This window comes from Oncorhynchus masou, chromosome 28, assembly GCF_036934945.1.
Source record: "Oncorhynchus masou masou isolate Uvic2021 chromosome 28, UVic_Omas_1.1, whole genome shotgun sequence".
NCBI lineage: Eukaryota > Metazoa > Chordata > Actinopteri > Salmoniformes > Salmonidae > Oncorhynchus > Oncorhynchus masou.
The window spans coordinates 77,671,201-77,815,379 of NC_088239.1; the positions used below are offsets into that span (position 1 = coordinate 77,671,201).

The following is a 144,179-nucleotide window of genomic DNA, read 5'->3' on the forward strand; positions in this document are numbered from 1 at the left end:
CTTCATGTGAACTGTCCTAATTGAACTAGACAGGCGATAATTCTTTCACATGTCCTGTCCCCTCAGGTTAGTACAGATGAAGGTTAGGAGACAAGGAGAAGAAGACACTTAGACTATTGAGAGGCACCCCATTGAAATGAACCCAATAGCAATAGCATATCATTCCGCATTCCAATCAACTGATGTCAGTCACTGTTTCATCACTGTTTACTGTAAGGTTTCATTGTACTATGGAATCCATGAAAGGCTTGTGTATCATCCCATATCCTGAATTACAAACAACAACAAAAAGACATGCAGGAATGATCCCTCTAGTCATTCAGAAAGGCGTCCAAAGTGAATGTGTCTTGGCAGTTGGCGGAAGAGAGTGACTTATTGTAACTGCATCGGTCCAAAACTGAAGCAGGAAGTATTGGAACACTAGTGTAGCTATGCCAGATATAATTTGACACAGTTTATGATAAACTTATCTTGATCCACAATCCTTTCCTTGACCTTTCTGATCCAGAGATATCGGCATGCATGTACAGCACTGAATGCTCTTCTAATGTATCCAAGTACACCCACATAGCAGTCAAAAGAAAAGCATAGCATAGCAAATGTCTATTCAAACACAAAACAATTATACGATGATAAAGGACTAAACACAAACAATAGCATACAGTAGGCTATTCAGTCTGATGTAATGGGGCTATGGAGTATGGTGTCCATATTAGGACAGCCTCGGCATTGACACCGTAACGGAGGGCCTAATGGGACATCATTGAGAGACAGTTCACAGGCCAGGGTCACTCTGAAAGTTGAAGGATAGTCAGAATAGAGAGATGCATTGCTATGTACAGTACACTCAGGCGTGAGTTATAACATAATAGTCAGACTTGGTTGCCGAGTCCGTCCGTCCGTCCGTCCGTCTATATGGATTTTAGGACATAGGGGTAGACTCCATGATGCTTGCTGTTTGTATATAGGATATGATAGAAGATTATGGCCTTGGCTGGCAGATGGACATGTTTTGTAAGATTGTGTGAGTCATGGACTTCAGATGGTGTTCGCTCCTTTGTGATGGCAGGGAATTGGGAAGTTATATATCTTATAACTTGTCCTTGTGGTAAAAATGATGTGGTTAAAAAGAAGCGCGAATGAAAAGTGTGAATCTCGTAGCGCCATTCGGTGTAAAAACTCACCGTGCCCAGTTGCGGCCCACTTTTTGGAAGCAAAGCACTCGATTTCGTCTCTACGTTATATCGGCATCGAACATGTCACCCTCCCTAGCTCCCTTCAGTCTCAACGTAAACTTTGATCTGAAGCCATTCTTGTGATTGTTGTGATTTTCCTATTCATTGTAAATGTTTGTAGGCTTATGTAGCCACACTGTATCTATGATGGCATGCTCTCATTCATGTTTTTTGTATGTTCTATTTATATCTGAAAATTAACCAATGATATCAGGCCACACCCGGCCATGATTACAGACACATGTGTGTGTCCTTTGACACTATATAAACTAGTGACCCGCAGTGTTTGTCATTGTACCCTGATGAAGACTACTTTTCTGTCAGAACGTTGGTTATTAGGTTATTCAATTATTGCATCTGCGCTCCTAGAGTGTGCAGCTCTCCTTTTCTTTTTCAAGGGAATTGGAATGAATCCATATCCTCTGGACCCATCTCTTTCTGATTCTCAATTTTTTTCTCTCATTTACATAAGAGTTGGCACACTTGGATGGATTGCCATTTTGGGCTCATCTGTGGAAAGCTGAGACTCTCACAAGACTCATCTGAAGATCCCAGCTACCAGTTTTTTTTTAATTAATGGAAGTACTAGAGATGGAGATAAAGTAGTTTAGTGTCTAAAATAATAGGATAAATACACGTTAAAAACAACAATCTTTCCTATATCTCTCAGATATAGGACAGACACTTCAGAACAAACGTCCTTCAGTTTTTTATTTGGACCGTTGTTCCATGTAATGAATCTGTTCTTCAATGTGTTTCTTTTGAATAATAGCAGTAATGCCAAATTCAATGTTTCATTAAATAAGTTATGTATATATATTTTTTTTATATACCTTAAGAGGTCTTAAAAATCAAATAGCTAAATGCTTCTTGGTATGACCATCTTAAAGCAATTTCAATTGTTAGCTTAAAAGGTCCTCCCCTAGAGGATTACGGCTTGATACAAACAAATGTATTGTACAGAGATAACACTGTAACTGCCGCATATCTGACATTTCGCTAAAACACTCACATAATTGTCTCATGAAAGTGACTTCAAAGCGTGAACTCCTTGTGGACTAACACTTCCTTGGACTCCAGGGAGAGTAGATGCTGCTTTTGCAAAAGCTAATGGAGATCTAAATAAATAAACAAATAAATAAACACGTTCAGTAGGCCTACATCTTCTTCAACCACCCAGGTTCAGTAGGCCTACATCTTCTTCAACCACCCAGGTTCAGTAGGCCTACATCTTCTTCAACCACCCAGGTTCAGTAGGCCTGCATCTTCTTCAACCACCCAGGGTCAGTAGGCCTACATCTTCTTCAACCACCCAGGGTCAGTAGGCCTACATCTTCTTCAACCACCCAGGTTCAGTAGGCCTACATCTTCTTCAACCACCCAGGTTCAGTATGCCTAAATCTTCTTCAACCGCCCAGGTTCAGTAGGCCTACATCTTCTTCAACCACCCAGGTTCAGTAGGCCTACATCTTCTTCAACCACCCAGGTTCAGTAGGCCTACATCTTCTTCAACCACCCAGGTTCAGTAGGCCTACATCTTCTTCAACCACCCAGGTTCAGTATGCCTAAATCTTCTTCAACCGCCCAGGTTCAGTAGGCCTACATCTTCTTCAACCACCCAGGTTCAGTAGGCCTACATCTTCTTCAACCACCCAGGTTCAGTAGACCTACATCTTCTTCAACCACCCAGGGTCAGTAGGCCTACATCTTCTTCAACCACCCAGGTTCAGTAGACCTACATCTTCTTCAACCACCCAGGTTCAGTAGGCCTACATCTTCTTCAACCACCCAGGTTCAGTAGACCTACATCTTCTTCAACCACCCAGGTTCAGTAGGCCTACATCTTCTTCAACCACCCAGGTTCAGTAGGCCTACATCTTCTTCAACCACCCAGGTTCAGTAGGCCTACATCTTCTTCAACCACCCAGGTTCAGTAGGCCTACATCTTCTTCAACCACCCAGGTTCAGTAGGCCTACATCTTCTTCAACCACCCAGGTTCAGTAGACCTACATCTTCTTCAACCACCCAGGGTCAGTAGGCCTACATCTTCTTCAACCACCCAGGTTCAGTAGACCTACATCTTCTTCAACCACCCAGGTAATGACAGCTATTCAATAAGGTAGAGGTTGTTCCATGTATCAGGCATTGCAGGCTGTTCTTCTGTCAGTTTCTCTGAGGTCTTCCATGGCCCTTGGGCTTCAATCTGCTGCTCCCATGTCAAAAGTAGAGACTGATTTCTAGGAGCAGCACACTACTCTGAAAAAATGGAGACCCTTATCTGAAGTGATGAAATGGCTCATACTAAGAACAGGTAATGATCGACAGATCAGAAGACAAGGTAAGACCAGACAAGGGAAGAAAGTTTTTTAGTTGACCAATGGGATCAAGGTTCATCAAATTGAATAACTACTGGGTGTTAGCCAATTGTGATGCCTGGAAGCAGCTCTAGTCAAGACAACACCACTAATATAATGCATTTGACAGAATGGTGTGATACAACGGAAATGTTTGTCTGCACAAAAATGTTTACACAACCATTGTTTAACTCTTTTTGTCAGAAAAGGTCTCTGCTCTAAATCAGTTGTACAACTTCAGTGTGTATGGGCTCAATTGTGGATTTATAAATGTGCTTCATCGCTCGTGCCTCATCTTCACTCACTGTAGTAGGAGAAAACAAGTATGGCATGAACTGTTAATGACAAAAAGTGATTGAAAGCATCTTGAAAAAACGATGGCATCACACTGGAAGGAGATAGAGATACATGCCATGACCTACACAGAGCAGGCAAAGCAGAACAGAGTATTATCTCAGAAAGCACCCTATCAAAATGTAATTCCCTGACTATTATTCTGCAGAGATGCACACAGAGGGCCAACAACATGAAACAGTAAATATCACTTATTTTGTTAATTCATTCTAATTAGATCATCTGGATCCTTAGTCATTTTGGACAAAGTGGCCTGGATTTCACACAAACAGACAAGATGGATTGGAGACTCCTGTCGTCCCTTCTGTTCGACCACACAGCCTCCTGGCCTCAGTGTTTTCTTCCCGGGAACATCTCCATCAAAACCAAGTGAAGAATTGCCAACTGAAATTGCTTTTCGAAAGAGAAACATGTTCTCAAGGAGAGAAAAAAAGTTCAGTTGACATGGAACCAACTGACATAATTTCCCTCGCAAATTCCATTACTTGTCTTGTTGCTCTGGTTTACTTTCACGCTCATGTAATGTCCTTTTGTATACCAACGAAGGTTTAGCCGTACGTTCAGCTCTGGCAGGCCTCAGAGTTATGTAACCATCGTTGGTACAGTCTCTGCAGCAAGAGCCTTTTCTTCAATTCCACTTAATATCCCTCCATAACAGTCCTTCACAGTGGAGGACTCTACTCCATAAATCTCTCTTTGTATAGTGTGAAGGCTTCCAATGGCAAACAGAACTCTGTACTTGTCAAACTGTACATCTAACCTGGTGACAGTAGGTTGCACAACTCGACACCACTCTGCCATCGAAGCAACCAACTATAACAACTTTGTTTTAGCCAAAGTTTTGTTTTATCCAACGGTCTATTGTCACAGAAGTGACATTATGTATCTCTTTTAACACCATGCTTCCAATTATCAACCTTCACTCTATAACATCTCTGTTTCATCCAACGGTCTGTATATTGACACATGCGCCGTTTCATTATGTCTTGTAGTTTGCGTTTAGTTAAATGGGTTGGTGGGAACAGCAACCAAACCTGGTCTTCACACCCTCTGCTCTGAGTGAAGACAGGATATCCTCTGACACTTAGTGCACCGCTGTTTCCTTTCAGCAATTTCACTCGGTATGTATGCTATGGCGGAGCCTGTCCAAGCTAAATGATTAATGGGGTTGAAACGGCTAACGATGGTGCAGCGGCTGCGGAATCCAGGTCTCAAGAAAAATAATTGAGCTGAAAAGACATCCAGGGTTTCTTTTCTAAAAGACTTCTACAATGACACGTCTCTCATGAGAAATGCTATTATTGCTGCTCGGCAACACATTGGTCCAACATGTCAAACAAAAGCACTTACCTTGCTAACAGTGCTTAACGTCGGCCATTTGAGTTTGATGTACAAAACCAGAAACACATTGGTAAAGAGAATCATGAATTTTGGATTTCATTTGACTTCATAACCTTTTCAAGTTGCCAGTGAAAAACAGAGTTGTGTTTCTAATAATAAAATCCCCCTTGAAGCAAGTCAAGAAGCCTTGCTGATACTTTGTCTTTAAAAAAAGAACAGAGAATTTAACTTCAAGGCAGTGTGGATAAGTCCCCGTGGATTGAGTATGTGTGCTAAGTGGAGAACGGCTGGTTGGAAATAGCTAAATAAATGCAAGTGTAGAACCACATACTGCAGAAAGCTTTATATACTGGTATATTGTGAGCAATAGCTACTGAGGTTGAATGCATTGTACAGCTAGCTAATGTGTGTAGGCTATATGGAGAGAGTAAGACATATATATCTCAAGGTCCTGACAGAAAATATGAATCATGAGTGGATGTTTGACTAGTAGGCCTAACCCAGTCAAGTCATAGGCATGTGATCATTTAATTGGTCTGGATATAGAGTAGTCATAAAAACATACTATGTAAAAATATATATTTTTTTAGATGACCTGACACTATTGAAGTTTGCCATTTTCTGCTATTGAGTTCTGTATGGAGGCTGCACATCCAAATTGGGTTTAGACTAGCTTAATGAACACATGCTTGCATATAATTAAATGGGACTACAAACAATAACTAATTCCCTTGGTTGGTAACCACAATATTTTATATGGACATACTCTAAATTGTTAAATCATAGAGGACTGAGGGAGAGTAAAGACAGAACTATGAGCGCAACATCATTATGATTTAATGAAAATCATGACATTTAAAACAGCAGTCACAAAATATATACAAAGAGGGTTTGTTTATTAAATAAATACTGCACCATGTAATAAATTAATCTAGTCATGTACACTATGTGAAATGGCATTGGTCCAGAAGGTCCTCTGGCTTTCTCTACCTTTGATGTCACAGTAGGGCATAGTTGTAGCCACGCCATTGGCTTAGCAAAAGACTACCTGGCTAGAAGCCAACTCCCCACCTAGTGTTGTGGAATGTTTTCACAGTAACACGTTTCCTCCTCTGCCCTGCAGAGAGCTACTCAATTCAACCCCACCCTGTTGAAGCCTCGCCTTAACCAAAACACCTAACTCCGCAACCACACAAAAAGATTGTCCTTTAAAAAAAACATTAGCGTTTCAGTTCCTTTTTGCAATGTATCGTCTGGATCCAGCCCAGCATTGTCCATCTCCTCTTACCAGCCTTTTCTCTTTGCTTTCCATGAAGGGATGCGTTCTTTGTACCTCCATTCCATCCATGCTGCCACAGACTTCCCACCACAACAGAGCCACGTCAATTAACAAGTTCTCCCGTTAAACCTTGACCTCTCACGCAAACACCAAAGCCCCCAAAATGGCTGCAGCCTTGGTTCTTCAGTTGCACCTCTGCAGCAGCATGTTGAGTGCGTACTCCATGCGACTGCACAGGTCAGCGCTGCAGCCGGCCGTTAGGAGGGTGCTCAGGCGCATGTTGGTGGAGATGCGCTCCTCGTTGATGTAGGTGAGCAGGTACTCATCATTCTGTCTGCATAGGAGGATCTTGGTGTGGTCATGGTAGAAGTTCACCTGCAAGGGAGGGGAGGGAGGTTAGGAGAAGTACCAACTAAGCAAGGATTGTCACATGGGAGTGAGAATATGTAGACGGTCTGTGGTGAGACGTGTGCCTAGCAGTCTAGTCAGATTAGAGATTTGTTTTGAGAGGTGTGCGCGCTTGCACTTGTGAAAGCGAGGAGTTTGCGTGTGAGAAAGTGTGGCTGGATATGTTTCAATATATTCTCATTTGGTTTTTCCATATCAGGGAGTTTGTCCCCCACTTTCAAGAAGCACAGTCAAATGGGTTAATCTAAAATGTCTCCCTACTCATTTTAGAGAACAGTCATCTAGAAATAAGACCATAAGCGATATAGCTGTGCAGCTGTACCTGGAAGGTGCCGTCGTTAAAGAGCATCATGAGGGCCCGGTCTGACTTCAGCCACTGCAGCAGGTAGAGCCTGGGGGCCCTGGGGTCTGTCACATTGGGCAAGTCTCCACCATCCATAAGGTTCTCCTCCATGTAATGGGCAAAGTATTTCAAAATGGTGACCTGGCCTATGAATGGCTCTGGAGCCTCGCAGGTGGAGAAGACAGAACAATGGCCCAGCTCGGCATAGTAGTGAACGGTCCTGGAGAAAACACCATTTGGGAAAACAGTTAGTGAGGGATACCAATGGCATGATAACACCTTATGTGAGAATGGAATGGCTAAATAATAGCAAAGCCTAGGGATCGACCAGGCCAAACATGTCCTTTTTTTCTACCTAATGGAATTGGCCATCCTATTCTCCAATGCATTAGTAAGATCTGGAGCCAAACTTCACAGACAGGGTGGCACTACTCACCTCTTATCTGCCAGCAGACTCATGTGTGTGCCATTGTTGAAGAGGACTCCCACGGTGTGGTCCGACAGCTGGTAGCCAAAGCCATACTTGTTGGAGTAGTCCACCCATTTGGTCACCCACTGGAAGCTGCTGCCCAGATTCTCTTTGGGAAGGTCAGCCGCTAGGGGGAGGGGAAACATTAACTCAATACTATACCACAGAATTGAGAAAATCTCTTAATTTCTTGTATGGTTTCATTTTAATTACATGTTTAGGTTGCCACGGTGATAGAAATGTATTTGATTTATATCTTCATTCAGTTCATTGTTGTGTTTATTAAATACCTTCCGGCATATTCTCCAGACACCCTTTCAGCACCCGGGCCACGGTGTCTGCTACACTGCCCATGGTACTGTCCTCAAGACCTGCAGACCAATCAAAAAATATCAAAGACCATTCTCTATGTTTACATTTGGTTTCAAAAACATCCTACTGAACTAGGAATCCTATCTCCGTTTTCTAAAAAGAAGACTGCACAATGATTGTCTCAAATGTAACTGGCACACTTTAAAATCCACTCATACTTAAAAAAAGATAAATCTAACTTTACACAAAGCCAAGTCTAGCTCTGCACTTACATTCACTACTGCAGCTGCCCAGGGTGCCTCTGACAATCAAACGGATTGTGTCCCTCAGCTGCTGCTTGTTGGTGCCGTTGACCCCTTCCTTGACAGAGGCTGCTGGCCTGGCCACGGTGGGGGCCACAGGGGGCTTGCTGCTGTTCTCAGATGCCGATCTGGAGAGAGGCTGGCTGATAGACGTCTTCCTCAGGTCATTCCGCAGCCTGGTGAGCTCCTCTTCCTCTTTGGCCATTCTATCTGTGTGCAGAAGAAAAAATGGCGGTTAGAAAATGGTTTCAAATTTAACTAAGATGGCCACTACGTAGGTAAGATCAGTATTGTTTTTAACCAACTTTTTATTTTTTGGCATTTGTAAGGTTACTTTGATACATGTATGCAGATGTATTGGAGCAAGTAGACCCAAGTTCCATTGCAATTTATTGAGAATGTGAAAGTTATATCATCCCCCTTCTTACTACTCAAATACCCTTTCAATACTTAACATTTCACTAGGATAATAAGCACACACAGACAGGGAGTACCTTTAAAGTACTACTTACTCAAAGTCCCCAAGTACTTGGCTTTGTCCTTCTTGCCCCCTCCGAACAGGGCGGCCGCAGCCTTCTTGAAGAAGCTCTTGGCAGGGCTGGTGTGGTGGAGGTCTGGAGCCGTGTGGCAGCAGCTGGCCGACAGCTTGTCTGGAGTGAACCCCTGGGAGACACAAAGAAAGGGAATGGAAGTTAGCCTGATGTCGAGGTAGCCCAGGGACCAAGTATGGATTGATCTCTACCTAAATATGGGTAGAAAGGAGGTGTGCTTCTGGGGATAAGTGTTGAGTATGCATGAACAGCCTCCCACAGAGACCGACAGCCTCCCACAGAGACCGACAGCCTCCCACAGAGACCGACAGCCTCCCACAGAGACCGACAGCCTCCCCCTTCCAAACATGAAACACACCTGGGTGAAGAAGTCGTGTCTGAGGATGTCTTCCAGGTGTGGTCTGTCTGCAGGGCTCTTGGCCAGCATCCTGCTGATCAGCTGTTTGGCCTGGGTCGTCAGGGAGGAGGGCAGCGTGTAGCGTGCCTTGTGTTCACACAATCACAACCAATAAATTGTAGCTGCCTGCACTCACTCAAGATGGTCCAAAGAAACATGAGTTGAATAGCTAAACTCAAACTTCAACAGCTGAATCCTAACATGAGAAGAATGTGCATAACCTAAACTTATAGTACAATTCTGAAATCTGACTGACAAATGCCAGGATTAACCCAAGTAGCCTCCAACATATCTAGTTAAATAAAGGTGAAATACACTAACATTTCAGGTTAGGACTCAAACACTTAGGGAATTCAGACATGAATCTGAATGAAGCAAGAGGCTCTATTGAGGTGACTGTGAACATGGAAGTATCCAAAGCAAACGTACATGACGCATCCCAGGGCCCAGATGTCCGACTCACAGCCGTGGCCCTGCTTGTTGAGCACCTCAGGGGACAGGTAGTTGGGCGTGCCACATATCGTCCTCCTTCGGTTCTCAACGGGCTCCAGCTTGGCAGCCAGGCCAAAGTCCCCTACCTTCAGGTCCATAGACTCATTGATGAAGAAATTGCCTACGGGGAGGGGGGGGGGGTTAGTGACTTTGGTCATGACAATGAAGACATAACCTCAGAGGGGGAAATATACAAGAGGCAGTCTGTCTAATGAACTTGGCAACACACATCTTATAAAAAGAGCAACATTCAGCAAGATAGAAGGATTATTCATTTAAAGCTGTGTTAAGTCAGAAGTCAATGAGTACAAATGTTCTATCAATGACCTGAAGGATGTGCCATTGTCCTAAAACACTACAGAAATGGTGAGCATCCATTTGTTTGCTTAATGGTGAAACAAAAACAATATTTCACCCAATGATCCAACAGAGACTGGTGTGAGTAGCCAACCTACCCAGTTTCAGGTCTCTGTGCAGGATCTCCTGTTCGTGGAGGTACCTCAACCCGGAGACGATCTGTCGGAGGTAGTATCTCACCTCAGGCTCTGTCAGTACTTTCCGAGCCTTCAGGATGTGGGCCAGTGACTGCAAGGTAAACAAAGGAAGTGGTTAAAAAGATGTCACCTCTGTTGAAACCAAGGAAGAAGGCAGCAAAGTCAACAAAATCTTATTAATTAAAGGCACAACATTTTGCAACAGAAAATGAAAATTAGCATTTGTTAATTGACCACTTCAGTAAAGGTTAGGGGAGGGTTTAACTCACTCGTCGACTGCAGTATTCCAAGAGAATGTAGATGTTGTCTTTGTCCTCAAAGTGGTGGTAGAAGTGCACAATGTGCTTATGGTGGAGAATTCTGTGCAGCTCAATCTCTCTGTCAATCTGTTGAGGAATTCAAATTGCCTATGGTCAAATTACAAGCGCACACACACGACATGCGCCACAATCAATAAAATAAAGCATTGCGCATACCTTTTCCCTTTGGTGCGGCTTGGAGACCCGCGTGTGTGGAATGATCTTTGCAGCATACACTTTGCCTGATGCCAAATCTGTGAATTCATAACATTTGGCAAATCCTCCCTATGGACAGAGAAGTGTCAGATCGGTAAATCAACAAACATGTACTGAAAATGGACCAGCGGATCAATGTAGCCTGACGCTCAATATCTCACAGCCATTGGTGTAATTGCATGGACCCACATCGAAACAGTTTCTACACCAATAATGTGATAAATATAATATTATCAATCAAAATGGCTTGCAATAGGCTACTGCAAATGATAACATGCACAATGTACAACTTTTTTTCCCTGGACAATATTGGAACTGTATATTTTTTTTAAAGACTCAGCCAGGTAGAATTCCTAACCAATCTGTTGAAATGAATTTACCTTGCCCAGAACTTTTCCTCGGCAATAGCATTTCCCCTTTGTTGGATCCGTAATAATCCGTGACAACTCTTGTGTGGCTTGAATTTGCTCCTCTGACTTCTTCCTCTTGATCTCGGAGGGCTTGTTCACCGAGTGTTCACACATGGTGGGTTGGTGAGCGATACTCCTGAGTATATCCATGTCTACTCTATAGTGAGAGAGACTTGCTGTATTTGATGTGGAACGCTGAACAGTCGCTCCGAGCTTTATAAAGGAGTGTCCGCCCCTAACAATCGACGTCACACAGTATGGCTCTCCGCCGAGGGGGTGAAGTGTGATATGACCATGTTCAACAAATCGGTGTTGAAGAACGCACGCAACAACACCTCTGCCTAGCAAACTCGTAGGTATAATATCCATACTGTGAGACAAGCTGCTCCATATGAAAATACACATATGCGCTTTCCTTACTTACAACAACAAAAAATAAAGCAAATCATAGCGTTCCTAATATAATGTTCGTTAAATATGTAAAAAAATAAATATATATATATATATAATATCAGAACATCTTGGGTACAATCCTATCTCTAGTTAACAAACTGAAACGTTTATAAATTCAATTCAAGGGGCTTTATTGGCATGGGAAACATGTGTTAACATTGCCAAAGCAAGTGAGGTAGATAATATATACAAAAGTGAAATAAACATTTAAAAAAATATCACCACCTTCAGATGATGATAAATGATGGTGCCAAATAAGAGACCGAGATGTTCGGCTACTATAGTCCCTAATAAATAAAACACTTATACGGATTACAACAAAACCCCACCTTTTCGTTAGCATATGTGTATTCAATAGGAACCCTTCTGATTGTTTGGAGGGGTGAGGACGCCACCCAGTGGAACTCAACGGGTCTTCCATACATATTGTGAGCCTCGTTATGATGATGATCAGTGTGAAAAGAAGACAGATAGAGGCCTAGACAATATTTATTTTTTAATTATTGCTCAGCCAAATTACAATATGACAATCAGTTGTATATCAGGTTTACATAATTTCACACAAATAAAATATTCTACTGTTTGATCACAAAACATTAATAAATACCATGTTTTTCTATTATTTAAAACGTACTGTCTTAATATAATAATATATCTTATGTCTTTCTACTACAACCCACCTCCCACCTGCATTGGTCAGTGTGTGAAGATAAATACACTGTATAATAGCTAGTGGCATGACACCACGTGACAAACCTATATGCAGGAGGTGTGTGACAGTTTCACACTTTTTCTTTTTCATACCAAATCCAGAGGTGGTTGGTTGAAAGGGAAGTAGCTATATAAGACAATTAGAAACTCCAGTCGTCTCGCTTTACTGTCGAAGTAATCTACTGCAAGGTAAGACGCATTTAACTGTTCTATAATCTTGTTACTATTGTAGTAGTACCATACTATCACTGTATTGTTACAGTGGGTTAACATGATCCACTTTGCTACGGTAGCTTTTACGTTTGTGCGTTGAAATCTATATATTTAAGACCTGATCACTGGAAGGGAGTGGCAGGTAACCTAGAGGTTAAAAGCTTTGGGCCAGTAACTGAAAGGTTGCTGGTTCAAATCCCTGAGCTGTCTAGATTAAAAACATGCCGATGTGCCCACCCTAACTGCTCTGGATAAGAGTGATTGGTAAAATGTAGATGTATCCTTATCGAAGTCCTGAAAATATAAATATATGACATTTAGCAGACACTTTTATCCAAAGCAAATTACAGTCATGTGTGCATACACTCTTTTTATGTATGGGTGGCCCTGGGAATCAAACCCACAACCCTGACGGTGCCAGCGCCATGCTCTACCAACTGAGCCATACAGGACCACCCCAATTTAAATCCTGAGAACTAGAAACATACATATTTTATGTCCTGATAACTAGAAACATCCTTATTTATATCCTGATAGCTAGAAACATCCCTATCTTTGTGATGATAACTAGAAACATCCCTATTTTATGTCCTGATGCTAATTTGCATGCATTAGGCGCTGTAATGTAACAGTGAACAATGAAAGAAAGTATAGTAAGTAGTATGTTTTTGTGAAGGTCGGTATAAAGGTTCTGGTAATCCATTACCCCTAAACATGCTAGTTTTATTTGGTAAGTAGACCCAATTATTGATGTATTGCATATTGCACTGACACAGAAAATACTTATTCAGTCAGTGGACGTGCACCGGACGTGATGACTATTTCTGACCGTCTAGACTTCAGTCAGTTACCTGGCTGATTTCAACATGGATTTGAAGTACTACTCCTTGTGATAAAAGTAGTATGAGTCTAACATAAACTGTTCTTAAAGGAGGAACAGAAAAGGTTAAGAACCACTACTTTAGGCTACCTGAATACATACCACTACTTTAGGCTACCTGAATACATACCACTACTTTAGGCTACCTGAATACATACCACTACTTTAGGCTACCTGAATACATACCACTATTTTAGGTTACCTGAATACATACCACTACTTTAGGCTACCTGAATACATACCACTACTTTAGGCTACCTGAATACATACCACTATTTTAGGCTACCTGAATACATACCACTACTTTAGGCTACCTGACTACATTCTGTCTAGAAGTTTCAATTCACCTGTATTCTATTTCCATCTCTACATTTCTGCTTCTACCTTCCTCTGCAGCTCCCTATCCTGATCCTCCTGTACCAACCATGTCGAACTGCACCTCCACAACCCCCTGTGGGGACAACTGCTGCCCACACACCAGCAGGGGTCAAATCCTGGGTCCGGTCACGTTTGTTCTCATCATGCTTGGTGTGTGTGGAGGCCTAGCTTATTGGTGGCGTCGCCAGACCAGGCAGGACCAGCCCACCTCCCAAGTTTCGCCCAAGCTAACACAGATCAACAAATCTCAATCGAAATCCTCTAGAGTCTCTGAGAACAGTGAACCAAGTCCTGTGATGGAAAGACCACCACTCCCATTTCCCACAGATGACGTGTCAATGTCTATGGCGGCTGGCTACCATATGGGAAGCCACAGTGGTAGAGCTGGGTGCTATGAGAGTGACTATGAAAATGTGCGACTGGCAAGACCAGAGGAGCCAAAGGCAGCTGCTGGCAACTGTTCAGCAAGCGTGGGTAGTGAGGGGGGCTATATGATGTATAATGCCCCAGAAGAAGAGGGTAGTGAGGGGGACTACATGATGTATAATGCCCCAGAACAAGAGGGTAGTGAGGGGGACTACATGATGTATAATGCCCCAGAACAAGAGGGTAGTGAGGGGAACTGTATTATGAGTGATGCCCCAGAAGAAAAGGAGGACGGCATTTATGCCAACTACCAAAGGGACATCAAAAATAGTGATGCATCTGCTGCAGCTGGACCTAGTGGCTTAGCTGTGCATAGATCCTAATAATTATCTGCAGGATAAATTCTGACCACAACCACAGTCTTCAATAGAACACTTTTCTTGTTTGTGGCTTCAAATTGACTTGAGACATTTGAAAAGCAATAATGATAATAATAATAATGTTACACAAGAGAACTGATAAAAAAAATGACTTCAAGCATGCAAACCTTTAGTCTGGCTGCATATCCAACAAAGTAAATGTGCATCAAAGTTATAGTAAACACTGTAAACAAGCATATGTATTTTATTCCCTTCTATTTTACATTCTGCAGGCAGCAATAGCCAGCATGGTCTTTTGTAATTCAACTTGCACATTGTACAAAACATTATGTGGGGCCAATGAAATGACATGGAACATTTGTTAAGATGTTTTCTTGCACACCATTGCTTACCATGCAGAGGGGCAATGAGCATATTGCCATTTGCTCTAAGGAAAAGTATTTATGTAACCGAATGAAATGTATATGACTGTAACCTATTGAGACACCGAAGGATAGGGCTTGCGGACAGTGCTGACATCATAGGCCCACACCTGGTCTAACCCCGCCCCCTTGGAGCAGGTGTGTGGCCAATGAGGGAAGGGGAAGCGACACACCACCACCATGGCATCCTCAGAAAGCTCCTTCAGCAGCTTCTCCTCTAGAACTTCCATCTGTCAGATAGAAATGGCACAGATATAAAGAAAGGCAATGAGATACTGTGTTCGGTGCGTTGAGAGGTAATACCGGCCCAAAAGTAAGACTTGACTTCAGTGAACAGGGTTGAACAGGTTTGAGTCTTGTGGTCCACCAGGTTTTTTTTTTTTAAAGTGAAACTTACCACTGAGGGGGCCAAAAATACAGTCACGCTGTTGTATCGTGATGATCCGTCTGCAAAAGACAAGAAAAGAACATAGCATAGAAGCAAATGAAGCAGCGCTTCTCGAACAACAGCAGTGGAACTTTTTATTTACATCTCTGACGATATTGGTCATGATTACTGGTAGAGAATCTCTTAATAATTTCCTATATTGTGTGTCATTATTGTGACTGTAAAAGAGGTTACGGTAAAATGAAAATGTTTTGCATACTGTTCCAGTGACCTACTGCACATACTGGAAATTAAAATAAATTAGAAGCGTGTTCAGTCTGTAACGGTTGTCTTCGGTGGAAGGAGAGGAGGACCAAAGCGCAGCGTGGTAAGTGTTCATGATCATATTTATTTAAACTCAGAACACTAAACAAAATAACAAAGAGAATGAAACAAAACCGAAACAGTTCTATAAGGTGATGAAAAACACTAAACAGAAAATAAAACACCCACAAATCACAGGTGGGAAAAGGCTACCTAAGTATGATTCTCAATCAGAGACAACAAACAACACCTGCCTCTGATTGAGAACCATACCAGGCCAAACACATACACACAACATAGAAAACATAGAAACATAGAAAAAAGAACATAGACTCACCCCAACTCACGCCCTGACCATACTAAAACAAAGACATAACAAAGGAACTAAGGTCAGAACGTGACAGTACCCCCCCCAAAGGTGTGGACTCTGGCCGCAAAACCTGAACCTATAGGGAAGGGTCTGGGTGGGCGTCTGTCCGCGGTGGCGGCTCTGGCACGGGACGTAGTCTTAGTCTTTGCCCGCTTCTTTACCCGCCTCCGTGGCGCCTTTAGAGCGGCGACCCTCGCCGCCGACCTCGGACTGGGGACCCTAGCAGCGGGCCTCAAATGGATGGGAGATTCCGGCAGCACCGGACAGGCGGGTGACTCCGGCAGCGCCGGCATGAAGGGCGACTCCGGCAGCGCCGGGTGGCTCTGGCAGCTCCCGACTGACGGGCGGCTCTGGCAGCTCCCGACTGACGGGCGGCTCTGGCAGCTCCCGACTGACGGGCGGCTCTGGCAGCTCCCGACTGACGGGAGGCTCTGGCAGCTCCCGACTGACGGGCGGCTCTGGCAGCTCCCGACTGACGGGCGGCTCTGGCAGCTCCCGACTGACGGGCGGCTCTGGCAGCTCCCGACTGACGGGCGGCTCTGGCAGCTCCCGACTGACGGGCGGCTCTGGCAGCTCCCGACTGACGGGCGGCTCTGGCAGCTCCCGACTGACGGGCGGCTCTGGCAGCTCCCGACTGACGGGCGGCTCTGGCAGCTCCCGACTGACGGGCGGCTCGGGCAGCTCCCGACTGACGGGCGGCTCGGCAGCTCCCGACTGACGGGCGGCTCTGGCAGCTCCCGACTGACGGGCGGCTCTGGCAGCTCCCGACTGACGGGCGGCTCGGGCAGCTCCCGACTGACGGGCGGCTCGGCAGCTCCCGACTGACGGGCGGCTCGGCAGCTCCCGACTGACGGGCGGCTCGGCAGCTCCCGACTGACGGGCAGCTCTGGCAGCTCAGGACAGACGGGCGGACCTGGAGGGAGGAGACGGAGAGACAGCCTGGTGCGTGGGGCTGCCACAGGACCCACCAGGCTGGGAAGACCTACAGGAGGCCTGGTGCGTGGAGGAGGCACCGGATGGACCGGGCTGTGGGGGAGCACTGGAGCTCTGGTGCGCAGCCTTGGCACTAATCCTCCAGGCTGGATGACCCCTTTAGCCCGGACCCTCCAGAGTGCAGGCACAGGTTGAACCGGGCTGTGGGTGAGCACTGGAGATCTGGTGCATACCACTCGCACCTCTCCTTCAGGCTCAATACCCACATTCGCCCGGCACGGGCCGAAACGGCGTACTGGAGACCAAACACGCTGGGCTGGCACAACACGCCGTGGCTGGATGCCTACTCTCGCTTGGTACTTACGGGGGGCTGGCCTATAGCCCACCGGGCTGTGAGCGCGTACTGGCGACACCATGCGCTTGACCGCATAACACGGTGCCTGACCAGTACTGCGCTTCTTTCGGTAAGCACGAGGAGTGGGCTCAGGTCTCCAACCTGACTCTGCCACACTCTCTGTGTGCCCCCCCCCAAAAAAATTGGAGGGCTGCCTCTTCTACCTGTCACGCCTCCTCATATCGCCGCCGCTCAACTTTCGCTGCCTCCAGCTCTGCCTTGGGGCGGCGATATTCCCCAGCCTGTGCCCAGGGTCCATTTCTGTCCAAAATCTCCTCCCATGTCCATGAGTCCGGAGATCGCTGCTGCCCGATACCATGGTGCTTAGTCCTTGGTTGGTGGGTGATTCTGTAACTGTTGTCTTCGGTGGAAGGAGAGGAGGACCAAAGCACAGCGTGGTAAGTGTTCATGATCATATTTATTTAAACTCAGAACACTAACCAAAATAACAAAGAGAATGAAACAAAACCGAAACAGTTCTGTAAGGTGATGAAAAACACTAAACAGAAAAAAATCACCCACAAATCACAGGTGGGAAAAGGCTACCTAAGTATGATTCTCAATCAGAGACAACGAACGACACCTGCCTCTGATTGAGAACCATACCAGGCCAAACACATAAACACAACATAGAAAAAAGAACATAGACTACCCACCCCAACTCACGCCCAGACCATACTGAAACAAAGACATAACAAAGGAACTAAGGTCAGAACGTGACACAGATATTTCTGTCATTTATATCAGTTTTTATTGGACAGGTAGCCTACATGGTAAATCAATAAACATGGGATTCATACTGTACCTTCCAGAAATCCTTGCTTACATAATTGGCCATAGTATATGTTATTCCCCTCCACCAGGCTCTACCTCGTGGGTAGGTCTGCAGCATTGAGTTGATCTCAAACCCAGGGCATTGGAACCCAACTGACGGTTGTTGGGCAGACTTGTCTCATTCATGCAGTGAGTATAAAATGACATTCACATCACAACTAGTCATGTGGTGACAGATAATAGTTATATTGTTCTTTCATGTCAATGCTCAAAATACTATTGGACATAACTGAGTGAATGTCCCTGTCCTTTGGCCTAAGTGAATGAATAGACCTTGTTTGTTTCATTCATATTTTCCCATCTTGAAGACAACAGGTATGGATACAGGTTTTAGTGTGAGAGATTTCCCTTGTACAGTATGTTTGTAGTTGTATGAGCTAGTCAATATCTGTCTGAGCATCTGGTTAAAAAATATCACTGGACTAAGGCCTGGTTGGTCCATCAGTTAGTGTCGCCGTCTACAGCATACAGCATGAATCCAACCCACTGGCTTTGTGAGGACACTCTCTGTCCATCTTCCATACCATCTCTCCTCTGTCCAATAAAACACACAAAATACAAAAAGTTGTATTTCAAACAAGTATAATATGACTAACAATACCTTGAGCTTAAAGGGCACATTCAGGCCTGGCATCACAAACACGACCCACAGCCCCAGTCAAGATGGCCGACATCCACAAGGTAACAGAGCTGTTGTTTTGGTAGCTGTAGAGAAGTCTTGTGTTGTCCTCCATGGTGACATCCCACTGCTGTGACCATGCAGAGAGGCCATATAAGAGTGCACAGTGTTTGATAATAAGTAGTGTCTGGAGTTTTACCTGGTTAGGTACAATGAACCTCGGTATTATTTCAGCAGTGTTGAGGAAGCGACTCTGAAATCATAGTTTATCAAACTACCAGTTACTGCACATTGGAAAAGGTTGAGCTACACTAAAGCTACCCTTAAGAGAAAAAAATGTTTACTTAACTAAAGTATTTCACCACATCCAAGATACATTATCATATCTAAATCTGACTTTGGGGTCAGATGTTAACAGAATGTGTAATTTAGCCTATTAACCCCCCCCCCCCACCCCCCACACACACACACCAAAAAACAAACAAACAATTAAAGTGAGAATTAAGAAGGTCTGATTCCAACAATGTATTTATTTTATTTAAAAAGTAGTGTAGGTTCATTAGTTAGCTTCACCGCAAAAAAAAAGTAATTAACTGAAGACCAAGATTTGAATTTACTTCAACGACCACCAAGCTACTGCAAAAATGTAGTTTCATTACTAGTTGAACTACATGCAGTTCACTACTCCCAAACGCTGTATTTCAGTACTAACTAAAGTTTATAATTGAGACCATGAACCCAAACTATATCACTCTTATATTCTCACAATAATTATGACTATCTGCCGTGTCATTTCTACATACAGGATTCATACTACACTGAACAAAAATATAAACGCAACATGTAAAGCGTTGGTCCCATGTTTCATGATCTGATATAAAATACTCCAGAAACGTTCCATACGCACAAAAATCAAATTTGTTTACACCTCTGTTTGTGAGCATTTATCCTATGGTATCGACAGGCATTAGCTACGGACAACGAACACAATTAATTGCATTTCATCAATGGCAATTTGAATGCACAGAGATAACGTAACCAGATCCTGAGGCCCATTGTTGTGCCATTCATCCACCGCCATCACCTCATGTTTCAGCATGATAATGCACAGCCCCATGATGTCGCAAGGATCTGTACATAATTCCTGGAAGCTGAAAATATCCCAGTTCTTCCATGGCCTGCATACTCACCAGACACTTCACCCATTGATTATTTTTCGGGAAGCTCTGGGTCAACGTGCAGGACAGAATGTTCCAGGTCCGCCAATTGAAGAGGAGTGGGACAACATTCCACAGGCCATCAACAACGTGATCAACTCTATGCGAAGGAGATGTCGCAATGCATGAAGCAAATGGTTGCTAGATCCTGACATTTTTTTAAAAGTATCTGTGACCAACAGATGCATATCTGTATTCCCAGTCATGTGAAATCCAGAGTTTAGGGACAGATTCATTTATTTCAGTTGACTAATTTCCCTGTAAACTATACGCAGTAATTATTTGAAATTGTTGCATGTTGGGTTATATTTTTGTTCAGTATAGAAAGAGACTCATTCAGTTAGTGAAATCCACGGGGCAATGAAAGAGGACGATAAATTGCTAAATAGGCTCCCTCGTAGGTGGAATATCAGCTCTTGTCTGCACATTTGACTTTCTTTTCCTTTTGCCATGAACACTAGAGGTCGCCACAGTAACATTCTAAATGAACATTCTAAAGTGTCATCGTCCAGAAACTGGTACTGTACTAGTGCTGCTGTTCACCTAGCGTCCAAGATCTAGCAGTTTAACCTAATATAGATAACAGGGAAATGTAATTACATTACTGGCGACAACGTGATCACTGCTCACAAATTCAGTCATGTTCCACGTATATTACCATTTAAAACTCCTATTTTCAATATTAACCAGCGACATTATAGCAATAATCTAGTCATTTTTGCTAAATTTCCAGACAGAGCACAGCATATAACCCACTCAGCAAGCGTCAAATCCAGATTGACAGGTTCTGCACCAATCAAATTCTACATTCTTCTACTTCTATGATATAATTGTGGTCAGCAAACAAACGTTTAAGGTGCTGGAGTGTGTGGTCTATCACGGTTTACAACATTAGCTCCACACTTCTAAATCCTCCTACCTAACTCGGTACACCTGGAAAATAAAAAAGAGCCCTAATAACTTCTAAAAGACCATCCCCAAATTCCCTTCCAACCCCCGTCCCCGTCCCTGTCCCCGTCCAACCTCAATGATCCTACACTTCAATCTTTCCCTCTCTTGAACATACTTACAACAATATAACAACACATGCAACATCAAAATCACAGTTTCATCAACGATACACTTAAGACACAAACCATTTACATTCTTGCCAATCAGATGTAATGACGGGTTCAACGTACAATGTCCTAGACGCAATCGAGAAAACACCACCTCTTCCTTCCTAATCTGAATTTTGAATCTTGGTCCACGTACCTTTCTTTGAAGGGCATATACATGCCGGCCCTTTGGCTCAGAGTCTGATATCTTCTGCCACACATCTATCAAAATGGCTTTGATCTTACATTTTGCCTCACCTCTACTCAGTGGAGCATGAACATAAATTATATCTCATTTTAAAGCCCTTTTGGCAGTCTGGTCAACAATTTCATTCCCTACCACACCGAATGGGCTGGGACCCAGCAGAATCTCATTACTAAAGCCAGTCTCTCGATTCTCCACAATAACGTTAATGCCTCCAATAGTAGGTCACTCATATTAGATTTACCAGATGATAAACTGTTCAACACAGACAGGGAATCTGAGCCTACTATAATTCTGACACGCTGTACGTCCTCCTCCCACTGGAAGGCAATTACTATCGCCAACAGTTCAACTGAGTATACTGACAGTTCATCTGTTAGTCTTCTACATATCTCCACTTCTACATATCTCCACTTCTACATATCTCCACTCCTACATATCTCCACTCCTACATATCTCCACTCCTACATATCTCCACTTCCTACATATCTCCACTTCCTACATATCTCCACTTCTACATATCTCCACTTCCTACATATCTCCACTTCCTACATATCTCCACTCCTACATATCTCCACTCCTACATATCTCCACTTCCTACATATCTCCACTTCTACATATCTCCACTTCCTACATATCTCCACTTCTACATATCTCCACTTCCTACATATCTCCACTTCCTACATATCTCCACTTCCTACATATCTCCACTTCTACATATCTCCACTTCTACATATCTCCACTTCTACATATCTTCACTTCTACATATCTTCACTTCTACATATCTCCACAATTCAGGAATGTTAGCACCTGCTCCTGTGCTCCACTATCTGGGTCCTTGGATCCATCTGTGAAAAGCAGTAAAAATGCATAAAAACTTCTACCAATGTAATTGTCAAACAGTTTTCATATATCACTGATTTATAACCAATCTTTTATTTTCTCGACCAAGGTTAGATCATCAACAGGATTGGGTAGTAATCCCAGAGGAACATCCCCTATCACCATAGAAGGGCCAACCTCCAAAACCAATCAGATTACGATGTGAGCCTTTCTTTTACGCCTGCTATATTAGGTTAAACTGTTTGGGTGAGCCTAGTTAACCCAATCAAAGTATTCTTCGTCATTGATGACTGGTAAAAGACTACATTCCCCGTCAGCTCAACATGCTATGTGATTGTGAACGGTTTTCGCAATCCCGTATCGTTGGGACATCCCTAACCAATTGAAGATGACCTGGTGAGGTATTAGGGTTTTGGTTATGGTTATGGTTAGGCTAAGGGTGGGGGTTAGGGTTAGGGTTTAGGATCGGGAAGTCCAAAGGATCCCAGATAGAACTAACCGACTGTGAACGCGCGCAGTCGCGTGTCATTGCGCGCTCTCGTCTGGCTTGAAAAAAGGGACAGCTCCATTGCTTAAATCCAGAGGGAGGCACAGGCGGAGCATCTCTGGGTATCACTCGCTGAATTGAACACAACACATTTGGAAATCTTTTTGTCATTTAGTGGCACGCTCCAGGACGCACCTATGCAGGTAGTTGTATGTTTTTTGGCCCTTTATTTCTTATGACATATTTGTAGTCATATATGCCTGTGAATTATTTGTAAAAACTGTATGGCAATTATGGTAATCAAGCGCATCTGGCCACACTGTTTCTAAAATTGTGCCCTGAAAATGAGAGCTACGTATGAAATCGTATCTGTACACAGGCAGAGTGACAATATGTTTTTAAGCAAAAATGAACTGATGGTGAAGAACATACGGTGTAAATATGGGGGTGGGGGTGCTTTTCTACCCTGTAGTTGTAGGAAAAAACATTAGCCTATTTTACATTACTATGGATTGAATTAATAGCCAGCGATGAACTGTAACGTTAGTTGTTCGCTTGAATTCAGTAATTATCTTACAGTATTATTTTATTAGCCTAGCCTATGTGAGCTGGACCAAATTAACCCACATTAGATCTAATTGATGTTAGATACAATTGGTGTTAAATGATTAACATTTCTTATTTATAAGCTTGTATAGCGAGACAGAGAGAGAGACTAGACAGAAATAATACACCATCAAATGTAAATGAAAGTGTAATGTATTTTGTTGTGGAACTTTGAATAGTTGCAGTTAACTGCATCAACCTTCTGTATTCATTTTGGATTTTACATAATAATTTTATAAGCTATAAAAATGTTTTATTAAACATTCTGTCTCTGTCTCTCACTCTGTCTCTCGCTCTCTGTCTCTCTCTCTCTCTCATATATATATATATATATGTATGTATATATATGTATGTGTATATATATATATATATATATATATATATATATATATATATATATAGAAACTCCCACAAATTTATTGGGTAAAACACCAATGTTTCAGCATCACTGTGCCTTCTTCAGGGTTATGTCATGAATACTTGAACCAGGTTATGTAGACAAACAGTGAAATTAGTGCAACCAGTGACAATAGGGAGGGGTGTGTCATAATTATTATATTGATTAGAATGAATTGAGTGAAATTAGATTGTAAAATAATCTAGTAATCATTCCTGTAAAGAAGTCTTAAAGTCAGAGCTGGATTAATAAAGGAAATAGTCGAAAGGCATATGGTACCACTTTTCCCAATGTGTGAATGAAAATGTCTCCCTCCCCTTAGCCAGGTAGAGGCTTGCCTGGGTCTGTGTATGTCTCATGGTTGAGTTATTGGATCGGAAAAACCCTGCTACATTGCTCTTATCATTTCTTTAACACCTCCATAGATTGAACATTTAAAAGGGTTGCGGATGCTGATGAAATAGTGGTCACAGGGTTCTGTCCAAAGTATTGCACTAGAGAATAGGGTGCCATTTGGGACACACACCTAATGTTCAGGTCTAGCAAACTCTGAAACCCCAATCGCTGAACACCAATTGCTTTTGAATTTGAACCGTCTTGTTCTTGCAGATGGCTGCAACACAGCAAGAGGGCTCGGACCAGAACTTTGATTATATGTTCAAACTGCTTATCATCGGCAACAGCAGTGTAGGAAAAACTTCCTTTCTCTTCCGCTATGCCGATGATTCCTTCACCTCTGCTTTCGTCAGCACTGTGGGCATAGATTTCAAAGTGAAAACAGTCTACAAGAACGACAAGCGGATCAAACTACAGATATGGGTGAGTCTAAAGTATGTTTTTGTGGCATGATACTCTCCTCACTCGAAGAGTGTTTCCTACTGTCGAATGTTACAGTATGCGTAGTACTGTTTGCTGTTGTAAAGGAGGTAGTTCAGAACTGTGTCTGTGTGATAAGAAACCTTACAGGGGACCTAAAGACTCCTATTGTTGGCTCCTAAGCTAATGCCTAGTCAAGTGTTCCCAAACTCGGTCCTGGTGCCCTCAAGGGGTGCATATTTAGTTTTTTTTGCCCTAGTCAAAGCTTAATGTTGAGATGAATATTTGAATCAGTTATGTAGACACTGGCCTAGGAATTAGTTCAGATGGCTGCTGGACTGATGCAGTCTTGTCGTACGAAGGAGACCCAGGTTTGAACCCTGGTTGGTCACTCTGTCATGTCCACAAGAGGTAATTTAGTGACAATATTACATTTAAAATGATTTGAAAACAGGAAGTCTGAATTTGTATTTTGCTCTCTGCCCAGTAGCTATGGTATTAAACCTACAGCACTGGGGTACTGGCGAAACTGTCTGGGGTTTGTGAGGTTAGTGACAGCAGTTTCAAAAGGATTCAGGAAAGACTTTACTATCTCTGGGTGTCGTTTGTGAGGCCCAGGTCTGACCAATTCATTTTTTGGCACTTAATAATTGTATAGTCACAAATTCATGATTTTTTTTTTATGTGCCTTGTATAGCAAAAATGTCTTAAGGATATGAAATTATAATGGCAGCCTAGTATGTTCTTGTCTATTTCTCCAATCAAGTGAGGTCTAACCCTGCTTGATGGTGTTAATGAAGGACATTTGCTTTACAAGTGTCTGAAACGATGCTCTCACTTCCTTTGAAAGAGGATGAATAAAAGGTAGACAAGGATGGATAGATAAGTCTCTATCTCGAACGTCTTCAGAGGGACAAATCACTCCTCTGTCTACAGGATGCTGACATGATGACTAATCACTTTCCAAGATGGTAACACCAGAGATCAAAGGAATGTTATTTCCATCTGTAATATTTTACTCATGCTTATTTGGAAAGCTATTGTGTGTTTGAAGCCTTTTAAGGGGTTGTATAGGGATGTATGGAATAAAGATTTTGTCATGTGCAGTAGTTTTAGGCTTGTCTCTATTCACTCTAAAAAGTGAATTTCATAAAAAATAAAAACAGTGAAACATAAAAAAACATATTATCCATTTTTAGAGTAAACTATACTAAATAAATTCACGTCACCAAATAATTGATTAAAACAAACTGATTTGCAATGAATGTGTCACAACTTCCGCCGAAGTCGGTCCCTCTCCTTGTTCGGGCGACGTTCGGCATTCGGCGTCACCGGTCTTCTAGCCATCGCCGCTCCACCTTTCATTTTCCATTTGTTTTGTCTTGGTTTTCCACACACCTGGTTCACATTCCCTCATCTGACTAATGTACATTACCCTCTGTTCCCCCCATGTCTGTGTGTGGAATTACTTGTTCGTTACGTGTGGTTCACATCAGGCTGGTTGGTGTCGGGTATGTGTTTGACCCGTGTGTTTTGTTTATTGTACCGTTTGTGTACTTTGGGCGTTATCGCTGTTTTCCTTGGGCATGAATAAAGTGCACCTGTTATCACCCATCTCTGCTCTCCTGCACCTGACTTACCTTCAACCAGTTGCGCACATCGGGACAGAAGGTCTACAGTAGCCCCAGCAGCACACTTACCCAAATCAAGGTAAGCCTTTGGTTTTATTAATTTCTTTCCAACGGGACCTGCTTGTGTAACTGCGAAACTGCTTACTGACTGAACACTTTACTTACTGCATGATTGTAGTGGGTTTACTAATGTGTTAGTTCTAGTAGCTATGTTGACTATGACATGACAACGAATCAGGTTGTGTGTAGCGGTCATGATATGAATGAAGATTTGGCTTGGAAAAGTTTTTTTGCCTGGTCACAGACAACTGATGTGTTTTGCACTGAAGTCCACAAGCGAAGGGAAAAGGTGAGAGGAGGAGAACATGCAGATAGCTGCGAGAAATAATGATATATACATCGAGCAAAGTGATCATGCTGCTTTTATGTGGCTGCTATGAACGCAAAATGTGTTTCTATGTGATCAGGAGTGTATTCATTCCTCCGATTCTGTTGAAAAACGTTTCTTAAACGGAAGCAAACAGAACAAAATGGGGATAAACATACCAGGATTTTGTCCAATGGAAACCCACATTTGGACTAGTGATTACACCCTAGATCAGCTAGATGCAGGCAAGAGTGTGCAAGGAATGTGTCACTACCTGTGTGCACCTACGTTGTAAACTTAAATTCTTGGGCTAGGTTGTAGCAACCTCGTGATTGGTACAGGGAAAATTTTAGTATCATGTAAAAGCCTAAACCTATCAATGTTACACTGAGCTGGATGAATGGAATATGAATGACTGTCATCCAATATGATGTAAAAGAAATAAGGCCATGCTCATAAAAAAAAATGTGCATCCTCTCTCATCTGAAACAGCTCTGGTCTCACAGTATTCAGTACTCACAGTATTCACAAAGCGTCTCACAGTATTCACAAAGTGCTGATATAGAATCAGTTGTGCCTTTTTTAGCATAATGAATGGACTGATCAGCACTCCTATCTGATTTTAGATCAGCACTGCTTTATGAATACAGCCTAGTCCCTAGTCATGATCACTTCCTAACCCTAACTACCCTAACCCTTACTTACCCTTACTAACCCTAACTACCCTAACCCTTACTAACCCTAACTACCCTAACCCTTACTTACCCTTCCTAACCCTAACTACCCAAACCCTTACTAACCCTAACTACCCTAACCCTTACTTACCCTTCCTAACCCTAACTACCCAAACCCTTACTAACCCTAACTACCCTAACCCTTACTTACCCTTACTAACCCTAACTACCCTAACCCTTACTTACCCTTCCTAACCCTAACTACCCAAACCCTTACTAACCCTAACTACCCTAACCCTTACTAACTCTAACCCTTACTAACCCTAAATACCCTAACCCTTACTTACCCTTACTAACCCTTACTAACCATAACCGTAACCCTTACTAACCCTAACACTTACTAACCCTTACTAATCATAACCCTAACTAACCCTAACTAAGCCTTACTAACTCTAACCCTTACTAACCCTAACAATTCCTTACTAACCCTAGCATTAACCCTTACTAACCCTTACAAACCCTTACTAACCTTAACGCTTACTAACCCTAACTAACCCTAACCCACATTACTGTCTGGAGCATAGAGTGTCTAGTCATGATTTTCTTGATAGCAAAACGAATACAGGTCAAACTGTGAGTTTTAAATTAGACCTGCACTAACGACTTTGACCAACTGAACACATTAGGCTGCTCACTGTCTGCTGCAGAGCCAATGGCTACTGAGTAGAGCTGGAATGGAATGTCGCCCTAATGCTTACACTACACAAATAATGGCCCAATTTCATGGTTTTTCATTTGTGCCAGGATGATTTTGAACTGTGTTGGTTTTATACCCAAACCAAATCGCCTTGAGAGGATGTTATGCTTGCTGAAGACCCTATGATCTATAGTCCTTTCCTGAAGATATGATCCATTGGAAGCCCCGCTGGTCTGATCCATTGGAAGCCCCACTAGTCTGATCCATTGCAAGCCCCACTAGTCTGATCCATTGGAAGCCCCGCTGGTCTGATCCATTGGAAGCCCCGCTGGTCTGATCCATTGGAAGCCCACTGGTCTGATGCATTGGAAGCCCCACTGGTCTGATCCATTGCAAGCCCCGCTGGTCTGATCCATTGGAAGCCCCACTGGTCTGCTACTCACAGATATTAGGCCCACTTCTCTACTGAAGACTGTCAAAATCAAACTGCAATCTAGTCGGAAGCCTACCCAGTGGGCACACAATGGTTGAATCAATGTTGTTTCCACGTAATTTCAACGAAGTTACTTTGAAGCAATGTGGAACAGACGTTGAATTGATGTATGTGCCCAGTGGGTATTTGACTAAATCTTCTGATCATCGACTGATATTTCAGTTCCCGCCCTCTTCTCTAACACTGTACACGCATTTTGCCTCTTGAGAACCTAGCAGAGAAAATCTGCTGCTGGTGTTTGAGATATTCTGCCACCAAATGTCTGCTTTACATGAACCAGGTGGTGGCCACACATGGAGAAGATTTAGGCCAGCTATTAATCATCATGTCAATGGTGTATTACAGACAAAACTGTTCTTATTAGAGAAAAAAAACAATATGTATCTGTATGTATGATTTCAGCAGTGGTGTAATGTACTTAAGTAAATGTACTTAAAGTACTACTTAAGTAGTTTTGGGGAGTATCTGTACTTTCCTTTACTATTTATATTTTTTGGGCAACTCTTACTTTTACTTCACTACATTTATAAAGAAAATAATGTACTTTCTACTCCATACATTTTCTCAGACAGTCAGAAGTACTCGTTACATTTTCACAGGAAAATGGTCCAATTCAAACACTTATCAAGAGAACATCACTAGTCATCCCTACTGCCCCTGATCTGGTGGACTCACTAAACAGAGAACATCACTGGTCATCCCTACTGCCCCTGATCTGGTGTACTCACTAAACAGAGAACATCCCTAGTCATCCCTACTGCCCCTGATCTGGTGGACTCACTAAACAGAGAACATCCCTGGTCATCCCTACTGCCCCTGATCTGGTGGACTCACTAAACAGAGAACATCCCTAGTCATCCCTACTGCCCCTGATCTGGTGGACTCACTAAACAGAGAACATCCCTAGTCATCCCTACTGCCCCTGATCTGGTGGACCCACTAAACAGAGAACATCCCTGGTCACCCCTACTGCCCCTGATCTGGGGGACTCACTAAACAGAGAACATCCCTGGTCATCCCTACTGCCCCTGATCTGTTGGACTCACTAAACAGAGAACCCCCTGGTCATCCCTACTACCCCTGATCTGGTGGACTCACTAAACAGAGAACATCCCTGGTCATCCCTACTGCCCCTGATCTGGTGGACTCACTAAACAGAGAACATCCCTAGTCATCCCTACTGCCCCTGATCTGGTGGACTCACTAAACAGAGAACATCCCTAGTCATCCCTACTGCCCCTGATCTGGTGGACCCACTAAACAGAGAACATCCCTGGTCACCCCTACTGCCCCTGATCTGGGGGACTCACTAAACAGAGAACATCCCTGGTCATCTCTACTGCCTCTGATCTGGTGTACTCACTAAACAGAGAACATCCCTGGCCATCCCTACTGCCTCTGATCTGGGGGACTCACTAAACAGAGAACATCCCTAGTCATCCCTACTGCCCCTGATCTGGTGGACTCACTAAACAGAGAACATCCCTGGTCATCCCTACTGCCCCTGATCTGTTGGACTCACTAAACAGAGAACCCCCTGGTCATCCCTACTACCCCTGATCTGGTGGACTCACTAAAAAGAGAACTCCCTGGTCATCCCTACTGCCCCTGATCTGGTGGACTCACTAAACAGAGAACATCCCTGGTCATCCCTACTGCCCCTGATCTGGTGGACTCACTAAACAGAGAACTCCCTGGTCATCCCTACTGCCTCTGATCTGGTGGACTCACTAAACAGAGAACATCCCTGGTCATCCCTACTGCCCCTGATCTGGTGTACTCACTAAACAGAGAACATCCCTGGTCATCCCTACTGCCCCTGATCTGGTGTACTCACTAAACAGAGAACATCCCTGGTCATCCCTACTGCCCCTGATCTGGTGGACCCACTAAACAGAGAACATCCCTGGTCATCCCTACTACCCCTTATCTGGTGGACTCACTAAACAGAGAACATCCCTGGTCATCCCTACTGCCCCTGATCTGGTGTACTCACTAAACAGAGAACATCCCTGGTCATCCCTACTGCCCCTGATCTGGTGGACTCACTAAACAGAGAACATCCCTGGTCATCCCTCCTGCCTCTGATCTGGGGGACTCACTAAACAGAGAACATCCTGGTCATCTCTACTGCCTCTGATCTGGTGTACCCACTAAACAGAGAACATCCCTAGTCATCCCTCCTGCCTCTGATCTGGTGTACCCACTAAACAGAGAACATCCCTGGTCATCCCTCCTGCCTCTGATCTGGTGTACTCACTAAACAGAGAACATCCTGGTCATCTCTACTGCCTCTGATCTGGTGTACCCACTAAACAGAGAACATCCCTAGTCATCCCTACTGCCCCTGATCCGGTGTACTCACTAAACAGAGAACATCCCTGGTCATCCCTACTGCCCCTGATCTGTTGGACTCACTAAACAGAGAACCCCCTGGTCATCCCTACTACCCCTGATCTGGTGGACTCACTAAAAAGAGAACTCCCTGGTCATCCCTACTGCCCCTGATCTGGTGGACTCACTAAAAGCAAATGCTTCTTTTATAAATGATGTCTGAACATTGGATTGTGTCCTTGGCTATCCGTAAATAAAGTAAAAAACACAATTGTGCCGTCTGGTTTGCTTAATATAAGGAAGTTGAAATGATTTACACTTTTACTTTTGATACTTAAATATATTTGAAACCACATACTTTTAGACTTTTACTCAAGTTGTATTTTACTGGCTGACTTTCACTTTTACTTGAGTCATTTTCTATTAAGGTATATTTACTTATACTCAAGTATGAGAGTTGAGTACTTTTTCCACCACTGGATTTCAGCCATGTTTAGAGAGAGTAAGTCTTTGTTGCATGGAGGATTTTGCTTCTAATATGGACCAGTGACCACAAAGCAAGTGTAATATTGTATCAATACAGTAATTTTACTTAGCAACAGTCAATGGCAGCATGTGAAATTATGTGATACAAAATACAAAACCTGAAACACATAAACAATTTACAGTAAATCCAAAGGACTCCTTCACCTTCATGAGTCATTAGCATGCCCTCCCTCGACCTGGTCTCATCTGAATCCCTCTCTGTCCAAATTAATATCACTCACTCCTGAATGTGCTACCAGACCCTGCCATATACTGAAACCATGGAAACAGGTCTGGAGCTAGCTAGCACAGAGAAGGTAGCTGGGGCCAAGGTCTGTGGCACAGGGGTTATACAATACAACCAGACTCATACCATTGATTTTGGGAAACGGTGTTAGCAGTTAGCTAGCGGGTAGTGGGTGCTAGGCTTGGTTACTCTGCCCTGGCTGTCTGTAACCAGAGGTCTACACAGCTTTGCCGGATATCTGAAATGCTTGAAATCGAGTTTTGCGGTCTCAGAGTTTTATTAGTATCGATTTTTCATTTAGGTTGCAGCTGTCTTCAATTATGGCTAACTTAGAGAGGCTTAAGGAGTGTTAGAGGGACGTAGCTACAATGGCTGGATACAATTGTAGTGCAATGTCTCCACTTTTACTGAGACTATACTGCAGTAATGAGCTTTAACAGCTTTAGAATATCAGATTCCGTTTATAAATTAGGGTTAGATCCAACTCAACAAAGTCAAGCCATCAAGGCAGTCTGAGGAAGACATAAGCTTGGTGTCGAAAACGTCAGTTACCTGTATTCATCCTGAACAATGAATTAAAGTGATCAAATAAAAATTAATTGAATGGTTTTTGTGGAGTACACCTCTCTGCCTCAAACGAGTCCTTTTGGAGGTTTTTCTTGGTAAGCCCCATCAAGCTTTATGAAAACAATATTTATGAACTGCCGTTACAGTGTATACACAGCACTTGACAATAGGCTTCAAAGCAGTTTACACTGTTATGGGAGGGATAATTTCACCTCATCCACCACTGGTCAGGGTTGGGGAGTAACGGATTACAAAAAAACAGTAACTATAATCCGTTACGTTACCAGCAAAAATATTGTAATCAGATTACAGATACTTTTGAAAAATTAGATGATTACTGAGAGGATTACTTTTATATTCAGAAAGGATATTTGCGTAAAGAAAACCTGTTTCTCAAACTGTGCACTGGGGCCTCCCACTCCTCTTTCTGTTCTGGTTAGAGCCAGTTCTGTGAAGGGAGTAGTACACAGCGTTGTACGAGATCTTCAGTTTCTTGCCAATTTCTTGCATGGAACAGCCTTCATTTCTCAGAACAAAAATTTCAGAAGAAAGTTATTTGTTTCTGGCCATTTTGAGCCTGTAATCGAACCCACAAATGCTGATGCTCCAGATGCTCAACTAGTCTAAAGAAGGACAGTTTTATTGCTTCTTTAATCAGGACAGCAGTTTTCAGCTGTGCTAACATAATTGCAAAAGGGTTTTCTAATGATCAATTAGCCTTTTAAAATGATAAACTTGGATTAGCTAATACAACGTGCCATTTGAACACAGGAGTGATGGTGGCTGATAATGGGCCTCTGTACACCTATGTAGATATTCCATATTCCAGATACAATAGTCCAGCTTCAATAGTCATTTACAACATTAACAATGTCTACACTGTATTTCTGATCAACTTGATGTTATTTTAATGGACTTTTTTTTTTCTTCTTTCAAAAACAAGGACATTTCTAAGTGACCCCAAACTTTTGAATGGTATTGTGTGTGTATATATACAGTATGAATCAAAAGTTTGGACACAGCTACTCATTCCAGGACTTTTCTTTATTTTGACAATTTTCTACATTGTAGAATAGTAGTGAAGACATCACAACTATGAAATAACACATGGAATCATGTAGTAACCAAAAAAGTCAGCCAGCAGCTTCCTGTGGTCGTGTCTCAAATGGCACCCTATTCCCTATGAGCCCTGGTCAAAGGTAAGGCAGTTTTTAGTGAATAGAGTCCCATTTCAGACGCGGCCGCGGTCTTTATTATCCTCCCATCTCTCATCATTAGACGCCGACATTTAACCGCCTCGCTTTTCTGAAGAACAGCTGGCTTGTTTCCGGAAGGCGTCTTTTGTTCCCCCGACGAGGTGTGTGTGCGCCTGCCTATCTCCCTGGATATGTTTTGACAACCCACTTACGTCAGACTAGTCACGGTGTTGAATCGCATCTCAAACTCTCTTTGTCTTTTTGTGAACATTTCAACCCTGCATTAAAACTAGTTCATCCTCCTTCTTCACTCTTATGCAAAAACATTTTTAAAAAAACTTTAAATCTGAAGAAAAATGGGTACAAATCATTCTAATGAACAATGTGTTCTTATACCATGGCATTGTTGAATACTCATTTCTGATTGGCTTGAAGGGCATTCTAGAGCATGCATTATTTCCCTGTAACGCATGGTAGAATTCAATGGCTATAGTTCGTTCTTGCATGTTCTATGTTTGAGCTGCTTTTTGAAAGCTGCTTTTGAATTAGATTTTCATAATAGCAAACGAGGACTGATGGTTTGGTTAACTAAACTAGCAAGTCTGTTTGGTTACCGAGGCAACTACTGTCTATATAGTAAACTTGCTAACTGCTTTAGTGGATGTTGAACACATTTATAGCCATGATATAAAAGGGATAATCAACTCGTGGCTCAATGCAAAATAATGCAACGACATGGAACACACCTTCTACGTTATTCATTATCTTCCACAGAACCCATAGCCTCTTGTTGATTATCCTTTACATATTAATTGACTTGTGATTCAAATGGAAATACTTGTTCTATTATTAGCTCATTAGCTTGACGAAACATGAGCGGTGATAATTACTGCAGTTGTCTGGTCAAACTCCTAAAGCTTTTTTAGTCTGTCAGATGTTAACCCTAGACCTAACCCTAAAGCCTTGGGTTACATCTCAGCTGCAGTAGTGATTCAGTGGATGAGATAATGCCATACGGTAGAGATTCATTGTGACTGCAACCCAAATATTACCCTATTACCTATAGGCCCTGGTCAAAAGTAGTGCACTGCATAGGGAACAGGCTGCCACTTGGGACGCACAAACTGAGCTTTTGAATAAGCAGCCGTGTGGGATAATAATTTAACTGGAAAAGCAGGGGGTCCTAAGCCTTTCAAAGATGTCACTGTGTGATGCAGGCTATTGCAGATGAAAACGCAGCAAGAAACTTTGGTTAGATCTTTCTGGGAGCATATTATGCACTGTAGCATTTGAACAAACAGGGATTGATTCCAAAGAGTATCTACTGCCATGATTCCAAAAAGTATCTACTGTTATAGTAGTATCTACTGTTATAGTAGTATCTACTGTTATAGTAGTATCTACTGCCATGATTCCAACGAGTATCTACTGTTATAGTAGTATCTACTGTTATAGTAGTATCTACTGTTATAGTAGTATCTACTGCCATGATTCCAAAGAGTATCTACTGCCATGATTCCAAAGAGTATCTACTGTTATAGTAGTATATACTGCCATGATTCCAAAAAGTATCTACTGCCATTATTCCAACGAGTATCTACTGTTATTGTAGTATCTACTGCCATGATTCCAAAGAGTATCTACTGTTATTGTAGTATCTACTGTTATAGTAGTATCTACTGCCATGATTCCAAAGAGTATCTACTGTTATTGTAGTATCTACTGCCATGATTCCAAAGAGTATCTACTGTTATAGTAGTATCTACTGTTATAGTAGTATCTACTGTTATAGTAGTATCTACTGCCATTATTCCAAAGAGTATCTACTGTTATAGTAGTATCTACTGTTATAGTAGTATCTACTGTTATTGTAGTATCTACTGTTATAGTAGTATCTACTGTTATAGTAGTATCTACTGTTATAGTAGTATCTACTGCCATTATTCCAACGAGTATCTACTGTTATTGTAGTATCTACTCTTATAGTAGTATCTACTGTTATTGTAGTATCTACTGTTATTGTAGTATCTACTGTTATAGTAGTATCTACTGTTACAGTAGTATCTACTGCCATTATTCCAACGAGTATCTACTGTTATTGTAGTATCTACTGCCATTATTCCAACGAGTATCTACTGTTCTAGTAGTACTAGGTGCATTCTCTTCCTGATTTCCTCTTAAATAGTTTCAACTAGATATTCCACTTTCCGTTTCCTTCCCAAATCACTTCATTCTGTATAGACAAGTAAAGGAAATGTCTGCCATTCACTTCATAAATGGGAAGCATTAAACTGACTTACAGTAAATCTAGCAGGACATTCATAACATACTTTTGGTCATGTAGTGTATGTGGACACCTGCTCATCGAACAGCTCATTCCAAATTCATGGGCATTAACATAACTCCCTTTGCTGTTATAACAGCCTCCACTCTTCTGGGAAGGCTTTCCATTAGATGTTGGAATATTGTTGCCGGGACTTGCTTCCATTCAGCCACAAGAGCATTAGTGAGGTTGGGCACTGATGTTGGGCGATTTGGCCTGGCTCGCAGTCGGCGTTCCAATTCATCCCAAAGGTTTTTGATGGAGCTGAGGTCAGGGCTCTGTGCAGGCCAGTCAAGTTCTTCCAAACCAATCTCAACAAACTATTTCTGTATGGACCTTACTTTGTGCACATGGCCATCGTCATGCTGAAACAGGAAAGGGCCTTCCCCAAACTTTTGCCACAATGTTGGAAGCACAGAATCATCTAGAATGTCATTGTATGCTGTAACGTTAAGATTTCCCTTCACTGAAACTAAGGGGCCTAGCCCCAACCATGAAAAACAGCCCCAGACCATTAGTCCTCCTCCACCAAATATTACAGTTGGCACTATGCATTGGGGCAGGTAGCGTTCTCCTGGCATCCAACAAACCCAGATTTGTCTGTCGTACTGCCAGATGATGAAGCGTGATTCATCACTCCAGAGAACGCGTTTCCACTGCTCCAGAGTCCACTGTTGGCAAGCTTTACACCACTCAAGCCGATGCTTGGAATTGCGCATGGTGATCTTTGGCTTGTGTGCAGCTGGAAACCCATTTCATGATGCTCCTGACGAACAGTTCTTGTGCTGACGTTGCTTCCAGAGGAGCTTCAGCACTCAGTGGTCCCACTCTGTGAACTTGTGTGGCCTACCCCTTCGCGGCTGAGCCGTTGTTGCTCCTAGATGTTTCCACTTCACAATAACAGTACTTGTAGTTGACCGGGGAAGCTCTAGCAGGGCAGAAATTTGATGAACTGACTTGTTGGCGGGGCCATGTTGAATGTCACTGAGCTCTTCAGTAAGGCCATTCTACTGCCAATGTTTGTCTATAGAGATTGCATGGCTATGGGTTTGATTTTATACACCTAACAGCAACGGGTGTGGCTAAAATAACATAATACACTAATTTGAAGGGGTGTACACATACTTTTGTATATATAGTGTATTAATCAATTTAACCTTTAACACAGCTCTCATCATGACCCGTCCAAGGCAGTCAGTGACACTTCTGAGTGAACTATGGTCACTTTGTTCCTGTTGCCTCTTGTGTGGTATCGGACAACCAAAGACTTTCATTAGCTTCAAAGAGAGGTGTTTTGTCCACAGATTCATTCACAGCTCTTCACTGCTTCATTCTGGGGCTGTGTAAACTGTAGAGTAGGGCATGCCTATTCATCTTGAGCTATATATAACCCTCCTTGTCCTACCTCCAAGCCTGTTGGGAGAAAACTGAGAGAGAAAGAGAGGCGGTGGAGAGAGGGGAAGAGGTAGAGAGGCAGAGCAATGGAGAGTTGGAGAGAGAGAGAGGTGGGGGAGGATAGAGAAAGAGCTGAGTATCTTTTCTGCTCATTTTTTATCCCTCATTTCATTCAAGGACATTTCAGCAGTGCTCGGCTGAAAAGGCCTTGTCACACTGTCTGTAAGCGTTGTCCTTATCACCATGAAAAGCCACACACTTCAGTAGCAAGCAGTATGCATCACTTTTCCTGTGTTTGTAGGCTTTGGTGTCATTATTCTGTGCAACATTTTCATAGTCAAAATCGCACAGAAATGTTTGTTACACTTACGCTTAGTCATACAATACAGTAAGGCAGCATTCAACTTGACAGACACGAGTTGTTGTACATTATCAATTTCAATGAAAGACACGAGTTGTACATCTATCAATTTCAATGAATGAGTCTTGAACCTGTGTGTGAAGTATGTCCTTTGCTCAGTGCAGTAACTGAGGAAATCATGGGTTTGTTAGTAACTAAGGGAATCAGGGGTTTGTTAGTAACTGAGGGGATCAGGGGGTTGTTAGTAACTAAGGGAATCAGTAACTAAGGGAATTAGGGGTTGTTAGTAACTAAGGGAATCAGGGGTTCGTTAGTAACTAAGGGAATTAGGGGTTTGTTAGTAACTGAGGGGTACAGGGGGATGTTTGTAACTGAGGGAATCAGGGGTTTGTTAGTAACTGAGGGGATCAGGGGTTTGTTAGTAACTAAGTGAATCAGGGGTTAATTAGGAACTGAGGGAATTGGGGGTTTGTTAGTAACTAAGGGAATTAGGGGTTGTTAGTAACTGAGGGGATCAGGGGTTTGTTAGTAACTAAGTGAATCAGGGGTTCGTTAGTAACTAAGGGAATTAGGGGTTGTTAGTAACTAAGGGAATTAGGGGTTGTTAGTAACTAAGGGAATCAGCAGTTAATTAAGAACTGAGGGAATTGGGGGTTTGTTAGTAAACTAAGGGAATCAGGGGTTTGTTAGTAACTTAAGGAGATGGCTGCCGTTTTAGTGTCTCCTAACCAATTGTGCTATTATGTGGGGTTTTTCTGCAACTGTATCTTACGGAAGAAAAGAGCTTCTGGATATCAGGACAGCGATCACTCACCTCAGATTAGACAAAGATTTCTTCAACAACAACAAGCAGGACTCAAACGATATTCTCCAAACACCCCACAGGGCAGACATCCCAATAATGTGCAAAAGGAAGTGACGCAGAGGACGAACAGCCGGATGCCTCGTCCGGACCCGCATTAGACAACTAGGAAAGCTGCCGTTGCCATCAATATTATTCGCCAACGTGCAATCATTGGACAATAAACTAGACGAGGTACGATCACGAATATCCTACCAATGGGACATCAAAAACTGTAATATCCTATGCTTCACGGAATCGTGACTGAATGACGACATGGATATTCAGCTAGCGGGATACACGCTGCACCGGCAGGATAGAACAGCACACTCCGGGGAGGGGGGGGGGGGAGTCTGTGCATATTTGTAAACAACAGCTGGTGCACGAAATCTAAAGATGTCTCAAGATTTTGCTCGCCTGAAGTAGAGTATTTTGTGATAATCTGCAGGCCACACTACTTGCCTAAAGAGTTCTCAGCTATACTTTTCGTGGCTGTTTATTTACCACCACAGACAGATGCTGGCACAAAGACCGCACTCAGTCAGCTGAATAAGGAAATAAGCAAACAGGAAACCACTCACCCAGAGCCGGCGCTCCTAGTGGCCAGAGACTTTAATGCAGGGAAACTTAAATCAGTTTTACCAAATCTCTATCAACATGTTAAATGTGCAACCAGAGGGAAACAATTCTAGATCACCTGTACTCCACACACAGAGACGCGTACAAAGCTCTCCCTCGCTCTCCATTTGGTAAATCCAACCACAACTCTATGCTCCTGATTCTAATTATCAGGAAGCACCACTCGGCCTGACTGGGTCTATTAAAAAAATGGTCAGGTGAAGCAGATGCTAAACTACAGGACTGTTTTGCTATCACAGACTGGAACATGTTCCGGGATTCTTCCAATAACATTGAGGAATGCACCACATCAGTCACCGGCTTTATCAATAAGTGCATTGAGGACGTCGTCCCCACAGTGACTGTACGTACATACCCCAACCAGAAGCTATGGATTACAGGCAACATTCACACTGAGCTAAAGGGTAGAGCTGCCGCTTTCAAGGTGTGGGATTCTAACCTGGAAGCTTACAAGAAATCCCGCTATGCCCTGCGACGAACCATCAAACAGGCAAAGCGTCAATACAGGGCTAAGATTGAATCATACTACACTGGCTCCGACGCTCGTCGGATGTGGCAGGGCTTGCAAACTATTAGACTACAAAGGGAAGCACAGCTGCGAGCTGCCCAGTGACATGAGCCTATCAGACGAGCTAAATCACTTCTATGCTCGCTTCGAGGCAAGCAACACTGAGGCATGCATGAGAGCATCATCTGTTACGGACGACTGTGTGATCACGCTCTCTGTAGCGTAAGACCTTTAAACAGGACAACATACACAAGGCTGTGGGGCCAGACGGATTACCAGGACGTGTGCTCCGGGCATGTGCTGACCAACTGGCAGGTGTCTTCACTGACATTTTCAACATCTTTCTGATTGAGTCTGTAATACCAACATGCTTCAAGTAGACCACCATAGTCACCCTGCCTAAATGACTACAGACCCGTAGCACTCACGTCCGTAGCCATGAAGTGCTTTGAAAGGCTGGTAATGGCTCACATCAACACCATCACCCCAGACACCCTGGATCCAATCCAATTTGCATACCACCCAAACAGATCCACAGATGATGCCATCTCTATTGCACTCCACACTGCCCTTTCCCACCTGGACAAAAGGAACACCTATGTGAGAATGCTGTTCATTGACTACAGCTCAGCGTTCAACACCATAGTACCCTCAAAGCTCATCACCAAGCTAAGGATCCTGGGACTAAACACCTCCTGCTACAACTGGATCCTGGACTTCCTGACAGGCCGCCACCAGGTGGTGAGGGTAAGTAACAACACATCTGCCACGCTGATCCGCAACACTGGAGCTCCCAAGGGGTGCGGGCTCAGTCCCTTCCTGTACTCCCGGTTCACCCACGACTGCATGGCCAGGCAGGACTCCAACACAATCATTAAGTTTGCTGACGACACAACAGTGGTAGGTCTGATCACCGACAACGACGAGACAGCCTATAGGGAGGAGGTCAGAGACCTGGCCGGGTGGTGCCAGAATAACAACCTATCCCTCAACGTAACCAAGACTAAGGAGATGATTGTGGACTACAGGAAAAGGAGCACCGAGCACGTCCCCATTCTCATCGACGGGGCTGTAGTGGAGCAGGTTGAGAGCTTCAAATTCCTTGGTGTCCACATCACCAACAAACGAGATTGGTCCAAACACACCAAGACAGTCGTGAAGAGGGCACTACAAAGCCTATTCCCCCTCAGGAAACTAAAAATATTTGGCATGGATCCTGAGATCCTCAAAAGGTCCTACAGCTGCAACATCGAGAGCATCCTGACCGGTTGCATCACTGCCTGGTACGGCAATTGCTCGGACTCCGACCGCAAGGCACTTCAGAGGGTAGTGCGTACGGCCCAGTACATCACTGGGGCAAAGCTGCCTGCCATCCAGGACCTCTACACCAGGCGGTGTCAGAGGAAGGCCCTAAAAATTGTCCAAGACCCCAGCCACCCCAGTCATAGACTGTTCTCTCTACTACCGCATGGCAAGCGGTACCGGAGTGCCAAGTCTAGGACAAAAAGGCTTCTCAACAGTTTTTACCCCCAAGCCATAAGACTCCTGAACAGGTAACCAAATGGTTACCTGGACTATTTGCATTGTGTGCCCCTTCCCAACCTTTTACGCTGCTGCTACTCTCTGTTAATCTTATATGCATAGTCATTTTAACTATACATTCACGTACATGTAACAGTATAACTTTAGTCCGTCCCCTCGCGAACCAGGGACCCTCTGCACACACAGACAACAGTCACCCACGAAGCATCGTTACCCATCGCTCCACAAGAGCCGCGGCCCTTGCAGAGCAAGGGGAACCACTACTTCAAGGTCTCAGAGCAAGTGACGTCACCAATTGAAACTCTATTAGCGCGCACCACCGCTAACCAGCTAGCCATTTCACATCGGTTACATACATACTACCTAAATTGGCCCGACCAACCAGTGCTCCTGCACATTGGCTAACCGGGCCATCTGCATTGTGTCCCACCACCCGCCAACCCCTCTTTTTAGGCTTCTGCTACTCTCTGTTCATCATATATGCATAGTCACTTTAACGATGTACATACTACCGAAAATAAGCCTGACTGACAGGCGTCTCTATATAGCCTTGCTACTCTTTTTTCAAATGTCTTTTTACTGTTGTTTTATTTCTTTACTCACCTACACACACACACACACACACACACACCTTTTTTAAATTTTATTTTTCGCACCATTGATTAGAGCCTGTAAGTAAACATTTCACTGTAAGGTCTACATACACCTGTTGTATTCGGCGTGACAAATAAACTTTGATTTAATTAGACATTGTGGTTTTTTGGAGGTAGCCTATATTGAACATGATTGCACTGATCTACCATTCTGATACAAGATGTAAATAGCTATTCTATCAAAACTGGTTGCCAGGATAATGTTAATTTAATGGCCATGAACTTGATTTAAAGAAGCATATTTGAAATGCTGTTATTGGAAGCTAGCTATCATGTATTCTCCCACAGTTAACACTATTTATCAAATGAATCCAAGCACACATTCTTGCAATGTATCTGAAGTTTTCTGGCTTGGAAGAAGGTTCCGCTTTAATAGGGCGTGGCATTCCTAGCATATTTCAACTGGATGTCTCAATCAGTCAATGCTGACATCCTCAAACAAACATCTGTCTACCGAGCTTATTCTCAGTGCCCCGGCTGCCCGTCAGAGAGATTTGCTCTGCCTCCTCATTCTCTACGGAAATCTAAAACTGGAACCCAGGCTATATTTCCCAATTAATTCTCTCTTCTTTTCTCAGCATGTTCTACTCATGAACATTCGATTCCTCCCTCCCTAGGCACAGACAACTTCCAGTATCCATCCATTCATCCTTCAGCCCGTTCACCTGTCTATGAATCTGAAGCATCAGTACATCTAGCTAATAACAGGTCACTGTGTGTTGTTGGGGTTCTGAATTTATGGGTCTGCCTGGTGAAAGGATGTGGGGGTTGAAAACAAAGAGAGGGAAGGAGATAAAGAGAGAACATGTGAGGGAGAGAGACACACAGAGAGGAGAATGAAGAGTAGTCCTCTGTAGCTCTGTTGGTAGAGTATGGAGCTTGTAATGCCAGGATAGCGGGTTTGATTCCTGGGACCACCCTTATGTAGAATGTATTCACGCATGACTATAAGTTGCTCTGGATAAAAGTGTCTGCTAAATTCCATTATATAGAGAGAGAGACTGCTGGAATCAACAGAGACCTCCTGGATGCTTGGACTGGGGCCAGACAACATGAATCTTTAGCGATTGTGTCTGCACTCTGTACTGATGGTGACTGCCCCTCTGGGGGGTGGCTGCCTGGAGGCAATGCATTAACTAATGCAGCCTTCATCACCTTAATGACAACTGTGCTAGGCTGCTAGCTCCAACCTAAAGTATGTTCCAAATGGCACTCTTTACCCTACATAGTGCACTACTTCTGACCAGAGCCCGAAAATACCTGGTCAGAAGTACTGCAATATTGGGAAATGTGTGCCATTTGGGACGTGACCCTACTGTAGCCAGCCAGCAGGCTTCCAGGAAATGAAATGAGACTGTTAGAGCTATTTTGTCTTCTACCTAAGGGTTAGGGAGATGGGTCAGAGTAGGCTAGGTACCAGTCTCTTCAGCTAACATTCCACTCCTTCTCATTGCCAAAGAGACTTGCCTTTTGACAATCTTCAAATATAAACATTCGATCATTAATGAGCTTGAGGATATCAGAGGATTTGATCCTGATCCTATCATCCAATCACAATGTTTATGCAAATTAGACTGATAGGAAAGCGTTCAAACTTTAATGATCTAACATTGGGCATTCTGACATAATACATTCAATTGTAAACATAAACATTGGGTGCAGGGATTCCTGTTTATTTAATTTTTACCACCAGCCAATGTGATCACATCATACCAGAGAAGCTCTTGCTATTCAAACTTCCCTGCCAGTTCATTTTAGAGCAAAATAAGTGACCCAAACTATTTTTCTACTTCTGGGACAAACAATGGGCTAGGCTACTGATTGAAGAGCTATAATAGGAATAAAGAGGATGGAAGAGATGCGTGAATTGTGCAAGAAAGGAACAGTGAAGACAGAGATTAGTAAATTATAAATTAATTCATAGACTGGGCTATTATTCCACCATTCGTATGCTAGCCTACATATTAGGCCTAGCCTACAGGAATTTAGGCGACCACAATCTGTGCAATGCTAGCCAGAGACCAACATTTGTTTTGGTCTGAACGCACGTTTAGTAGCAATGAATTTAAATTGAACATCGCCAAATGTTTCAGTTTAATTAATGTGCAATAAAAAAGTAAAGTGCCTAAGCCTATTTAATGAAACCCTGGTTGTTGGCCTGGGCAACAGATCGCTACGCAGCGAATCCCCATTCCCCACTGAGCTCATTTTTGGAAATGGCAAGTTCACTTTCTCATCCATAAACACATATCAAGTGCAAGTACGCTGTCCAGCAGCTCACATCAGCAGGATGGGGGCAATTTCATTAGGAGGGGCGTCTAAAAGCGTCAGCATGCTTCAGTTCTGCTGGCACCTAGCCAGAGGGTATGTTCGCATACTCCCTTAAAAAACTTCTCTTGAAATATGAGGAAAAGGGAAATAGTACTGCTGTCCATTATGAGACGCCGTTGACAGTGTGCTCTTCCTCCAAATAATTAGAATGAATCTAAAATAACTCAAGAAATCGGTCAGTCATTTTGACGTTTTAACCGAGGAGATCTTAGTCGCGCAATTTTACATCTAAGATGTTTGGTGCAGTATTTCACAATGAAAACGAGTTGTGTCTCGTTGAACCACAACAAAGGGTGCGTTCGTAAATTTACTCTGGCTATCGAATCCGATTTCAGAGCACTCGTCTGAATGTGCCAGAGGGCAGAATAACTGATGCATCTATGAACGCTCAACACCCGTTGAATATGGCCGGTGTCAGTAAACGTCGGCAAAGAAGCGTAATTCAATTGTTGCCAGCTGCAAAATTACAGTCACCAACGCTCTGGATAACATGTAAACAGCCTAACCAGCTCTGCTAGGGCGTGTAAAATGGTCAGAGTGATGTGTTCTCTCATTGATGTCTGGAAGTAGCTAACCAACGTTAGCCAGTTAACTTGATTGCGGTTGTGAAGTTTCGGATCAACCCAACCCCTCCAGAGCGTTCAGTGTGCACTTCGAAGGCTCCGAGAGTGAAACGCTCTGAATTTACGAACGAACAATTTGACAACGCTCTGAATTTACGAGCGCACTACAGTTTGAATTTACGAACACACCCAAATATTTATTGAATAATCCCTTCTGTTGACCAATCACCGACGAAGGAGCGTTGATTTCGGCTCCGAATTTTGGTTTGGCCTCAAGAAAAAATGCCTTGTGCCCGAACAGTCGGAAAACCCCCCACCGAAGTCCAAAACAAATAGAAACCTCATAAAATGTCTTCATAATATGTGCACAAACTCTTATGCGGACGCCTTAACGTGAATCATCAAAATAATGATTATGATGACATTTCCATAATTGAAATATTAGACCTATGGGGACACCTATACATTTGGCAGCCAAGCATGAGTGATCAATGTAGCTTTTTATCGTATAGAAAATGTTGAAATATCTTCAATAAAAACCACCAGGCTTCTGTCATAAGAGTCAATTAAATGAAGAAAATGAATAATTATGCCTACAGGGTGCAGTTTAGAAAAATGAATCCTGTGAAAATCTTCCTCTGGTTTAAGCCACACTCAGTGTCCCCTATGCTAAGAATATTTTCAGAACACTCCAAAATCTCAGGTTATAAAATGTAGGAAGAAAAAAAAAATGACTCACGATCTACAGCAATCCTTTAAGTGGACCACAAAAAATATGAAATACTTAGGATGCTTAATAAATGACAACAAACAACAAATATATAAAGGTAACTTTATTCCATTACTCAACAATATTAAAGCAGGTGTAATTAAATTGAATAACCTTCCCATAAATCTTCCCGGTAGAATAAACCTCTTTAGATTGGCATGACTCCCAACGTTTCAGTATTTATTTTTATTACCACACACAAAGACATTCTTTTAAAAAGTATACTCGCTCATAACATACGCTTATATGGGCAAATATAACAGAATAATAAGGAACGTTTTTCATGTTCCTACATCTGAGGGTGGTTTTGTCTCCCTGCTGTTTGTTGCTACTTGGCGATCTGCCAAACTTTTAGTTTTTTACTTTGAACACATTTCCCAAAGTCTTAGTTTTTTTCCTCGCTCAACGTTTTACTTTAAACTTTTCCACCCCGGATGCTTTATCTGGACATGGTTCTACAGGACCTCCACTAGCCCAAAAAGCTAAGTAACGTTAGTAACATTAGCACTATGCCATCTAATTGCAGTTGCTGTACTCATAATATACAGGAGAACTATCTCCTTATGGTGAGGATAGCCGTGTTGCGAGCCCAGCTGTAGATGCTGTCAGGCAAGGGCAATTTAAGTGTAGGAAAGGATGATATGGTGTCTGTGCCACCACCAGCGAATACAGATAGTAGTATAAATCCCACGGCACGGTCCCCGCAGGCAGACAATTTTCTCAAGGCTTCTGGAAAGAAATGCTGTCGCCATGCTCAACAGAAACTTCCAACCGGTTCTCCCCATTCAGCAACGAGTTAGAGGCTGAGCTTTCTCAGGTCTCTCCTCCACCTGTTACGGGTCTGGGTTGCCGAAGCCTCCAACCATTAGCTTGGACAAATTGAAAACCCTAGTCATTGGCGACTCTATTACTCACAATATTAGACTTAAAAAGACTCATCCAGCGACCATACACTGTTAACCAGTGGGCAGGGCTACCAACGTAAAGGCTAATCTGAAGATTGTGCTGGCTAAGGCTAAATCTGGCGAGTGTAGAGAGTATAGATATATTGTTATCCACGTTGGCACCAAAGATGTTAGTATAAAGAGGGCACGACAAAACCTATTCCCCCACAGGAGACTGAAAAGATTTGGCATGGATCCTCAGATCCTCAAAAGGTTTTACAGCTGCACCATTGAGAGCATCCTGACGGGTTGCATCACTGCCTGGTCAAAGACTCCAGACACCTTAGTCATAGGCTGTTATCTCTGCTACCGCACGGCATGCGGTACCAGAGCGCCAAGTCTAGGTCCAAGAGGCTTCTAAACAGCTTCTACCCCAACCCATAAGACTCCTGAACAGCTAATCAAATAGCTACCCTGACTATTTGCATTCGCAAATAGTGTCATGTTTTGACCTTTATTTCCTTTGTTTTGTCATTATTTAGTATGGTCGGGGCGTGAGTTGGGGTGGGCAGTCTGTTTGTTTTTCTATGATTTGGGTATTTCTATGTTTCGGCCTAGTATGGTTCTCAATCAGAGGCAGGTGTCATTAGTTGTCTCTGATTGAGAATCATACTTAGGTAGCCTGGGTTTCTCTGTGTGTTTGTGGGTGATTGTTCCTGTCTTTGTACCAGATAGGGCTGTTTAGGTTTTCTCACGTTTATTGTTTTTGTTAGTCTATTCATGTATAGTTTTTTTCTTTATTAAATAACCATGAATAGAAACCACGCTGCATTTTGGTCCGCCTCTCCTTCAACTCAAGAGAACCGTTACAAATAGTCCCCCTTTCACTTCTGCTACTCTCTGTTATTATCAATTCATAGCCACTTTAATAACTACCCAAATAATTATTTGTTATTCTTATCTCTTACTTTTTTAAGGTATTTTCTTAAAACTGCAATGTTAGTTAAGGGCTTGTAAGTAAGCATTTCACTGTAAGGTCCAAAACCTGTTGTATTCGGCATATGTGACAAATCCATTTGATTTTAAGCAAATTGAGGTCACCAAGCGCAACATAGCTTCAGCGTGTAAATCAGCTAGAAAGATGTCGGCATCGAGTAATCGTGTCTGTGCCTCGATCTAGGTTGAGCAAAACAAAACATGGAGGTGTTTGCCTTTGCAATCTCACTGGAATAAGACCTCCATTCCTGTCATTATTGAAAGATATTGTGACGTCTCACATCTCAAAATAGAGTTACATAATGTTAGATCCCTCACTTCCAAGGCAGTCATAGGCAATTAACTAACCACTGATCATAATCTTGATGTGATTGGCCTGACAAACATGGCCCAAGCCTGATGAATTTACTGTGTTGAATGAGGCCTCTCCTCCTTGTTACACTGGTGACCATATCCCCCGTGCATCCCGCAAAGGCGGAGGAGGTGTTGCTAACATTCATGACAGCAAATTTCAATTTACCCCCCAAAAAGACTGTTTTCGTATTTTGAGCGTCTAGTCATAATCTATGCAGCCTACTCAATCACTTTTTATACAGTGGAAGTCGGAAGTTTACATACACTTAGGTTGAAGTCATTAAAACTCATTTTTCAACCACTCCACAAATTTCTTGTAAACAAACTATAGTTTTTACAAATCGGGTAGGACATCTAATTTTCCAACAATTGTTTCCAGACATTATTTCACTTATAATTCACTGTATTTTAATTCCAATGGGTTAGAAGTTTACATACACTAAGTTGACTGTTCCTTTAAACAGCTTGGAAAATTCCAGAAAATGATGGCATGGCTTTAGAAGCATCTGATATGCTAATTTACATCATTTGAGTCAATTGGAGGTGTACCTGTATTTCAAGGCCTACCTTCAAACTCAGTGACTCTTTGCTTGACATCACAGGAAAATCAAAAGAAATCAGCTAAGACTTCAGAAAAAAATTGTAGTCCCTCACAAGTCTGGTTAATCCTTGAGAGCAATTTCCAAATGCCTGAAGGTACCATGTTCATCTGTACAAACAATAGTACGCAAGTATAAACACCATGGGTCCACACAGCCGTCATACCGCTCAGGAAGACGACGCGTTCTGTCTCCTAGAGATGAATGTACTTTGGTGCGAAAAGTGCAAATCAATCCCAGAACAACAGCATAGCACCTTGTGAAGATGCTGGGGGAAACAAGTACAAAAGGATCTATATCGACAGTAAAACGAGTCCTATATCGACATAACCTGAAAGGCCGCTCAGCAAGGAAGAAGCCACTGCTCCAAAACCGCCATATAAAAGCCAGACTACGGTTTGCAACTGCACATGGAGAAATGTCCTGTGGTCTGATGAAGCAAAAATAGAACTGTTTGGCCATAATGACCATTGTTATGTTTGGAGGAAAAGGGGGAGGCTTGCAAGCCGAAGAACACCATCTCAACCATAAAGCATGGGGGTGGCAGCATCATGTTGTGGGGGTGCTTTGCTGCAGGATGGACTGGTGCACTTCACAAAATAGAAGAAATCATAAGGAAGGAAAATTGTGTGCATATATTGAAGCAACATCTCAAGACATCAGTCAGGAAGTTATAGCTTGGTCGCAAATGGGTCTTCCAAATGCACAATGACCCCAAGTAGTTGTGGCAAAATGGCTTAAGGACAACAAAGTCAAGGTACTGGAGTGGCCATCACAAAGCCATGACCTCAATCCCATAGAAAATTTGTGGGCAGAACTGAAAAAGTGTGTACGAGCAAGGAGACCTACAAATCTGTCTCAGTTACACCAACTCTGTCAGGAGGAATGGGCCAGAATTAACCCAAATTATTGTGGGAAGCTTGTGGAAGGCTTCTTGAAACGTTAGACCCAAGTTAAACAATTTAAAGGCAATGCTACCAAATACTAATTGAGTGAATGTAAACTTCTGACCCACTGGGAATGTGATAAAAGCTGAAATAAATAATTTTCTCCACTATTTTTCTGACATTTCACATTCTTAAAGTAAAGTGGTGATCCTAACTGACCTAAGACAGGGAATCTTTACAAGGATTACATGTCAGGAGTTTTGAAAAATGGAGTTTAAATGTATTTGGCTAAGGTGAATGTAAACTTCCGACTTCAACTGTAGCTACTGTTTACAGGCCTCCTGGACAGTATACAGTGTTCCTCCCTGAGTTCCTATCGGACCTTGTAGTCATGGCAGATAATATCACATTTTTGGTGACTTTAGTATTTACATGGAAAAGTCCACAGACCCACTCCAAAGGCTTTCGGAGTCATCATCAACTTATTGTTTTTTGTCCAACATGTCTCCGGACCTACTCATTGCCACAGTCATACTCTGGATGTGGTTTTGTCCCGTGGAATAAATATTGTGTATATAAATGTTTTTCCTCATAATCCTGGACTATCGGACCACCATTTTATTACGTTTGCAATTGCAACAAATAATCTGCCCAGGCCCCAGCCAAGGATCAAAAGCCATGCTATAAATTCTCTGACAACCCAAAGATTCCTAGAATCCCTTCCATAGAATCCCTCCACCTACCCATGGATGTCGGAGTATTAAAATAGGTTAACTACCTAACTGAGGATCTTAATTTAACCTTGTGTAATACTCTAGATGTAGTCACATCCCTAATAACAAAAAATTGCTGTCACAAGAAATTTGCTCCCTGGTATACAGAAAAGTTTTTCGACTAGCTTGGAAAGATAGTACTGTGGAATATCAAAGAGCCCTCACTGCTGCTCGATCATCCTATTTTTCCAACCTAATTGAGGAGACAATTAACATTTATTTTATTTACATCTTTCACTTCAGCAGTGATAAATTCATGAATGTCTTCAATGAATAGATCATGATCATTAGAAAGCAAATGATGGACTCCACTTTGAATCTGTTTATTTCTCCAAAGTTGTTCTGAGTCTGCACAGAACTGCCAGGACCTAGCACCAATAGAGACGCTCGAGTTTGACACATTCATGAAAATAGTCATGGCCTCTAAACCGTCAAGCTTCATACTAGACCCTATTCCAACTAAACTACTGAAAGAGCTGCTTCCTGTGCTTGGCCCTTCTATGTTGAACATAATAAACGGCTCCCTATCCACCGTATGTGTACCAAACTCACTAAAAGTGGCAGTAATAAAGCCCAGAAAATGTAAAAAATTATCAGCCTATATTGAATCTCCCATTCCTATCAATTAAAAAATAAAGCTGTTGCGCAGCAACTCACTGCCTTCCTGAAGACAAATAATGTATATGAAATGCTTCAGGCTGGTCGTAGACCCCATCATAGTACTGAGACTGTCCTCGTAAAGGCGACAAATTACCTTTCAATGGTGTCAGACCAAGGCTCTGCATCTGTCCTCGTGCTCCTAGACCTTAGTGCTCCTAGACCTTAGTGCTCCTAGACCTGAGTGCTCCTAGACCTGAGTGCTCCTAGACTTTAGTGCTCCTAGACCTTAGTGCTGCTTTTGACACCATCTATCACCACATTCCTTTTGAGAGATTAGAAACCCTAATTGGTCTACATGGACAAGTTCTTGCATGGTTTAGATCTTATCTGTCAGAAAGATATCAGTTTGTCTCAGGATGGTTTGACCTCTGACAAACCAATCCTAGGTTTCGTCGTTCCTCAAGGTTCAATTGTTTTCAATATATATTCTACCTCTTGGTGATGTCATTCGGAAACACAATGCCAACTTTCACTGCTATGCAGATGACACACAGCTGTACATTTCGATAAAACTTGGTGAAGCCCCAAAATTGCCTTCCCTGGAAGCCTGTGTTTCAGGCATAAGGAAGTGGATGGCGGCAAATGTTTAACTTTTAAACTCAGACAAAACAGATGCTAGTTCTAGGGCCCAAGTTGTTGGATCTAACAATGACTTTTGGTGGTTGTACAGTCGTCTCAAATAAAACTGTGAAAGACCTCGGCATTACTCTGGACCCTGATCTCTCTTTTGACAAACATATCAAGGATATTTCAAGGACCGTTTTTTTCCATATTCGTAACATTGCAAAAATCTGAAACATTTTGTCCAAAAATGATGCAGAATATCTAATCCATGCTTTGTCACTTCTAGATTAGACTACTGCAATGCTCAACTCTCCAGCTACCCAGATAAAGCACAAAATCAACTTCAGTTAGTGCTAAACACGGCTGCTAGAATCCTGACTAGAACCAAAACATAGCACACTCCAGTGCTAGCCTCTACATTGGCTTCCTGTTAACGCTAGGGCTGATTTCAAACCTACACATACGCTACGGTCACAAGACGCAGGCCTCCTTACTGTCCCTGGAATTTCTAAGCAAACAGCTAGAGGCAGGGCTTATTCCTATAGAGCTCAATTTTTATGGAATGATCTGACTATCCAAGTGAGACACAGACTCAACCTTTATGTCTGTACTGAAGACTCCTCTCTTCAGTAGGTCTTATGATTGAGTGTAGTCTGGCCCAGGGGTGTGAAGATGAATGGCAAGGCACTGAAGTGACAAACTGCCCTTGCTGTCTCTGCCTGGCCGGCTCCCCTCTCTCCACTGAGATTCTCTGCCTCTGCCTCTATTACAGGGGCTGAGTCACTGGTTTTACTAGTGTTCTTCCATGCCGTCCCTAGAAGGGGTGCATCACTTGAGTGGGTTGAGTCATAGATGTGATCTTCCTGTCCGGTTTTGCGCCCCCTCGGGCTCGTGCGGTGAAGGAGATCTTTGTGGGCTATACTCAGCTTTGTCTCAGGGTAGTAAGTTGGTGGTCTGCGGATATCCCTCTAGTGGTGTGGGGGCTGTGCTTTGGCAAAGTGGGTGGGGTTATATCCTGTCTGGTTGGCCCTTTCCGGAGGTATCGTCAGACGGGCCACAGTGTCCCCTGACCCACCCCCGTCTCAGCTTCCAGTATCTATGCTGCAATAGTCTATGTGCCGGGGGGGGGTTAGGGGGGGGGGGGTTAGGGTCAGCCTGTTGTATCTGGTGTAATTCTCCTGTCTTATCTGGTGTCCTGTGTGACTAAGTATGCTCCCTCTAATTCTCGCTCTCTCCCTCCCCTCCCTAAGCCCTAGGATCATGCCTCCGGACTACCTTGCCTGATGACTCTTGGCTGTCCCCAGTCCACCTGGTCTTGCTGCTGCTCCAGTTTCAACTGTTCTGCCTGCGGCTAGGAAACCCTGACCTGTTTACCGGACTTGCTGTTTTCGACTCTCTCTACCGCACCTGCTGTTTCGACCTCTGAATGCTCGGCTATGAAAAGCCAAGTGACATTTACTCTTGAGGTACTGACCTGTTGGACCCTCTACAACCACTGTGATTATTATTTGACTCTGCTGGTCATCTAGGAACGTTTGAACATTTTGAAGAACAATCTGGCCTTAAATGGTCATGTACTCTTATAATCTTCACACGGCACAGCCAGATGAAGACTGGCCACCCCTCAGAGCCTGGTTCGTCTCTAGGTTTCTCCCTAGGTTCCTGCCTTTCTAGAGATTTTTTTCCTAGCCACCGTGCTTCTACATCTGCATTGCTTGCTGTTTGGGGTTTTAGGCTGGGTTTCTGTATAAGCACTTTGTGACATCTGCTGATGTAAAAAGGGCTTTATAAATAAATTTGATCGATTTTAACCTTCCAGACTTGGAATTGTATCAACACCCTACCCTTTTACTTGCTACATAGGGCTAGTTATTAAATGCACTAAAGAGGAACAATGGGTACATATTGAAGAGGCGCATGCTCATGTCTATTTTTAAAGTATAAATCTAAGAACATTAACAACTTAATAGTTAAGAACACTATAACAACATGGAAGAAAATGAAATGTATATTTTGCAAGAACCAATTTCACTCCCTAGAAACACAACTTTATGGAACAATCCTTGGATAGCTTTTTAGAATTCATCGATAAATTGGCCCACATGGAAAACTAAAGGCATAGAAACCGTAAATGACTTGGTAATAGGAAATACATTTATTTTCCATGACAGCTTTAAAAAACAATTTTGGATTGACCAATGTAGGTATTTTCAAATACATCCAATTTAAAAGTTTTATATCACACAATGTTAATTTGAAACCTTTTGAACATCAGAGTAATCTTGAGGGAATCCTATTTGAGTCACCAAAGGATGTTGATATGATAGATAAACTATAGAAAACCTTGCAAAGAGCCTATACACATTTTTATTATTATTATTGGAACCAAGATTAAAAAATAATTGATATTGGCACAAGATGGAAAGGAATGTTGAAACATAACTAATGAGATTACAGGTAACAAATATGTACTCTTAATCCAGTATAAATTACTGTATAGAATTTATTATACAAGAGACAAAATTCACAAATTCTTCAGCACAATGGCAGATTCATGTTTGAAGTGTAAAACATCTGATGACTCCATAATTCATGCCTTCTGGGAATTTTACAAAATTATAAAATAACAAATTCTCTGCGGAGTTTGAAAGATGGATGTCAGAAGTATTACAATGTAAATGTACTTTTGAATTTGTCTGTCTGTATATTTCAAGACATGACATACTGTATGAGGGTGCAGTGAGATACCCAATGGGCTGGACAATACTTGTCTCATCAATTATCTTAAAAAACAATATCAATTGGCTGGGAAGGGGGGGAAGAGAGAGAGATGGGGAGATTGGTTAGGAATGGGGGAGAGAGAGAGAGATGGTGAGGTTGGTTGGGAAGGGGGGGTAGAGAGAAAGAGAGAGAGAGAAGGGGAGATTGGTTAGGAATGGGGGAGAGAGAGAGATGGTGAGGTAGGTTGGGAGGTGTGGGGGCGAGAGAGAGAGACCCCACCTCTGCTTCCCAAAAACCCCTTTCCTTCCCAAAAACCATAGAAACAGTATGGGAGTTTATCAAAGTTGGATTTGTTTTCGAATCATTTGTGGATCTGTGTAATCTGAGGGAAATATGTGTCTCTAATATGGTCATACATTTGGCAGGAGGTTAAGAAGTGCAGCTCAGTTTCCACTTCATTTTGTGGGCAGTGTGCACATAGCCGGTCTTCTCTTGAGAGTCAGGTCTGCCTACAGCGGCCATTCTCAATAGCAAAGCTATACTCACTGAGTCTGTACATAATCAAAGCTTTCCTTAAATTCTCTCTCTCTCTAGCTCTCTCTCTCATATATTCCCTGTCAGACAGACTTGATTTTCCACTCTCCAGACTGGCTCACCATGTGATTGTGGTACTGTACTCTACTGTCATATCAGGCTTCTTCTGTTTGCAGTAATTAGAGTAGTGTATTGGGACAGTTATGTTGTTTCATGTTGCGTGCTTTGTGCAAACACAGACCAGAGACATGCCACAGGCGTTTAGTGTAGAACAGCTAGCCAGGTCTGAAGAGTTGGTTCAGTTATGACAGAGCAGGGGGTCATGTCTGCTTGCATCTTAGTTGAGGTTTGTCTGGGATTTGTGGGTGTGGGTGTGGGGGGGGGTGCTTGTGTGTGTGTGTTTGTTTAAATATCCTTGTGGGTACCAGAAGTCCTAACAGGGATAGTTAAACAAGGAAAAATGCCGGTCCACACAAGGAGAAATGCTATGTTAGGTTTAGGGTTACAATTAAGGTTAGGGTTAGGCATTACAGTGAGGTTTAGGGTTAAGGTTAGGAGTTAGGATATGGTATAGTTTTAGGGTTAGGGGTTATGGTCAGGTTAAGGGTTAGGGTCAGATTTAGGGTAAGGAAAAAGGATTTAGGATGGGAATCGATTATTTGGTCCCCACAATGATGGCAATACCAAACTGTGTGTGTGTGTGCCTGTCTGTATGCAAGTTTGAGTAAAATGAGGGCAAGTGATTAACAGTGTGTTTGTTTATGCACTTTATGTGCATGATGACTGAGTGTGTGCATGATGACTCTCTCTCTCTCTCTCTCTCTCTCTCTCTCTCTCTCTCTCTCTCTCTCTCTCTCTCTCTCTCTCTCTCTCTCTCTCTCTCTCTCTCTCTCTCTCTCTCTCTCTCTCTGTCTCTGTCTCTGTCTCTCTCTCTCTCTCTCTCTCTCTCTCTCTCTCTCTCTCTGTCTCTCTCTGTCTCTCTCTGTCTCTGTCTCTCTCTCTCTCTCTCTCTCTCTCTCTCTCTCTCTCTCTCTGTGTGTTTAGCCTAGCATATCCTTGCTGCCACAGTCTGATAAGAGCTCGGTGGTCTTCAAACTGAGTTAAGCCGCGGTTCAGCAACGGAAGGCAAAATGACCACGTAGTCATGGTCCAGTGCCGTGGTCTAGCAGGCTGCTTCTGCTAGACTGATTGGTTGAACCCGTCGTTGAGGGGTTTTGTGTCGTCTGCTCCACTCAATATATATTTTTTGATGAGAGGACACTTCAATAAAAACACCAATGAGTGCTTAGCAACAGTGGTGGTGTTTGTTTTAGTTGCAGGTAAATTGGGATTGAAACGATGACATGTCAGATTTGAGAGAGATGGGTTGAGAAGAAGATGGATTGAGAGGGTTTGAGACGAGAGAAATCTCATCTCAATAGAAGTCTATTGCTTATGGTTAATACCGTAATGACATGTTCATATTGTATGGAAATTAGTGTTTGTAGGCTTAGGCTGTATAAAGGTGTATAAAATAATAACATATTTAACACTGAGCCAAATATGTTGTTTTATTGATCCATCTCAGAAAAGTTGTAAGTAGAAAATGATCACACATATTTTTGTTGTTTGTATCTAAATATGCTTAAATTCCCTTTTAGAATTCTGTATTTAGACATAAAAACAATTTATGAACTTTAACTCTGCTTAAGTAGGGAGTTTTCGAGTGACTTGATACTGTAGGAAAGAGAATGCCATGGGGGAAATCTTTACTTTTCTCAACTGAATAAGGGACCTGCGGGTTGAATTGACATAGCTCTTGCACAGTATGTCTGCCAATGTCACAGAGGAAAAAATACCAGTTCCGTGAACAGTCTTTGTCCTTATGATGGGCAGAAAGCTTAGGAATTCACTTTAAGATCCCGTGTATATTTGGGTTGTAGCTAGTATAGGCCTCAACTTAGCAGACATGCAGAGTAAGAACACACAAATGCCTTTTTAGATTTAGCATGATTCACATCAAGGTTGCCCTGAATTCCAGCCAGTCCAGTGTCTCTCCTACACGTAAAAAGTCCTAAGTGATTAACATTAGCAAATAACCTATTGTGAAGCTTATGTTTAGTAGAACCCCACCTCTCCCCACTGTTCTCTATGTTGATGGACGTGGTCTGTAGTTGCCTCAGAGAGTGATGTGCTCCTATTGGTCTCCCAACGCCTGTAATCCAGCCATCTGGGAACCTTGGGAAGTCCCTACCCTAACCCTAAAAATTAACCCCGATCTTTACCCAATCCTTAACCCGATCCTTAACTATTTTACATTTGGACTTCAATGGGGTGGGGACGTTCCCAAGGAACCCGGATAGCAAGGACCCCACGTCCACCCCTGCCCTCCTCTCCTCTGTTGTCACCCTTGTCCACCTCCCCTTTCCTCCGGCCGCCCAACTACCACTTCCCAGATGTCCAGTTACCATGGCAACAGAGGCACGGAAGCGTGGAAGCAAACCCAGCAGTCCGGGTGTGATACTGATTGTGTAAACACTAGACTGGGCTATAGCTATTTGCTTTACTCATTTCATGCGTATATATTCTATTCTACTGTATTTTAGTCATTACCACGCCGTCATTCTTTTACTTTTAGATTTGTGTGTATTGTTGTGAATTGTTAGATACTACTGTATTGTTGGGAATAGGTTGCCATTTGGGACGCATCCAATGCACTGCACAGGAAGTGGCCCTTTTTCTCTCTTTCTCTCTCTGTTGCTCAATTAAAGGCTGAGGTTGTTATTGGTGCGTACGGTAGTCATTAAGCAAAGTGCAAGAGCAGCTGACTGTCGGTGATGAAGTGATTGTTTTTTACTCTGAGCTGTAGATGTGTATCAGGCAGTGCTGTATCTCTGGTCTGAATTATGTGGCGTTCAATCTCTCAATGGATTATTGATGATAATAAGCCGCATTCAGACAGTTAGTGAGGTTGTTCGTACCACTTGTTTAGGATGGTCACCTATTCTCTACCACTGCTACTTTATAATACAAATTCACAGATTGTGTTGATTCACCATGCTTAACAATTAGGTCGTCAAGGAGTGATATCGCCCGAGAGGCCCTGTCTGTCTGTCTGTCTGTCTGTCTGTCTGTCTGCTTGTGTGTATGTCTGTCTGTCTGTCTGTCTGTCTGCTTGTGTGTATGTCTGCCTATCTTTACTCCAGTTAACGAGACTGTCTGGCTGTCTATGTTGAAACTGACAGTTCTATCTGAAAGATGTATGTCCATCTCTGTCTGTAGGACACAGCGGGTCAGGAGCGATACCGGACCATTACCACAGCATACTACAGAGGAGCTATGGGCTTCATCCTGATGTATGACATCACCAACGAGGAGTCCTTCGGTTGTGTGCAGGACTGGTGAGTCAACTATTTACTTCTGTCTGTTTTCTTCACCAGGTGTGTCATGGCAGTTGGAAGTCTTTTCTTTTCGTTTTCACCTCCCTCGTACCCTTTGTATCCGTAATAGGGTGTTGTTGTACATCCTTAATGTCAAATACGGTACACCCTGTTTAAAAGGCAAACAACGGAAGAAATTCCAATAAACAGTGTGATGAGTAATTGGTTAGCTTGGCTGAACATGGCTTCCACCTCAGTGGCCGAAGGCAACCGTTTTGTGCACTGAGGCTTAAGTGGAAACAATGGGAAGCAGTGCATGGCATGAAACTCCATATTCTTCCCTCACATTGGGACCCTGAAGCATAGTGTGGATCGATAGCTGCTACAGTCGCATAGTATAGTTCCGACAGCAGGGGAGATGTCCTTACAACACACAGTCTGTGTTTACAGAGAGAGAATAGTTACACAATGTGTGGTGAACACTGACTGAAGTAGAGTTGAATGGTTGAATATGCATTATAGCCTAACTCTTCTCAGTCGCACTTCAGTCAAACATTTTAGCTTATAAAGTCTTAATGGAGTCTTCAGAATGTCTTTAGAAGGCCTATATTGTGGTTTCACAAATCATAAGCTAGTAAAAAGGTGGTTAGGTCGTTTGCTATGTCTTGGTTGAGAAGTTGGCATAGCTAGCTTTCTGGTAGCTATCTAGCTAGAACAGTAGGCTATGCTAAGCAGCTAATATTGGCTAGCTAATTTGCTTATATTAGTTAGCTCATTTGATGTAAGGTAATGTTATTTAGCTGTTATTCATTTTAGAATGGAACAACGCGATGTAAACCACAAACCACAACCCTCCAGCGTTAGCTAGTAGCCAACATAGCAAGCTCTCAACCAAGACAACCAGCTAACTATGTCAAATGTGTTAGATGTTCCATGAACAGTACTTCCGTTTTAACTAATTCAATATTATCATAACACAACACAGAAGATGCATATGGTACTTAATGCAAGCTTACCCATAGGCCTATTTTATCACAACCGGTTATAGTTCCTCAGAGGTTACTACTGCACTGTAGGAAGACCAAGGGAAAGGTTTGCTCTTTCTCAATGGGTCTATATGCTTGCATCACTAAACTGGATGATATTTAAACAAAAAAAAGGAAAAAGGGACAGAACAGAAGCAAACGGCAGTCCAGAGGAGGGGCTTAATATTCAAATCTTTTGATTGCAGCCCTCCTCACATACACTCTGCTTCTTCAGTACAGGACTGAAATCTGAGACCGGTGTGAGACTTGAGGCTGAGGGGGTCCTAAAATGTACACCGTACTGTGGTCTAGTTTGGTCTAGAGCAGCACAGCTCCCTGTGGTCAGTTAATGGACCAACCTGTTACACGGAAAGCCCGCTTATAGACTAACTGGGTGACACTTTATTTGGTGTGATTATAAACAGCTGATACAAGCATTATTAGATGCTTGATAGTCACAATGCATATGAGAATGTATTAACCATTTATATGACTTATTATTATAAACTGTGGTTCCAGCCCTGAATGATGATTGGCTGACAGCCGTGGTATATCAAAGGCATGACAAAACATTTACTGTTACGTTGGTGACCAGTTTATAATAGCAATAAGGCACCTCAGGGGTTTGTGGTATATGGCCAATATACCACGGCTAAGGGCTGTTTCAAGGCAATCTGCGATGCGTCGTGCATAAGAACAGCTATTAGCCGTGCTATATTGGCCACACCCCCTCAGTGCCTTATTGCTTAATTATATTATGATATATAATCCATGATTCATGAACAACAGTCTTTACATAGCAAGGCTAATGGACAAACTATGTCATAGTGTTTATTTGCAGTGCTCTTGGAAAGTATTCAGACCCCTTAACGTTTTCCACATTTTGTTACAGCCTTATTCTAAAATAGTTTAAAAAGTTTTTTTCCCTCATCAATCTCCACACAATACCCCATAATGAAGATAGTTATTCAGACCCTTTACTCAGTACTTTGTTGAAGCACCTTTGGCAGCAGTTACAGCCTCAAGTCTTCTTGGGTATGACGCTACAAGCTTGGCACACCTGTTTCTCCCGTTCTTTTATGCAGATCCTGTCAAGCTCTGTCAGGTTGGATGGGGAGCATCGCTGCACAGCTATTTTCAGGTCAAGGTTCTGGCTGGGACACTGAAGGACATTCAGAGACTTGTCCCGAAGCCACTCCTGCATTGTGTTGGCTTAGGGTCGTTGTCCTGTAAGACGGTGAACCTTAGCCCCAAGTCTGAGGTTTTGAGCCTTCTGGAGCAGGTTTTCATCAAGGATCTCTCTGTACTTTGCGCTGTTCATCTTTCCCTAGTTCCTGCCTAGTCTCCCAGTCCCTGCCACTGAAAAACATCTCCACAGCATGATGCTGCCACCACCATGCTTCACCGTAGGGATGGTACCAGGTTTCCTCCAGAGGTGACGCTATGGCATTCAGGCCAAAGAGTTCAATATTGGTTTAATCAGACCAGCGAATATTGTTTCTCATGGTCTGAGAGTCTTTAGGTGCCTTTTGGCAAACGCCATGCGTGCTGTCATGTGCCTTTTACTGAGGAGTGGCATTAGTCTGGCCACTCTACCATAAAGCCCTGATTGGTGGAGTGCTGCAGAGATGATTGTCCTTCTGGAAGGTTTTCCCATCTCCACAGAGGAACTCTGGAGATCTGTCAGAGTGATTATTGGGTTCTTGGCAACTCCCTGACCAAAGCCTTTCTCCCCCTGATTGCTCAGTTTGGCCGGGCGGCCAGCTCTAGGAATAGTCTTGGTGGTTCCAAACTACCATTTAAGAATGAATGTGGCCAATGTGTTCTTGGGGACCTTCAATGCTGCAGACATTTGTTTGTACCCTTCCACAGATCTGTACCTCAACATAATCCTGTCTCGGAGCTCTACAGACAATTCCTTCGACCTCGTGGCTTGGTTTTTGCTCTGACATGCACAGTCAACTGTGGGACCTTATATAGACAGGTTTTTCCAAATCATGTCCAATCAATTGAATTTACCACAGGTGGACTCCAACCAAGTTGTACAAACATCTCATGGATGATCAATTGAAACAGGATGCACCTGAGCTCAATTTCAAGTTTCATAGCAAAGGGTCTGAATCTTTTTGTATTTAATTTTTTATAAATTTCCAAGCATTTCTAAAAAACAGTTTTCACTTTGTCATTATGGGGTATTGTGTGTAGATTGATGAGGGAGGGGGGGGGGTGTTTTAATCAATTTTAGAATAAGGCTGTAACGTAACAAAATGTGGAAAAATTCAAGAGGTCTGAATACTATCCGAGAGCACTGTAGGTTCCTGGGGATCATACTGTGGACAAGTATATGGACAGGACACAATCTAATCTGAGAGATTCTCTCCTCCACTTTGAGCCATCTGAGGCTTTCAAAATGGGAATGGTCATTATGAGTACGTTCTGGAGGTTTAAGAATCATCCTGACTAATTAGTTCTGAGATGTCTGCAGTTTGTTTTTCATTATCTTGGGGCCTTATTGTACCAGGAAGAGCACACATAGTCGAAGTGGCACTGAACAAGAATCCCTGCCAATGCCACCAATGCATTCTTATCCAGATATTTAGAGTTTTTTTGCCAGAAACCTAGTTTTATGTTTCACTTTGGAGAGAGTATTAACAGAGATACAGTATCTGATGTTTTCTTAACAGAGCTATCTGATGTTTTCTTAACAGAGATTTCTGCACAATTCCCACTGAATGCTGACTCCCAGGGGACAGAACTCTCATCCCCTTCCATTTAACCCTTGGGTGTAACCACGGTAACCATGTAGGGGTTATTAGCTGGGTCATTGGATTAAAAATGGGCACAGCTGAGGTGCACTGACATGATGCCACATCCAGACCAGGGCCCTTATTCATAAAGCGTCTCAGAGTAGGAGCACTGATCTAAGAACAGATCCCCTCTGACCATGTTATCTCATTTATTATGATCTAAAAAGGAAAACTGATCCTAGATCAGCACTCCTACTCTGAGACACTCAGGAAGACCCAAGTCTCTCCACTCCCAGAGGGATGTAGTGTAGAGTTTACAATAATAGTTTTGCATTTCCCCATAGCGCTCAATGACCAATCCAAGATGACTGGTTAGAAAATCCACTCACATGGTTTCCAAGGATTGAACCAGGCCTAACCCCTGCTCAGCTACAGCCAGCAGTATGAATAACAGTATGCTGAATGGTATTCAAACGGGATACTCCTGATTTGGTGCTAGGCTTAGTGGGGAGTGTGAGAGCAACGGAGAGAGGGAAGACGGGAGATATAAGAAGGGAGAGAGAGCGCGCTTGGGAAAAGCAAGATATTGAGAGAGAAAAGGAGAGATTGTGCAGATGCATGAGAGATTTCACTCAACCATTTTGTAGACTAATTCAACCTCAGTCATAGCCCACGTGCTAAGCTGGGTAGAAAATGCAAATGATTCACTGCTTTGCCTTATTAGTTGTCTCTTACTTGATGCTTTCAAATCTCTCCAACTGTAAGCCCTGAACTGTAATATGGCTAACTGTAGCCATTGAAGGGGTGAGGGGAGAGAATCCGACAGCCTGATGTGAAGTTCTAAACCCCACTGTGACACAGCCTGTCATGTGAAGTTCTAAACCCAAATGTGACACAGCCTGTCATGTGAAGTTCTAAACCCCACTGTGACACAGCCTGTCATGTGAAGTTCTAAACCCAACTGTGTTATGACACAACTATTTCAGTACACCAAATCCACTGCCCCAGGAAGTACTTTTAAGAGAATCCTCCCTGAACTCCCTTCATAATGAGAGTTGGAGAACGGAGGCCTCTGAGTGTTCAACTGTCACACAAGAACACTTAATGCCAGCATCGTCGCCACGTAGTGAAGACTCAATGTGGATGTCATATTAGATGCGTATAGAAGATAAATTCCCACTGTGTAGTGATATTGTGTTTTAAAGGGATAGTTCACTCAAATTACTAAATGACATGTCCAAATCATCTACATCTCAATGATGTCATCTATAAGAGACGTCATCACACAATCAATATTGGATACTTTAGGATGATTTGGACATGCTAATATCAGTATCATTGACTTGCAGGGCCGGCTCCAGGCATAAGCGACATAAGCGGTCGCTTAGGGCCCCAGGCCACTAGGGGGCCCAACAAGTAAAATAATAATTTCAGTAACCCAGTCGGTGTCTCAACTTACTGTTGAGAAATAGAGTAGTAGAAAGACTATATGAGGTGGACGTTTGAAATTTGGTTGTGCATCAGCAGTTTTTCTCTTGGTCTGTCAGTCACTGACATGTACTCAATTAGCAATGTCAGCTAACATTTTTTGATTGGTAAGTTAGTCTAGCTGGTTATCTAAACTTGTAGTGATCATAGCCCAATACCGCCCGGGGACCCCCATTGACTTTGTTAGTCACTCTCACTCAGATATCATTAGCATGGCATAAATCATGGTAAAAGGTGTCTTGCTTAGGACTCTGTCATTGCAAATAGTGTCCCCATGCCAAAAAGTCCCCCCCACATCCCTTCTACCCCCTGCGTCACAATGGGATTCAATGAGTTCTAGCTTCTGTTGCTAGCGCTGTTGCTAGAACTTGCAAAATTCTTACCAGATTACGTAATGAACCAAAGCGTCCATTGCTATGCTGGTTGCTTGGCTCTATTTTTCCTCATAGCGGTCGCGAAGGAAGGGGGGCGCGGACAGTTCTAGTTCTATTTCACCTCATAAGCGCTCACTCAGTCCGCGCAAAATTATTACCTCAGAATTGCTCTCCAAGGATGGTGTTTTTGACAGTGACAACCTGCTGACCATCTGCTGCCTCAGAGGACCAAAATAAAAAAATGGAAAGAGAACAATCATTCTTTACCATATAAGAAAATATTGTTAAATAGGAATAAATAATTTAAGCTGTTTTTAGATTAATGCTGCTAGCTACTCTACTTATTTACCTCAGCCTGCCTAGTCAGCTAGCCAGTTACAGTAGCTGGCTAGGTAGCCAGCTAGCTAGCCAGATAGCTAGCTAACGTTAGCTAAATAAAACTAACTATTGTGACTGTTATTGTAGCTTTGTGTTTGAATGTAGCTTGCACTTCAATGGCATCCCTCGAGGCGATTTTCATTTATCTTTCCAACCAGGCAAAGTACTATGAAGGCACCACTGATTTCGACAAGAGGTACAACATTTAGAGAAATTCACAATTCAGGGTAACGTTAAGCAGTTAACTTCTATTAGATAACTGGATGGATTTAGCTACAGTATGTACAACCATTTTCCAACAACTATTTTCCATCTAGCTAGTTAGTTATCTACATGTTGCTAGCTATACATGTCTGTCATATTGAGGTATCTAGCTATAAGTTAACCCTGATCAATCAAATGGATAGGTGTAGCAATTATGGTAATTCCAAATTCCCTTAACTAGGTGGCTTCGCTAGACAGAGCGAGAGAGGTAGGAAGAGAGTGGAAGACAGACAGAAAGAGTGAAACAAAAACAGAAAGACAGCCGTAAAAAATGTACTTAGACTTGAGTATTTCAACAACTCTTCCAACTTGTTTGGCAATTATATGTACCTACGGGGGAAGGATGGCAAGCTACACAGTAGGGGGATTTTTACTAAGGAAGAGAAGGAGGCTGTGCTGACCCAGATGCATGCTGGCCATTTCAGAGTGCAGCGCACAATTGCCAAAATCAACCTACACTTCTTCCGATGGGGAATTGTTAAGGAGGTGGACAGATGGGCAAGTGAAATAATATTTTGTTTATCAATCGTATTCTATTATATCTGAAATTATTAGGATTTCAATTAATGTCATATCAGAGAGCACACAATGTTTCAATTGGTCCATTTAAGTTTCAAGGTCAGAACCCTGTCTAGCCTGCCAGAAATGTGAGAAGACAGAGTTTGTGGTGCCAGAGTTGAAGCCCACAAAAGTTGTTTCACCATGGAACATGATCGGTAAGTATCCCAATTCAAATTTTGCCTTGATAAGTTGTTTTGTAATGGTTACTTAATTTGATCACAGCAGAGTTCAATATTATTGAATATGTGTTTTCAGTATCCTTACAAATGTGAAAATATGCATACTGTATGACACAGATACAGGAAAGAATAAAGTAATCTTCTCACTAACACTTTAAATGTTAGGGGTGGACCTCATCGGACCCTTCACAAAATCCAGGAATGGCAACAGCTGGTGTCTGACGGTGACCGATCACTTTACCAAGTGGCTGAAGGCAATACCCATTAAGGTCAGTAAAGGAAGAGCTTAACTCTAAATTCCCTTCTGTAATTTATCAAAAAGGCCACTTGGAACTTTCGTTTTGTATGATACCCATCAAGGACGAGACTGGTGAGGCCACCTCCAAGGCGATGGTGGATATCTTCAACACCAACGTTTCTCCTGATGTCATCTTGAGTGACCGAGGTCATGAACACTGGAACAAGGTACGGATGTTATAGGTTATATTCTGTCACCAATGGTTTGTTCTATTTTTTTTTTTTTACAATTTTGTTTTGTTCTTCCATGGTACATAATCAGACATATTTCAATATCTTACATTGTCAATAGATATCGCTTTCCTACCCCCTCCTCCAGGTTTCGTGAATGGACCAACCAGACCCTCAAAACTGCCATGGGCAAGTCCCTCGATTGGTACCAGGAAGGTTGGGAGAACAACCTGATGGTAATTCTCTTTGCACACAACAGCAGCATCCAGTCCTCCACAGAGTATGGATGGGAGCCGCAGGTGTTGACTGAGGTAAACAATACAATTTTATATACAATTATTGTATATATTGTAGTCTTTCAAATTTGTTATTGACTTAGTGTTGTTGTTTGTCTATTGCTATTGTTGTATAACGTACTGTCGTGGAATAGCTAATCAAAGGGAAGAGAAACTGCAGATTCTTTCAAACAACACTTTATCAGAAGATTTGAAAAAATGGAGAATCAACTAAAAAACTCCACGAACCGTGACAGTTCAATGCTTTTATAGAGAAAATACATACAACCCCTTTCTGTATATGTGGCAGTCAGCAGTGTGTAAAAGGTAATGCATTGTCTATGTAAACTCAAGATAGCACAAGGTTGATAGCCTGAGGGCTCAACCGTCTAACTGCATTCACAACAACACTATATTGTACTCCTTTCTGCAAGGTTCCATACATGTGACTTTCTGTAGATAGTAAACCCACAGAATTTCACATGCTGTGGTTGCACCCAAACATCTCTTAGCTGTAAGGACAGTCTTATGACTATGTCACACCAAGACACGTTTGTATCAGGTTAGAAAAAACACTAGCATATAACAAGAGACTATTCTTTAAGCAGTAAAACATAGCATGAGTAATTATGTCATTTTCCATAACATTTCCTCCCTTTTGAGACTAAGTCTCAACATAATAGAACATTACTTACCAATATTTCCATTAAACAAGCATTAACATGAGGGAAAAGAAAATCTTTCTTACATTACAATTGTAAATTACCTCCAATGTCATTGAGTTTCAACCCTTTATATAATGCAATTCATTCTCAGAAAGGGGAAAGGAACATATGAATTCAAACATCAGTGCATACTTTATCACCACACACAAGGCAATAACTTCATTGAGGCTGTCCATATTGCCACAGGGTCACCATGATGGTAGGCCCTTACCTCTACCTTGGGAGCACCATGTACATAACCCCCGCAGTGAGCAAGGCCTATGGACACGCTGCACCATTAACTCAATATTTTTACCTCTGTGTTATGGATTATCATAGTCTTCATCAGACATGTAATCAGGAATAGGAAATAAATCCGGTAAATAGGGTTCTGAGGCGTCTCCTTCAGTGGTCAGAAATGGCGTGGCAAGAATAGTCTCCATGGCTTTGCTGCACAATTTCTTAACACAAGTTATAATCAGAATTATTGTAAAAAAAGGACTAAGCCATAAATCAACCAATGAAATATTGTAGCTCCCATAACACCAAATAATGACTGAACCCATCCAAACGGATTCCAAATACAAATACATTTTGCACAATTAATCATTCTATCTTATTCATAACACACTAGTCTCTACTGTTAGTCCATTTACATAGTTATAAACATACTAAAACATAATCAAGTCAATTTGTACTGTATCATCCGGAAAGCCATATATATTGATGTTCTTTAACATTAGAATTCTAATAACACCGTAAAATAAAAACCCTACTATCAATGTTATTCAACCCAAATTTAGTGCTCCACGTTGAGTCTATTACTTAAATTCAAGACCATTAACTTGGCACACACCAATACAGTTAGAATATAAATTTAAAAACGGGATCATATATAGACAGTTAGTACTACTTATTACCAGTATTAACTTTTTATTATTACAGCCCCCGTTTATCCCTGTCTTACACTGTTGTGAGTGACATGTTAATGACAGATCTATATCTCAATGCATTCTTAGTCTAAATAACTATACATTTAGCATGGTGTAAGTCTCCTCAATCAACCTGATACCCCAAAATAACAATTTTAGACAAGTTAATAATATTAATCTGAAGTTATTATGAAGTTATTACGACGTTATTACTTCGGACCAATATTATTAATACAAATCTCTAAAACAAATGTCAAAGAGAATTACAATACATTCTGTTGAAACAATTTTTCCAAATTGGTTATACTCCCCTTATCACACTGTCAACCTCATCGCAGAATCATAGGATCAGGAAATTGTCCAGATCATCCAGCAGACCCAATCTGGTGAGATTTATCGAAAACATAACAGAACAAACAACGCAACAATACACTCCTTCATATATCACTCAATACATACCTACATATCACTCAAGGTGTGTGAACTTCAACCCAAAAACCTCAAGCCTGGTAATTCCCCCATTTTGACACATGATTAACATTGCGACTGTGTAAAAAACAACAACACTACAGGTTAAGAATTAAAACAAAAAAATGTAAATAACAAAATCGAATTATAATCACTACCCATAATAACTCCATAAAGAAAAAAAATTATACCCACAACCTGATTCAAGGAATAGAAAAATAGACTAGAGACAATTCTGTCCTTCTCGTGGTTCGATTTCACATAGATAACTATTAATTATAAACTTCTCTGTAATTATCAGTATTATAAATTACCTTCAATTCAATTTCAATTTACCTTAAATCATCAACCAACAATCTCTCGGCTTTCCAGTGAGGGTGATCAAACCACACTAGAAAGTCAGGACAGAGGTCAGAGGTCATTCAAACCCTTCAAATATGTGTTTATTTCTGTATTAGATTAATGATTTAAAAACAGTCAAACATGTCATACATTTTATGCATGTCATACATTTCATATTCAAGGGTACAGTTTCTTCAGTACATTCCTTATCAAAAGAGTACACATGTTCAATTAAAACTCAGAAAATATAACTTCAGAAAATTCAATTTGTGTAACTCTTTCAAGATACCTCGGCTCTAACCCGACTCCAACTTGGCTCTAATTCACTGGTGTTACCTAAACTACAAAACTCAGCAACAATAACCAGAAACTGTCAAAGAACGTTTCCGATTGAACTATTCAGACCTCTGCTTCAAATGTCCCACTGCGCCCGTTACAGCCTGATATAGCCCAGCGAGCACGACTCGCTTTCACCCGTGGACTAAAACATGGCATTATTAGAGACTATCCAAAAACCACTAAACATATTTCCATTCACATTATTAGAAGGCATTGTTTACATTTCAGTTTATCCAAACCACATTACTCTATATTTTTAATACCAAACTCTATAGAATATTCTCTTTCTGCTTCACACTTATTAAATGTATATTATTAAAATATTAACATGTAAAGCGCCAAATACACAACATACATCAGCCAATTCATTAGGGAAAAGATACATTTTGATGTTAATTAAAATGTTCACAATACTTGAACCTCTTTCTGCCCACAACTTCAATTCAGTCAGTAACATGGACCCAATGCTATTGAAATGACCAGTAAATCCCGCAAATAACCTAATTATAATGGTTTGTTGTCTTAACATCTGGAACACAATAACAACACAATTACCAGAAAATAGCCTTAAAGTTCATCCACGTGTTTCTTTCCAAAGATTTCCCATGCGCAAAGGGGATTTAGCAGTCAACGAGTTGAATCGACATTCATTGATTTGGAAACAGATCTGACGAGGTCAATAAAAGCAGATAATATTTTTCCTTGCGACATAATAAAATTCCTTCAATATATCACATTTACTCCGCAATGATTTTAAATTTTATGGAAACCATATTTTGGTTTCTTACGTCATTACAAGTTGTCTACATTCAGTATTAATTCTCCCTAACTCTTACTGAGGAAAAAAAGGAATTTTCAAGCCTTATGTTTTCAAGCCTTATATTATTTTACCCCCTTTTCTCCCCAATTTCGTGGTGTCCAATTGTTTTAGTAGCTACTATCTTGTCTCATTGCTACAACTCCCGTACGGGCTCTGGAGAGATGCGAAAGCCATGCGTCCTCCGAAACACAACCCAACCAAGCCGCACTGCTTCTTAACACAGCACGCATCCAACCCGGAAGCCAGCCGCACCAATGTGTCGGAGGAAACACTGTGCACCTGGCGACCTGGTTAGCGTGCACTGCGCCCGGCCCACCACAGGAGTCACTAGTGTGCGATGAGACAAGGATATCCCTACCGGCCAAGCCCTCCCAAACCCGGACGACGCTAGGCCAATTGTGCATCGCCCCATGGACCTCCCGGTCACGGCCGGCAGCGACAGAGCCTGGGCTCGAACCCAGAGTCTCTGGTGGCACAGCTGGCACTGCGATCCGTATGGGCTATTTTATTTAAATGTATTAACCGGACTGAGAAAATCCCATAAGGTTTCATTGATTAGGGTAAGTGAATTCCCCATATTTTCCTGTCATAAATTTAACAAATATTGCCCCAACTAACACATTTGAAGGTAAGACCCGGGTGCAGACAATGTCAAAGTAACAAAAGTTTATTAATTCGAACAAAGGTACAGGACAGCAGACAGGCTCAGAGTCAGGTCAGGCAGAGGTCGGTAATCCAGAGTAGAGGGGCAAAGGTACAGGACGGCAAGCAGGCTCAGAGTCAGGTCAGGCAGAGGTCGGTAATCCAGAGTAGAGGGGCAAAGGTACAGGACGGCAGACAGGCTCAGGGTCAGGACAGGCAGGGGTCAATAATCCAGTAAGGTGGGGTAAGGTACAAAACGGCAGGCATGCTCATGGTCAGGTGAGGCAGAACGGTCAAAACCGGGAAAACTAAAAAACAGGCACTATAGACAGGACAGGAGCAAGGGAGAAAACGCTGGTAGGTATGAATGAACAAAACGAACTGGCAGCGCACAAACAGAGAACACAGGTATAAATACACGGGATAATGGGGAAGCTGGATGACACCTGGATTGGGGTGGAGACAATCACAAAGACCTGTGAAACAGATCAGGGTGTGACACTCTAAACTCACTTTTCGAATGACGAATGGCCCCACACACTGCGCTTCGGTAGTTTTCCGTTACCCCCGCAATTTCCATGCTGATAACAGGTTTCAAAGCTGCCATCAAAGCAGACGTACAAATTCAATCAGTATACTCACATACCCAAGCTGTGTTCAAATGCAGATACTAATATACTATATATTACATGCTTAATAAGTATATACTACATACTATATACTATTAGTTCATTTTAGTATATTGCAACCAAATGGTTACCTTGATGTTGAGCTTTGCATGTGTACCAAAAGTTGATGCTGTTGCTATGCGGCCTCTTGCTAGCTTGTTAGAATAACAAATAATAGTTAGACATTTACTACTTTATGTGCTTTGGAAATTCAGACTGTTTAGAGCACACACTGCCCTCTCTGGCCACGGAGCACGGTTGATCCAAGCTCTCTGACCTCACAAAGGCAGTCAAGCACCCAAGCTAACTTGCTAAAGTTGGCTAGCTTGCTTGCTACTTCCAGACACAAATAAGAGAACACATCCTCACTTTGACTATTTACCCACCCTAGCAGAGCTGGTTAGGCTTTTTTTCATGTTATATACCATTTAGATAAGCTAAGAATGATGTGAATACTCATGTCAATAAACGTTGGATAACATAGCTAATATACTGACAAGTTCGATATATTAGTAGCCAACTAACGTTAGGTAGCTAGCTAACAGTTATTACCGGTACATACTGCTAAAATTGCCATAATTAGTTAAAGCAAAGAATTTGTATCCACACTCGCATATTTCCAGTCGGCAGGGAGATGCTGCCCAATTTTATCCATGGTTGGATTTTATCATATTCAAGCCAAATTGGTAGAACATCTTTATGCTTCCTTTCCTATGGTTTTGCTATAGTTGACCTCTTCCTGACCGTGGCCAAAGAGTTTAGATTTACTCATTCTGCTCTAATATATGCCAATTAAACTATTTTCTAAGGTAGTGATACCCACTTCCCTGGAGAGTAGTTATGGTATGTGCCTAATTGGCAATGGTTTTAATACCTTGTAATCGAACCAATACTGGAACATCTGCCAATTTACTACTGGAGAATATGTGTTCCTTTATTCGATCACACAGTGCAGCCAGTCGTGCTGATAGCGTCCATCGTGCGTCCATAATATAAATCTCTGGTCAATACACACACCCAGGAAACAAAAACAAACACAAAACAAACAGTATTTGGTTAGGAACGTCTACCTTTCTTATAATTTGAAAATAGTATTTCTCCTCCATCAAAATGTAATTATAAATATGTAATTAAAAATCTTGTATCCACAAGGTAGTTCCTCCTATGCACATTTCCGTGTAGGGTTTACATTTATAGCTGGTTTCCCAATCATAACCAACTGTTTTACAAGTACACTGATTAATACATTTGATGTTTATATATATCTTTTCACACATTCTTTTTCTTTAAATTTGTTTCTATTTATCTGCAGGAATATGTTTTATATCTCAGGATTGTGCCCTGGAAACACATAACTCGTAACCATGTCATATCATCCCATGGCTGCTTCTCTGTTTCAACAGAGAAACACAACCGCTGTCTCTAACCAGGATACTTCTGCTTCAAAAAAAGATCCCAATCTGAGATGTCCCCTGCTCCTACAGGGTCACCCTGCTTCAACATGGGTGACCCTAGAATTACTCCTATTCAGAAATAACTCTGCTACAACAAAGTTTCTAACTAGGGGTGTCTTTGCTTCAATAAAGACAATGTGCACAACCTGTTCTTAGAACAGGATTTTCTATGATGTATAAAATAAGTCCCACCCTGAATTTATCTTTTGTGTCCGGAATGACGAATCCACTCACTGACACTCCCGGCAGGTCTGAGGTGGGTCCCCCACTGCTCCATTTTAGGCGGAGTGTTTGGTACCCTGAGCCATGTCTAACGGAGCCCCTGCCCGCAGTTTAACCTCCATCTCCTGGGAGCAATCAGCAAGCGGAGTTGGCATCCCACAGCTGTCACCAATTTGTCATGGAATATCTAATCAAAGGGAAGAGAAACTGCAGATTCTTTCAAACAACACTTTATCAGAAGATTTGCAAAAATGGAGAATCAACTACCCACTCAACAGTGCATAGTTGAAAAGCTCCACGAACAGTGCCGGTTCCATGCTTTTATAGAGAAAATACATACAACCCCTTTCTGTATACGTGGCAGTCAGCAGATAGTGTGGAAAAGGTCATTTGTTGTCTGTGTAAACTTAAGATGGCACAAGGTTGATAGCCCGAGGGCTCAACCGTCTAACTGCATTCACAACAACACTATATTGTACTCCTTTCTGCAAGGTTCCATACATGTGACTTTCTGTAGATAGTAAACCCACAGGATTTCACATGCTGTGGTTGCACCCAAACATCTCTTAGCTGTAAGGACAGTCTTATGACTAAGTCAGACCAAGACACGTTTGTATCAGGTTAGAAAAAACACTAGCATATAACAAGAGACTATTCTTTAAGTAGTAAAACACGGGATAGCATTTTCCGCGACAGTACTTTCAGACCACTGAAACTCCACCTGAGGTGGTGGAAGTTGTCGAACCAGATCAGAACGCCTTCGAGGACCCCCTTCAAGCACGGAGTGAGGAGGTGGAGGTTTTTTGACCAGGTAAAAATGATTATCTGCTGTAAATGTATGTTCTGGCCCTCCAAGAGATATGTAAGAAATGTATTTGTAATATGAAATATAATTGCATTTATTCCTTTTATCAGTCAAGGTGAGACTGAACATGGACAAGGTGCAGGAGAAACAGAAGAAGAGCTACCGGAGAAGAATCAAGAAGGGGACCAAGTGCTACGACATTCGGGCAAATTACTTGGTTTGGAAGTGGATGAAAGGAAGGCGAGACCTGGGAAACCTCGCTGCTCTTTCACCTCCTAGCTGAGGTCACCATCTGTTAAAGTTAATATAAAAAAAATCTCAGATAATAACTATTTGCATTTGCACACAAAATAACCTGAAGTTAGTTTTAGTTTCCCTAACACTGATATGTTTCTCTTTGTCTTCCTAGGGTTACCTCAGTGGAAGCAACTGAAAACACTGACACCCTACACTTCAGTGAAGCCCAAAGTATGTTAAGCTTTGGTTGACATTTGAGAAAGCAAGAAATTGTAGTTATGCTGAGCTTACAAAAATGTACCTCTTCAATTAACCTATCCACATGACTTTAGGACTAGCAACTCTCAAATCAAATTGTATTTGTCGTATGCTCCAAATTCAACAGGTGTAGGTAGACCTTACCATGAAATGCTTACTTACAAGCCCGTAACCGATAATGCAGTTCAAGAAATAGAGTTAATAAAATATTTACTAAATAAATAAAAAATTAAATGAAAAAGCAACTCAAGGAAATGACATAACAATAATGAGGCTGTATACTAAGTTTTTCACAATCCCAGACATTTAATCTTGGTAAAAAAAAATCCCTGTTTTAGGTAAATTAGGATCACCACTTTATTTTAAGAATGTGAAATGTCAGAATAATAGTGGAGAGAATTATTTATTTCACTTTTATTTCTTTCATCACATTCCCAGTGGGTCAGAGGTTTACAGACACTCAATTAGTATTTGGTAGCATTGCCTTTAAATTGTTTAACTTGGGTCAAACGTTTCGGGTAGCCTTCCACAAGCTTCCCACAATAAGTTGGGTGAATTTTGGCCTATTCCTCCTGACAGAGCTGGTGTAACTGAGTTAGGTTTGTTGGCCTCTTTGCTTGCACACGCTTTTTCAGTTCTGCCCACACATTTTCTATAGCATTGAGGTCAGGGCTTTGTGATGGCCACTCCAATACCTTGACTTTGTTGTCCTTAAGCCACTTTGCCACAACTTTGGAAGTATGTTTGGGGTCATTGTCCATTTGGAAGACCCATTTGCAACCAAGCTTTCACTTCCTGACTGATGTCTTGAGATGTTGCTTCAATATATGCACATAATTTTCCTTCCTCGTGAAGCCATCTATTTTGTGAAGTGCACCAATCCCCCGTGCTTCACGGTTGGGATGGTGTTCTTCAGCTTGCAAGCCTCCCCCTTTTTCCTCCAAACATAACAATGGGCATTATGGCCAAACAGTTCTATTTTTGTTTCATCAGACCAGAGGACATTTCTCCATAAAGTACAATCTTTGTCCCCTTGTGCAGTTGCAAACCGTAGTCTGGCTTTTTATGGCTGTTTTGGAGCAGTGGCTTCTTCCTTGCTAAGCGTCCTTTCAGGTTATGTCGATATAGGACTCGTTTTACTGTGGATATAGATACTTTTGTACCTATTTCCTCTTGCATCTTCACAAGGTCCTATGCTGTTGTTCTGGGATTGATTTCCACTTTTCTCATCAAAGTACGTTCATCTCTAAGAGACAGAACGCATCTCCTTCCTGAGAGGTATGACGGCTGCATGGTCCCATGGTACCTTCAAGCGTTTGGAAATTGCTCCCAAGGATGAACCAGACTTTTGGAGGTCTCCAATTTCTTTTCTGAGGTCTTGGCTGATTTCTTTTGATTTCCCATGATGTCATGCAAAGAGGCACTGAGTTTTAAGGTAGGCCTTGAAATACATCCACAGGTACACCTCCAATTGACACAAATTAAAGTATTTTTGTTAAACAGAAAACCCAAACATATGGCAGCAGATCCACAAGGTCTGCCATGAGATGTGACTGTATAGTTCCCTTAAGGAAAAGCACCTTTAGTAAATCCGCTTTCTCTGTGAGAGCTTCCCATGTCTGGAATACACTGCCATCAGACACACATAACTGCACCACATATCACACTTTCACAAAATGCATGAAGACATGGCTAAAGGTCAATCAGATTTGTGAACATAATCCCCAGCGCTGTTTTGCCACTTTCCATGTTGTCTGTTTGTGAGGTGTGGAAACACTTTGTTGCTTTTATGAATTTTGTCTTGCTGCTTTTTGTTCTATGTTGCTCTGTCTGTATGCTCTGTCTCGCTTGTCCTATGTTGCTCTGCGTGTGCTCACTACTCAATGATTGTATATCTTGTAATTATTTTTAATAACCTGCGGTTGAAAATTAGCCAGGTGGCTAAAACCGGCACTTTTACTGAAACTTTGATTAATGTGCACTGTCCCTGTAAAAATAAACTCAAACTCAATTAGCCTATCAGAAGCTTCTAAAGCCATAACATCATTTTCTGGAAATTTTCAAGCTGTTTAAAGGCAGTGTCAACTTAGTGGATGTAAACTCACTGGAATTGTGATGCAGTTAATTATAAGTGAAATTATCTGTCTGTAAACAATTTTGGAAAAATTACTTGTCATGCACATCCTAACTGACTTGCCAAAAATATACTTTGTTAACAAGAAATTTGTGGAGTGGTTGAAAAAACAAGTTTTAATGACTCCAACCTAAGTGTATGTAAACTTCCGTCTTCAACTGTATCTCCCTTTCATAACACTGCACTAATCCATCAAATTTTCTCACTGTAAAGTGTAACCTGTGTGTTTGCTTGTTTACGTCCCTGTCTCCTACCCTGTTCCCTTTAACGCTGCTCCTGTTCTCCAGGACCTGTTCTCCAGGACCTGTTCTCCAGGACCTAGGGGTTCTGCCCATCACCCAGATGTGGATCCACCTGATGTCCTCCATTACCAAACACCCTCCAACTTTCCATTACATCAGCTACTGTTATTGTCAAGTTGTCATTATCTGCTAAGAAAGTTTACTGGGCTCATAATATGTGAGATACACGGATTAACTTAAAACACTAGCTCTGCAAACACTCAGAACAAAGAGAGCAGCAGTGCCTGGTCTTTGCAGTCTCCCTCTTCAAGTCCCCCTTCTGGGACTGGCTGCCTGTTGAGAAGTGACAGGCAGAACCTCCCACCCACACAGCAACCACCTCCTCTATATTCCACACACCAGAATTCAGTATTTTAGTCTATGAATGCCATGTGAGTGTACAAAAAAATCTGTGTAAATAAGTTAATGACACAACTATACCAAAAACTATGAAAGTTTATGTATTCAAATCTTAAATATTGGTGTTTCACAAGGTGTTCGTTATTGTAAATTGCAGTTGACTTGCATTGTTGACTTGCGCTGGGTTTGTGCCACACTTGCTAAAAAGTTTAGAAACACTGTCCAAGTAAACAAAAAACCAAACAATGGATTGCTGCTGGAATTTTGGATAATGGTAATTGGCCAGACAAATGACTGCAGTCTCTGCAATAACCGTCAGAATAGCAAAAAACTAAAACAAAATAAACACTTTTTTTACACACATTTTCTCCTCTCCTGGCTCATGTGCTTTTGCTGCATTGTGGGGGGTGTTGTCTAGGCAACCGGAACTTGTTTGCTCCAATATCTTACTTGTTTCAGCAAGGAGTGACAATCTTTCATCACGTTAAGAGTCCATGTTAACACAAAAACGAACTCAACCCCAGCGGTTCGTTGCACCGTGACGGGCTTCATCCATAACCGTCGGTTACATGGTTATACTGTAACTATGCAAGCCCTAATGGATAGGTGAAATATTGTAGAAATTCTAACTGACCGTTGGTTTCATGTATTGGCTCACTTAGGAAAGGAGACAAAGAAAGTAAATGACATAAGTATTGGGATTGGGGAAGACTCCTTGGCATTTCTAAAACCATTGAAGAGAATGCTGCTATTTGAAGACTTTCTGATATAAATGCTAAAGTCTCCTTCGTGTCAATGAACTCATGGCTTAACTGTGAGAAAAGCTCCACACAGTTTACAGAGTTGGTTCTTTAATAATCCAAATACATGGCAACAAACACTTTTTAGAGTGCTAAATAAGGAATAGTGTTCTTCTGGTCCACCAAACAGATCTATATTTGCACACAGGGCAACACTATAGCAATGCAATCCATCCTAATCGCATTGACCCAATGGACTCAGCGAAAAAAAATAACTATGAGTTTCTAGTAATGAATAATTGGGTGAAACAACAGACATGTTCAGTCCTATGATTAGTTCCAAATGGCACCCTAATCCCTATGTAGTTACCTACCTTTGACCAGAGCCCTTAGGCCAAAGGAAGTGCACTATATTTGGAATATGGTACCATCAGGGACAGAATCTATGAGCAATGTATCCTGATTCTTACTCCCATATATCATGAATCCTACCCCTATGTATCCATATTCCTACCCCCATTTATCCTGCTTCCTACCCCCATGTATCCTGAATCCTACCCCCATGTATCCTGATTCCTACCCACAAATTCTACCCCCATGTATCTTCATTCCTACCCCCATGTATCCTGCTTCCTACCCCCATGTATCCTGAATCCTACCCCCATGTATCCATATTCCTGACCAGCATGTATCCTGCTTCCTACCCCCATGTATCCTGAATCCTACCCCCATGTATCCTGAATCCTACCCCCATGTATCCTGCTTCCTACCCTCATGTATCCTGATTCCTACCCCCATGTATCCATATTCCTGACCAGCATGTATCCTGCTTCCTACCCCCATGTATCCTGAATCCTACCCCCATGTATCCTGCTTCCTACCCTCATGTATCCTGATTCCTACCCCCATGTATCCTGATTCCTACCCCCATGTATCTTGATTCCCCCCCTATCTCTAACCCTGCTTTTCTATCTCCATCCTTGCTCTCTCTCTCTCTCACTCTCTCTCTCTCTCTGGGCAGACAGCATTTGCTCTGTGTTGTTTATGTTGTGTACAGTTGGGGCTGGTATTGCTCTTCACCCTCACGCCCACAATAGCACCCTACCATATTCCTCTCTCCGGCAGCCACGATGTTGCCATGGCTCCAGGTTACAAAATGCTCTGTAATACGTTTTAATAATAATAATAATAATAATAGTATTTATTTTGAATATAATACAGTGTTTATTTATCAGAGTACAGCGCTGTGACTCCCAAGGTATCTTTGAAGCACCTTTTAAATGATTCAGTTATGTCGCTGGTGCTTTTTTTAAATCAAGACTTTCAGGTAATTAAACCCTCAAGGGTTCTGTATAAAATGTTTACGTGAGGTTTATGTCCCTTATTGGGCTTGAGGGACCAGTAGCACAGATATCAAAACATTTTAATCAAAGAATGTTTCAATGTGATTCCCAAATGGTTTTGTGACACCATCAGAGGAGAACGTCCTCTGGGCATTAGTTTATGAAAACTTTGAAAATGACAAATCTAGGTTGGGGTAATATAATCCTTATCCTAACAGAAATATGCTGGGAACAAGAAATAGTCAACATGGAACATCCCAAGTGTTATTGTCACTGGAGTAACCTGTTACAGACTAGAGAACACGAGGACCTCGTCTTCACCCTGATGTAACCTGTTACAGACTAGAGAACACGAGGACCTCGTCTTCACCCTGATGTAACCTGTTACAGACTAGAAAACATGAGGAACACATCTTCACCCTGATGTAACCTGTTACAGACTAGAGAACATGAGGTCCACATCTTCACCCTGATGTAACCTGTTATAGACTAGAGAACACGAGGACCTCGTCTTCACCCTGATGTAACCTGTTACAGACTAGAGAACACGAGGACCTCGTCTTCACCCTGATGTAACCTGTTACAGACTAGAGAACACGAGGACCTCGTCTTCACCCTGATGTAACCTGTTACAGATTAGAGAACACGAGGACCTCGTCTTCACCCTGATGTAACCTGTTACAGACTAGAGAACATGAGGTCCACATCTTCACCGTGATGTAACCTGTTAGACTAGAGAACACGAGGACCTCGTCTTCACCCTGATGTAACCTGTTACAGACTAGAGAACACGAGGACCTCGTCTTCACCCTGATGTAACCTGTTACAGACTAGAGAACACGAGGACCTCGTCTTCACCCTGATGTAACCTGTTACAGACTAGAAAACATGAGGACCTCGTCTTCACCCTGATGTAACCTGTTACAGACTAGAGAACATGAGGTCCACATCTTCACCCTGATGTAACCTGTTACAGACTAGAGAACACGAGGACCTCGTCTTCACCCTGATGTAACCTGTTACAGACTAGAGAACACGAGGAACACATCTTCACCCTGATGTAACCTGTTACAGACTAGAGAACACGAGGACCTCGTCTTCACCCTGATGTAACCGGTTACAGACTAGAGAACACGAGGACCTCGTCTTCACCCTGATGTAACCTGTTACAGACTAGAGAACACGAGGACCTCGTCTTCACCCTGATGTAACCTGTTACAGACTAGAAAACATGAGGACCTCGTCTTCACCCTGATGTAACCTGTTACAGACTAGAGAACATGAGGTCCACATCTTCACCCTGATGTAACCTGTTACAGACTAGAGAACACGAGGACCTCGTCTTCACCCTGATGTAACCTGTTACAGACTAGAGAACACGAGGACCTCGTCTTCACCCTGATGTAACCTGTTACAGACTAGAGAACACGAGGACCTCGTCTTCACCCTGATGTAACCTGTTACAGACTAGAAAACATGAGGACCTCGTCTTCACCCTGATGTAACCTGTTACAGACTAGAGAACATGAGGTCCACATCTTCACCCTGATGTAACCTGTTACAGACTAGAGAACACGAGGACCTCGTCTTCACCCTGATGTAACCTGTTACAGACTAGAGAACACGAGGAACACATCTTCACCCTGATGTAACCTGTTACAGACTAGAGAACACGAGGACCTCGTCTTCACCCTGATGTAACCGGTTACAGACTAGAGAACACGAGGACCTCGTCTTCACCCTGATGTAACCTGTTACAGACTAGAGAACACGAGGACCTCGTCTTCACCCTGATGTAACCTGTTACAGACTAGAAAACATGAGGACCTCGTCTTCACCCTGATGTAACCTGTTACAGACTAGAGAACATGAGGTCCACATCTTCACCCTGATGTAACCTGTTACAGACTAGAGAACACGAGGACCTCGTCTTCACCCTGATGTAACCTGTTACAGACTAGAGAACACGAGGACCTCGTCTTCACCCTGATGTAACCTGTTACAGACTAGAGAACATGAGGAACACATCTTCACCCTGATGTAACCTGTTACAGACTAGAGAACATGAGGTCCACATCTTCACCGTGATGTAACCTGTTACAGACCTACTCATTCAAGGGTTTTTCTTTATTTTAACAATTTTATACATTGTAGAATAATAGTGAAGACATCAAAACTATGAAATAACATATATGGAATCATGTAGTAACCATAAAGTGTTTAACAAATCAAAATATATTTAGCATTTGAGAATCTTCAAAATAGTCACCCTTTGCCTGATGACAGCTTTGCACACTCTTGGCATTCTCTCAACCAGCTTCATGAGGAATGCTTTTCCAAGAGTCTTGAAGGAGTTCCCACATATGCTGAGCACTTGTTGGCTGCTTTTCCTTCCCTCTGCGGTACAACTCATCCCAACCCATCTCAATTGGGTTGAGGTCGGATGATTGTGGAGGTCAGGTCATCTAATGAAGCACTCCATCACTCTCCTTCTTGGTCAAATAGTCCTTACACCTTCTGGAGGTGCGTTGGGTCATTGTCCTGTTGAAAAATACATGATCGTCCCGCTAAGTGCAAACCAGATGGGATGGCATATCGCTGCAGAATGCTGTGGTAACCATGCTGGTTAAGTGTGCCTTGAATTCTAAATAAATCACTGACAGTGTCAAGAGCAAAGCACATCCACACCATCTCACCTCCATGCTTCACGTTGGGAATCATACATGCGTAGATCATCCGTTCATCTACTCCGTGTCTCACAAAGACATGGCGGTTGGAACCAAAAATCTCAAAATCGTACTCATCAGACCGAAGGACAGATTTCCATCGGTCTCATGTTCATTGCTCGTGTCCATTAGTAGTGGTTTCTTTGCAGCAATTTGACCATGAAGGCCTGATTCACGCAGTCTCCTCTGAACAGTTGATGTTGAGATGTGTCCCTGTGAAGCATTTATTTGGGCTGCAATAACTCTAATGAACTTATCCTCTGCAGCAGAGGTAACTCTGGATCTTCCTTTCCTGTGGCGGTCCTCAGGAGAGTTAGTTTCATCATAGCGCTTGATGGATTTTGCCACTGCACTTGAAAAACTTTCAAAGTTTTTGAAATGTTCTGGATTGAAATAATGATGGACTGTCATTTCTCTTTGCTTATTTGGCTGTTCTTGCCATAATATGTAGTTGGTCTTTTACCAAATAGGGCTATCTTCTGTATACCACCCCTACCTTATCACAACACAACTGATTGGCTCAAACGCATTAAGAAGGAAATACATTCCATAAATGAACTTTTAACAAGGTATACCTGTTAATTGAAATGCATTCCAGGTGACTACCACATGAAGCTGGTTGAGAGAATGTCAAGAGTGTGCAAAGCTATCATCAAGTCAAAGAATCTAAAATGTATTTTGATTTGAAGAACATAAAATGTATTTTGATTTGTTTCACACTTTTTTGGTTACTACATGATACCATATGTGTTATTTCATAGTTTTGACGTCTTCAACATTATTTTACAATGTAGAAAATAGTAAAAATAAAGAAAAACCCTTGAAAGAGTAGGTGTGTCAAAACGTTTGACTGGTACTGTATATATACATGCATTCCGAAAGTGTTACGAACCCTTCAGATTTTCCACATGCGTTTCAGCCTTATTCTAAAATTGATTAAATACATGTTTTTCCTCATCAACCGACACACAATATCCCATAATGACAAAGTGGAAACGGGTTATTTGAGATGTTTCTACAACTTGATTGGAGTCTACCTGTGGTAAATTAAATGGATTGGACATGATTTGGAAAGGCACACATCTGTCTATATAAGGAACCACAGTTGACTCTACAGAGCAAAACCCAAGCCATGAGATCGAAGGAATTGTCCGTAGAGCTCCGAGACAGGATTATGTCGAGGCACAGATCTGGGGAAGGGTACCAAAACATTTCTGCAGCATTGAAGGTCCCGAAGAACACAATGGCCTCCATCATTCTTAAATGGAAGAAGTTTGGAACCACCAAGACTCTACCTAGACCTGGCCACCCAGCCAAACTTAGCAAGAACACAACGGTCACTCTGACAGAGTTCCTCTGTGGAGATGGGAGAACCTTCCAAAAGGACAACCATCTCTGCAGCACTCCACTAATCAGGCCTTTATGGTAGAGTGGCCAGACGGAAGCCACTCCTCAGTAAAAGGCACATGACAGACCGCTTGGAGTTTGCCAAAGGTCATCTAAAGGACTCTCAGACCATGAGAAACAAGATTCTCTGATGTGATTAAACCAACATTGAACTCTTTGACCTGAATGCCAAGCATCACTTCTGGAGGAAACCAGGCACTGCTCATCACCTTGCCAATCACATCCCTACGGTGAAGCATGGTGGTGGCAGCATCATGCTGTGGGGATGTTTTTCAGCGGCAGGGACTGAGACACTTGTCAAGATTGAGGGAAAGAGGAATGGAGCAAAGTACAGAGAGAACTGTGATGAAAACCTGTTCCAGAGTGCTCAGGACCTCAGACTGGGGCGAAGGTTCACCTTCCAACAGAACAATGACCCTAAGCACACAGCCAAGACAACACAGGAGTGGTTTCACAACAAGTCTCTGAATGTCCTTGAGTGGCCCAGCCAGAGCCTGGACTTGACCCGGATCGAACATCTCTGGAGAGACCTGAAAATAGCTGTGCAGCGACGCTCCCCATCCAACCTGACAGAGCTTGAGAGGATCTGCAGAGAATAAAGGGAGAAACTACCCAAATACAGGTGTGCCAAGCTTGTAACGTCATACCCAAGATGACTCGAGGCTGTAATCGCTGCCAAAGGTGCTTCAACAAAGTACTGAGTAAAGGGTCTGAATACTTATGTAAATGTGAAATATCAGTTGTTTTTTTATACATTTGCAAAAAGGACAAATCGGTGTTTACTTTGTCATTGTGCAGTATTGTGTGTAGATTGATGAGGGAAAAAATGATTTAATCCATGCAATTTTGGGAATTTGGGAAATGTATGGGAATTTGGAGATTCAGTGATTGAATGGCTCTGTCCTGTGCCATCACAGGTCCACCCAGATTAAGACGTACTCATGGGACAACGCCCAGGTAATCCTGGCGGGGAACAAGGCTGACATGGAGGAGGAGAGAGTGGTGTCAGTGGATAGTGGTCGAATGTTGGCCGAACAGCTTGGTGAGTGGACAACTTCGCTGTCAATCATATCCTCCTCAAATCAGTACTCTCAGAAAGGGACACACCCTGGCTGGAGAAATAGGTTTGACTCAAATATGTTGGGTAAGTGTCATGTTGATATCAGTGGATGATTTATTAGAATGTCCAAACTGGCATGTCTAATTTTGTAGAAATGTAAGATTCAGTCTGCATCAATTTAATGTAGTATTTGATGGTAAACTTTTAATGATAACATTACAAACTTTTTACTGGGTTATTTGAGAAGGTCCAAAAAACGAATCAGGAATTTCAAGAAAGGGATCTAGTACACATCCCAAAACCTAGTCCGGAAGTCTAAGGAAGTTGGTGCAATTCCATAAAATGTTTTACATTTATTGAAAACAGTAACTCCCCTTAATGTACTCTGAGCATTTCATTACTTAAGGACCAAGATTTTCTTTTCAAAATATCTTCTGAATTTTCCTGATTGTATTATTGTTAATGGTTTTCATCAAACAGCGACGATAGGTTCAATATACTGTAGGTCACGCAAAAGTGTATGTGGTGTTTAGTTTTTATGACGCAGAATGATAATGGGTTTATGAGACAGCCTGAGCACACCTCTGCCATGCATTATTAATTAGAGCCTTCACTAGGCTCCTCTATTGCTCGGCCATAATTAAACACTTCTAATTGGCTGACACCAACACACTCCAGAACGGCGCCGCACTCAGCCTCTTTCTTATTGGTGGAAAGAGCACAGAACGCTAAGAAATCAGTGAAGCAATATAATAATACATATCTAAATATTTTCTAAAAAGGTCACTGAATATACACACACACACACAAAGATGCACGCACGCAGAGACAGAGACGCACACAGAGACGCACGCAGAGACAGAGACGCACGCAGAGACAGAGACGCTCGCAGAGACAGAGACACATGCAGAGACAAAACCCTGATATCTCCCTTCTCTGCCTGACCCTTTCTATCTCTTAGGGTTTGAGTTCTTCGAGACGAGTGCCAAGGACAATGTCAACGTAAAACAAACATTTGAGCGTCTCGTCGACCTCATCTGCGACAAGATGTCCGACAGTTTAGAGACTGACCCGTCTGTCACCACAGGAACGTCCAATGCTAGGCTAACTGACAACCCTCCTCCCTTGCAGCAGCCCAACTGCGGTTGTTAACCAGGAAAATTACAACAATCTAAGACGTATGAGATTGCCAAAATATTGTATTATCCCTTAGGTAGATCTGTAATACCTTAAATTGTATTATTCTTCATATCTGACTTCTGATGTGCCTAGTACATTTTTTCAGATTTTTTTTATGTTTCAAATTGTCTGACACATGTTGTACGTTCACAAAACTGAAAAATAGACATGTACAGTAATGCCATGTCAGTATGCGATGACCATGAATCACTAATGCCACGTCAGTTGGTACATTTATCTATTTATTTATATAAAACAGAGATACAGGATCTTCTATATACTATATTAACCAGAGAAAATAGTGTGTTGATTATGGAATGCTCTGTCAATGACATGATGATCTGTGTATGGTTAAGTTGCCAGTTCCCTCTTGCATATCCTGTATTTCTTCCCTCCCACTATTCCTAGTGTGTGTGTGTGTGTGTGTCACTTTTAAGCATTGAACATTACCGTAAAAAGTATTACCTACCTTACAAAAGTGATGCCTTTCAGTTAGTTGTTTGTATATTGTTTCATATTTTTTCCATCACCACACTAGATGTGAAACCCATGTGATTATCTGTGGTTAGAATGGACCAATGTGATTATCTGTGGTTAGAACTCATGTGATTATCTGTAGTTAGAATGGACCAATGTGATTATCTGAGGTTAGAATGAACCAATGTGATTATCTGTGGTTAGAATGGACCAATGTGATTATCTGAGGTTAGCATGAACCAATGTGATTATCTGAGGTTAGAATGAACCAATGTGATTATCCAAGGTTAGAATTAACCGATGTGACTATCCGAGGTTAGAATGAACCAATGTGATTATCTGTGGTTAGAACCAATGTGATTATCTGTGGTTAGAACCAATGTGATTATCTGTGGTTAGAACCAATGTGATTATCTGTGGTTAGAACCAATGTATTTCTCTGTGGTTAGACAGATGCATGGCTTTATTCTCAGGATATTAATAAAGTAGTTTGTTCAGAGACTGGATTAGCTGCCATAGTATAACAGTTGTCTAATATTAACATGTACAGTACTATATTGTAGGATAGGTAGGTAGTCATGATAATAATGCCAGTGTGGTATTTAACAGTTTACTTTATTAAATAAGTGGTTCATTTAATGTGGCTGTAAAGTGGTATGATTACTAACCCAATGACTGCTGTTTGAAAACAGTATGTATCTGTGAGTGCAGAGAACAGTTTCTGATGTGTTTCTCAATGTTATATCTATGTACAAGCAATGGTCTGTGCAATACTGCCAACTGGTCAGTCTTCTGGAGTAACTAAGACCTAATCATTTCTGCAGTGCGGAATCCATTGTAGGTCATCCTCAGTTGTCAGCCGTACGTTACAGTCTGGGTTTACGGATGTCCTCAAATGGGTTCCGTACTGAAGTGCTAGGTCCAGTGCTGCGACTGTTAATGAAATGGTCCTAAATTAAACAGCAGAAAGCTCATAATAATGCCAGTTCCTGGAAAAATACAGATTGAGAGACATTGTGAGACATACAGAGAACCCAAGGAGAGGTCCCAGACAACTATTTCAGGGATGTGAGTCACGGCATCAATATTTCAAAAGTCTGACCTGACTTGACTACAGGATTAAGAATAAGGAGCCACTTCCATAATTCATACCATCTCATTCTCTGGACTTCACCTCAAATACTTTTTATTAGAGACACTCCTTCTGACATTATTCACCATTCATTTACTGTACTTGCAGTAATGTTTTACTTCTGTTTTCGACTTTGTTACTTTTCTATTGTTATAGAAAAGTTCCCTTGAAGAAACCAGAGACAGTTATCCTAAATGGACCCCTATGTGCCAATGTGCTATAAAACAAATAGAAAGGAAGCTGTGTTTAGGTGTTGTGAGATTATTTTGTGAAAAAGGGTATGCTACTATTAGCTAGACCAAGTGTCATGCCAAATAGTGTCTTGTAGAAAATGCTGCAATCGATTGTTGCACTTGTGAAAACGAACTGCCTCTGAATCGTTGCATTTTCAGTAGCAAACAATTTTCAGCAGCACACTTGCATGAAATTGTGCAAGATCTATTTCTATATATCTATATCGGTATACTTATTGTATTGTATTTGTGCACCTTCAGGTCTCGTCTTGAGGTGCAATGGGCCAATAAGTGCAATATTTTAAAAGCCTATTTCTCTGTGAATAGCCATCAGTCTGTGCCATGCATAACTGTTAGGATTGAATTCCTTTTTACGAGTGGTGTGTGAGTAGGGGTTCAATGGGCCAGTGGCGTAGTGGAAAGTCTCCTACTTTTGTAGCAGAAAACGTAAGATGAGTCCTAATAGTGGAACAAGAGAAAGCAAGTTCCGATGTCTTCCCAACTGAACCCCAGTGGGCATGATTGTGATGTGTGATAGTGAGAAAATGCAGCCTGTCAGAAAGCCAAGTCATTTTCTCACAGTGTCAACACTGTTATCTAAAGACGGGAAACCTCTCTAGATGGTTCCGCTGCCAAGACAGTTGTCGACAAAGTGGTAGAGAGAATGCTGTACGTGTGAATGAGAGAGAATTCTATGTGTGATTGGCTGCCTCCCCTTGTACATTCATCCACCTCCTTGATGAAATATATCCTATTTGTTGTTTTATAGACTTCAGCATGTGTACAGCTTTATATTGTGTTTTCTGGTGCAGTAACAACAGCCCTCTTAGTATGCGGGTCCCAAGATATTGAAGTGTTGTCTGTTCAGCTTCTGTGAAACATCGAGACAGAGATGAAGCCTTACTACGGTATATGCAGTATGGACAGAAACAAGACAAACTGGTTAATAACAGGTCACTTTAGCCTTTGTTATTGAATAAGTCATAAACGGCATTGTCATTCCATTTATAACACATGTAACGGATGTGAAACGGCTAGCTTAGTTAGCGGTGCGCGCTAAATAGCGTTTCAATCGGTGACGTCACTTGCTCTGAGACCTTGAAGTAGTAGTTCCCCTTGCTCAGCAAGGGCCGTGGCTTTTGTGGAGCGATGGGTAACGATGCTTCGAGGGGGACTGTTGTTGATGTGTGCAGAGGGTCCCTGGTTCGCGCCCGGGTATGGGCGAGGGGACGGTTTAAAATTATACCGTTATACACACAAAAAGAGAGAGAAAAAAAAAAAGAGAAACAGCGTACTTCTCTGTATACCAGGGGCTCTAATGATAAAACACTAATGATCAAATGTTGACCCCCTTGACCCCTCTTAGGTTAATTGGCACTCTACTATGTACAGTACGGTGTCCTTGACAGCAGGTCACTTTCCCTTCACCTTTTTGAAACAATTGTTTGTAGTGCGCTGCTCCTCGGTCTGGCATTTTCTGCTTTGTGGACGTGGAGAAGCCAGTTCAGAGATCCTAGCCTGCCCTATTCTGCCGTCGCATCTGTTCAAGCGTAACGCCAGCTGCTCACCTCACCAATATTCTCTGGGACCTTTCCTCCATGTAGACCAACACAATTAGAATTCAAGCGGTGAACAAACCCTCAAAAGCCTCTCACAAATTCCCCATACAACTGCTAAATGTTGTTTTCTCCTGTTGTTCTTTCACACGTTCTCAACATGTCTGTACTGTAGCTGGGAGTGTTTGAATCGGACCATCTCTTCGGCTGTAGAGACACACTGGTAGTAATAAAACGTGTCAATGGAGTGTCTGGTTAAAAAAATAAGTCAAGTGGTTTCTTTGAATTCTTGATTTGTATAATAGCTATCCTATAACAGAAAATGTTTGCTGTATCTCTTTTGAGTCTTCAGATGGACCTAAACTGATAATAGATCATTGTACCATTATAGTGACCTACAGTATTCTATTTTCCTTGTATGAACTACTCATGAGCTGGATATTTACTTTTATGTGTATATGACATGATGTATTACACAGGTGTTTTCAAGATGACAATAAAAATATACCAATTGTATTCTTGTGTATTTTTTTTGGGGGGGGGGGGGGCAGTTTGTTACAATTTCAATGGTTTCAAGAATGGGGGAAATAAAAATGCATGGCATACCCAGATGGTTTCTTTGTCTCGCTGGCACTGTACGTCTGCCATCTGCTGGAGAAAGAAGTAAGAAAGCAATTTACCTACACCATATTCTTACTATATTCTTGCCGATTAAGCTTCATAGTTATTAGACCATTCTAATTGGTAATGACAATTTACAATTTCAGCCTTTGCCCTTCTTGTAATCATATTACTACATACTATTGTCATCTGAGTTAAGGTATCTGTTATTTTTCATGGTCATATTTTGTTGAGTCAGCATTGCCAAAGAAGGCCCTATTGAATACCACATCACAGTTCTAATACCCATAAAATCTAGCGGTAAAACCCGGAAATGGTTCCAATCGTTTTTTTCACCATTGATTTTTGCGTCAGGGATTTTAGACCTTCATATAAGGCCTGTGTTTTGTGTAGGCTTACCCTGGCGTGACGTTTTTATAACCGCGCAAATCTCTCTCGGACAAGGTAACTTTCGCCTGTAATTAGCCCCCCAAAAAACGAAATGCTAATTAGACGCTAATGTGGCTATCATACAGAACTACACATGTTGTGGCAAGCTTTGACGTCATTCCTCAAGACACATTTCTCTATGCAAACTCATCTCAAGTAGCAAGTAGATATTATAGTCTTATTAGTTTCTTTTGTAAATAATTTAGTATTTGTCGTGTGTGTTCATTAAAAAAAACATTTTTCAAAATACATAGCTAACTACTTTAGCATGTTTTAATTACTTGAATCTTGGCCTTTGTAGCGAACCAGCTAACCTTTGTACTCTCCGTCGATCAGAAGCAAGGATGTTTCTGTGCTACAGTAAATACCTGTTTGTAACCACTACTCTAAGTACACACTACTCTCTGTAAGCGAGAGGCATCACTGGAGCCATGTGATAATGTAAGCCCTGTTTGCGAGCTGCGAACAAGCAATGTTGGTTAGGTCAAAGATCTGTGGTTAGCTAGGTGCATATGGAAATATGCTCGATAGCCGCCGTCTGAAGTTAGGTGTACAACGCACGTGGCAAACTAGCCTGACACAGCAGGGAAATTGTACCTTAACAAACATCGCATGTCACAGATTTAAGACCTGAATGTAGAAATCGTGGTCTGCTGGCCAGTGCCCAAAATATTTAAATGACATCCCTGCATATCATTCATTTTCAGATGATCCCCCTATCACTGTTGGTCATCCTCAGTGGCCTTACGGAGTTTTAACTTTCCTGTTGAGAAGTAGAAGTACAGTCATATAGCTCATCTCAATACTTCACCTTTTCAGGCAAAGGGCATCCTAGAGTGTCCTGGTCATCTAGTTGAGCATTCCAGATAATTCCTCCATCACAGCAGAAATGTGTCTCAGGAGGGGATGACTGCTGTTTTACAGGCTCCTAACCAACTGTGCTTTTTTCCCGCAACTTATTTTTTTAAATTATGTTGTACATAATGTTGCTGCTACGGTTACTCACCTCGAACTGGACAATGATGTTTTTCTTTAAGAAGTTCGACACAAAGGAAATACTGCTTTCTCGAGACCAGGTCCAAATCCCTGTCATTTGCGTGAAGAAAAGATGGAGAAAAGGCAGAGGAGGTTGGGCGAGTGAGTAAACCTCCACTACCATCCATACAATTGGCCAACCTGCAATCATTTGAAAAAAAATTGAAGATCTACAATTAAGACTATCCTACCAACGTGACATTGAACTGTAATATGTTATGTTTCACTGAGTCGTGGCTGAACGATGACACATAATATAGAGCTGGCTGGGTTTTCCATGCATCGGCAGGACAGGGAAACTACTCTGGTAAGATGAGGGGGTTTCTGTCTATTTGTCAATAACAGCTGGTGCGTGATGTCTAATATTAAAGAAGTATCGAGGTATTGCTCTCCTTAGTACCTCATGATAAGCTGTGCAGGCCACACTATCTGCCAAGAGTTCTCATCTATATTATTCGTAGTCGTCTGTTTACCACCACAAACCGATGCTGGCACTAAGAGCTCACTCAGCAAGCTGTATAAGGCCATAAGCAAACAAGAAAATGTTCATCCAGAAGCGGCACTCCTAGTGGCCGGGGACTTTAATACAGGCAAACTTAAATCCAATTACCTAATTTCTACCAGCATGTAGAAATGTACAACCAGAGGAAAAATATCTCAAGACAACCTTTACTCCACACACAGAGACACATATAAAGGTCTCCCTCACCCTCCATTTGGTAAATCTGACTATAATTCTATCCTCCTGATTCCTGCTTACAAGAGAACTTAAGCAGGAAGTACCAGTGACTCGCTCAATACGGAAGTGGTCAGATGTCGCGGATGCTACGCTACAGGACTGTTTTGCTATCTGTAGTGGGGCTGTAGTGGAGCGGGTCGAAAGTTTCACGTCTTTGGTGTCCACATCACCAACAAACTATCATGGTCCAACCACACCAAGACAGTTGTAAAGAGGGCACAACAGCAGACTGAAAAGTTTTGGCATGGGTTCTTAGATCCTCAGTTATACAGCTGCACCATCGAGAGCATCCTGACCGGTTGCATCACCGACTGGTATGGCAACTGCTCGGCATCTGACCATAAGGCGCTACAGAGGGTAGTGCGTACAGCCCAGGACATCATTGGGGCCAAGCTGCCTGCCATACATGACCTATATACACTAAACGGTGTCAGAGGAAGACTCAAAAAATTGTCAAAGACTCCAGTCACCCAAGTCATAGACTGTTCTCTCTGCTACCGCACTGCAAGCGGTACCGGAGTGCCAAGTCTAGGACCAAAATGCTCCTTAACAGCTTCTACCTCCAAGCCATAAGACTGCTGAACAATTCATCAACTGGCCACCTGGACTATTTACATTGACCCCCCCCGCCCCCTTTGTTTTTATACTGCTGTTTATTATCTAAGCATAGTTACTTTACCTACATGTACAAATGACCTCTACTAACCTGTTCCCCCACACATCGTATCGGTACCCCCTGTATATATCCTCGCTATTGTTATTTTATTGTGTTACATTTTATATTTATTTTTTACATTTTGTTTATTTAGTAAATATTTTCTAAACTCTTTCTTGTTTTACATTTTTGGTTAAGTACTTGTAAGTAAGCATTTCACGGTAAGTTTGTATTTGGGCCCATGTGACAAATAAAATTAGATTTAATTTGAGATGTCCCATCCACATAGTAAGATTTTCGATGTGCAGATAAACCAATTCCAGTCTATTTTACCGTTACTTTCATCAAGTGTGGGTTATGGTATTTTAATGTAAATGTTACTGTTTTAGTAATCAACTTAGCTAGCTAGTAAAAGTACCTTTTTGTGTGTGTGTGTCTTTCAAATGTGCGGACCGGAAACCCAGTGACGACACTCGGGTCTGTAGCTGCCATTTTCCGTTGGATAAGAGAAATGGTACCAGAAAAGGTAGGTCATCATCATGACAGAAGAGGAAGATCCAGTCTGTTGATTGGGAAACAAACAATGAGGCATGAGGATTAGGTGTTGAGTTTGATAAATAATGTGTTTTCTGTCCAGATAAAAATGGAGATACAGCATTAAAAAGACTGACCACTCACCAAATGTCTCTTTGTTGTCCAGTCCAACAGGAGTGCATCCCTCAGACTGTATGATGCATGGACATCCTGTGTCAGTGTGATCCACTTGTGGAGACTACAGCTGATCGAGCCTGTGAACGGACAGGTCAGTAACTCATCAAATATGATAGAATATTGTGTAAAACATTTAATTTGTAGATGCATGACTTTATGTCCCCTTTTCCCAATGTTTTAGATACGAGGCGTGACATGCTGAAACATCAGGCTCACCCCACGAGAAGCAGTAAATGATCAACGCCACCCTCAACAAGGAGATCTGCTGGAAGTGATTTAAATCAAATCAAATGTTTATTTGTCACATACACATTTACTCTCACTCTGGGGTTAAGACGTCATTTAAACATTACAGATATAAATTCCCACTGTGCCCATGATACAATGCGATGTGAATTGTGTTGTACTACTGAATGAAACGGAGGAGGTGCACTCAGACCATTCTGTGTCAGTGTGATCAGGTCGCAGTTGTAAATGAGAACTTGTTCTCAACTGGCCCCACTTCACAGACATCATCCCATCTAACGACTGATCCGAGGACCCTTTTTAGGAGCAACGGAGGACAAGTGCAGTTTTTCCATAAACCATTTAATTGATAAATTGGGATTTTATTGCTTAACATATCAGTCATATAGTGGGAAGGATCCTATAAATTTAGACTGTGAATGCATGTACCACTGAATAAATAAATACTGTGCCTCTGAAGATTTGCCACATGATTGGTTTCAAATTCATCTCCAGTGATCATAAGGTAAAATAGTTCTAAAACAATTCACTCACATTAACATCTGGGGTGGCAGGTAGCCTAGTGTTAGAGCGTTGGACTAGTAACTGGAAGGTTGCAAGTTCAAACCCCCGAGCTGACAAGGTACAAATCTGTCGTTCTGTCCCTGAACAGGCAGTTAATCCACTGTTCCTAGGCCGTTATTGAAAATAAGAATTTGTTCTTAACTGACTTGCCTAGTTAAATAAAGGTAAAATACAACCTATATTATTCATTACAACCTTCCAATATAAAATATGTATTACAGTACAACCTACCATTATACAATATATTATACAACCTACCAATTTACAAGATGATATGCATTACAACCTACCATTATACAAGATGTTAACCATACCTACCTTTATACAATATATTGTACATTACGACCACGTTATACAACCTTCCATTCATTATACAAGATGTTATACAACCTACCACTATACAATATGTTATTCTACCTACCATTACCTACCATTACGACAGCAACGATTAAAACATTCCCAAACCAGAAACCAGCATTAATTTCCCACGTGAACCACTGCTTTTAACCAAGGCAAGGTGACCAGAAACATAACCGAATACAAACAGTGTAGCTATTCCCTCCGCAAGGCAATCAAACAAGTTAAGCGTCAGTATAGAGACAAAGTAGAGTCGCAATTCAATGGCTCAGACACAAGAGCTATGTGGTAGGGTCTACAGTCAATCACGGATTACAAAAAGAAAACCAGCCTTATCGCGGACCAGGATGTCTTGCTCCCAGACAGACTAAATAACTTTTTTGCCCGCTTTGAGGACAATACAGTGCCACTGACACGTCCCGCAACCAAAACCTGCGGACTCTCCTTCACTGCAGCCAATGTGAGTAAAACATTTAAACTTGTTAACCCTCTCAAGGCTGCAGGCCCAGACGGCACCCCCAGCCGCGTCCTCAGAGCATGCGCAGACCAGCTGGCTGGTGTGTTTACGGACATATTCAATCAAACCTTATCCCAGTCTGCTGTTCCCACATGCTTCAAGAGGGCCACCATTGTTCCTGTTCCCAAGAAAGCTAAGGTAACTGAGCTAAACAACTACTGCCCCTTAGCACTCATTTCCGTCATCATGCAGTGCTTTGAGAGACTAGTCAAGGACCATATCACCTCCACCCTACCTGACACCCTAGACCCACTCCAATTTGCTTACCGCCCCAATAGGTCCACAGACGATGCAATCGCAACCACACTGTACACTGCCCTAACCCATCTGGACAAGAGGAATACCTATGTGAGAATGCTGTTCATCAACTACAGCTCAGCATTTAACACCATAGTACCCTCCAAACCCGTCATCAAGCTCGAGATCCTTGGTCTCTACCCCGCCCTGTGCAACTGGGCGACTTCCTGACAGACCGCCCCCAGGTGGTGAGGGTAGGTAACAACATCTCCACCCCGCTGATCCTCAACACTGGGGCCCCACAAGGGTGTGTTCTGAGCCCTCGCCTGTACTCCCTGTTCACCCACGACTGCGTGGCCATGCACGCCTCCAACTCAATCATCAAGTTTGCGGACGACACTACAGTGGTAGGCTTTATTACCAACAACACGAGACGGCCTACAAGGAGGAGGTGAGGGCCCTCGAGTGTGGTGTCAGGAAAATAACCTCACACTCAATGTCAATCAAACTAAGGAGATGATTGTGAACTTCAGGAAACAGCAGAGGGAGCACCCCCCTATCCACATCGATGGGAGAGTAGTGGAGAGGGTAGTAAGTTTTAAGTTCCTCGGCGTACACATCACGGACAAACTGAATTGGTCCACCCACACAGACAGCATCGTGAAGAAGGCGCAGCAGCGCCTCTTCAACCTCAGGAATCTGAAGAAATTCGGCTTGTCACCAAAAGCACTCACAAACCTCTACAGATGCACAATCGAGAGCATGCTGTCGGGCTGTATCACCGCCTGGTACGGAAACTGCTCCGCCCACAATCGTAAGGCTCTCCAGAGGATAGTGAGGTCTGCACAACACATCACCGGGGGCAAACTACCTGCCCTCCAGGACACCTACACCACCCAATGTCACAGGAAGGCCATAAAGATTATCAAGGACAACAACCACCCAAGCCACTGCCTGTTCACACCACTATCATCCAGAAGGCGAGGTCAGTACAGGTGCATCAAAGCAGGGTCCGAGAGACTGAAAAACAGCTTCTATCTCAAGGCCATCAGACTGTTAAACAGCCATCACTAATATTGAGTGGCTTCTGCCAACATACTGACTCAACTCCAGCCACTTTAATAATGGAAATTGATGTAATAAATGTATCACTAGCCACTTTAAACAATGCTACTTAATATAATGTTTACATACCCTACATTACTCATCTCATATTTATATACTGTACTCGATACCATCTACTGCATCTTGCCTATTCTCTTCTGTACCATCACTCATTCATATATCTTTATGTTCATATTCTTTATCCCTTTACACTAGTGTGTATAAGGTAGTAGTTGTGGAATTGTTAGGTTAGATTACTCGTTGGTTATTATTGCATTGTCGGAACGAGAAGCACAAGCATTTCACTACACTCGCATTAACATCTGCTAACCATGTGTATGTGACAAATACATTTGATTTGATGATCTACAACCTACCATTATACAAGACGATCTACAACCTACCATTATACAAGATGATCTACAACCTACCATTATACAAGATGATCTACAACCTACCATTATACAAGATGTTATACCTCCTACCATTATACAAGATGATCTACAACCTACCATTATACAATATGATATACAACCTCCCATGTGTCTGTGTCATTCATAAAGAGGTTAAGATACAGTGAATCTGCAAATGTAGGTCCACAGTTGGATTTGAATTTTAGGATTTGTCTTTTTATTTTTTAACTATACAAGATGCTATACTACCTACCTTTATACAAGATGTTATACAGTCTACCATAAACAAGATGATATACAACCTACCATAAACAAGATGATACACAACCTACCATTATCCAAGATATAACCTATGTAACCAACAATTAAGTACCAGAGCCTGATGGTCTTCCACATCTATGAACACATCATTATTAATGAACTGATAGACCCCTGACTACCGTTAAATGAGTCTCTTAAGGATGACACTCTTGCTGAGATACAAATTGGTAGTTACGTCTGCTTTCCTCAAACCAGAGATATCAGCAGTAAGCTATCTATGTACCTTCTATAGACACATGTCCCTGTTAAATTGATGTGGTAAGATTCAGGGTGAATAGATTATTCATTGGGGTTGCTGTAAATGAGAATGTGCTCTCACTCAGTCAACTTACCTGATAAACTTGCCTTGTTCCGTTCAGCTCCGAGTGAAGCAAAGGTGCCCAATGGTGCATCTCCAGCTAATTATGTTGGGTGCATGTCCAGGGAACTTTGCTCTGGTTTATGTCCAGGGAACTCTTTTCAGGTGTATCTTCCTTGACACGGATTGAATGTAGCCCTAAAATACGGTACATTTTCAGATAATCTATTATGTCTTCCTCGATAGTCTCTTGGCCCAGCACTACAGCCCCATGAACTGCAGTTTGAGGTCTGTCAGTTCCATTTATTCATCACAAGATGGCGCTACTGATCAGCAAGCATGGATAAACTCAATATACTCTCATCACCTTCCTCTACTGTGCTTCACTCTTGGTTCACGCGCACTGTTGGGACATGCCTTGATGGCCACACCGAGTTGCCATCTCACTTCTGACACCAATGTGGAGAATTCTACAAGTTTGCTAGGCGTTGTACTGAGGTCACTACAACAGTCTTTAACAGTCCTCCGACACTGCAGTGTGGTCAGATGAAATTAGGAATTTACTCATAATCATTTGTTTTTGTTCATTGAGCTCATGATCAATTTGTTAATTGAGCTCTAGTGCTTTAATAACTCCAGAAATAACATTTTTTTTAAACCAGGTAAGACAGTTAAGAACAAATTCTTATTTACAATGACAGCCAAACCCTAAACCAGATGACGCTGCCCTATGGGACTCCCAATCACGTCCGGTTGTGATACAGCCTGGAATGGAACTAGGGTCTGTAGTGACAGCTCTAGCACTGAGATGCAGTGTCTTAGACCACTGTGATACAGCCTGGAATGGAACCAGGGTCTGTAGTGACAGCACTAGCACTGAGATGCAGTGTCTTAGACCGCTGTGATACAGCCTGGAATGGAACCAGGGTCTGTAGTGACGCCTCTAGCACTGAGATGCAGTGTCTTAGACCGCTGTGATACAGCCTGGAATGGAACCAGGGTTTGTAGTGACAGCTCTGGCACTGCAATGCAGTGTCTCAGACCGCTGTGATACAGCCTGGAATGGAACCAGGGTCTGTAGTGACAGCTCTGGCTCTGCGATGCAGTGTCTTAGACCGCTGTGATACAGCCTGGAATCAAACCAGGGTCTGTAGTGACAGCTCTGGCTCTGCGATGCAGTGTCTTAGACCGCTGCACCACTCAGGAACCCTGATCAACCCATGCTTTTATTTATCTGTTGCACATAAAAAGTTGTATTTTCTGCTTTATATTTACGACTGGGGTTCAAAGCATGATCTACAGTTCCACCCAAGTGACAGTTGGAGACGAGATCCATGAAAATACAACAATCCTTTTTTTGTTTGAAGATGAGGGAACAGATTGGCAATCTGAAGACTAAAGGACAAATAAAGCATCATTTGAAACTTGGCAGTTAAAAGTGTCCCTTTGTATGTCATCAAAAATACAATAATAATGAATAATGAATAATAATTGCCACCATCAGGTTTGGTCCAGTGCTGTTAAAATCTACATATGTGTCAGAGAGGTGACTATTTCTAGAGAGATGCTGCAATGAGACACTGCATTGCCACCTGGATCATATTCCGTGTGGATCATCAACAGGAACCATAGAAATGCAACTAGAAACGTAATGTATACAAAGGACACACGTCTCTCAACTGAAATTGAGAGCCATGTCCACTCTGAACATTACATGTATATATGTAAGGTTCATCGTGCTGTACCTCAGGTGTGCAGCTGTGAAAATATAGTTAATCTTCTGTCAGCCAAAGTATCTGGCTATTGCTTTTTCCTAAGAGTTGACTTAGCTAGATGTGTTCATTGCTTTTTCCTAAGAGTTGACTTAGCTAGATGTGTTCATTGCTTTTTCCTAAGAGTTGACTTAGCTAGATGTGATGTGTTCATTGCTAAGAGTTGACTTAGCTAGATGTGTTCATTTTTCCTAAGAGTTGACTTAGCTAGATGTGTTCATTGCTTTTTCCTAAGAGTTGACTTAGCTAGATGTGTTCATTGCTTTTTCCTAAGAGTTGACTTAGCTAGATGTGTTCATTGCTTTTTCCTAAGAGTTGACTTAGCTAGATGTGTTCATTGCTTTTTCCTAAGAGTTGACTTAGCTAGATGTGTTCATTGCTTTTTCTAAGAGTTGATTAGCTAGATGTGTTCATTCCTAAGAGTTGACTTAGCTAGATGTGTTCATTGCTTTTTCTAAGAGTTGACTTAGCTAGATGTGTTCATTGCTTTTTCCTAAGAGTTGACTAAGATTGCTTTTTCCTAAGAGTTGACTTAGCTAGATGTGTTCATTACTTTTTCCTAAGAGTTGACTTAGCTAGATGTGTTCATTACATTTTTTCCTAAGAGTTGACTTAGCTAGATGTGTTCATTGCTAAGAGTTGACTTAGCTAGATGTGTTCATTGCTTTTTCCTAAGAGTTGACTTAGCTAGATGTGTTCATTGCTTTTTCCTAAGAGTTGACTTAGCTAGATGTGTTGACTTAGCTAGATGTGTTCATTGCTTTTTCCTAAGAGTTGACTTAGCTAGATGTGACTAGATTGTTCATTACTTTTTCCTTTGACTTAGCTAGATGTTGACTTAGCTAGATGTGTTTGTATTGTTTTTTCCTAAGAGTTGACTTAGCTAGATGTGTTCATTGCTTTTTCCTAAGAGTTGACTGAGCTCGATGTGTTTGTATTGCTTTTTCCTGAGTAGACGTGGTTAGATGTTAGCTAGTCACTTTAATAATGCAATTTTAATAATGTTTACATATCTTGCATTACTCATCTCATATGCATATATTGTATTCAATACTATCTATTGCCAATTATCCTGTGCCGCTCTGTCATTGCTCATCCATATATTTATATTTATATATTCTTATTCCATTCCTTTACTAAGATTTGTGTGTATTAGGTATTTGTGGCGGAATTGTTAGATTACATGTTAGATATTAACTGCACTGTCGGAACTAGAAGCACAAGCATTTTGCTACACTCACATTAACATCTGTTAACCATGTGTATGTGACCAATAAAATGTTATGTTATTTTATTTGTTGTTTGTATTGCATTTGACTGCATTGAATACTGTGTGTAGATCCAAGAAGGTGTGGGTTTCATGACAACAGGAGTGATTCTACATACCCTGCCCAGAAACTGCAGCCACAGATTAACAAAGGAGAATAACTGTCTTAGCCCCAGCACTTTCTACAGTAGGCGTCATCACAGAGACCATGTATGGGTTGAAATGCCCTGCCCTAAAACGTATGTCTCTCTAAAGCAGATGTAAGAGGAAAAATGCATACTCACACACACAACCATGTACAATCGTAGCCCCCCCCCCCCCCCAGGGGACAAATACCAGTGGTGTTCTGTTTTTTTCTCCCTTCTCCTGGGTCATATTCATTAGTGAACATCGTAGCAAAATGTATTGAAACGGAAAACGAAAACACATCTTCCTTGTTGGAAAAGTTTAAGTAGTCCCTCCCCGTTTCAGTCTGTTTTCTTCTGTTTGGTGCCTAGTGAATGCAACCCTGGTATCGTTAGGCTCACTCCCCTATGAAAAAGCTCTGAGGTGACGTTTCATATCATTTCATTCACTTTTATCATTCTTGTACAGAAGAGATTTATACATTGGGTTAAGTATGGATCATAATAAACATTCTCTCAACAAGAGGTTTTCCAAATACACCAACACCATCGGATGATAGAGGAAGAATCCGTCATTTACAGAATGCAACACTACAATATGTACAGCTTAATAAATACATGGTTGTAAACAAAAGACAAATGAGAAAAACCCATTAACAGGTAAGGTCGTCCGGTGAGGCAAGCAAAAAAACCACAACAAAAAGATGGCAGAGAAATGAAACTGTAAAGAAATATACCATTATCCAATAATAAAATATTAACATTTTTACTTTAAAATCCAGGTTCAAGTCTTTTCAATGTGGACATGTTTCCCCATGTATGACAGAAGTGTTGATTAGAAGCATAGAAATATGGCTATAGAGTGACTATTATAGTCATTCTATTTCTATGGTCTACGTACATCATATCACCAGAACAGGAACAAAGAGTGTATTTTGCGAGTCCACATCATGTTGTGAAGCTACAGGTTGTGCATTCTACAGTGCTGTCTTACTTAGGACGGCCAAACTGTGACAAAAACAAAGAATCCATGGCAACACTATTAACCACCTGTGTCTATATGATGCATTCATAGAGCCTTCTTTCACGCCCATAATAGACTATAATAATGGGCTTTTCCTGGTTAAATAAAGGTTTAATAAAACGTGTATTTTTTTATAAGCATTCATAACAGCTCACAACTCCTTAAATAGCCTTTATGAGGCTTCATAATGCATTACTACATGTGACTCAAAGACAGTGTTACCAAATCAATAAATATAAATAAAGAAATATTAAAAACCAACACAGAAACCACTTGACTTAATGGTGTGTGCTGCATTGTGCAAGTCCAGCAGGGGAGAAGAAGAAGAAGAAAAAGAAGGAGAAGTTCTTTTGGCAAAAATAAAAAAAAGCAATATTGGGTTTGAAATGACAAGTCGTCCATATCTAGTCCTTCCCCTGAAAATGGCAAATATATTGCAATATGAAATCTAAATCATAAAGCATCTGCAATTACTGTCCTACTACTTCAATTTAGTGGAATTGTTTCCTGAATACCATGGATTATATGGGATTGTGTCCTCATATGAGGCATGACATGTATGGAAGAGTCTGTTAATGGTTTTGATGCTAGCAGTACAGTTATATACATATACACACACATCTATGAACTACTCAAATATGAAAGGTAGATTTTAAAACTATGCAGGTGATTCTCAATGTCCAATGTGAAATCCAATAAGACAAAATAATGATAATAATGAAAAAGAACAAAGGCAAATATTGTCAAAGTGTTTGTCATTTTAGTAATCATTATTGGATGGATGCTAGACAGTTGAAATAGGCAAATCGAAGAGAGACGTGGGATATTCATGTATTACAACACAAAGGTTCAGATCCAGAGCCTAAGCCCATACAACACAACCAGGTATACATGTGTTGGAACACTTTAGAATACAGTCACTATTTTCATTTGACAAATATTTCTATTTTTTGCAATACATATAGAGTGTACATGAATACAACCTTGTTATTTGTTTGGTGTAAAACAACATCAGTTTTATCATTAGCTCAAGTCCCTTTGTACTTCAGATCAATAAAGTTTTGAAATGATGAAATATAGAAAGATATAGCCATGTGACTATAAGCTAAAGTGTTACAGATATCACTGATAACTGATGAGTGTTTATGGAATCTGACTGAAGGTCAATGAGGGTTATTCAGAATCCTTAACATTTGAGAAAAAATGTACCACCTATTTAAAAACAGATTTAACAATGTGTAGATAGACTGGAGAGTCTATTTGGATAGTATATTTGGTTGGATAGAACTAAATTACTACATACTCAGGATGGTAACAAGACCTACCATGTCATATTTAAATGGAGACATGGCCTAAGTATATTATATACCATTATTATGTTCTTAAGATCATTAGTTAACCGGCTTCTTTCTACTTTGAAAAATAAAAAGAGGTGGTACATTTAAAGCTGCAATAAAGTTAGAACCCCAACGCTCTCGAACAGAAAACCACACATGTTCATCTAAGATGCCCCTATCTGAAATACCTGGGAGTGAAGATTAAAGTTAGAACCCCAACGCTCTCAAACAGAAAACCACACATGTTCATCTAAGATGCCCCTATCTGAAATACCTGGGAGTGAAGATTAAAGTTAGAACCCCAACGCTCTCGAGCAGAAAACCACACATGTTCATCTAAGATGCCCCTATCTGAAATACCTGGGAGTGAAGATTAAAGTTAGAACCCCAACGCTCTCAAACAGAAAACCACACATGTTCATCTAAGATGCCCCTATCTGAAATACCTGGGAGTGAAGATTAAAGTTAGAACCCCAACGCTCTCGAACAGAAAACCACGCATGTTCATCTAAGATGCCCCTATCTGAAATACCTGGGAGTGAAGATGAAGGAGAGCAAACGAAAGCAGACTGAGTGCAGAGAGCTTAGTCACATGCACTCAGGACAAGCACACATTCCCAGAAAGACCACAGGCATTATGTTATGGCATAACATATCTCTTCTAAAAAAAAAATCAAGTTTCAATGGATGCAATATATGACGAAGAAGATATTAATTGAACATCTTCCTCCGCTCTTTTCTCTCTCTCTCTCTCTCTCTCTCTCTCTCTCTCTCTCTCTCTCACTCTCTCCATTAACAAAAGTTATCTACAAAAAGATTTCAGTTTTACTACAATACAAAAACTGAGGAGGTCAAAAACAGCATTTTCTACCAGTCTTGTTTCAAGGAAGACTTGAACTTTAGAAAAAAAGGTCTCTTTGAAATCCTCTTGCAAAGTATGTCTTTGTCCGTCTCTCCCTATAATATCCCTCATTGGTTTTCAGATGGTATTAGTGGACTGGGGTCACCTTGCAGTTCAGAGGTCACCTTGCAATCCATCTTTCCCCCATCTGGCTGTCCTCCCATGATGCTACAGTTAGGACTGTTCCAAGCATCTTGTGTGTTTCCCATGTGCTCAGTCTTGGAGTCAAAGAACACTTTCTGTTTGCTTCCTGCGTTGACAGGAAGTGGTAGGAGATAGAGGAGAGGCGGGAGGTGGAGATTGGCCTTTGAACTCAAGGCGTCACCTCGCTCCCTATAGGCCGAATGAACCAGAAGGTAAACAAAAAAGGAGGCAAGAAAGTCGACTAAAATATTCCTGAGTGTAAAAGTGTGGCGCTCCAAGGGAGGGAGTCTTGGGGGAGGTGTGGGTCTGTGCCCCCATATCGCCTCCAGGTGGAGTGGAGTGAGGAGAAGACTGGGATTGAGGAGTGCAACGTGCGCTTTGGAACTCTCGATGACGCCACATCACCAACATTGTGGCGATTACTAGTATTCACCTCGTCCCTTGATTCGCCGTTGTAACGCAACAGTCTCTCTCTCGCAGTTTGGCAATCCGCGCAGTTTCTACTGCTGCTATGTATCGGCCGCTCTTTGCTTCTCCTCGCCCTCCTCCCCTTCCCCCTCTCCCTCCTCATCCTCCTCCTCCAACTCCGCCATACTTGGTTCCCTGTGTACCCCTTCACCCTCCTCCTCCTCCTCTACCACTACCACCTCCTCCACCTCCTCTTCCGGCTGCTCGTCCAACGGGATCTCTGTGGATTCCGAGTCCTGCGTGCAGAGCGTTTTCGAGTTACAACTATTCTCCTCGTCTTCTTCTGGTTGACTTCCACTGTCTTTCTCCGTGTCCGACTCTCCGTCCTCTTCCAGGGTGAGCTCGAACTGGAACTTGTCCCCTCCGGGGGGGCGTCCGCTGCCGTCGTCGGCTTCGTCCGGGACGGGCGAGGGGCTCTGGGGGATGATGCTCTGGTACCACTCCCTGTTGTCCTCCAGAGTGTCCAGGATGTCCTGAGCGTCAGGGTGCACCAGATCAGCCCAGGTCTCCCACAGAGGGTGGACGATGTAGTCGATGAACCCCACCTGGAGAGGGGGAGGAGGAAGGAGAGAGGAGGGAAAATAAAATGAATATCAGCTTGTTGTGCTTAAATAATTTGTCTGGACTGATATAAACTTGCTGTGTGTGTGTGTGTGTGTGTGTGTGTGTGTGTGTGTGTGTGTGTGTGTGTGTGTGTGTGTGTGTGTGTGTGTGTGTGTGTGTGTGTGTGTGTGTGTGTGTGTGTGTGTGTGTGTGTGTGTGTGTGTGTGTGTGTGTGTGTGCGTGTGTGTCTGCTTTTGGTTTCACTATCCTTGTGGAGACCAGAAGTCCTCACAAGGATAGTAAAAAAAAGGAACATTCGCACAAGTGGGCACAATTCGCCGGTCCCCACAAAGAAAATTGCTATTGTAGGCTTAAGGGTTAGGTTCAGGGTCAGGGTTACAATTAGTGTTAGGGGTTAGATTTAGGCTTAGCGTTAGGGTTAAGGTTAGGGAAAATTGGATTTTGAATTGGAATCAATTGTTTGGTCCCCACAAGAATAGTAAAACATGTGTGTGTATGTGAGTGTGTCTACTCTACTGTGTGTGTGTGTGTGTGTGTGTGTGTGTGTGTGTGTGTGTGTGTGTGTGTGTGTGTGTGTGTGTGTGTGTGTGTGTGTGTGTGTGTGTGTGTGTATATATATACACACACACACATATATATATATACATACTGTATGTGTGTGTGTGTGTGTATATATATACACACACACACACACACACACACACACACACACACACACACACACACACACACACACACACACACACACACACACACACACACACACACACACAGTAGAGTATATATATATACTGTATGTATGTGTGTGTGTGTGTGTGTGTGTGTGTGTGTGTGTGTGTGTGTGTGTGTGTGTGTGTGTTTGTGTATATATATATATACTGTATGTGTGTACTGTACTTACCTGGCTCTTCTGTACAGAGGCGTTGTGTTTGTCACACATAGGGCTGATCTCCATCCCTCTTTCCCTCTCCCTGTCCCCCTGGCTGAAGAACTCTTCCATAATGCGGTCGGTCCACTGGCGGTACAGCTGCAGGGGCTTGGTGGGGTTACTGAGATCCGCACAATGCACCATGTTCTGGAGGACCTGAGAGTGGGGGAAGAGAGATTTAGAATTTAAAACCTCAGTCCTCACATTTACTGAGGGAGCGTGCAATTGGCATTCTGAGTGCTGGAATGTCCACCTGAGCTGTTGCCAGAGAATTGAATGTTAATTTCTCAACCATAAGCCCCATCCAACATCATTTTATAGAATTTGGCAGTACGTCCAACCGGCCTCACAACAGCAGACCACATGTTACCACGCCAGCCCAGGACCTCCACATCCGGCTTCTTCACCTGCGGGATCATCTGAGACCAGCCACCGGACAGCTGATGAACCAAAGAATTTGAAACCGTCTTAGGGAAGCTCATCTGCGTGCTCGTCATCCTCACCAGGTTCTTGACTTGACTGCAGTTTGGAGTCGTAACCGACTTAATTGGGCTTATGGTACAGGCAGGCATTAGCTATGGACAATGAACACAGTTGCATTTTATCGATGGCAATTTGAATGTGCAGAGATACCATGACAAGATCCTGAGGCTCATTGTCGTGACATTCATCCGCCAGCATCATCTCATGTTTCAGCATGGTAATGCACGGCCCCATGTCACAAGGACTTGTACAAAATTCCCAGTTCTTTCATGGCCTGCATACTCACTAGACATGTCATCCATTGAGCATGTTTGGGATGCTCTGGACAGCATGTTCCAGTTCCCGCTGTTTCCAACAACTTCACACAGCCATTGAAGAGGAGTGGGACAACATTCCACAGGCCACAATCAACAGCCTGATCAACTCTATGTGAAGGAGATGTGTTGTTCTGTATGAGGCACATGGTCACACCAGATACTAACTGCTTTCTAATCCACACCCTTACCTTTTTTCTAAGGTATCTGTGACCAACAGATGCATACTGTATCTGTATTCCCAGTCATGTGAAATCCATAGATTAGGCCCTAATGAATCTTTGAAATTGTTGCATGTTGCATTTATATTTTAATTCAGTGTATATACACCTGCAAAAGAAACAACGGTCAAAAAGGTCAGCTGCAAACCTGGCGTCATACTGAACATAAAACATTCGAGAGAGAGAGAGAGAGAGAGAGAGAGAGAGAGAGAGAGAGAGAGAGAGAGAGAGAGAGAGAGAGAGAGAGAGAGAGAGAGAGAGCACTGGTGTTTCCCTCTGCCCCATGGCAACAACACCATCGAGAGAGAGAGAGAGCACTGGTGTTTCCCTCTGCCCCATGGCAACAACACCATCGAGAGAGCACTGGTGTTTCCCTCTGCCCCATGGCAACAACACCATCGATCGAGAGAGAGAGCAGCCCCATGGCAACAACACCATCGAGAGAGAGAGCACTGGTGTTTCCCTCTGTGGCAACAACACCATCGAGAGAGAGAGCACTGGTGTTTCCCTCTGCCCCATGGCAACAACACGATCGAGAGAGAGCGCACAGGTGTTTCCCTCTGCCCCATGGCAACAACACCATCCTCTGCCCCATGGCAACAACACTATCGAGAGAGAGAGCATGTTTCCCTCTGCCCCATGGCAACAACACCATCGAGAGAGAGAGCACTGGTGTTTCCCTCTGCCCCATGGCAACAACACCATCGAGAGAGAGAGCACTGGTGTTTCCCTCTGCCCCATGGCAACAACACCATCGAGAGAGAGAGCACTGGTGTTTCCCTCTGCCCCATGGCAACAACACCATCGAGAGAGAGAGCACTGGTATTTCCCTCTGCCCCATGGCAACAACATCATTGAGAGAGCATTGGTGTTTCCCTCTGCCCCATGGCAACAACACCATCGAGAGAGAGAGCACTGGTGTTTCCCTCTGCCCCATGGCAACACACTGGTGTTTCCCTCTGCCCCATGGAGAGAGAAGCACTGGTGTTTCCCTCTGCCCCATGGCAACAACACCATTGAGAGAGAGAGCACTGGTGTTTCCCTCTGCCCCATGGCAACAACACCATCGAGAGAGAGAGCACTGGTGTTTCCCTCTGCCCCATGGCAACAACACCATTGAGAGAGAGAGAAACAGATAAACAGATGAAGGGAGGGAGAGGATGAGAGAGTCAGGTAAAGATGTATTTTTAGAGTCAGTATACAACCTGACCATGATTACAAAACAAATACGTTGTTTGAATCAGTTTTGCCTGCAGGGTGGCCATATATGTAGCATCAGTAACAGCCTACCTGTATTCTGTCATTGTAGTTATCTAGTAGCAGCACACCAGAGCTGGTGACTTTCTTGGTCTCCACCATGGTCTTCAGGTCAGCTAGGAGATTCATGTGCTTGGACATGTCAGTAGCTAGTACCTATAGAGACAAACAGCAACACCTTGGATTAGTTCAATTGGGTGCTAGGCTGGAACTCACTCACTCACTCACTCACTCACTCACTCACTCACTCACTCACTCACTCACTCACTCACTCACTCACTCATTAGATAATTAATGAATTAATGAATCAATCGATTCACTTGCTAAGTTAATCCATCCATCTATTTATCCAACCATCCATCCAGCCACCAATCCTTCCAAGTTCCATCCAGCCACCCATCCATCCATCCATCCATTCCAGCCACCCACCCACCCACCCACCCGCCCCCACCCACCCACCCACCCACCCACCCACCCACCCATCCATCCACTCACCATGTCTATGACCATCTTCCTGAGGGACTGCCGTTGTTTCTTGGTCAGGTTCTGGAAGATGTCACAGTTCTCTTCCTGAAGCAGCTTGAAGCCTACAGCCAGGTGGTGGTTCTCTAGGACTGACGAGTCATTGTACATGAGGGCCAGCTCCGAGTCTGGAGGAAAACAAACAGACAATACCAGCACATGGTTAGGAAGCTGTTTCTCTGATGCCATTTTGAATAATATAGTAAGATACTTTTCCAAGGTAATATTTATTAGGTATTTATATAGAAGCATGTACATTTTGACGAGTGTGTGTAGATTTGATCTGGTATTTCTCTCTCATTCTCTTTCTACACGTTGCACATTGAATAAAGTGAACCAAGTGAACCAAGTGAATAAAGTGAACCGAGTGAATAAAGTGAACCAAGTGAATAAAGTGAACCAAGTGAATAAAGTGAACCAAGTGAATAAAGTGAACCAAGTGAATAAAGTGAACCAAGTGAATACACAATCCATATCTCAAGAGTTAAAAGTCATTCTTTAACCCGTCTCCTCTCCTTCATCTACACTGATAGAGGTGGATTTAGCAAGTGACATCAATAAAGGATTAAATATTTCACCTGGTCAGTCTATGTCATGGAAAGAGTGGGTGTCCTTTATTTCTACTATACTCAGTGCACGTGTACGGTACCTGTTAGATATTGGGGGCATCCTGGGATGTGCTTTTGGATGTTATTGCTGAAAGTGTGCGTTAGCTAGCATGCTGTAATTGTAATGGTTGCATTAGCTCCCCGCTAATTCAGTTACTTCCATGTTTCAGGTGAATCTACAGCCATCAACATACTGTTGTCCTGCACATCTAATGTGCCTTCTTGTGTCTATCGTCAGAATAAACAGCAATCAACTGGGACCACTGGCTGGACAGTCGCTGGCTGGACAATTAAAAACAGAACGCAAGAGAGTTACGAAGTACGATCACTTCTGTTACACTGATGCCGAGACCAGTCTTTGCTGGACGGCTGTTACACACACACGCACGCACGCACGCACGCACACACACACACACACACACACACACACACACACACACACAGTCACACAGTCACACACACACACGCAGTCACACACACGCACGCAGTCACACACACGCACGCAGTCACACGCATATCAGTCACACGCACATCAGTCACACACACGCACGCAGTCACACACAGGCACACAGCCACACACACACGCACACACAGACACACACATGCATGCAGTCACACACACGCACGCAGTCACACACACGCACACAGTCACACACACGCACGCAGTCACACACACACACGCAGTCACACACACAGACAAACACACACAGTCACACACAGACACACACACGCACTCAGTCACACGCGCACACAGCCACACGCGCACGCAGTCACACTCACACACACAGACACACACACAGTCACACACGTACACACAGTCCCACACACAGACACAAACACACACAGTCACACATACACACCCACACAGCTTCCAAAGGGTGTCCCTAATTCGTTTGTTGCCTTGGTGGCAAGGCTAATACATGTTATGGCAAATGACGATTGCATAACTGGGGAGGATTAAAATCAGTTCACTCTGCTTAGAGGACACACAGTCCAATCCCAACATTGTATAATCTTATACTAAGAATTAGGTTTCAATAGGAATCCAATTACCCTTCATTCTATCTACAATACCGTGTAGCTTGAATTGAGTTCATTTGTCTTTCAAGCCAACCATATTGTCATTGTCACACCAAACATGTTCATGTCAATGTTCAAAGGAGTTGGCTATTCAGCATATACAGATCTGGGACCAGGCTTCATGGCAGATAATTGTATGTATTCCATGTAGTCCATGTATTATATGTAGTCCATGTAGTATATGTATTATATGTACTATATGTATTCCATGTATTATATTTATTATAATTACTCTATGTAGTCCATGTATTATATGTATTATAATTACTCTATGTATTCCAGGTATTATATGTATTATATGTATTATATGCATTCCACGTACTATATGTATTCCATGTATTATATGTATTCCATGTATTATATGTATTATATATATTCCATGTACAATATGTATTCCATGTATTATATATATTCCATGTACAATATGTATTCCATGTATTATATGTATTCCATGTACAATATGTATTCCATGTATTATATGTATTCCATGTATTATATGTATTATATATATTCCATGTACTATATGTATTCCATGTATTATGTGTATTCCATGTATGATGTGTATTCCATGTATTCCATATATTCCGTGTATTCCATGTATGATGTGTATTCCATGTATTCCACGTATGATGTGTATTCCATGTATCACATGTATTATAGGTATTCCATATATTCAGTGTATTCAGTGTATTATATGTAATATGTATGATATGAATTCCATGTATTCCGTGTATTCCATGGATTCCATGTGTTATGTGTATTATATGTATTCAATGTATAATGTGCATTACATGTATTCCATGTACTCCATGATATGGGGAGGATTAAAAGAGAGTTTATGAAATGTGCCAGTGTGTCAGCAGCAAACCTTTCTCACTATGTGTGTAAACCCAGAAGAGAGAAGCTCATGTTAAAACAGCCATATACATTATGATAAAGGATATACATTGTGATAAAAGAAACAGCACGGCACTGAAAGCAGACAAATCATAACATTGGAAAGGCCACTCACTGGTGCTGATGAGAAACTGGTTGGAGACCCCAGGGTGGTCAACGTCATGAATAGCACTGGCAAAGATGGCAGCTAGGATCTCCAGGTCTGTGAACACAGCCTGTGAAGAAAATAGGTGGAACAATCTACATGAGCAGCACTTCAGAACAGAAATGGGACAAAAAACGTTTCATACAATCTCACGGTATAACCTCACTATTTGTCAGCACCAGGAACATGTCATTTTTGTTGTCCGTTGCAAAATGTTTAAAAACATTTTATATTGCCTTCCCTAATGAACACAACTCAGGCTACATTTAAAGCCCGTTTTAAACAAGACAAATATAAAAACTAATATCATTAGTGTATGTTTAAAAGTCACATTATTAACAAAACATGAGCCAAAATGTAAAAAGAAGGGGGCCATACAAACAGCACTGTATCAAATCCTCCCAACAAAGATTCCCCCATAAAGCGACGGAGATGGTACATTCCCCTACCTCTAGAGCAGGCGTGGACAGCAGCACGTGAGTGGACTGGGTGACATCAGCAGCATGGATGTTATTGTGATAGGCTACATCGCCATGGTAATGGTCTTCTAGAGTCATCAGGTAGGTTATAAAGGTGTCTAATGGTATTTTGAATGTTTTTAATAAATCTCTTTCCTGAAAATGAGAGAAAAAATGTGACACTGTCAAAACAAGAGGTGACAATAACGAACTGCTATTCACACATACATTCACGGATGCACACAAACATAGTCAGCTGTATAAATTCCAGCAGGGTAAAACAACAGTTTTTATAAAGGTTTTTTATAATTGTATAAACGTCCTCACCTGGAAAATTGTATACATCATGACTGTTAAAGGCCGGTTTCCTGAAAGCTCGGTGACTTTAAAAAGATTAAGGCCCCATTTATTGAGGTCCTCAAGCTCCTGAAATCAGACATCAAGGCCATTTTACACACACCACTTTCACCCAAACACATCATAGGAGACAGTATACAGTATATATGTCCTGAACACAAATAGAAACGCAACATGCAACCATTTCAAAGATGTTACTGTGTTACAGTTCACGTAAGGAAATCAGTCAATTAAAATAAATTCATTAGGCCCAAATTTATGGATTTCACGATTGGGAATACAGATACATGTATGCATCTGTTGGTCACAGATCCCTTAAAAGAAAAGGTAAGGGCGTGAATCAGAAAACCAGTCAGGATCTGGTGTAACCGCCTCATGCAGTGCGACACATCTCCTTCACATAGAGTTGATCAGGCTGTTGATTGTGGCCTGTGGAATGTTGTCCCACTCCACTTCAATGGCTGTGCGAAGTTGCTGGAAATTGTTGGGAACTGGAACATGCCATCAATCCAGAGCATCCCAAACATGCTCAATGGTGTGGCAGGTAGCCCAGTGGTTAGAGTGTTGGACTAGTAACCGAAAGGTTGCAAGATCAAATCCCAGAGCTGACAAAGTTCAAATCTGTCGTTCTGCCCCTGAACAAGGCAGTTAACCCAGTGTTCCTAGGTCGTCATTGAAAATACGAATCTGTTCTTAACTGACATGCCTAGTTAAATAAAGGTGACATTTTTTGTTGTTGAAAAAATGGTGACATATCTGGTGAGTATGCAAAAAATATCCCAATGCCCCATTGCAGTGATTGGGGGCATTGGCCTGTGTACGGTGTCATCTTTTGAATAGGATGTTAAACGGGTGTCCTGACTCTGTGGTCACTAAAGATCCCATGGCACTTATTGTACGAATAGGGGTGTTAACCCCAGTGTTCTGGCTAAATTCCCAATCTGGCCCGCATACCATCATGGTCACAGTTTACAATTGGCTAATTCATCCCCCCTCCTCTCCCCGGGAACAATTCCACAGGTCGTTTCTGTAAATGAGAATGTGTTCTCAGTCATCTTACCGGGTTAAATAAAATACAAATTTTCCATAACTTTTCCATAAATTATATCAGGCATAAGATGGAATTCAATCGAAACGGCATTGTAGTTAAATCTTCACTGTTTGGGGATAAATAACGTAAAGATGTATGAGAAAAGGTCTTTCGAACAGTCTGACAAATGAGGTCTAACAGTCTGACAACTGAGGTCTAACTGTCTGACAACTGAGGTCTAACAGTCTGACAACTGAGATCAACAGTCTGACAAATGAGGTCTAACAGTCTGAGGTCTAACAGTCTGGTCTAACAGTCTGACAACTGAGGTCTAACTGTCTGACAACTGACAACTGAGATCTAACAGTCTGACAACTGAGATCTAACAGTCTGACAACTGACAACTGAGGTCTAACAGTCTGACAACTGAGATCAACAGTCTGACAACTGACAACTGAGGTCTAACAGTCTGACAACTGACAACTGAGGTCTAACAGTCTGACAAATGAGATCTAACAGTCTGACAACTGAGATCTAACAGTCTGACAACTGACAAATGAGGTCTAACAGTCTGACAACTGAGGTCTAACTGTCTGACAACTGACAACTGAGATCTAACAGTCTGACAACTGAGATCTAACAGTCTGACAACTGAGGTCTAACAGTCTGACAACTGACAACTGAGATCTAACAGTCTGACAACTGACAACTGAGATCTAACAGTTTGACAACTGAGATCTGAGATCTAACAGTCTGACAATTGAGGTCTAACAGTCTGACAACCGACAACTGAGATCTAACAGTCTGACAACTGACAACTGAGATCTAACAGTCTGACAACTGACAACTGAGATCTAACAGTTTGACAACTGACATCTGAGATCTAACAGTTTGACAACTGACATCTGAGATCTAACAGTCTGACAACTGACAACTGAGATCTAACAGTTTGACAACTGACATCTGAGATCTAACAGTCTGACAACTGAGGTCTAACAGTCTGACAACTGAGATCTAACAGTCTGACAACTGACAACTGAGATCTAACAGTCTGACGTCTGACAACTGAGGTCTAACAGTCTGACAACTGAGATCACAGTCTGACAGTCTGACAACTGATCTAACAGTCTGACAACTGACAACTGAGGTCTAACAGTCTGACAACTGAGATCTAACAGTCTGACAACTGAGTGACAACTGAGATCTAACAGTCTGACAACAGTGACTGAGATCTAACAGTCTGACAACTGAGGTCTAACAGTCTGACAACTGAGATCTAACAGTCTGACAACTGACAACTGAGATCTAACAGTCTGACGTCTGACAACTGAGGTCTAACAGTCTGACAACTGACAACTGAGATCTAACAGTCTGACAACTGAGATCTAACAGTCTGACAACTGACAACTGAGATCTAACAGTCTGACAAATGAGATCTAAAAGTCTGACAACTGACAACTGAGATCTAACAGTCTGACAAATGAGATCTAACAGTCTGACGTCTGACAACTGAGGTCTAACAGTCTGACAACTGAGATCTAACAGTCTGACAACTGAGATCTAACAGTCTGACAACTGACAACTGAGATCTAACAGTCTGACAACTGAGATCTAACAGTCTGACAACTGACAACTGAGATCTAACAGTCTGACAAATGAGATCTAACAGTCTGACAACTGAGATCTATCAGTCTGACAACTGAGATCTAACAGTCTGACAACTGAGATCTAACAGTCTGGCAACTGACAACTGAGATCTAACAGTCTGACAACTGACAACTGAGATCTAACAGTCTGACAAATGAGATCTAACAGTCTGACAACTGAGATCTAACAGTCTGACAACTGAGATCTAACAGTCTGACAACTGAGATCTAACAGTCTGACAACTGAGATCTAACAGTCTGACAACTGAGGTCTAACAGTCTGACAACTGAGATCTAACAGTCTGACAACTGAGGTCTAACAGTCTGGCAACTGACAACTGAGATCTAACAGTCTGACAACTGATATCTGAGATCTAACAGTCTGACAACTGACAACTGAGGTCTAACAGTCTGACAACTGACAACTGAGATCTAACAGTCTGACAACTGACAACTGAGGTCTAACAGTCTGACAACTGACAACTGAGATCTAACAGTCTGACAACTGACAACTGAGATCTAACAGTCTGACAACTGACAACTGAGGTCTAACAGTCTGACAACTAACAACTGAGATCTAACAGTCTGACAACTGACAACCAAGAGACAAAATACTAAAGCCAGTGTCATCTTTATATTGGCCCTTGAGCCAATCAGCAAACCACAGTGGTGTAACATTACAGAGGTGACCCTTTAAGGCATCCTATTGGTGTAACATTACAGAGGTGACCCTTTAAGGCATCCTATTGGTGTAACATTACAGAGGTGACCCTTTAAGGCATCCTATTGGTGTAACATTACAGAGGTGACACTTTAAGGCATCCTATTGGTGTAACATTACAGAGGTGACACTTTAAGGCATCCTATTGGTGTAACATTACAGAGGTGACCCTTTAAGGCATCCTATTGGTGTAACATTACAGAGGTGACCTTTAAGGCATCCTATTGGTGTAACATTACAGAGGTGACACTTTAAGGCATCCTATTGGTGTAACATTACAGAGGTGACACTTTAAGGCATCCTATTGGTGTAACATTACAGAGGTGACCCTTTAAGGCATCCTATTGGTGTAACATTACAGAGGTGACACTTTAAGGCATCCTATTGGTGTAACATTACAGAGGTGACACTTTAAGGCATCCTATTGGTGTAACATTACAGAGGTGACACTTTAAGGCATCCTATTGGTGTAACATTACAGAGGTGACACTTTAAGGCATCCTATTGGTGTAACATTACAGAGGTGACACTTTAAGGCATCCTATTGGTGTAACATTACAGAGGTGACACTTTAAGGCATCCTATTGGTGTAACATTACAGAGGTGACACTTTAAGGCATCCTATTGGTGTAACATTACAGAGGTGACCTTTAAGGCATCCTATTGGTGTAACATTACAGAGGTGACCCTTTAAGGCATCCTATTGGTGTAACATTACAGAGGTGACCCTTTAAGGCATCCTATTGGTGTAACATTACAGAGGTGACACTTTAAGGCATCCTATTGGTGTAACATTACAGAGGTGACACTTTAAGGCATCCTATTGGTGTAACATTACAGAGGTGACCCTTTAAGGCATCCTATTGGTGTAACATTACAGAGGTGACACTTTAAGGCATCCTATTGGTGTAACATTACAGAGGTGACACTTTAAGGCATCCTATTGGTGTAACATTACAGAGGTGACACTTTAAGGCATCCTATTGGTGTAACATTACAGAGGTACTTTAAGGCATCCTATTGGTGTAACATTACAGAGGTGACCCTTTAAGGCATCCTATTGGTGTAACATTACAGAGGTGACACTTTAAGGCATCCTATTGGTGTAACATTACAGAGGTGACACTTTAAGGCATCCTATTGGTGTAACATTACAGAGGTGACACTTTAAGGCATCCTATTGGTGTAACATTACAGAGGTGAACTTTAAGGCATCCTATTGGTGTAACATTACAGAGGTGACCCTTTAAGGCATCCTATTGGTGTAACATTACAGAGGTGACACTTTAAGGCATCCTATTGGTGTAACATTACAGAGGTGACCCTTTAAGGCATCCTATTGGTGTAACATTACAGAGGTGACACTTTAAGGCATCCTATTGGTGTAACATACAGAGGTACTTTAAGGCATCCTATTGGTGTAACATTACAGAGGTGACACTTTAAGGCATCCTATTGGTGTAACATTACAGAGGTGACACTTTAAGGCATCCTATTGGTGTAACATTACAGAGGTGACACTTTAAGGCATCCTATTGGTGTAACATTACAGAGGTGACACTTTAAGGCATCCTATTGGTGTAACATTACAGAGGTGACACATTTAAGGCATAAGGCATCCTATTGGTGTAACATTACAGAGGTGACATCCTATTGGTGTAACATTTAAGGCATCCTATTGGTGTAACATTACAGAGGTGACACTTTAAGGCATCCTATTGGTGTAACATTACAGAGGTGACACTTTAAGGCATCCTATTGGTGTAACATTACAGAGGTGACACTTTAAGGCATCCTATTGGTGTAACATTACAGAGGTGACACTTTAAGGCATCCTATTGGTGTAACATTACAGAGGTGACACTTTAAGGCATCCTATTGGTGTAACATTACAGAGGTGACACTTTAAGGCATCCTATTGGTGTAACATTACAGAGGTGACACTTTAAGGCATCCTATTGGTGTAACATTACAGAGGTGACACTTTAAGGCATCCTATTGGTGTAACATTACAGTAACAGGTGACCCTTTAAGGCATCCTATTGGTGTAACATTACAGAGGTGACCCTTTAAGGCATCCTATTGGTGTAACATTACAGAGGTGACACTTTAAGGCATCCTATTGGTGTAACATTACAGAGGTGACCCTTTAAGGCATCCTATTGGTGTAACATTACAGAGGTGACACTTTAAGGCATCCTATTGGTGTAACATTACAGAGGTGACCCTTTAAGGCATCCTATTGGTGTAACATTACAGAGGTGACCCTTTAAGTAACATTACAGAGGTGACACTTTAAGGCATCCTATCCTATTGGTGTAACATTACAGAGGTGACACTTTAAGGCATCTATTGGTGTAACATTACAGAGGTGACCCTTTAAGGCATCCTATTGGTGTAACATTACAGAGGTGACACTTTAAGGCATCCTATTGGTGTAACATTACAGAGGTGACACTTTAAGGCATCCTATTGGTGTAACATTACAGAGGTGACCCTTTAAGGCATCCTATTGGTGTAACATTACAGAGGTGACACTTTAAGGCATCCTATTGGTGTAACATTACAGAGGTGACACTTTAAGGCATCCTATTGGTGTAACATTACAGAGGTGACCCTTTAAGAGGTGTAACATTACAGAGGTGACCCTTTAAGGCATCCTATTGGTGTAACATTACAGAGGTGACACTTTAAGGCATCCTATTGGTGTAACATTACAGAGGTGACACTTTAAGGCATCCTATTGGTGTAACATTACAGAGGTGACCCTTTAAGGCATCCTATTGGTGTAACATTACAGAGGTGACACTTTAAGGCATCCTATTGGTGTAACATTACAGAGGTGACCCTTTAAGGCATCCTATTGGTGTAACATTACAGAGGTGACACTTTAAGGCATCCTATTGGTGTAACATTACAGAGGTGACCCTTTAAGGCATCCTATTGGTGTAACATTACAGAGGTGACCTTTAAGGCATCCTATTGGTGTAACATTACAGAGGTGACACTTTAAGGCATCCTATTGGTGTAACATTACAGAGGTGACCCTTTAAGGCATCCTATTGGTGTAACATTACAGAGGTGACCCTTTAAGGCATCCTATTGGTGTAACATTACAGAGGTGACCCTTTAAGGCATCCTATTGGTGTAACATTACAGAGGTGACCCTTTAAGGCATCCTATTGGTGTAACATTACAGAGGTGTAACATTACAGAGGTGACCCTTTAAGGCATCCTATTGGTGTAACATTACAGAGGTGACTTTAAGGCATCCTATTGGTGTAACATTACAGAGGTGACACTTTAAGGCATCCTATTGGTGTAACATTACAGAGGTGACCCTTTAAGGCATCCTATTGGTGTAACATTACAGAGGTGACCCTTTAAGGCATCCTATTGGTGTAACATTACAGAGGTGACCCTTTAAGGCATCCTATTGGTGTAACATTACAGAGGTGACCCTTTAAGGCATCCTATTGGTGTAACATTACAGAGGTGACCCTTTAAGGCATCCTATTGGTGTAACATTACAGAGGTGACCCTTTAAGGCATCCTATTGGTGTAACATTACAGAGGTGACACTTTAAGGCATCCTATTGGTGTAACATTACAGAGGTGACACTTTAAGGCATCCTATTGGTGTAACATTACAGAGGTGACACTTTAAGGCATCCTATTGGTGTAACATTACAGAGGTGACACTTTAAGGCATCCTATTGGTGTAACATTACAGAGGTGACCCTTTAAGGCATCCTATTGGTGTAACATTACAGAGGTGACACTTTAAGGCATCCTATTGGTGTAACATTACAGAGGTGACACTTTAAGGCATCCTATTGGTGTAACATTACAGAGGTGACACTTTAAGGCATCCTATTGGTGTAACATTACAGAGGTGACACTTTAAGGCATCCTATTGGTGTAACATTACAGAGGTGACCCTTTAAGGCATCCTATTGGTGTAACATTACAGAGGTGACCCTTTAAGGCATCCTATTGGTGTAACATTACAGAGGTGACCCTTTAAGGCATCCTATTGGTGTAACATTACAGAGGTGACCCTTTAAGGCATCCTATTGGTGTAACATTACAGAGGTGACCCTTTAAGGCATCCTATTGGTGTAACATTACAGAGGTGACCCTTTAAGGCATCCTATTGGTGTAACATTACAGAGGTGACACTTTAAGGCATCCTATTGGTGTAACATTACAGAGGTGACCCTTTAAGGCATCCTATTGGTGTAACATTACAGAGGTGACCCTTTAAGGCATCCTATTGGTGTAACATTACAGAGGTGACCCTTTAAGGCATCCTATTTCCTGGATCTCAATAGAATCAATGTAGTCCTCATCACTGTGTGGGACATCTACTACGTCAAACTTGATCAAATCAGTTTCAGCCTAAATCTGATTGGTGATGAGTGCTAGAAGGTTAATAAGCACTAGAACATGCTCTAGCTCTGGCGCCAACCTCTAGCTAGCTACGACGGTGCGGGACAGTACTATCAACAAGGATCAGAGGGATAACGACTAGAATAAGAATAAAAACGGCATACAATGAAGAGGCCCGGTGTCAGGCTTCTCTTCACCTTGGGAAAAGTCCAGATAAAAGTCCAGCCAGGGATTATGTAGCTATGTTGAGGTTAAGTCCCTTGCCTTAAAGGGCACAACAGCAGTAATTGCTTAGTTAATATCAGATAAATCATTTACTCTAGTATTTACTCTATTCAACAAAAGCGTGCCATGATGATCAGACTGCTCTCGTACGCATTTGTTTAACCTTCTTGGAATACACTCTAGCTAAGAGAAGCTAAGAGCAACTGTTAAATGACTAAAATGCCAATATAAAGTCAAAAAGCTCCTTCACCGTAGCCAGTTGGTCCTCTGTGTCGGTCTTGACCCCGAAGCGAGGTATATTAGAGTTGGAGAGGCTAGTGCTGTGCTGCAGCTTCTTCACGCCACTGATCTGACACATGGGCTTGGCGTTCTTCTTGTCCGTCCTCTCTTTCTGCGTCTGTGGACATGGCATCTCCACGTCATGCTGCTTGTCTAGGGGGAGAGAAGTAGCAAATAGTTAGAGGACCAATAGACAATACGCAAAGGGATTTTTTTGGGGCCTATTTTGTGCTTTTAGGGCCAAATCCTAACTTAAGATCACATTGTCCCCTAATCATTATGGATCACCAGCCAATTTAAGGCAGTTATATACAATACAACAACAAAAAAGCATTACATTACAAAACAGAATTTACAACACATTGTGTTCCCTCAGGCCGCTACTCTACTACTACATATCTACAATACAAAATACATGTGTACGTGTGTATATAGTGCGTATGTTATCATGTGTGTATGCGTGTGTGTGTGTGTGTGTGTGTGTGTGTGTGTGTGTGTGTGTGTGTGTGTGTGTGTGTGTGTGTGTGTGTCTTCAAAGGTGTATTTTTATCTCTGTTTTTCTAACCAGATTTTACTGCTTGCATCAGTTACTTGATGTGGAATAGAGTACTGTGCACCTCCCATAGTCTGTCCTGGACTTGGGGATTACGAAGAGACCACTGGTGGCATGTCTTGTGCGGTATGTATGGGTGTCTGAGCTGTGTGCTAGTAGTTTAAACAGACAGCTCAGTGCATTCAACAAGTCAATATTTCTTACAAATACAAGTAGTGATGAACCAGTAGTCCAGGTGCGACAAAACTAGGGCCTGTAGGACCTGCCTTGTTGATCGTGTTGTAAACAGGGCAGAGCAGCGCTTTCTTATGCACAGACCTCTATTGAAGTCAATTGGGGACTTGAGTAACACACACTGATCTCAAGTTAGGATTGGCCCTTATTAACTATCTAACACACAGATGCACATCGCCCATGGTAGCTTTTAATAAAACAGAATGGATTGTTGTACCCATATGATTTTGAGGCTTTTTGGGGATTGGGAGTTTCAGTTTCAGGGGAAATTTCTGGACTGAGTGATTGAGACTCTTTACTTGTCTCTTTGAGACTATTTGGGGACCTTGGAGACTGGACACTGTTTGGAGACCTTGGGTACTGCTTAGGGACATTGGAGACTGTGGACTGTTTGGGGACCTTGGAGACTGGGGATTGTTTGGGGACCTTGGAGACTGGGGACTGCTTGGGGACCTCGGAGACCAGGACTGTTTGGGGAATGGGGACTGTTTGGGGACCTCAGGGATTGCTTGGGGACCATGGAGGATTGGTACTTGTTGTTCTTTCAGTTTATTTGTTTTGTAAATTTATTGTTTGTGTACCTGTTTGCCATTTTACTGCATTGTCAGGAGATTGTAACATAAGCATTTAGCCGTACCCGCTATAACATCTGCTAAACTGTGTACCCGACCAATAAACTTTGATTCGACTTGAACTTGTTGTTATAAATACTGAAAATCACACAGCAAGGTCAGCCAGTCTTACCTAAGAAGGTGCTGGAGATGAACTCAGAGACCTGGTTCCCTGAGCGACTCATCTCAGACAGGTGAGACAGCTCCCTGTTCAACATCCTCTTGAACTGGACACAGACAGTGAGTGAGAGAGAGAAAGAGAGAGATGGAGTGGGAGAGAGAGAGACAGAGAGAGAGAGATGGAGTGGGAGAGAGACAGAGAAAGAGAGAGATGGAGTGGGAGAGAGAGACAGAGAGAGAGATGGAGTGGGAGAGAGAGACAGAGAAAGAGAGAGATGGAGTGGGAGAGAGAGATGGAGTGGGAGAGAGAGACAGAGAGAGAGAGAGATGGAGTGGGAGAGAGAGACAGAGAGAGAGAGAGAGATGGAGTGGGAGAGAGAGACAGAGAAAGAGAGAGATGGAGTGGGAGAGAGAGACAGAGAGAGAGAGAGAGAGATGGAGTGGGAGAGAGAGACAGAGAGAGAGATGGAGTGGGAGAGAGAGACAGAGAGAGAGAGAGATGGAGTGGGAGAGAGAGACAGAGAGAGAGACAGAGAGAGAGATGGAGTGGGAGAGAGAGACAGAGAGAGAGAGAGAGATGGAGTGGGAGAGAGAGACAGAGAGAGAGAGAGGGTGAAAGAAAGAAAGCGTTACTCTTACACATACATGACATTGTATATAAATGGGAAGCAGTAACAGACTTTTGATCTCAATGAGACTTGCTTAGATGGAATATAATGACATTCTCTTTCTGTCATCATCGGATGTTTTTACTGCATTATGAAGTTCAGGCTCTTTCAGCAGACTCTCACAGATACTGTGAGTAGCAACTGCAAACATAGTTCAGATAGTATGTCTGGTTTGATTTAAGGATGAGGTTTTGCGGAACTATTATTTTTGCCTTATTTCACATACTATTCACCAATGACTGGAGTGTGATACTTCTTTCATGTTTGAGCACAGCAATTTCCATATGACTTTGAAAGAGACAAGTAGGCAGCTCGTCCTCAACAACAAAACAGCTAAATACATAAGTCTACCCACAGCACATTTGCATAAACAAATCTATACAATATGGCTAACAAATTCTGACACAATGCTGAGGTGGAAATACGACTAGTTCCTGCACTAGTTACTGCTATCTCCAATCTCTCCCACTGTACATACATCACAGATCATCACAACGATGTCACATTATTTACCCTTTTGATCTAAATGAAAATGTCTGCATTGATGGGAACACTTTAACAAATGAGTAAAGTAAACCCTTCTCTCACGGGATTGGAATAACACTAAATGAATAGAGGGGCGGCAGGGTAGCCTAGTGGTTAGAGTGTTGGACTAGTAAACAAAAGGTTGCAAGTTCGAATCCCCAAGCTGACAAGGTACAAATCTGTCGTTCTGCCCCTGAACAGGCAGTTAACCCACTGTTCCTAGGCCGTCATTGAAAATAAGAATTTGTTCTTAACTGACTTGCCTAGTTAAATAAAGGTTAAATTTTTTTTTTTTTAAATCCAAAGGTGGCCAGGAGAGCCTACAAGCTTTAACATACGCGTGGCCATTTGTGTCATGTTCATTACAAAACACGAGAGTTTCTTATTGGACCAGGTAGCTCAGGTTGTCTCTACCTGTTTAGTCTGTATTCTATATTCTTCAATTTGGTGCCTAATGAACTCAGCACTAAATTTTATTGAATTCAAAATTCGCATCATGGACAACCTACTTTTATGTATCCCCATGACACAGAATGTAAGTAGTTTGCCTCCGGCATTTTCAACGCAGTCAATCAAATGTAAAGAGTCCTAAAGATGGATAGATCCAAAACAAGTATGCAAAAGGCTTCCCTCAAATCCTCGTTATACAATCAATCATGGCATCATCCATATAGTAGTGTCCCCAGGGCCTTGATGAAATAATCAATTAATTCTTCCCAGGCAAATAAAGGCAAATAATCCCAGGGGTTAGTAACAAGATTGGATAAAGAAGGAGCAAGAACAGGAGTGTCCAAAAAAGACAAAGAAATCACTATATCACTATAAGAAATCTAGGCATGGCTATAAAAAATATTGTAAAGTATTATCAATAACAGTATCCAATGAGCAATAACAGGATAGAAAGGGTCCGACAGTGCCATTAGACAAGAAGCTACATTAGAAGGACACTAGTCGGCTGCATCTCCCACTAGCTCTTCAGCGATGACCTAACGTAGCTGTGGAGATGACGCTAGCCACGTCTGAGGAAGACTGCACTCCTGTCAACAACTGCCTGGGTTCTCACCCAATCGCATCAGCCCGCCGCTGAGAGCTAACCAATCAGCGGCCATTGAGACCAAATGGAAGCGAGAGCACTCGCTCTTCATCTGGCATTCCATTTTCTCTGTTTGAATACATGAATACATAATGAAGTCAAAATGAAGACCCTAGATCTGTCTAATTATAGGACTCATCTTGGTGTTCTCACAGTGCATCACTCGAATTATAGGACTCATCTTGGTGTCCTCACAGTGCATCTGTCTAATTATAGGACTCATCTTGGTGTCCTCACAGTGCATCTGTCTAATTATAGGACTCATCTTGGTGTCCTCACAGTGCATCACTCGAATTATAGGACTCATCTTGGTGTTCTCACAGTGCATCACTCGAATTATAGGACTCATCTTGGTGTCCTCACAGTGCATCTGTCTAATTATAGGACTCATCTTGGTGTCCTCACAGTGCTTCTGTCTAATTATAGGACTCATCTTGGTGTCCTCACAGTGCATCTGTCTAATTATAGGACTCATCTTGGTGTCCTCACAGTGCATCTGTCTAATTATAGGACTCATCTTGGTGTCCAAATGGATGTGTATTTACTCAGATGAGATATCAGCAGTGTGTATATATGGCAATAGTCTTGGTGAACACTTACAAGACAGAGTAAACTTAATGTAGACTACTACAACTACCATCCATGAGTTACCCAGCGAAGCAGAGCTAAATGAACTGAATGCCTGTAAGGAGTATAACACTGTGCCTTGCGGTGAAAGCCCCTGTTTTTCCTGACTGTGTGATCTCGCTCTCTGTGTACTCACCGATGGCGGTGAGTCAGCCTACAGGGAGGAGGTCAGAGACTTAATAGTGTGGTGCCAGGACAACAACCTCTCCCTCAACATCTTTAATACCAAAGATTTGAACATGGACTATAGGAGAAAGAGGGGAGAGCACGCAACCATCCACATCAACGGGGCACAAGAGAGTGTGGTACGGACAGCCCAGTACATCACTGGGGTCGAACTCCATGCTGTCCAGGACCTCTATATCACGTGCCAGAGGAAGAGAGTGTGGTGCGGACAGCCCAGTACATCACTGGGGTCGAACTCCATGCTATCCAGGACCTCTATATCAGGCGCCAGAGGAAGAGAGTGTCACAGTGGTGCGGACAGCCCAGTACATCACTGGGGTCGAACTCCATGCTATCCAGGATCTCTATATCAGGCGCCAGAGGAAGAGAGTGTGGTGCGGACAGCCCAGTACATCACTGGGGTCGAACTCCATGCTATCCAGGACCTCTATATCAGGCGCCAGAGGAAGAGAGTGTGGTGCGGACAGCCCAGTACATCACTGGGGTCGAACTCCATGCTATCCAGGACCTCTATATCAGGCGCCAGAGGAAGAGAGTGTGGACAGCCCAGCGGACAGCCCAGTACATCACTGGGGTCGAACTCCATGCTATCCAGGACCTCTATATCAGGCGCCAGAGGAAGAGAGTGTGGTGCGGACAGCCCAGTACATCACTGGGGTCGAACTCCATGCTATCCAGGACCTCTATATCAGGCGCCAGAGGAAGAGAGTGTGGTGCGGACAGCCCAGTACATCACTGGGGTCGAACTCCATCCTATCCAGGACCTCTATATCAGGCGCCAGAGGAAGAGAGTGTGGTGCGGACAGCCCAGTACATCACTGGGGTCGAACTCCATGCTATCCAGGACCTCTATATCAGGCGTCAGAGGAAGGCCCAAAAAATGACCAAAAACTCCAGCCACCCAAGCCATAAACTGTTCACTCTGCTACTATACCATCCGGCAAATGGTACCAGAGCATCGGTTCTCGGACCAACAGGCTCCAAGACAGCTTCTACCCCCAAGCTATAAGACTGCTAAATAGCCAGACTGCTGAAGTCAATGAATGGTACCTGAACTATCTGCACTGACCCTATGCACTGTTACTAAACTATATACGCACACCATATACACACTTACTCACACACATTGACACTCCCACACAAAACACATACACTACACACACACACAGACCGACACCACACAAACACACATACATACACACACTTTTACACTTATCATTTGCTGCTTCTCCTCTGTTCTTTATTTAACTCTTATTATTATCTATCCTGATGACAAGTCACTTTACCCTGCCTTCATGCTCATATCTATCTAAAATACTTCATACCTCTGCACATTGATCTGGTACTGGTACTCCCTGTATGTAGGTCCACATTGATCTGGTACAGGTACTCCCTGTATATAGCTGCACATTGATCTGGTACTGGTACTCCCTGTATATAGCTCCACATTGATCTGGTACTGGTACTCACTGTATGTAGCTCCACATTGATCTGGTACTGGTACTCCCTGTATATAGCTCCACATTGATCTGGTGCTGGTACTCCCTGTATATAGCTCCACATTGATCTGGTGCTGGTACTCCTGTATTGGTACTCCTGTATATAGCTCCATTCTTGTGTATTTTATTTTATTCCTCTTGTTACTATTTTATAAACTACATTGTTGGTTAAGGGCTCATAAGTAAGCATTTCACTGTGAAGTCTATACCAGTTGTATTTGGCACATGTGACAAATAACATTTGATTTGATTTACTACTACTATCTAGCTCCTTACAAGAAGGGGACGAGCTTAAAAAATCCACAGCTCACTGAAAAAAAGCCAGCTGTTGAAGATCAGTGACGCACATCCTCTGAAACTATAAGAATCAACCACAGTGGTTGTTGCTGAGAAGTGGAACAACTTTTACACTAATGTACAATGCATTGTGTGAAATATATTCCACATAAAGCATTATATGTAGTCTTAAAATATACAGTAATTAAAATGTACAGTATATTCTCAGAAACCACAGTAAATAATGTCTACCTACTGTTTTACCCACTTTATAGGTATATATTGTATTATTATATATTGTATATATTGTATTCCAGTCATTGTTCATCCTATAGAACTACTGCTGTTCACATCATTTCTATTCATATAGTGTCCATACTGTCTATACACACTATTATATACACTGAGTGTACAAAACATTAGGAATATCTTCCTAATATTGCGTTGCACCCCCTTTTGCCCTCAGAACAGCCTCAATTCGTCGGGGTGTGGACTCTACAAGGAGTCGAAAGTGTTCCACAGGGATGCTGGCCCATGTTGACTCTAATGCTTCCCACAGTTGTGTCAAGTTGGCTGGATGTCCTTTGGGAGATGGACCATTCTTGTGTGTGTGTATGTGTGTATATATATATGTGCATGCATACACACACACACACACACACACACACACACACACACACACACACACACACACACACACACACACACACACACACACACACACACACACACACACACACACATACATACATACAGTATATTTATATTCCGGACTCTAACATTGCTCGTTCTGATATTTCTTGAAATCTTTCTTTTTGGATTATGTGCGTATTGTTTTGTATTGCTAGGTATTATTACTGCACTGTTGGAGCTAGAAACACAAGCATTTGCTGCACCTGTGATAACAACTACAAATCTGTGTACGCAAAGTATAAACTATTATTTTATTTATTTAATCCATCAAAATTCAGTGAACATGAACATAGATCTCTTTGCAATTCGAAGCAGAATCAATCAGAAGCAGATACACTATATGACCAAAAGTATGTGGACACCTGCTCGTCAAACATCTAATTCCAAAATCAGGGACATTAATATGGAGTTGGTCCCCCCTTTGATGCTATAACAGCCTCCACTCTTCTGGGAAGGCTTTCCACTAGATGTTGGAACATTGCTGCGGGGACTTGCTTCCATTCAGCCACAAGAGCGTTAGTGAGGTCGGGCACGTATGTTGGGCAATTAGGCCTGGTTCACAGTCAGCGTTCCAATTCATCCCAAAGGTTTTTGATGGGGTTGAGGTCAGGGCTCTGTGCAGGCCAATCAAGTTCTTCCACACCGATCTCAACAAACTATTTCTCTATGGATATCGCTTTGTGCACACGGGCATTGCCATTCTGAAACAGGAAAGGGCCTTCCCCAAACTGATGCCACAAAGCTGGAAGCTCAGAATTGTCTAGAATGGTTATGTTATGTTAAACCCAGATTTGTCCGTCAGACTACCAGCGCGATTCATCACTCCAGAGAATGCATTTCCACTGCTCCAGAGTCCAATGGTGATGAGCTTTACACCACTCCAGCCAACGCTTGACATTGCACATAGTGATCTTAGGCTTGTGTGCGGCTGCTCGGCTATGGAAACCCATTACATGAAGCTCATGATGAACAGTTATTGTGATGACGTTACTTCCAGGAGCAGTTTGGAACTCAGTAGTTAGTGTTGCAACCGAGGACAGAAGATTTTTACTCACTATGTGCTTCAGACACTCGTCGGTCCCGTTCTGTGAGCTTGTGTGGCCTACCACTTCGCGGCTGAGCCGTTGTTGCTCCTAGATGTTTCCACTTCCCAATAACAGCACTTACAGAAAGACCGAGGCAGCTCTAGCAGGGCAGAAATGTGAAGAACTGACTTATTGAAAAGGTGGCATCTTATCTTTCCACGTTTAAAGTCACTGAGCTCTTCAGTAAGGCTATTCTACTGCCAATGTTTGTCTATGGAGATTGCATGGCTGTGTGTTTGATTTTGTACACCTGTCAGCAACTAATTTGAAGGGGTGTCCACATGCTTTTGTATATATAGTGTATGTCTTTGATGAACACTTCCTGGTTGTGATGAACAGCTAATGAAGGGTTGTGGATGGTCGAAAACAGTGGAGGCTACTGAGGGGAGGACAGCTCATAATAATGGCTGGAATGGAGTGAATGGAACACTTGTGTTTGATACCATTCCATTCACTCCATTCCAGACACTACAAACATTCCACACATCCTCCCCTCAGCAGCCTCCACTGGTGGGAAACAGTGCAGCACTATTCATATAACACCCACTAGTCCCGTGCTCTGGTCCTCAGCCAGCCTTTCACACAGGGACAGACGGGTCATGGAGGAGCTAATTTGTCAAACAAATCCATGGGGATCTGTAGTGGCTCTCTACTGTACTTAAAGGGGAGGGCCTATCTAGGACCGAAGCACAATGATACTGTAGTTGGGTGTCTTCTTAAAGGGGATGCTGGTAGATATTATGTGTCTGCACAACGATTGTCGTTTTAATGGGAATGGCTGTAGAAAAGTGGCAGTTTGGTCTGGGATGAATGATCTGGATAGGTCTGATATCGTGACACAACTAGTGTATTCTGTGTTAGTCTACTTGTGTGTGTAGTGGATTATGTGTACACACCCCATGCAAACACTCTTGGAATATTACCATATACTGTATACAGCTCTCAAATAAGACAACGGTGTAAAAGTAAAGCATAAGGGAGGGACTGTGGGCTGGAGTGCAACACAGTTGGTCAATGCTGTAAATACGCTATGCTACAACACCAATACAACCACCGGAGTTAGCTTCGAGAGAAAACAAGAAGTTGAACCAAGCATCAAAGTAGGCAAACTATCTCTTCTGATTTTGATGAAATGTTACAACTACACTAAGCTGTTTACAATTAGCTTCAAATGCTAGCTAGGAACCATTGTCATTCCCCAGAAAGGAAACAACAACCAAATAATCATAAGGTAAAAATGCTAACGCTAGGCTAAAGCTAGGCTAATGCTAAAATAATGCCAGGCTAACATCCCAGGTAAACTTCACCCTTGAGTCGTCACAGACAGAAAGAAATCAAGCGGAAGCCCTTTTTATCCTCAAAAAGCTGTTAAATAAACAAGTTTCTTATTTATTAGATGTGGATTAGGATTGGTCCTTTCATTATGATGATGGGGTTATTGATTGAGAGCATTGATTGGAATGATGTCCGCTGCGAGCATGATTTCACAGTGTGGGGCTAATGTACGCTGGATTAGTTCTAATCATCCATTAAGAAGTTTGTTTATAGCTTGCTCTTAACCTATAATACGTGAACGCTGGGAGTAATAGTTTTCATATAACACCCGACCACCACAACCAGCACCACACTCAGTCGGCCTCTGCCTCTTCAGTGAAATAATGAGTTTAAATACAATAACTAGTAATCTCTAGAGAATATGGTAAGGAATAGTGTAGAATTACAGTAATTTACTGTATAGCTACAGAAGCTACTCTTATTAACAATCCCCATTCATTAACACTTGATCAAAAGGATTTATGTGCATATCTTATAGAACTGTGGTGTATTGTTATACACTGTGATCATACAGGTGATATCGTGGTGAGGCGAGGACATCGACCCCGGGGACTTAAGCCATTTTTAGCAGGAAAGCGGAACAACGTTAGACAGTAGTGCTGTTTGGTTGCTTGTCTAACATAAGGCCTCAGCTGATACTAGTGTGTAGCCTGTCGAACCGAAACCAGAGGCCCCAGGGCTTTGTGGTTCGCTAGAATGGAGCCAAGCCTGTGTCACTGGGTTTGAAGCTTCTTTGGGCTGGCACTGGCCTGTGTGTGTGATTAAAGCCACCAGAAGGAGCAGGGTACCACATCGTCGTGCTTCCCACTTCTCTGTGGTTTCCTTTTGGAGCAGTAGAACAACCACTCTGGCTTCACATATGTTTGCTTGTTGCTGACTAGCCAATGGGTTGCCAGCAAAGACACATTCGGCATAACCCCCTGTGTTTGTTGGGTTGGTTGAAGCGCGTGTGGAGCCAGCTGAGATCAAAGACTAAGAAGTTGGAGCTAGAAACTGCTCTACGGTCAGTTTAGCATTTTTCCACTCTGACGCCACAACACACACACAGACACACAGACACACAGACACACAGACACACACACACACACACACACACACACACACACACACACACACACACACACACACACACACACACACACACACACACACACACACACACACACACCAACACACACACAGGGACTGGGAAGGGGGTATGTGGTGAGCTTGTGTTAGTGTTCTCTCTCTACTAGCCTGGTGGTCCAATGTGTTAGTGTTCTCTCTCTCTACTAGCCTGGTGGTCCAGTGTGTTAGGGCTCTCTCTCTCTACTAGCCTGGTGGTCCAGTGTGTTAGTGTTCTCTCTCTCTACTAGCCTGGTGGTCCAGTGTGTTAGTGTTCTCTCTCTCTACTAGCCTGGTGGTCCAGTGTGTTAGTGTTCTCTCTCTACTAGCCTGGTGGTCCAATGTGTTAGTGTTCTCTCTCTACTAGCCTGATGGTCCAGTGTGTTAGTGTTCTCTCTCTCTACTAGCCTGGTGGTCCATCCAGTGTGTCAGGGCTCTCTCTCTCTACTAGCCTGGTGGTCCAGTGTGTTAGGGCTCTATCTCTCTCTACTAGCCTGGTGGTCCAGTGTGTTACTGTTCTCTCTCTACTAGCCTGGTGGTCCAGTGTGTTAGGGCTCTCTCTCTCTACTAGCCTGGTGGTCCAGTGTGTTTCTGTTCTCTCTCTACTAGCCTGGTGGTCCAGTGTGTTTCTGTTCTCTCTCTACTAGCCTGGTGGTCCAGTGTGTTAGGGCTCTCTCTCTCTACTAGCCTGGTGGTCCAGTGTGTTAGGGCTCCCTCTCTCTACTAGCCTGGTGGTCCAGTGTGTTAGTGTTCTCTCTCTCTACTAGCCTGGTGGTCCAGTGTGTTAGGGCTCTCTCTCTCTACTAGCCTGGTGGTCCAGTGTGTTAGTGTTCTCTCTCTCTACTAGCCTGGTGGTCCAGTGTGTTAGTGTTCTCTCTCTCTACTAGCCTGGTGGTCCAGTGTGTTAGGGCTCTCTCTCTCTACTAGCCTGGTGGTCCAGTGTGTTAGGGCTCCCTCTCTCTACTAGCCTGGTGGTCCAGTGTGTTAGTGTTCTCTCTCTACTAGCCTGGTGGTCCAGTGTGTTAGTGTTCTCTCTCTCTACTAGCCTGGTGGTCCAGTGTGTTAGGGCTCTCTCTCTCTACTAGCCTGGTGGTCCAGTGTGTTAGGGCTCCCTCTCTTTACTAGCCTGGTGGTCCAGTGTGTTAGTGTTCTCTCTCTACTAGCCTGGTGGTCCAGTGTGTTAGTGTTCTCTCTCTCTACTAGCCTGGTGGTCCAGTGTGTTAGGGCTCTCTCTCTCTCTACTAGCCTGGTGGTCCAGTGTGTTAGGGCTCTCCCTCTCTCTACTAGCCTGGTGGTCCAGTGTGTTAGTGTTCTCTCTCTCTACTAGCCTGGTGGTCCAGTGTGTTAGTGTTCTCTCTCTCTACTAGCCTGGTGGTCCAGTGTGTTTGTGTTCTCTCTCTCTACTAGCCTGGTGGTCCAGTGTGTTAGTGCTCTCTCTCCACTAGCCTGGTGGTCCAGTGTGTTAGTGCTCTAGAAACTGCTCTCTTCAGTGTCATGACAACAACAGAATAGATGGCTACAGTACATACAGTATGACATGACAGCACCAAGATAGATGGCTACAGTCCATACAGTATGACATGACAACAACAGAATAGATGGCTACAGTCCATACAGTATGACATGACAACAACAGAATAGATGGCTACAGTCCATACAGTATGACATGACAACAACAGAATAGATGGCTCCAGTCCATACAGTATGACATGACAACAACAGAATAGATGGCTCCAGTCCATACAGTATGAGACAAGTCTCCTCTCTCCCTGTCTCTCTTATTCATACTGGTTGGACTGGTATATCCTTCTTGCTCTCCATCTCTTCTCCTCACACTGACATAAGATCTCCCAGACGATCCCTCTTCCTTTCCACTGGCAATTTTTTTCCACATTTTCCTCCTTCCCTCCTTCTCCTCTCTTTACTGCTCCTCACCTCTCCTGTCTTCACCTCTCCTCTCTTCACCTCTCCTGTCTTTTCTTCTCCTCTCCTCTCCTCTCCTCTCCTCTCCTCTCCTCTCCTCTCCTGTCTTCTCTTTACCTCTCCTCTGCTCTCTTTAACTCTCCTCTGCTCTCTTTACCTCTCCTCTCCTCTCCTCTCCTCTCCTCTCCTCTCCTCTCCTCTCCTCTCCTCTCCTCTCCTCTCCTCTCCTCTCTTTACCTCTCCTCTGCTCTCTTTACCTCTCATCTGCTCTCTTTACCTCTCCTCTCATCTCCTCACCTCACCTCTCCTGTCTTTTCTTCACCTCTATTGTCCTCTCCTCTCTTCTCCTCTCCTCTCCTCTCTTCACCTCTCCTGTCTTTTCCTCTCCTCTCCTCTCCTCTCCTCTCCTCTCCTCTCCTCTCCTCTCCTCTCATCTCATCTCATCTCCTCTCCTTTCCTCTCCTCTCATCTCATCTCATCTCATCTCCTCTCCTCTCATCTCCTCTCCTCTCCTCTCCTCTCCTCTCCTCTCCTCTCATCTCCTCTCCTCTCCTCTCCTCTCCTCTCCTCTCCTCATTGGCACCAGGAAGCCCCTGGCCTTAAGCCCCTGAAGGAGTTGAGCCATCTCTGTTATGGCAGGTGATGCATCTTGGAATCCAGTTGAGATGAAGTGGGTACATTATGTTACAGTTTTCAGTAAGATAGTATAATCAACCTGTGACCTTATGTGAAATATTTAAAATGCCTGCTAGGAGAGACAGACATACACACACACACACAAATAAACACACAGCTATCTCTCTCTCTCATTTTTAACACAGAGCCGGTATTGAATTGACGACATGGTTTCCATGGTAACGGGTGAGCATGCGGGTCTGCAGCCGAGGTGGGGTGTGTGGCACATGCCTCAGCCTGTCTGTCTGCACACAGTGTGTGTGTGTGTCTGAGCACGGTGTGTGTGTCTGCGGGAGAGAGTGAGAGAGCGAGAGAGAGTGTGTGTGTATGTGTGTGACTGTGTGTATGTGTGTGACTGTGTGTATACGTGTGTGACTGTGTGTATGTGTGTGTGCCTTCATCAGTATGCAGCTGGGCAGAGTGATGCCGGTACGTCAGGCGCATTCTCAGTGCAGCGGGAAAAATATAAACAAGAAAACGAAGGGAAGGGAAGGGAAAAAGGGGGAAAGGAAGGGGGAGAGAGATAGAGGACTGAAGGGTGAAATAGAGAGATAGAGGACTGAAGGGTGAAATAGAGAGATAGAGGACTGAAGGGTGAAATAGAGAGATAGAGGACTGAAGGACTGAAGGGTGAAATAGAGAGATAGAGGACTGAAGGGTGAAATAGAGAGATAGAGGACTGAAGGGTGAAATAGAGAGATAGAGGACTGAAGGGTGAAATAGAGAGATAGAGGACTGAAGGGTGAAATAGAGAGATAGAGGACTGAAGGGTGAAATAGAGAGAGGACTGAAGGGTGAAAGAGAGAGATGACTGAAGGGTGAAAGAGAGAGATGACTGAAGGGTGAAAGAGAGAGATGACTGAAAGGTGAAAGAGAGAGAGAACTGAAGGATGAAAGAGAGAGAGAACTGAAGGATGAAAGAGAGAGAACTGAAGGGTGAAAGAGAGAGAGAACTGAAGGGTGAAATAGAGAGAGGATTGAAGGGTGAAAGAGAGAGAGAACTGAAGGATGAAAAGAGAGAGAGAACTGAAGGGTGAAAAGAGAGAGGATTGAAGGGTGAAAGAGAGAGAGGACTGAAGGGTGAAAGAGAGAGAGAACTGAAGGATGAAAAGAGAGAGAGAACTGAAGGGTGAAAGAGAGAGAGGACTGAAGGGTGAAAGAGAGAGAGGACTGCATCTCACACCCACACAGTCACATTTCACACAAACATATAACGTGCCTACTACGTTCATCTAATGATTTCTATTCTAAAGGTAATTTCAACCATTTAGACCAAAATAAGCAACTGTATTATTAATTACAATTAAGTTGAGCACAGCTCTCCCATCTCTGGCTTCAATACGAACGTAGCTAGCTACATGTCCAAGAACACAAAATAAATGTCACCAACAACAGCATGACTTAGAAGTCAAACTTCAAGAAAGATAGAAGAATGCTTATGACCTACAATTCCAATAGTGTCAAGTCCATCTCATGGCCACAAAAACAAAATAACTGGCATCAACTACACAAAGCTGAACATCTCAATTCCTCAGACATAGTGTGTCATGATGGAGAATGTGATGTAACAGTCAAGGAGACTAGTCATTGGTGGGTTAGAGACCTGGACTTGAATGGGAGTCAATAGAGTTACCATGACATGCAGGAACAAGGGTAACCAACAAAACAATGGTGCTTTCAGAATTAGGTGGTGTTTCTGTGTAAAGAGACCAGTGTTAAGGCCTGGTGTTTCTGTATAAAGAGACCAGTGTTAAGGCCTGGTGTTTCTGTATAAAGAGACCAGTGTTAAGGCCTGGTGTTTCTGTATAAAGAGACCAGTGTTAAGGCCTGGTGTTTCTGTATAAATAGACCAGTGTTAAGGCCTGGTGTTTCTGTATAAAGAGACCAGTGTTAAGGCCTGGTGTTTCTGTATAAAGAGACCAGTGTTAAGGCCTGGTGTTTCTGTATAAAGAGACCAGTGTTAAGGCCTGGTGTTTCTGTATAAAGAGACCAGTGTTAAGGCCTGGTGTTTCTGTATAAAGAGACCAGTGTTAAGGCCTGGTGTTTATGTATAAAGAGACCAGTGTTAAGGCCTGGTGTTTCTGTATAAAGAGACCAGTGTTAAGGCCTGGTGTTTCTGTATAAAGAGACCAGTGTTAAGGCCTGGTGTTTCTGCATAAAGAGACCAGTGTTAAGGCCTGGTGTTTCTGTATAAATAGACCAGTGTTAAGGCCTGGTGTTTCTGTGTAAAGAGACCAGTGTTAAGGCCTGGTGTTTCTGTATAAAGAGACCAGTGTTAAGGCCTGGTGTTTCTGTATAAAGAGACCAGTGTTAAGGCCTGGTGTTTCTGTATAAAGAGACCAGTGTTAAGGCCTGGTGTTTCTGTATAAAGAGACCAGTGTTTAGGCTGATATCCCTGGCGTTTCTGTATAAAGAGACCAGTGTTAAGGCCTGGTGTTTCTGTATAAAGAGACCAGTGTTTAGGCTGATATCCCTGGTGTTTCTGCATAAAGAGACCAGTGTTAAGGCCTGGTGTTTCTGTATAAAGAGACCAGTGTTAAGGCCTGGTGTTTCTGTAGAAAGAGACCAGTGTTAAGGCCTGGTGTTTCTGCATAAAGAGACCAGTGTTAAGGCCTGGTGTTTCTGTATAAAGAGACCAGTGTTAAGGCCTGGTGTTTCTGTATAAAGAGACCCGTGTTAAGGCTGATATCCCTGGTGTTTCTGCATAAAGAGACCAGTGTTAAGGCCTGGTGTTTATGTATAAAGAGACCAGTGTTAAGGCCTGGTGTTTCTGTATAAAGAGACCAGTGTTTAGGCTGATATCCCTGGTGTTTCTGTATAAAGAGACCAGTGTTAAGGCCTGGTGTTTCTGTATAAAGAGACCAGTGTTAAGGCCTGGTGTTTCTGTATAAAGAGACCAGTGTTTAGGCTGATATCCCTGGTGTTTCTGTATAAAGAGACCAGTGTTTAGGCTGATATCCCTGGTGTTTCTGTATAAAGAGACCAGTGTTTAGGCTGGTCTCTCTATCTGTACCTAGAAAATCCATCCGTCCCCATCTGAACAACAAGGTGGCTGATTGTGGTCAAAGAGGATTAGATAACACACACAGAGAGAGAGAGGACAGGGGCACATACTGTACATTAACACAGTCAGTACACACACACACACACACACACACACACACACACACACACACACACACACACACACACACACACACACACACACACACACACACACACACACACACACACACACACACACACACACACACACACACACACACACACACACACACACACACACACACCACAGTTCTGTAAGCATGAGGGCATGAAAAAAAGAGGGAACATGTAATTGTTGATGACAGACTGTGCAAGTGCTTTAAGAAATGACAATAATGTCCAAACACTAGATGAGGAAAGGAGATACTTAGTCAGTTGCACAACTGAATGCATGCCCTATGAATCAGGTTCGGGGTGCTGCCTTAATCCACATCATCAGCGCCCAGGGAGCAGGTGTTCTAGGGGTGAACTACCTTGCTCGAAGGCAAAACGGCAGATTTTTCCACCTTGCCGGCTTGGGGATTCAAACAAGCAACCTTTTGGGTTGCTGCCCCAGAGCTCTAACCGCTAGGCTACCTGCTACACTTATGGTGCACAAAGAGCCTACACAGACAGAGAAACAGGAAGTATTATACAGAAATTAAAGGTTAACAATAAACTCTACCACTGACTGTTAATGACAGAATTGTATATTTAATAAGTAGGGTCATGGGACTATCTGGTCCACGTGTGGACATTTGATAAGAGCATGGTGCTAACAAGGTCATGGGTTCAATGCTCGCAGAGATCACATACACATACACGTACAACAAAATGTCTGAACTCTCTGTAATGTAAGTTGCTTTGCATTAAAGTGTCTTCTAAGTGGCATGACGGGCATCTCCAGTTGTGTCTACACATCGGTCCAATGACCTTTAGTCTAGCAGCACACACACACACACAACACACACACACACAGCTATAAAAACATTGGTCTGTATGTATCTTCCAATCTGACTAATACAAGGTGTTGCATTGATAGGTATATATATATATATATATATATATATGTGTGTGTGTGTTTCTGTATTTAAAACATGGAAACACATCTCACCATACACATGGCTGCTACTTTCAGCATCTGGATTTCCCACAGCAATGACATCCAAACACACACACACACACACACACACACAACAGACGGCATCCCTTGCTGGAATAACAACAGATACACATACTGGAATAACAACATATACACATACTGGAATAACAACATATAGACATACTGGAATAACAACATATACACATACTGGGATAACAACATATACACATACTGGGATAACAACATATAGACATACTGGAATAACAACATATACACATACTGGGATAACAACATATACACACTCTGGAATAACAACATATACACATACTGGAATAACAACATATACACATACTGGAATAACAACATATAGACATACTGGAATAACAACATATACACATACTGGAATAACAACATATAGACATACTGGAATAACAACATATAGACATACTGGAATAACAACATATAGACATACTGGAATAACAACATATACACATACTGGAATAACAACATATACACACTCTGGAATAACAACATATACACATACTGGGATAACAACATATACACATACTGGAATAACAACATATACACACTCTGGAATAACAACATATACACATACTGGAATAACAACATATAGACATACTGGAATAACAACATATACACACTCTGGAATAACAACATATAGACATACTGGAATAACAACATATACACACTCTGGAATAACAACATATACACATACTGGAATAACAACATATAGACATACTGGGATAACAACATATAGACATACTGGAATAACAACATATAGACATACTGGAATAACAACATATACACATACTGGGATAACAACATATACACATACTGGCATAACAACATATAGACATACTGGAATAACAACATATAGACATACTGGAATAACAACATATACACATACTGGGATAACAACAGATACACATACTGGCATAACAACATATAGACATACTGGAATAACAACATATACACACTCTGGAATAACAACATATACACATACTGGAATAACAACATATACACACTCTGGAATAACAACAGTTGTGTGCAAGCTAGAGGTCAAACCAGAACCTAATAAAAACAGCAACAAGCCTTCTTTACACACACATTCTCTCAGACACAGTCCCCTAGAAAATGTACACACACACACCGTGACAAACAGGTTCCTGGTACTCACACAGAAACACATTATGCTGTCCCTCATTCCTCATCGAGACGGTCGAGCATACTGATGACATCACAATGTTATCAGCGAGAGAAGTCTCCGGAGCCATGGCAGAGAGCAGAGCAGGATGCTGCTAACGCTAGGCTAACGCTAGCCCCCTTAGGTTCCCTATCCAGCACGTACATTTACTGTAGCCTGCCTACCGTGTGTACAAAACATCTGCCTGAGACTGGCTCCCTGCGACTGACATTTTGGATCTAAGTGAGAAGCTTTCCAAGAGCCTGCCTTCCTGCATGCTGCTACTGTAGCTGAGCAACTGTGGGGCAGCTTGTCTGACTTAGTTGCTCCCAGGGCAGAACACACAGCTAAACAATAAATTGAACATTTACTCATACATAAAGTACATAACATCAGTACATAACCTAGACATAAGAGATGTACACTTGGAGATTCGAGCTACCTAAAAGCATCAACAAGCAACCACATGTAAAGGACAGAGTAGGAAGTGGTATAACCCAAGACAGCAGTGCTGTAAGCATGTTCATATTAACAATGGTATTCAACCTGAAACACCCATATTAACAATGGGATTCAACCTGAAACACCCATATTAAAAATGGGAATCAACCTGATACACCCATATTAACAATGGGATTCAACCTGAAACACAATTTTAACAATGGGATTCAACCTGAAACACCCATATTAACAATGGGATTCAACCTGATACACCCATATTAACAATGGGATTCAACCTGAAACACAATTTTAACAATGGGATTCAACCTGAAACACCCATATTAACAATGGGATTCAACCTGAAACACAATTTTAACAATGGTATTCAACCTGATACACCCATATTAACAATGGGAATCAACCTGAAACACCCATATTAACAATGGGATTCAACCTGATACACCCATATTAACAATGGGATTCAACCTGAAACACCCATATTAACAATGGGAATCAACCTGAAACACCCATATTAACAATGGGATTCAACCTGAAACACAATTTTAACAATGGTATTCAACCTGATACACCCATATTAACAATGGGAATCAACCTGAAACACCCATATTAACAATGGGATTCAACCTGAAACACCCATTTTAACAATGGTATTCAACCTGAAAACCCCATATTAACAATGGGATTCAACCTGAAACACAATTTTAACAATGGTATTCAACCTGAAACACCCATATTAACAATGGGATTCAACCTGAAACACCCATATTAACAATGTGATTCAACATGATACATCCAAATTAACAATGGGATTCAACCTGAAACACCCATTTTAACAATGGTATTCAACCTGAAAACCCCATATTAACAATGGGATTCAACCTGAAACACCCATATTAACAATGTGATTCAACATGATACATCCAAATTAACAATGGGAATCAATCTGAAACACCCATTTTAACAATGGGATTCAACCTGAAACACAATTTTAACAATGGTATTCAACCTGATACACCCATATTAACAATGTGATTCAACATGATACATCCAAATTAACAATGGGAATCAATCTGAAACACCCATTTTAACAATGGGATTCAACCTGATACACCCATATTAACAATGTGATTCAACATGATACATCCAAATTAACAATGGGATTCAACCTGAAACACCCATATTAACAATGGGATTCAACCTGAAACACCCATATTAACAATGTGATTCAACATGATACATCCAAATTAACAATGGGATTCAACCTGAAACACCCATTTTAACAATGGTATTCAACCTGAAAACCCCATATTAACAATGGGATTCAACCTGAAACACCCATATTAACAATGTGATTCAACATGATACATCCAAATTAACAATGGGAATCAATCTGAAACACCCATTTTAACAATGGGATTCAACCTGATACACCCATATTAACAATGTGATTCAACATGATACATCCAAATTAACAATGGGATTCAACCTGAAACACCCATATTAACAATGGGATTCAACATGATACATCCAAATTAACAATGGGATTCAACCTGCTACACCCATATTAACAATGGGAATCAACCTGAAACACCCATATTAACAATGGGATTAAACCTGCTACACCCATAATAACAATGTGATTCAACCTGAAACACCCATATTAACAATGGGAATCAATCTGAAACACCCATATTAACTCATAGATTAAATTCAGTTCTGTGAATATTTTGTCTGGTACACTAAATGAGCACTGCGTTATATGGGTGCAGTAATATCATATGGGTGGTGTAGTAATATCATATGGGTGGTGTAATATCATATGGGTAGTGTAATATCATATGGGTGGTTTAATATCATATGGGTGGTTTAATATCATATGGGTGATGTAGTAATATCATATGGGTGGTGTATTATCATATGGGTGGTGTAGTAATATCATATGGGTGGTGTAATATCATATGGGTGGTGTACTATCATATGGGTGGTGTAGTAATATCATATGGGTGGTGTAGTAATATCATATGGGTGGTGTAATATCATATGGGTGGTGTAGTAATATCATATGGGTGGTGTAGTAATATCATATGGGTGGTGTAATATCACACTGGATGTCAGAAGGTGAATTCACCAATTTGTAAGTCGCTCTGGATAAGAGCGTCTGCTAAATGACTTAAATGTAAATGTAAATATGGGTGGTGTAGTAATATCATATGGGTGGTGTGATATCATATGGGTGGTGTAGTAATATCATATGGGTGGTGTAGTAATATAATTTGGGTGCTGAAGTAATATCATATGGGTGGTTGGTTAATATCATATGGGTGATGCTGTAATATCCTATAGGTGCGGTAATATCATATGGGTGGTACATTAATATCATATGGGTAATTAGCTAATATTATATGGGTGGTGAGGTAATATCATACGGGTTGTATTGTAATATATTATGGGTGGTGTGATATCATATGGGTGGTGTAATACCATATGGGTGATGTGATATCATATGGGTGGTGTAATATCATATGGGTGGTGTAGTAATATCATATGGGTGGTGTAGTAATATCATATGGGTGGTGTAGTAATATCATATGGGTGTTGTATTATCATATGGGTGGTGTAGTAATATCATATGGGTGGTGTAATATCATATGGGTGGTGTAATATCATATGGGTGGTGTAATATCATATGGGTGGTGTAATATCATATGGGTGGTGTGATATCATATGGGTGGTGTAATATCATATGGGTGGTGTAATATCATATGCAGGCTATTATTAACGGTCAGATTTTTAACTTGAGTTATAACCTTTGGCTGTAGTTGTGTTATGTTGTATATCTCATGATGGTGCTGATGTTCTTTATATCTAAGTGTTTAACTGGGCTCAGAGAGAGGAAGGTGACTGGGCACTTACGATCACACTCTGTGTCCTCCTCTCCATCCCACTTTAAGACATAGACCTTGGTCCCAGACCCTGTAGGTCTACTGTAAAGCTCTATCTCAAAACTAAATTCACTACTCAATGCCATGCCCACAGACCTATGGCAGTTCACCCAGTTCACCCATTGTCTAGATCGTCTGAGTAGTAATAATTAGGTAGATAGTGGTCCTACCTTGGTGGAGGCCATCTCGCTGACAGAGTGTCTGGTCTGCAGGGTCTCCAGCTGGTCCAGGCACCAGTCCAGCTCCTCCAACGTCTCTGTGGCCAGCTTCTGGTAGGCCTCCTCTGGTGGGGGGAGACAGGGGTCGGAGGAAAGGGGAATAGGGGGTAGGGGAACGGGGACAGGTAGGGATGGTGAGTGGTGGTGGTCAGTTTTGAGGCGTTTGACAGGGGTGTGCGACGTCATCTCTTGCGTTTCATCGGTGGTGATACCATAGACGAGTGCAATGCCCGGGTTGCCTGAGTGGATGCATAGGTGACTCTTCATGGTTAGAGGGGCTTGAAGAGCAAAAAGTGTCTACGGTGATGATAGCTTCCCCACAGAGATATTGAACAGGGGAAAATACTTGTCTCTGAGATGATCTCTGGCTGTAGCTAAGTATTTTTCATAAGTGCCAACAATCACCCTTCAGTCACTCTCTCAGTCCTCCAGAGAGTAGTTACAGTAGTAGTAGAAGTAGTTATAGAATCCCAAGAAGAGAAAGTTCCACAGAGTGTAGTTCTGGTATCCACAATGGAGCATTCTACAATCCAGAGTGAGACGTTTTAGAATCCACAGTTCTAACATCTAGGGGAAGTTCCACAGTGTCACACTAGAACGAGTCCAGCCTTGCAAAAGCCCTGATGGGAAAGCACAGCAAAGCTGCCCCCATGCTCTACGAGCTGAAAACAAAAAAACACACATGGAATCCAACGCCTACACGAAAATCTTTCGACGGTCCGGAAAGAGTTGTGCTCTATCCAACCCAGAGGAGTCCCAGATTTGGGATAGCAGGAAAATCTGTCTCACACATCTCTACACGATCAACACTCTTCCCAGGGATATCCAGAAGCAAAAACAGGAAAACTTCCTCAGCCTACCGTGATGAGGAGTCATCGACAAAGAGAAGTCTAAGACAAAGCCAAGACCCCCCTTCCAAACACACACACACACACACACACACACACACACACACACACACACACACACACACACACACACACACACACACACACACACACACACACACACACACACCTCCTTCAAAGACAGAGAACCACATTCGTAGCCCACAGACACACACACACACACAGAGAGAGCCACGGTTGAGTTTATTTTCTGTCTCAAATCCCCTGTCCTCCCTGCATCGACGACACAATGACGATGACCGCTGCTCTGACAGGCAGATGGACAGTCAGACAGATGGAGAGAAATGGTCCAAGCGGGTCTGACTGTGGATAAAGCAATACGTCAATAGGAGAGATGGCTGACTCAAAAAGCATGAGTTGAAAACGCTTTGCTTCCTGTGAAAACACTGCTCAGCACACAAGAAGAGCCGGACTGGAGTAACAGACTACCCGGACTGGACTGGAGTCACAGGTTCAGATCTGAGCCCCTAACCACTGATACAGGGTCAGATGTCTACTGAATCCCCTCCAATGGTTAAAGTTGGTGTATAGTTAGTGTAATCTGTTCCTATATCTATAGTTAGGTTAGTATCTAACGCTTAAGTTTGATGGATATATCCTGTTCGAAGACTTCGCATCCTTCCTTCTCCCTTCCTTGATGTAATCACTAAGGCATGATTTAACCCTTCCAATCATATTCTAGAACAGTGATATGGCTATATGACTTGTGGTTCTGACTATGAAAACAGACAAAGAAAACATGATGACAAACACATAAGCACGCACACAAACAGTCACTGAGAGCATCCCGCCAGTGGAACTATGAATAGTAGTCAGTCAGGCTAAACCTCCTCATGATTAATCCTCATTAGGAAGTGATGTAGGGGTATTTCCGCTCAGCCACATATTCCCTGTGTTTTTACCTAATCCTGGATTAGGGCAGACAACGCTCTAGTCATCTGGAAATGTTCTAAATCTAAGATTTGTGGTGGAGCGTAGTTACGCTTCTAAACATATTAATGCTGCTATGTGTTGAGTTGTTTTAAGTTGTGTGTGCTATATATATATATATATATATATATATATATATATACACACTCCACTAAGTTGCGCAGTGGTCTAAGAAACTGTATCTCTGTACAAGAAGCATCACTGCAGTACCTGGTTCAAATCTAGGCTGCATCACATCTGGCTGTGATTGGGAGTCCCACAATTGGCCCAGCATTGTCTGGGTTTGGCTGGGGTAGGCTGTCATTGTAAATAAGAATTTGTTCTTAACTGTAGGCTGTGGTGATGGACATGTGATGGACAATGAAAGAGTAAGTGAGAGGAGGACAGAGCTACAAAGAGACAGAGTAGAAAACAAAAATGCATCTATCTCTGGATCCCCCCCTTTCTCTTAGCCTTTGCTTGCGTCTCCATCACCATCTTTGTTTCTCTCCTCCTCTCTGCATTCTCCTCATCTCTCTTCCATTTTCTATGTATTTATTTATCTCGCTGTGCAGACAGTCAGTGGCTGGGCTTGGAGGTTTCAGAAGCTTAAAAACAGGGGTCCTCTTGAAGCAGGGGTCCTCTGTCCTTGCTGGCAACATCTCCTCTGACGTCAATAGCATCTCTCTCTCTCTCTCTCTGTCCTTCAAATGGCTATGCAGAAAGTCAGTGGCTGGGGGGTTTCAGAAGCTTAAAAACAGGGGTCCTCTTGAAGCAGGGGTCCTCTGTCCTTGCTGACAACATCTCCTCTGACGTCAATGGCATTCTTCTCCTGCTCAGTGAGACACACCAGGCCCGCCCCTCTCAGGGAAATGGCAAGGGCTCATGCTAAACCCTGGACCGGCGCTATAGCGGATCAGGAGTCCCAAGCAATTGTCACCAAAACAGTGGTGCTTG

General features: G+C 42.4%; 3 protein-coding genes, 1 long non-coding RNA gene and 1 pseudogene across 9 annotated transcripts in view; 2 read left to right on the forward strand and 3 right to left on the reverse strand.

Annotated features, from left to right (window-relative positions):
• Positions 1-6,105: 6,105 nt before the first annotated feature.
• Positions 6,106-11,452, reverse strand: LOC135517066 (serine/threonine-protein kinase PLK2-like). Its single transcript, XM_064941089.1, has 12 exons — positions 11,228-11,452; positions 10,809-10,916; positions 10,602-10,718; positions 10,294-10,423; positions 9,706-9,959; positions 9,308-9,445; positions 8,911-9,061; positions 8,369-8,608; positions 8,075-8,155; positions 7,752-7,911; positions 7,295-7,535; positions 6,106-6,939 (listed from the first exon to the last, which is right to left on the reverse strand). Exons 1-12 carry the CDS (start codon positions 11,405-11,407, stop codon positions 6,748-6,750), a joined length of 1,992 nt encoding a protein of 663 aa, XP_064797161.1. The 5' UTR covers positions 11,408-11,452; the 3' UTR covers positions 6,106-6,747.
• A 3,640-nt stretch (positions 11,453-15,092) lies between these two features.
• Positions 15,093-20,760, reverse strand: LOC135517067 (ATP synthase subunit C lysine N-methyltransferase-like; annotated as a pseudogene).
• Positions 20,761-22,726: 1,966 nt separating this feature from the next.
• LOC135518339 (ras-related protein Rab-3C-like) lies at positions 22,727-88,350 on the forward strand. The gene is made up of 5 exons (XM_064943442.1): positions 22,727-22,953; positions 24,363-24,572; positions 57,459-57,577; positions 83,115-83,239; positions 84,219-88,350. Exons 1-5 carry the CDS (start codon positions 22,948-22,950, stop codon positions 84,407-84,409), a joined length of 651 nt encoding a protein of 216 aa, XP_064799514.1. The 5' UTR covers positions 22,727-22,947; the 3' UTR covers positions 84,410-88,350.
• Positions 88,351-88,760: 410 nt separating this feature from the next.
• LOC135518340 (uncharacterized) lies at positions 88,761-92,729 on the forward strand. Its single transcript, XR_010452143.1, has 4 exons — positions 88,761-88,899; positions 91,778-91,839; positions 92,014-92,115; positions 92,206-92,729. It is a non-coding gene; the product is annotated as an uncharacterized LOC135518340 (long non-coding RNA).
• A 6,953-nt stretch (positions 92,730-99,682) lies between these two features.
• The window catches only part of LOC135518341 (3',5'-cyclic-AMP phosphodiesterase 4D-like), a 386,883-nt gene continuing 342,386 nt past the window's right edge, over positions 99,683-144,179 (reverse strand). For all 6 annotated transcript variants that reach the window (XM_064943444.1, XM_064943443.1, XM_064943447.1 and 3 more), the window contains 10 exons: positions 141,358-141,470; positions 120,778-120,871; positions 119,218-119,399; positions 110,924-111,022; positions 110,588-110,752; positions 110,109-110,208; positions 107,382-107,536; positions 106,920-107,042; positions 104,585-104,767; positions 99,683-103,664 (listed from right to left, as the gene is read on the reverse strand). In XM_064943444.1, the coding sequence (XP_064799516.1) occupies positions 103,161-103,664; positions 104,585-104,767; positions 106,920-107,042; positions 107,382-107,536; positions 110,109-110,208; positions 110,588-110,752; positions 110,924-111,022; positions 119,218-119,399; positions 120,778-120,871; positions 141,358-141,470 (1,718 nt within the window). In that variant the 3' untranslated portion in view covers positions 99,683-103,160. The remainder of the gene's footprint in view (positions 103,665-104,584; positions 104,768-106,919; positions 107,043-107,381; positions 107,537-110,108; positions 110,209-110,587; positions 110,753-110,923; positions 111,023-119,217; positions 119,400-120,777; positions 120,872-141,357; positions 141,471-144,179) is intronic.

Excerpts from the sequence above, each read along its gene's own strand:
- LOC135517066 (XM_064941089.1), bottom strand. The coding sequence starts at position 11,407 with ATGGATATACTCAGGAGTATCGCTCACCAACCCACCATGTGTGAACAC. Across the intron at positions 10,424-10,601 it reads TGGAATACTGCAGTCGACGA|TCACTGGCCCACATCCTGAA; the intron begins GTGAGTTAAACC and ends TTTACCTTGCAG. Across the intron at positions 6,940-7,294 it reads TTAACGACGGCACCTTCCAG|GTGAACTTCTACCATGACCA; the intron begins GTACAGCTGCAC and ends CCTCCCTTGCAG.
- LOC135518339 (XM_064943442.1), top strand. Across the intron at positions 24,573-57,458 it reads GGATCAAACTACAGATATGG|GACACAGCGGGTCAGGAGCG; the intron begins GTGAGTCTAAAG and ends CTCTGTCTGTAG. Across the intron at positions 57,578-83,114 it reads TTCGGTTGTGTGCAGGACTG|GTCCACCCAGATTAAGACGT; the intron begins GTGAGTCAACTA and ends GTGCCATCACAG.